The following is a 144179-nucleotide window of genomic DNA, read 5'->3' as shown; positions in this document are numbered from 1 at the left end:
CAGATTTAAAATAAGTTCTTTGGTAAAATTGTTGGATAATTTCAGTTGTACAGGAAACATTTTATATGGCTTAGACTTAACAAAAACTAGAATAAACAAACATGATATGTTAAAATTGATTTTATAATGCAGTTCTATTAAGAAATTATTATGCTGTACTTGTTTTTTAGAAATTTTATCTTATTTGTTTAAAATAATCTAGTTGTTTAAATTTCTCTTAAGCATTTATTATTTTTTTTTGAAAGGATTTAAATGAACTTCTTACTGTGCTGTTTTCATTGAATATTGTATTTGGATATAATATTTATTTAAATGCTGCATTACCATTTAATATTGAACAAAATTTAGACTACTTGACCATCTTTCTAAGATCGATCATCTTTTGTTACCATTTTGACATTTGATTGTACTTATTTTATAAAGACAGTGTATAAAACATTTTCATACTTGCCTGCTGCCATAATTAAGAAAAAAGAATTTATTTTTTAAAAATTGTTATTAATTTTTATTTGTAAATAAAATGTCATTATTGTACTACTGATATATATATATATATATATATATATATATATATATATATATATCTATATATATATAGTGTATATCTGCAGTAATTTTTTTAATGTTTTTATTCTTAAAATTTTTTTATGAAAGCAGTGGGCTACCAAAACTTTTGAAGTGCATTTATTGATACCCGTTAAAGAATGAACAGATTGCTTATTTATTGGATAATTTAAATCTATTTTATTGGCATTTTTTGTCGAACAATTTTTTTAGGCATTGTGCATTACCTGTTGTTTGTATGTATATACTACAGTGATAAGGATTTTTATGTACATTGTAAATTTTGGAAATTGTACTGCAATAAAGGAATGAGGATTCACAAAGGAGAAGTTTTCTTCTAACATCAATAATCATTTGGACCATTCTACCATCCTTCGATGGATTATCCATTTCTACAGTTGGGAGATGGATCATTCATTTAAAAATAACTTTTTGGGAACTCATCACTGTCCAAAATTTGGTGTTTGCTTCCTGGGAATTTGGATTTGCTGACAGGAACGATGCAGTGTATAAGGATTTTTTTTTACTGATTACAAGCTTTGGAGGATTTTAAAAAGTAATAAAATTATTTTTGACAAGGATGTTTTTCTTGGACACTTACGATATAGTGATTAATTTCCTCATTTTTAAAAATTTTATGAAAAAAAATGTAACTGCTGCATCTTGTCCAGGACATTTTTCTTTAATTTTTAACAGTTTGAATTATATGCTTTGGAGGATTTGAATTCCATGCAAGGATGTAACAAGAGGATTCCTCAACAATGCTCATTGGGAAGGAATCATCAGTAAATTATGTATATGCTTATTTCTTATTAATAGAATTATTTAAGATTTAAGGATCATTTACATCTGGAGGCTTATTACTTTTGGAAGACTTAAATATTTTAATTATTTAATGTTGTAATTAATAAATTCTCATATTAGTCATTTAGACAATGAAATAATATTAAAATTACGCTTACTGGGATTTGTGATTTAGTTCCTAGAAGGTTAAGAAAGCATTTAATTTTTCATTATTTTATTCTTTCTGTTGAATATTTTGTATAGCAGCCACGATTCAGGTGCGCACTTCAGTTTTAAAATGAAAAAAAACATTAGTTTCTGCTTATCCAGTTCTCAGTGTGAAACATTATTTACAGTAACAAATTCCCCAGGCTGTCAAATCCAAATCGATAATTCTTGCAAAACTGCATCAGCACTGATATTATGATATCAGAAGTGCACACTTATGGCGTGCCTGCTATACATTCAATTTTTTATGTAATATTGTTACTTTTGAGTCAATTTTTTTTTTTTTAGATTAAACATTAATTTTATTATTTTCATAAGTTAAACTTAATATTGCTGTTCTTTTTATAATATTTTTGCATTTCTAAAAGAAAGATATTGTTAATATATGTATATGATGTCACTGCCAAATATTTTATAGTAATAAATTTGCAATTTTTATAAATTCCTTTGAGAACGTCTGATTTTTTCAGGTCTATTCAGTTTGTTTTGACCTATCTTTTAACTTTTTTTTTTTTATTATGATGCAGTGTATTATCTTTTGTTTTCAGTACCTTTTTTATTACAGTGGAACCTAATTTCAAAAAAATCAGATTAATTTTGAGATTTAGTGTGGGTAGATGGAACTTGTTTTTTTTTAGAAAATTCTAACTCCTACTTGATGAATTAATTAAATATACTCAACCCAGGTGGAGGCGGGCCATTATCAAAACAGTCCTTAAACCCTGGTGGCTATCATACAATATTAACACAGGTATTGAAATTCATTTAAGTAACCATAACTTTAACTAAACTTCAACCAGGTCCTACAACATTACAGAAGACTGCCAAAATAGTAAGAACCCAAAGGTTCAGGTTCTTGACTATATCTCTCATTTTCTTTGGGGAAAATTGATAGATTGTAAAAAAAATTATATTATTTTTTATTTTAATTACAGAATTAATCTATTGCAGTGGTAATTATGGATAGGACTAATGAATATATTATACTAGGTGTGATAAAAAATTAGAACTTTTTAATTCTACAACTTGAATTGACTTTTTTTCACACAATGTCATAATGTGTATCAATATTTTTAGCCATATTACACACATAGTTCAAATTTGGCAGCTGAGTAATTAGGATGTATTTTATTACGTGCTGATTTTGTTTGAAAATGATGGCTCATCAAATTTTGCATTAAAAATGGATAAAGTGCAGTGAAGAGTTAGAGTAGGCCTTTGGTAAGGATATTATGTTGACACCAAGGGTTTATGAATGGTGTAAGCTTTTTCAAGAAGGCTGTGAAGACAACAAAATGTTTGGATGTCATCACACATCAGCAACCAATGAAAATGTCGGCAAAATAAAGGACAGTGGTTAATGTGAATTAAATTGGTAATTACTTTTACTTGTTTTTCAAGTAAATACTGGCAGGTAGGTAAATAAAGTTCCAGTATTTAGTTTTTTCTTTTTTACTTGTTCATATTTGTTTTACTTGTAATTACTTACTGAGAACTACACTCAGTTAATGATTTTATATAAGTAATTAGTGAAATTGAGTGAATAAAACACTACTATCTACTGAAATCTCTTAAGTAAATACTAGTTCATTTGTAAGGCAGCCTCTGATCAACCTTAAGAAACTGTGCTTTTTTACTTTTTTTTGTCTTGGCTGCTTTTATGAATGTCCATTCTGAAACAAAAAATACCAGGAGAGACTGTGTATAAGCCCTTGTAGATATAAAGAGCTTATTAGATTTGAAAAGAATCAATTGAGTATCTGCATGAAACATTTTTTTTACCTGAGTTCAGTGATAAAAGGGGTGTGCATTGACATCGCAAAAAAAACTGAAATCTCTTTACATTACCCATCCAACCCAGATTTTCAATCAGGAGTGAGTGAAGATTTTGGAGAAAGCATGTGACTGGATTGCTTTTCCACAAACTCAAGGTCAGCTTAATGCAGCTCAACAACAGTTGAGTATCAACTTTAAGATGCCATATATTATCGGTATAGTTGACTGCACCCATGTCGAAAATAAAAAATTGGTGTAGTTTCGTGACTGCTGTAAAAGTAGAAAGGAGTACGTGAGCATGAACACTGAGATGACTAGCAATGTAAAAGGAAAGTTACTAGTGGTAGATGCTTCATGGGCAGGCAGCACCCATGATAGCAGAATTTGGAGGCACAGCAGAACATTACAAACTATTTCAAAATTTGATGGTGCTGTTTTCTTGTTATGGTAATGCACCATGGTTGCTTACACTATTCAAGAAACCTAGTAATACTGAACACTCAACACACCAAAGAACAAATCATAATAGAGAGAGTTTTCGGACAGCTTAAGAAATTGTTTCCAACATTAGGAAATCTAATTTGAATAAAAACTGGATAAATTTGCAATTGATTGTGCAGTATTGTGTAACATCGGTAAGAATCTAAATGATGAATATGAAATTGTTGAAGAAGAAACAAGAGTGTGATGAAACTGTAGCAGATGAAGAGGCAGACACAAAAATATATCATAAGTGCAAAGAAAAAAGAAATGAAGTAATGGCTGTACTTATTGAAATGCTGAAATAAAATTGCTCTTAATTTTTCTTTATCGTTTTGTAGATCCTAGATATAAATGTTTGTTAATAAAAAATGTAATGCTACTCTATAGAATTTAAAATACTATATGGGTAGTTATTTTTAGGAATTAAAAATAAATAATATTTAAAAAAAGTAAAATAAAATCAAAAAATATCATTATGTAATTGTTTTGGACTTGTAACAAATGATGTACAGTTCTGTTATTCAATAAAAGTATGTGATCTTGCATGTATGCACATGCACGCACAATGATCACATGTTTAAAGCAGGAAGTATGTACAGTGTAGCTTGTTTATTTTTAAAACATTAGGAACAATAAAGGATATGAGGAAAATTTATTTATAAAATAAAAAAATTACTGTATTGACAAATAACTTGTCATACTCAGGATGTTCATCATCAGCTGCCCCATGTACACTTGTGTTTTCAGTTTCACTGCTGCATGACTCATTATCTTTCAGTTTCTTCAATTCCTACACCTTGCATTCCAATTTTACTTCTCTTTTCAATTTCAATTCTTCCTGTTACATATGAACTTAATTTTAAATTGCTCGTTGGAACACAAGTCATTAGTCGATAAGTACACAGTTTAATCTGTTGCAAGATTTCCTTTTACACATCATCAAGTTGGATTTTTCAAGAACTGTAGTTATTTTAGGTTGCTCTTCCTCAGTAAGTGTTGTTTTCCTTCTTCATACAATTCTACTCCAGCTCGTGCACCTGGCATCTGTTCCAATGGATTTTCATATTCCTCTAATGATTCAATGAAAATCTCTGCCACTACTGTAGTTTAATAATTTAGTTTCTGTTTTTTCTTTATTTCTGTGTACAATGTTTTACGTCTTAACTTTTTCCATTGTTGTTTTCTTTCTCTGATGACTGTTCATATTCAGTTAAAATGTTGCACCATGCTTTTTCTTTTGCTGCTATCACTTTACCAGAAAGTGACCTGTTGAAAACTGTTTTATTTATTTAAGTGCATTAACAAAACTCATCCTTACATCAGTGGTGCAAGATTTATCCAATTCAAAAGAAAATTGCATTTCATCTTCACTAGACATATGTATGAGAAATGAGAATAATTTCAAAAGATGATTTCAATTGGATGATAAACTTATTACTGTACATGATTATATTCTGTTTGGATCATATTCAGCAATTACTTAAAATTAAGTAAAAAAAATACTTATTCCTATTGGTATGTACTTAGAAGTCATTTCATCTATACTTTTAAGTAAGTAAATTTACTTTTCAGTAATAAGTAGTTTATTCACATCACCCATTGTGATTAATCTTCTAATCACTATTTGTGAAATTGCTGAAGAGGTGGGAATCTCTTGTGGCTTGTAGGCGAAATAATTTATCACTTATATTTTGGGTTTGAAATGAGTAGCAGAAAAATTTGTTCCAAAACTGTTGAATTTTCAACATTGCAGAATTTTTGTCTGAGGACTCAGAATTACTAAAATGCTGCGTCATGGTGACAAAAGGTGAGTGTATGGTTATGATATTAAAACAAAAGTCCATTCATCCCAATGGAAACTTCTGAAGAATCAAGACCAAAAAAAGCAAGCAAGTTCAATTGAATGTTGAGGCTCTCCTTTTTTTTTTCAATTATATCCGTGTTTCATTATGAATTGTACAGTCAACAAATAGTATTACTTAGCACTTTTACTTCAATGAGGCAATACAAAGAAAACTACCACAAATGTGGACAAACAATTGTTGGATTTTGCACCATGATAACACTCCAGATCACACATCACTATTAATTCTTTACTATTTAACCAAAAATAACACATCTTACTGATGTTGCTGCCTCTGTATTTTGCAGACATGGCACCATGTGGCATTTTCTTGTTCCCAGTAATTGCAAAGGACCACAGTTTGCAACTATAGATGAAATGAAGGAAAAAGATCGCTCGGTAGACTGAGAAAATTACTTTATGGGAAAATACTTTATATAAACATTTATGAAAAAATGCTTTGAGGACTGGAAGAAATACTGGCATAAGTGTGTTGCATCTCTGGAGGGAGGGATCTCATTGAAGGGAACAGTATCGGTATAAAATTGTAAGAAATTCTTTATGATAAAAAATAAAATTCTTGTTATTTTTTATCGCACCTCGTATGCAGGTTGACTCGATTTTATGCAGGTTAGTTTTACACTTAGAAAAATTTGTGCAAAACTTCCGTAGTTTTGACAATAGATCCAAAATTCCTTGACATCTTTACGAATCAAAAACTTCCCGACCTTTTGAACCCCCCTAAAATTTTTTGACCTAGTATTCGAACAGATACATTTTACCCAGCCCTAAAATTTTTTTTTGGGGAATCCCCCCGTGTGGGGTATCGCTGAACGCGGATTTGTCCGCTGACCCCAAATCAAGGACATGAGACGTCGAGGCTCGTTACCTGTAGAAGATACAGCCTCTCGAGGGGAAGTACATGAAGGAGAGAGATCCCGGCAGAAGACGTAGAGGGAATGGATATTGGGGTTACAAGACAAAATGGAAACAAATAGAATGACGAGGGGCTAAAAGAGCAAGGGCCGGGTCTTCAGAAGAAGAGGAGGCTCCCCTCACACTACAAGAGGTCACCTATAAATTAGGTAGTGCATTATTACAATTGAGACAATGGACCGGCAAAGCGAGCGTGACCGCTATCAAGGCACATGAAAGGGAACTGAGCGACATATATAGAGAATTACAGAGACTGAGTGAAGAGACTCCGGATACGACTACCCAAGGCACACAGACAGAAGGTCAGTACAGAAATGAGATGTCTGATGAGCAGTTAATTGACAGACTGTCTTCACGATGGTCATCATGGGTGATTAACCGTCTAACCCAAGTAAATGCTCCAAAAATAGGGGAGGACAGTTGTCATTTTGTTGACTTAAATGGACTGAGGCCTGCCTAGCTGGGGCTACACCAGGTGCTATGGTTCTACAGGATTCAACAATTATAACGGAAAAATAACAACGTGCGGTACCAAATACACGGTTATATTTGATTCCAGCAATGGGGAAATGGCCATGGCAGCCCACGTAATAAAAGCTCTAAGAAGAGTAGTGGGAAAATCAGAGTCAGCAGTCTTTGTGGTGCCCATCGGGTATTATAATTAAGAAAATTGTGATATACCTCATGAGAAAAGGGAAGACCCTACCGAGAATGGTTCTCCCCAATTTAAGTGAGCATGGAAGAGCGAGATCTAGTACTGTCTCGAATAGAAGAGGAACTCCGCCGGTTACGGAGAGTAAGACTGTGGTAGTACAGGCGCCGGGAAAAACATACGCGGATCTCTTAAAAACAGTGAAAGATAAAGTCAAGGGGATATCTTATCCATCAGGAAAGGCCGAGACCAACAACTAGAGGTCAGAATTAGCGGATCACAGAAAGCAGGTGAGTTTTCCTCTCTGCTCAAGAATAGGGATGAAGAACTTCAAGTTGACATTAGAACCAAAGACGACCGTAGAACAGTGGTGCATGCCAAGGACCTGCTGTACGATACTACAGAAAGAGAAATCAAGGAGGCGATCGAAAAACTACTTGGAGTTGGTGAAGGTTTTCAAATCACATCCATAAGAGAAGCGTATGGCAATACAAAAAATGCCACTGTGGTCACTAACCAAAGAAACGCTACTAAGCTCATTGCATCAAGGTTGAGGGTTGGCTGGGTGTGCTGTAGAGCATACATACGCACAGAAGTCGAGAAATGCTATCGTTGCTGGAATATAGGGCATGGCAGGAGAGAATGAAGAGGTCCGGATCGTTCAGAATTATGTTTCAATTGCGGAAGACCAGGACACGTTATTAAAGATTGGAAAGAAGCAACGAGATGCCTTGACTGCGGATCTACATCACATAGAACTGCTAATACAAGTTGTAACAAAAATCATGTGCAAGATATTTCTAATCAATAATAATAGGAGCAGGCTTTCGGTGGATCTGTCGGTAGAGATGGCCACAAGAGGCAATTTCAATTTTCTGGTGGCCACGGAACCCAACATGTACTCTGTGGCCAGGGGTCAATGGTTGCCCGACAGAAACGGGGACGTGGCCATTAGGAGAATCGTAGGCAACGTGGATCATATTTTATACCATAGAGAAGATGGCATTGTAGTCATAGAATTAAATGATACAATAATTATCGGAATATATATCAGCCCGAATTGCGACATGGAGTTTTTTCAGCAGAAATTACTTAGCCTACAACAACTTGTGACACGCTCCCGTAAAAGAACAGTCGTGTTGGGAGATTTTAACTGTAGGACTGCATTGGCTGGAGCCACCACCTCCAATGCTAGGGAAGAGTTCTTGAGGAACTACTGGAGGCCACCGGGGCGTCCTGCATGAATGAAGGGACTTCCACGTACTGTGCGAGAGGACATGAATCGATCTTAGACTTAGTTTTAGTTGACGGCAGGTTGAATATTAATACAATTGATTTCGCAGTCCTCAATGAGGAAATCGGCAGCGACCATAAGGCCATTTCAGTCACTATTGGAGATCACCCTACAGGAACAAGACAGATACACATCAACCACCGATTGACCGACTTCCAGATCCACCGCGTAATCAGAAACGCGGCAAATAAAATCATGAACTGCGCACAAATAGACCCGGTGATATTTCAAGACATCATCAAGGAAGAAATGGCCAAGATACCGCACAACAACAATAGACAACTTCCGGTATACTGGTGGTCACCGGGAATAGAAGTCCAAAGGAAGATAATGCAACGGTGTAAAAGAATTGCACAACGTTTACGAGCCAGAAACGGCATGATAGAGGAAGGCAATCTAGCTGTCGAAAACTACAGACAAGCCCGAAAGAAATTGAACTTTCTTATAAAGCAAGCGAAAAGAAGTAAATGGCTGGAACTGTGCCATGAACTTAATGCTGACCCCTGGGGCAAGGCATTTAAAATCATCACTAAACGTCTGGGCAGGCATGTGCCGACGTTGAGTAATGAAACGTCGGCACAAGTAGTAAGAACATTATTCCCCAGAGCGGAAAATCCTAACAGATCAGTGATTGGTTGCGAAGGCGGCAGGTTTACTCAGCAAGAGGTAATGGAGGCTATCGGCAAATTGAAGAATAAAAAAAGCCCAGGGCCTGATGGCATAACAGCTGCCATCATTAAAGGTCTTGCAAAAATAATACCTTGGGAAATAGTGGACATTGCCAGCTTTGGCTTACAAAACAGGTGTTTTCCTGACTGCTGGAAGGCAGCCAGGACAGTCTTTCTCCCCAAGGCAGGACCAGCCAATGAAACAGGAGGTTATAGACCAATTACGCTAATTAACAATATGGGGAAGGTCGTAGAAAGACTTATTGAAACCAGGCTTAGGAAAGAAATTGTGGAGAGGCAATGCTTACACCCAGAACAGTACGGGTTTAGGAGAGGATGCTCTACTATTAATGCTATTGAAAGAGTTAAAAACTGGGCTTTAACAACTAGAAGTGGATCCTGGAGAGTCAGGAAAATTCCCCTCATGATTATGCTCGATATCAAAAACGCTTTCGGCATAGTACCGTGGATACCTATAATAGAGGCCCTACAAAATATGCACATAAGTGACTATCTGATTAATCAGATTAACCATTACCTCCATCTTAGGTTTATCGAAGTTAAAACTCTTGAAGGTAAAGCTATATATCAGGTGTTTGGAGGCGTTCCTCAGGATCCGTGCTTGGACCTACCCTGTGGAACGTCTTCTATGACGGGATTTTTAGATTAAATAACCCGGAAGGGGTATCAGTGGTCGGCTATGCGGACGACATAGCGGTTCTAGTGGAAGACAGAAATGTTGATATCGTAGAGGACAAAGCCAATCGAGCGCTATGTCTAATTGACGAGTGGCTGGAAAGAAATCAGTTGCAGATTTCCCTTAGGAAATCTTGTTGCATGGTTCTTGCTGGTAGATGACCAATCAGAAACATAAATATAAACATCAGAGGAGAAAGAGTCAACGAAGCAAAATACCTTGGTGTTCTGCTAGACAAAAGCTTAAAATTGAGGAAACATGTCGATATGATTTGCAACAGGGTTACCCCCACCATTAAGGCCTTGAGGGGGCTTTTTCAAAATTATGGCACAACTAAGATGGAAATCAGGAGGCTGATAACGGCGGCCACCACATCGGCGTTATTGTATGCGGCCCCGGTATGGGGAAATGCAATAAATACACAGAGAAATAAAACTAAACTAAAAAGTGTTCATAGACTCGCTCTGCTTAGGGTGGCTGCAGGCTACAGAACAGTGTCGTATGATGCGTTGTGTATAATAACAGATGTTACCCCTATAGATTTGCAAATTAGAGAGAGGACATTAAGAGCCACGGGACTTTCCAGAGGTGAGACCATAGAACTAATACAGCAAGAGTGGCAGAGTGCGTGGGCGCACTCGAGTTGGGGATTGGACGAGAAGGCTAATCCCCAACATAAATACATGGGTTGATCGACAATGTAGAACACACCATCTTCGCTTGTCCCAGATGGGCTGATAATAGAAGGGAAATTTTAATTAATAGACTGACCCCTGACAATTTAATTAATTGGATGGTGTATAGTCAGGAAAATTGGGACTGGTTCAAGAAGTTCGTGGGGGAAATTTTTCGTATTAAAGAAGACGAAGACAGAAGACGGGGGTCGTAGTTAAAGTAGGGAAGGGAGGACAGTCCCTCTGTGGAGGGCTCGCATGCTGAGGTGTGCGGGTTCCTGAGAAGGGAGGGAACTGTGGGGTAAAGTTAAGACCGAGTCCCGGCCGGCGGTGTCGGCCCTGCGGGTGCCTTGGTGCTTAGTGGGGTCGGGTGCTGCCAGTTTGAGGCATGGCAAAAGATAAAGACCTTGACCCGGTTTCCTGCTGAGGGACGTCGTTGCCAGACCTTGGCCATGAGGTGGGGGATTACAGGCATGGCAAATGGAAAATAAAAGATCCGAGACCGGGGAGGCTAACCTGCCGTGCCGGTGGGTGGGGGACGCCTCCTTTGAGTATATGGACACTCTCCCCGACTGCATATACTTAAATGGATATCCGGTCGGGGCGAGAAGGGGAAAAAAAAGGTTAGTTTTGCAGTTCTAACATATTAACAAAGTTAAATAATATTTTATAAATGAATATCAACAACTGACCATAATATGGAAATACTTTATTTACAAGATTTTAAGATTATACAGTTATGTTGATACCTAGAAGGAGGAACAAGCTATTAATGAAGAAGATGTTACGTGTATTTAGCAGTATATTAAATTTATATAATACTTTATTATCCTCTAAATAATTCATTTTGTTTTTAATGGAAATGCTAAAATTAGTTATAAATAAGTATCTATTGTATAGGAGTCTTGGGTAAGATTAAAAAATGCCTTCCTTACAACCTGAAGGTTACTCAGAACTTTTCTTTATAGTATCCTTGAAATTTAAGGTTGGATGTAAGTATAAATTGTTTAGTCTGAAGCCAAATTTTATAAGCTGTTGTAGATCATTGAAGTTAAACTGGTTCTATTTCCTCTGCATTTTGCCATAATATTATTAATTTTAATGTTCATACAGTCAATGTAACTTAAAAATAAAGAAAACAAAACTAATGACCCTGTTAATTGAACCACATGATTGTATTATCATTCATTCCCTTCTGTCTTGCATTTTATTATTAGATCAAATTTGGATTTCACTTTAAGTATTAGGTAGTTCTGTATGTTTTAGTTAATTATTGTACCATATTGTTATGCACTTTGTATTGCATCAATTAAAATGCTGTCTTTGGACAAATTGCCTTATAAAATTTACTAGACTGAATATTTTGTTAAAACAAAGTAGCATATTATATTAGATTCTTCTTCCTTTTATCCTGATAGGTCAGAAGGTGGATCATAGACACAGTTCATTCTGTCACCTCCACCAATTAAATCCACCAAGTAAATCCTTTCTACTTTTACACCTACTTATCTGTATGATATCCTCCTCATCTTTATTTAGATATCTTTTCTTTGACTTCCCATTTACCTCCTGAGTCAATATTTCATTACCATTCTTTTAACATCCCTGAACCATCTTGCGTATGTATTTCTACATTCATTCATTCTGTTTAATTTCTACATTCCTTACATGATCCCTCTTTGCCATTTCTATAGCTTAAATAGTGTACTTCCTCCTGTTCTTTTGTATCCCAAACCTCCACCATATTTTAGAATTGGCGTGAAGTAAATAACACTTAAAAAAATTTCTTACACTATGTACTCTTCTTCTGATCTTCCTGTTGTATGTTGCTTATTACTTGAAAAATTATAACTTTTCATCACTTAAATTCATTTTGTTGTGCTTAATTTCATGTTCTGTATCATAATTCATCTCAAACATCAAATGTTCTCTGAACTTCCCTGTACAATAATTTCAACAAAGAGCCATGCTTTCTTTTTTCTCTTCACTTCATTCCTACAAATTTCATTCATCACCAATGTAAACCAAACTGGTGTCTGTTTACTCCATCTGGTATGTATCTCAGCTCCAATTCTCTTAGTTTTCTCTCCAGTGTATTAGTTATATTTTTCCTTTATATTTACTTATACCATACATTATCTTTATCTTTACTCATACTCTTATTGTGTAAGGGATATATTCATCATACTCAGTTTAGTATGCCCTCACTTTTCCTCTGTCCTGCCTTTCCACTCAACCACCTACCCACTTTCCACTCCCCTTCAAGTTTTTCACATTGTACCACCAGTCGCCTAGGTAATACAAGGTGCAGTTCAAAAGTAAGGCCCTGTCAGTAACAAAATGAGAACTGAAAAAAATGAAAAATTTATTAACAATTTCAAATAATTTATTTACTTTATTTTTTACATAATCAACATTTCATTACAAACACTTTTGATATCATGAAACAAGCTTCTTCAAACCCACTGCATAAAATTCCACTCCCTGGATTTTAACCACTTCCGCACAGAGATTTTCCTTGAATCACTGAGACATAAGCCAGTTTTAGGTGTAGGAAAAGATAGTAGTCATTGGGCATGAGATCAAACTGGAATTTCCCATCCAAATTTTTGTTTCTGTAGTGCATGCAGCTATATGTGGACGTGTGTTATGAAGAACAATTCCTGATTTCAGCATTCCCCATCATTGGTTTTGAATGGCACAACACGGTTTAGTTAAGTGTTTCACAATAGACTTGTGATGTGATGGATGTTCTGTGAAATCAATCAAAAGCACATGGTCCAGAATATAGTGGCCATAATTTTCCTTTGAGTCTGGGCTTGGTTTAATTTTTTCAGTTTAGGTGAACTGGAATGACGTTACTGCATGGATTGTTTCATCTCAGCATTTATATATGAAATCCATGTTTCATTACCAGTGACGATATAGGGAAAAATTCATCTCCCTCATGGTTAAAGCGGTCGAGAAAAGCACAAACAAATGTCATTCTGTAATCTTTGTGACCACTTGACAATATTTTCAGCACACAGTTTATAATAGCCTAGAGTGTTAGTCACGATTCTCAACAAAGTTGTCTTTGAAACTTCTGGAAATTCTAGAGAAAGATTGCCAATTGTAAAGTAACAATTTTCTCTTATTCTTGCACTCGCACATTCAACGAGATCATTAGTCCAGACACAAGACACAAGACCAGCCACTTTTCTGTTCGTCGTGAATTTCTGAATAGCCTTCCTTAAAGTCACAACACTATTGACTCGCTTTTCTTTCACTCGTTAAGGTAGGCCCATATATGTTACACAATAGACAGTACATTTCAGCAGTAATAGGTCCTAGATGTATGACCCTTCATTGGAATCCTTATGTTAGCTGGGCGTGTCATAGGCTCTATATATATAAATGTGTTTTATAGTAGTGGAGATTTGCTGGTTGAAGCATAGATTTTAATGATTTGAATTAATGAACTGTTACCTGGGTTTGAACTGAGCGATTCAAATCAATCGAATGTGAGGCTAAACCAGTCATCACCATCAACTGGTAACAAACGAGATGCCACTGAGGCGCTGTTTTGGGTGGTGCTCTTATAACATCTCTGCAAACAATCTACCTATTTTCAAAATTCAAACGGGGTATTGGCTAGTAAAATATAAAATCACGATGGAACCAAACCAGAACCAAAATTAACTGATGTACTCAGAAAAATCGAGTGGCCTGCGTTACGGCGAGCTCCCACAAACTGTATTTGTAGAATTTTATGACTGTACGATTAGAGGTAATGTCGCCATCGGATTGAATTAATGTCGCCACTATTATCGAATTTGAACTTTAGGAGGACAGGGCAAAGTGGAACGGCGTACTCTACCGCTAATATTATGCTGAAATGTGACTATGCATAAACTACAAGGGACTACTCTAAATAGAGATGTAGATCTGAGCACTCGCATCTTTGCTACGGGCTAGGCCTACATACTCGTAGCATTGAGTCGTGTGAGACAATTGGAGAATTTAGCAATTAGTTTTTTGGATCCCAGAAAATGATCGGCGCGATAAAAAGTGTCGAGGAACTCAATAGCTTGAGAAATCTGTAAGTTTAGATTGGCATATGCCAATTAAATAAATAAATTGAAATGCTTACAGTTTCCTCAATTGGCTCAGTACGTTATATCCGTAAGTTTTCAAGTCGTGAATTTTTCTTAATCACTAAAAAAGTATTAAATTATAAAAATTGAAAAACACGACATCCAAAAAGTAAATTTAAGTAAAAAGACGACAATAAACAGACTAAAAAAAAAAGACTAAACATCGTAATGTTGTATTTAATTAAATAAAATAATGGGTGACCAATCAACTTTCAGACAGTTTTAATTTATTTAAATATATTTTTCATGTTGTAGAAATAGCAGGCATTTGAGGTTGTCTAATGATTAACTTCTCAGCGGGTCTTTTGTCGATAAGAAAATTTTGTCCTTCGACAAAAATATTTAAATGCAGTCGGGGGGTTCTGAATAGTAATATTTATGATTGCAATATGTTATTCATTTTTTCCTCAGTTAATTTTTTAATATCTGATTACAAATGTTGTGTTACTACCAACATATCTTTTCAGAGCTGACCAAACCATCTCGATTGTATTTAAATCGGGATGGTAATGTGGAAGTAGCAGAACATTATGCCCGTGTTTTTATAGTTCATCAAAATAGTACTTTATATTTGAATTTCTATGTGATTTAATTATGTCATACAATTGCGGTTTTATTAAACGGAATATTGTTCTTTTCTAACCAATTAATCAGCCACTTTTCCTATTATTTGAATTCGGGGCTTCTCTAGAAGTGAATTGTGGTATGGGTAATAACCACTGACGGGAAAAACAGGAACTAATTTTTCAGATGCCCACTTCATAAAATTGTTGTTGACGCTGTCGTAATAGTCACTGCTTTTTCAACTCGTTTTCCAAGTTAACATCGCGTTCGGAATGAACCCCATTTCTCCTCTAACGTGGATTTTAATTAACCGATCACCTTTATTAATCATCACTTTTATTCCTGCACCACGTAATCCAACCATGATTTTGTCGTCAATTGGAGCGTTAAAATATGCGATTCGCCCAAATAAACAATCGAAGAATTTTCTTTTCTGCAATCCGTAATTTTTCTTAAATATTCTATCCTCTTACACCGGATGACTTCTTTCTCGGTGTAAAGTTTCCTATTAGTATCAGTTTTTCACTACAAAGCCTAATTCTTTCAGGATAGCTGCTAGCGTAATTCTAGAACCTTCAAATTAAACATTCTTTTGAAGTTCTTCGCGTAATTTATTTGATGTAGGCAGTTCATTATGTTTTGCGTGAAACCCGTTAACAGTTCGTTTTACAATGTCTTATTGACAAACTGATTTTGAACGTTGTTTATACTTTTTGGTGTGCTGAACGAGCAGACTGCGATTTAGATTTAAGATCCTGCTTTTCTTTTCGGAGTTTTTGAACTTGTGATTTTTAAATCCCACAAGCTGCAGCTGCAGCGGTTCTTTCTTCACATTTTTGAATGCGTACTAAATGTTTGTCATCTTCTAATGTTCCTAACTTTATTGCTTCTTTCTTCACAAAATCGTGTACATTATATCGGCTACCGACCGTTTTATTCTCATCATAAACAACGCGTACAATAAATATTTAAATTTGTTCAGTTCATGAGACCTTGCCGTTGGTGAGGGGGCTTGAGTGCTCAGGGATACAGAGTAGCTGGACCGAAGGTGCAACCATATCGGAGAGGTATCTGTTGAGAGCCAGACTAAGGAATGATTCCTGAAAGAGGGCAGCAGCTCTTTCAGTAGTTGTTAGGGGCGTGAGTCACAATGACTTTAACGGCCATATCAACATCACTCAGTCCTCTGAGTACTGCGCAGCTGAAAGCAATGGAAAACTACAGCTGCTTTTTTTCCAAGAAAATGTGGCTCTCTGCATTTTCATATAACAATGATGCCTTCCTTGGTAAAATATTCCATAGGTAACCTAGTCCCCCGTTCAGATCTCCGGGTGGGGACTACTAAGGAAGGGGTCACCAGAAAATTAAAAAATAACATTCTACGAGTCGGAGCGTGGAATGTTAGAAGCTTAAAAAAGGTTGGTAGGCTAGAAAACTTAAAAAGGGAAATGGATAGGATAAATGTGGATATAGTAGGAATTAGTGAGGTTCGGTGGGAAGAGGAAGGCGACTTTTAGTCAGGTGATTTTAGAGTAATTAACTCAGCTTCAAATAATGGGCAGGCAGGAGTAGGGTTCATAATGAACAAGAAGATAGTGAAGAGAGTAGAGTATTTCAAAACGCATAGCGATAGAATATTGGATGGACAGGTAGCAGGAAAAAATTGTGTAGGCAGGCCACGTTTGGAATATGTAAAACAAATTTTTAGGGATGTAGGATGTAGAGGGTATACTGAAATGAAACGACTAGCACTAGATAGGGAATCTTGGAGAGCTGCATCAAACCAGTCAAATGACTGAAGACAAAAAAAAAAATTAATTCACAAAACACACAACTTTGGTTGACAACTAACCTCCATGAATTACAATATTAAATCCAATATTAAAGTTTAAATCCAGTATTGACAACACACCTTTGGTTAATGCAGAAGATTTTAAATTAATAATTCATGATGATTATGTACCTGTTAATCAGCATAGGGGTCCCTATAATGCACCAACTGCTAAATAAGTTGCTGTTTTACTGGTTGATGAAGATAAAGGACCAAGAGTTATCTTACGTAGTCATGACAGTCAAATGCAACATGTGTCTGAGCTTCATCGCTCTTATGATCCTTTACAATATCCCCTTTTGTTTTTGAAGTATAAAGATGGTTATTATCTAACTATTCCACTAAATAATAATGAACAAAATAAAACAGTTTCCTGCATACAATTTTATGCTTATTAACTAACGGTTCGAAATAACATTGACAATTTTTTACATTATTACAGAAACTTATTTAATCAATATTGTGTTGATATTACCACCAAACAAAAAAAAATTATGTGCTGATGATTACATTCATCTTCGAGATAATGTGCAACAAGACACCAATGTTATAATACTAACATAATGGGTCATAGTGTCGTACTTCCCTCATCCTTCACTGGTTCACCATAGTACATGCATGAGAAATCTCAAGATGTTATGATATGCATACGTAAACATAAGCATCCAGATTTATTTATATCTTTTAAGTGCAACTCTGAATGGCCAGAAATAAAAAATTAACTAACTATTCACTGGTCAAAAATCTACTGATATCCATGATATTATATCCAGAGTTTTCCATTTGAAAATGAAAAAACTCCTAAACCTTATTAACAATAAAGAAATATTTGGTTTGCTTAACTATTTTGTGCTAAGTTTCGAGTGACAGAAATGAAGCTTACCTCATTGTATATATATTGGTATGGTTAGTAACTAAAATACGACCTGATGAAATTGGTCTTATTATATCTGATAAACTGCCTGATAAAAATGTTGACCCATTATTATATGACATTTTTTGTAAACATATGTGTCACAGACCATATGGGTATTTATACATAGATCATCACCATGCATGAAAAATGGAAAATATTCAAAAAAGTATCCTCAAATGTGCATTTGCAACACTCAAACTGCAGATGATGATTACCCAACTTATCGCAGGAGATGTCCAGAGGATGGCAGTCATACGACAACTTTAAACATGCATGGTTATCAATTGACATTGATAATAAATGGATCATCCCACATTGTCCACTATTGTCATGTTGCTTTAATGCTTGCATAAATGTTGAATTTTGCAACTTTGTACAAGTGATTCATTATACCTGCAAATATATTACCAAAAGTTCAGATCAAGCAACGTTTTTGGTTGAAAATCAAAGATGAATTGAATCAGTACATTAATAAATGAATAATACATTTTCCTACCCTCCAAAAAAGAACCTTGCCCCCTACCCCTAATAGTGCCTTGTGTGCCCCAAATTTGATTCAGAAGAAGGTGGACATTACAAAAAAGGTGGAATTTATTTTCTATCTTTTATATTGTGGAAGAAGATCCAAAAAAAGCAGTAACGGCCTTGAGGAAGCGCAGCACTGAGCATAACGACATAATGGAGGTTGTGCCCTCTCAGTCCGGTGTGAGTACTTCGATGCAGACGCAGATTGGAGCCCCATCTGAGGAAACACTGGTGGAGGGACGTTCCCGGTAGCCCAGAAACCCCAGATGGAACTAAAGAAATCTGCCAAGAGATTGAGGCAGTATCACAGGTCTTCTGAGGAAGAGGAGCTTCCCCATGATTTAGAGGAGAGTAAGCTAGAGCGCCTAATAGCTGACTCGGGAAGACATATAGATAAAAATGTAAAATGAGTAACTAAAGAGATAGAGGGAGAACTGTCTATAACAGTTAAGGAATTCAGGAAGGTATATAATAAATCTGCCCAAGGGATTGAAAAGAGACAGACTGCTGAGTCTGCTACACTGATGACCGTGATGACTGGATGCCCAGTTATAGATGCGCTAGATAACGGGGTACCACCACAGCAATTCATTGACTTTATAAAGAAGCCTTAGCCTAAAAAGGCCTTTTGTAGTACGGTAGGGCCTACCTGACAGAAGAGATGGCACTGTGGATACAATGGCAGTGGTGGATTTACATGAGGTGACTGCTGGCCGCCTACTTGATGGATTGGCGGCCAGACACCCACAGGTGACCAGGCTTCTGAGGGGTTCTGGGATGGTGGCCAAGAATGTTCTTACGGCTACCTTGGAAACCAGATTAGGTGGTGATGAAGCAGGAGTAGTTGTACCAGTGAAAACCAAATTTCACATTGAGTTCATGGTAACGGCGCAGACACTTGTCGAAGTGGTTGACAAAGTGAGAAAAAACAGTGGTGGACGCCTTTGGATGCTGCAGCTCAAGGTATATGGAGTAAAAACTACCACTTATGTGAGGAAAACCCTTGAGTGTGAGGGTAGAAGGACAGGAGAAACATATCATTTACTATTACTTGTAGACAGATTTTCCAGTGCATGGAAGACTGAGGAGCCTGTGGATCCAGATCATAGGACCAAGATGCTTGTCATTAAGACACCCATGACTTATATGCAGATTTGCTGAGGATACTCAAAACTGATGTAGCGGTTCCTGGTGGTATGGAAATTCTCTCAATCTGAAAGGCTGGGAATACCATGGAAATATGGGTTAAAGAAGAAAAGGACATGTTTGGAACCTTCAAACAGGCGGGGACTTCTGCCTTCAAAGAGAGTAATGTCACATCTAAAACAAAGATGGCAATATTACGTATACACCATCTTCAGAAAGATATTGACTCCGAGGATGTACTTCGAGACTTGGAAGAATTATGGAGTTGCTCACTATGGATGCTGCTGGCATCTCCATCAGGGAGGGTTTCAGGGAGACTAGGATTGCTACATGTCGGCTCCCTGCGGCTTTGGCTGCTGACATAATGAGTAAAGATAGGGCTTGTATCTTGCCGAGTAGATACTATTGAGACCCCATTGAAATGCTATAGATGCTTCAAATTGAGGCACCTCTCCAGAAATTGTAGTGGTGTAAACAGGGAAAACACCTGTTTTAACTGTGGTGATGAGTGCCATCGGGCTGTTGAGTGCGTGAAGAGACCTAGGTGCCTGACATGTAAGATTGAGGGGCACCGAGCTGGCGCCGTTGCGTGCACTAAGGGTCTTGCAACTGCAAGAAGTACGGCAAACCAGGGAGTACCGGGCGTTCTTCTGCCGTAAATAAAGTTTGTTCAAATAAGTTTGAATCACTCGGCACTTGCCCAAGTTATTTTTACACTTAGTGTATCGGAGATGGATGCTGATATAGCAATTATCTCGAAACCATAACCGGCCCGGCGTGGTGCGGACTAGTTGGAGTCGGAGGACGGTGGATCGGTCATATAGGTGTGCTCTCCTATGCTGATTCTTGAGCCATTATGCGAGTATGGTTTTGTTCGGGCCAGGATTGCCGGAATCTATGTACATAGCTGCTATGTATCCCCTAATGTAAGCACTGAACGGTTCAAGGATGAATTGTCTGCGCTTGTTGTTGACATAGTTACGCGACGACCTGCATTGATTGCGGGCGATTTCAATGCGTTTTCTACGACATGGGGGTCTGCCAGAATGGACGCAAGGGGAAGATTGCAGACCGAGATGGCTGCAACCCTGGAATTAGTGTGTATTAATGAGAGGAACACTTTTACCTATCGGAGAGGCACCTTTGGATCAACCATTGATGTTTAATCGACCTTTGCCACCCCTACCTTCGCGGCTAGGATTGGTGACTGGCGGGAATCGGAGGATTTTACTGGAAGTGACCACCAGGCGATATGTATGGCCGTGGAGGACGATTGACAGAGTGCACCTAGACGGCCCCTGATACATGGCTGGAGCGTAACGAGAATTGACCCTCATGCATTTATTGAAGGACTTAACTGTCAAAAAGTTACTGAAGTTACCGTCGCGGAAGAGAAAGTCCGCTGTTTGGTGGAGAGTTTGATGGAGGCTTGCAATGATCTCCTCCCCCAAAGGTTGTCAAGAGGGGACGCCTTTTTATTGGTGGACCGAAGAGATCGCGCAAAAGCGGAAATTATGTCTGAGGGCCAGACAGGAGTCTCAGAGAGTGTACTACAACTCTGCCAGAGAATACTGCACAAATAGGTACAAGGAGTGTTGGAGAGAGCTCTGGAAACTTATAAAAGACTCTAAAAGGGCTTGTTGACGAAAATTAATCCAGGAGATAGAGAATGACTCGTGGGGTAGGCCTTATAAAATCCTAGTTAAAAGTGTCCTTAAACTGAGCGCTCGTGCCGCCTCAGGACTCGCGGAGGTACAGGTTACAATTAATGGCTTATTTCCCCATGGAGAATGTATATTTTTGGATGTAGATGAGGTAGAAAGTCCTCTGCCGTTTATTAAAGAGGAACTTGTTCAAGCAGTGGAACGCCTACCACGTGATAAGGCTCAAAGCCGGATGCCTTGCCAAATTTCGTGGTCAAGTTGGCAATTGTGGCACATGTAGATGTTTTCCTAGAAACATATAATGCCTGTTTGGAAGAGAGCATAGCTTTCTTCCTGAACTTTGTCCTTAGCTGAACTTTGGAAGAGACAACGTCTTGTCCCCGTACTGAAGCCTGGCCGCGATCTGACTCTCTCGTCTTCCTTTCCCTCCCTAGCGATGATTGACGCGGTGGGAAAGGTCATTGAGCGAATGATTCAGCAGGGGTTGGTCCGAGTAATTGAGGACTCTGGTGGCTTTTTGATTAGGCAATTTGGCTTCCAAGCTGGAAAGGCTGCATTGGACGCGGTGGCCGATGTGACGGATGTGGCCCGTACTATCGTTGCTGAAGGGAAGATGTGTACGATGGTGGCAGTTAGATGTGAGGAAAACATTTAATTGCGTTTTTCACACCGCCATCGCCTCAGCGTTGGTGAGTCGTAGGTGAGCTTCAGGTCCCTAGTTATTTAATGAGGATAATATTTTCATATCTGAGGGATAGGAGGCTTATATATGCTACTGAGAATAACACTTTAGAGAGAAGTGTCGATTGAGGTGTTCCGTAGGGATCGGTCCTTGGACCGACCCTGTGGAATGCTGCGTATGATGGGGTACTGCGGATCCCCTTTCCTGAGGATATCTCAATTTTTGGATATGTTGATGATGTCACGTAGTGATTAGTGCAGCCAGTAAAAAGGATACTGCCGACAAAATTCGGACTCATCTCACGCCGTTAGTGCCTGGATGGCTGGTGTAGGATTGGAACGTGCACCAGAAAACACAGAGATAGTCTTTATTACTACTAGGAAACGAAACCCAACCCTGATCGTTGAATTGGCGGGAAGGAGGATTGTGTCAAAGCCTGCCATCAGATATTTTGGGATATGGATTGACGCGCGGCTTAGATTTGGGACCCATATCTTGCAGACCAGAGAGAAAGCAGAAAGAGTAATGCGTGCGGTTGCGGCTGTCCTCCCCAACTCAAGAGGACATAGTGAGCAGAGGAGGAGGCTTCAGTCGAGCGTGACGTACTCCTCACTATTATATGGTGCGGAGATTTTGAATAGTGTGTTAAGATACGGCAGATATAAGGGAGTGTTAGACTAGCTGTATCAGAAGTGTTGCCTGCGGATAACGTCGGCCTATCGGACGATATCTCGCGAGGCAGTGGAGGTACTGGTGGGGGCAATGTCGGTTGATCTACTGATAATTCTTAGAGTGAAATGGACGGAAACTAGGAGGTTGCCACTCCAGGAGAAAAAGGAGCAACTTCAGGCCTATACCAGGGAACTGAAGTGCGTATGTGAGGAGCGGTAGGACACAAGCCAGAAGGGTCGGTGGACCCGCCGTCTGATTGGGGACATTCGAGCTTGATGCGAGAGGAAACATTGCCAAATTGATTTCTTCCTTACGCAGTTTTTGGCGGGACACGGGGGTTACAGGGCGTACCTTTATGGGTTTGCCTTGGACCACTCGAACCGTTGTCCGGTCTGTGATGAGGAGGAGGAAACGGCGCACCATGTTTTCTTTTCTTGTGTGCGATTTGAGGCTACTTGACGGCGTATGTTGGATGTATTGGACCGTGAGGATATGTTCACACCGGAGGAACCCCAGTGTATCATCCTAATAGGAAAACAGCAGTGGACGACAATAGCAAGTTTCAATAAGTACATAATGGAAGAGCTAAGAGCTGCAGAAGAAGCCGGAAGGAGATGTCGGAGTGTGCCGGAGTGGACAGGCCCGCGGCCGAGTGCCTCGGACGCCTCCTGAGCGTCTAGGGGTCGCCTTGGTGCGGTGAAGCCGTGGGCACTCTGTTTCTGGTGCCGGATAGCCTTTTTCGTTACTACGGAAGACAATTGCCACTTGGTAAGTACTGGGCTGGTAACCCACCAAATTGGTCTAGTGGTGAACGCGTCTTCGCAAATGAAAAAAAACGCGTTTTTTTCATGGTTGATGTATTTGATGCAATTTTTATTCTTTTATATTCTGTGCTAATTGTGTTAACGTATATTAACACTTCAACATACTTTTAAAACAACTTTTCAACAGTACTTTTACACTTCATTATATTTACTACATTCTCAATTTTATGTTTATTATATTATTATCTTGAATACCATTACTAAATTTGGATACTTATATATATACATGTACATATATGGAGAGAGAGAGATAGATAGAGCAATCCCACCTACCTGACTCATCTCTTCACAAGATTTGACACAAACATTATTCCTCTCCAGTTCATTTCAAGACTTCTTCCTTTCAAACTTATCAAATTCTAAATTAATAATGTTTTCTACATTTCCAAAAACTTTCGTGGTATTTCTCTTGATTTTCCTCACCTAGAGGTACTTCCGGTGAATATATTACCTCCAGAATATTTTTCTCAAGAAGACACCTTTACAGTATGTTACAAAAGACGGTAATAAAGAATATATTTTCTACAGGTAAACACCCTTTCTTATACTACCTACAATATGCTCTCTGTTTTTCAGAGGTTTGCAGGAGTTTTCATCAATGATAAGGATTCATAACTTAAAGAAGGAATTTTATACAGTTTTATTAATCTTCTTTTCTTTTTCTGTTTAGCCTCCAGAACCACGTAAGATATTACTTCAGCGGATGAATGAGGATGATATGAATGAGTGTAAGTGAACTGTAGTCTTGTACAGTCTCAGGTCGACCATTTCTAAAATGTATGGTTAATTGAAACCCAACTACCAAAGAACACCGGTATCCGTTATCTAGCACTCAAATCCGTATAAAAGTAACTGCTTTTACTAGGATTTGAACCTTAGAACTCTCGAATTCGAAATCAGCAGATTTTCGATGACAAGTTCGCACCATTAGATCAACCCGATGGGTTACAGTTGCAATATAGGATTCCTGGTGTTTTAAAATAATCCCGCTATTCATTGTCGTTGTTAATCTTTGGGCTTTCAAAATAAGTACCTCTGTATTATGCACCCTCTGTTATTTTATTTTCTAACTGACAGGCAATTTAAGAGCTTAGTTATTTTAAATTAATTTATTTTTTTAATTTTATCAGTTATTTTAATTATAAATGTTAACGGTATGTTTCGAATTGGTAAACGGTATTAGAAGATTTAATGAAGTAATGAAGGTGGCAAGGCCTTAATATTTAAATAATAAGATCTAAATATTTAAAGTGATTAGTGTTATTTATTCGAATTTTTCAAAAGTAAAGTTTGTGTACCTCCATTTTAGTTCTTTGTTGTACCGCAATTAAGCAGTTGATCTGAATACGGTTAACTATTATGGTTGTAGTTTTTTCTAACCTTACATTACCAATGGGTCCACGTCAAATGCCTTAGTTATAAGGTATTTGATTTTTTTTTTTTGTAATAAATGCAATGTTGCTAGTGTTTTTAAAGAAACTGAAAACGTGGATAGTTTGGTCGTGGACGTATTTGTGGGCCTTTTGGTTTTTACTTGTAGTTTTTGTAATTTATTATTTAAGAGGACCTCTTCGTATTGGTGAAAACTTAGCTATGGGTGAGTTTATTTCGTTAATTTAGAGTATTACATTCTTGGTAGTTTAATTAAAATAGTTTATATTGCTTAATTTTAATTTTAAATTCAAAGTGATGTATTTTTGTCGTGCAGATTTGAACGTTTCATAGGCAGAATGGTGTCTTGTTTATGTTTACATCTATCATTAGCTTATTAAATATAAATATAAAACCAACGAAACCTTTGAACCAGTATTTTTTGTGTTTTACTGAGCTTTTGTATATTTATACGTAGTTTTATTTACGCACAGCAATCCACTATTGTTTTGTGGAATAAATCTGATGCAGTATTAGTTTTATAGTTGTGAGATTTAACCACAAGGCGAACACACATATCCTTTTTGTTTTCGAATAACATTGTGCTTATTTCATGTTGTACTTATTTTCAATTTTTTAAACTTATAAAAATAAATATTTTTTAAAGAAATTTTACTTGATTCATTAAAAATGTTTATTATTGTTACTAGTTCATGCATGGATATGATTATTCTGATCTAGACGAAACAGTGTTAATCTTTAAATCTCTCTAACTCCAAGATGTAATATTTTATTGCATTTGTTTGCATCTTATGACCAATTTAAAATCATGATATCACTTTGCATGTAAACAAACCATTAACTTATTCCAGGTAGTAGCTACTGTCAACATATTTTAAGCCCTTTATCAATTATTTTATTGCTTTTAAGATATAATAAATTGATATAAAGGTTCAAACAAATAAATAAATATTGTCAATTATTATTCTCCAGAAATAAATGACATTTCTTTTTAGCAAAGATTTCACTATATAAATATATTAGGATAAGTTAAATATTTTTAATTTACCTAATATCAGTTTATGGTCACATTTATGGGGCCCAATGATAATCTGACAGCCCTTTTTTGTGTCTTGAAAATTTTTTCTGATTTTTTTTTTGGGACACTCCAAGAGATTATGTTCTTCAGATGAGCATGCATATATGCATAATAAATGTTTAATAATGATGACAAATTTAGCATTTTACGAAGGTGCTTCAAAGTATAACAGACAATTTGTTCATCTCTAGAAAATTTGTTTATAAAAATACACCCTGAAATTTTACGTTATGAAACAGAAGTACTATTGTTATTAATGGATTTTCACATTATTAGTTGTGTTACATCTACCTAAGAAGCACAATATAATGGTATTATATATATTTGAAGTTAGATGGTTACAATCCATCCAGTAAATAATATTTTAAACTGTGCAGATTTAACAATTCAAAATTTTGAAGCAAATCATTAATAAACAATAAGATAACTATGTGACTAAGGGTACTTCTTTGTGGCACACTCTGCCGTCTACATCTTGAAGTGAGAACCTAAATTTTACACATGCATTCTTATCAATAAATGAGATTTTAATTACCTGTTTATGGTTGGTAAGGTATGACTTAAACCAATTGTAAGCAGCTTCTCTGATACCATGACTACTGAGTTTTTCATCAGTAAAAACTGTGAAAATAAATCGGTACTTACATATTAGCCCCTTGAATATAAATTGCAAACTTTTGGGTTATTGTTAATATCACCCAACATAACTATTATATTACCATTTATATTTAGAATTTAATATAAATAAATTTATTTTATAAATTCGCTCACTAATTAACACAGTAATGTTTTGAGTATTTAAATAATAAATTCAGTAATTATTGCAATTACCTATTATGTAAATAATCAAAAACAGTACTATTAATTAGTCGAGGTTAGCGAGCGCAGGTTAAGTTTGGTTAATTTATATCTATAATTATAAGTAATTATGCTTATATTTTTAATGTGTAAAAATATGTTAATGATCCTGTAACTTTGAAAATATTTAAAAGTTACGGGATCATTATGATTATAGTCGACGGGCTAATATGTAAGTACCAATAAATCAGATACTTTGTTGAAACCGCAAAAAAAAAAAAAAATTGAAATTTTTTGTTATTTATGCCATTTAAAATATTTTCTAAAAACTGTATTTACAATTAACCATCCAAGGTAAACCAACAGCTTTATTAGAAACCTATCCAAATTATCTTTATGTGAAATACTGGATAAGGTTTTATTAAATTCTACATGAATAGAAGATATTGTAAGGTGTGTCCATTTGTATTTTTGGTAAAGTTATCTGACCTGTTTCATTTCCAAATCCGCTTTCACTTCTGGTAACCAGTCACATAGTTTAAGATTTATTGTGTGAATTAGATATTAAATTATCATATTATAATCTTCTAGCATTATAAATAACTCTAACATTTTATTTTCATTTTGTAGTCTTTCGCATAATTTTGTAAGTTTATCAGACAAATTAGATTTAGATATTTCACGGAGATCCTTAGCATACAGCTAGATTTTTACACCTTTAGAAAATTGTGGATTTTTCTTTTTGTGTTTAAACTGTTTATTTTTGCTAAAGGGTAGCTAGAAAGAAGATTTTCTGAAAAATTTTGAGAAAACTGTTAATCTTTTAATCAAAGTTGATTTTATTATTTTTTCAATTTGCTCTTACAATAAAGTTCTCAAATTTGTAACTGAACTTCCCTTTTCTAATTTATCACCTATGTAAAAGAATATAAGTAATCATTGCCTCAATGCATGTTTTCATTATTAAAAAGTGCTATTTCAGTTTGTCAGTCGTGATCCAGTAGATCATAGTCTGCACAAAAGGATGAAAAATTATCTTTAATTCAATTTTGTAAAAAAATATTGTCAATACAGGTACTCTCGAGGTACTTGTAATTCTAGTTGGCTGGAAGATAGAAGATTAAATCCTGCTAACTTGGACTGGGTTAATGAATTATCTAGTAAGTTAATATCAAAATCACCATACATTATGACATTGAATTTGTTAGAAATTTTAAAAAGTTTCCAATAGTTTATGTAGAAAAGTTTCAAAAGTACCAGATCTATAAATAACCATAAATATAAATTCTAGACTCAGACATTGGATTGCACAGCCCTCAAAATTAATTCCTTCTTTAAATACTTAATAACTTCCAACTTGATTAAAAATACTATTAGCATTTAATAAAAATTGAGACTTACCCATCTTTTTATGCAGTTCTGAAAAGAATCAGCAAGCTTAAAATTACCTTATGTACAAGTGGCTTTGTGTCAGTCAGGACACAGAGTGTCTCCGACCTCATCACACCCAAGCGACCCCAACACGTACGGGGGATCCCCTAGGTGTTCAGCCAAGAGCCTGCCCTCCCAAACACCCTCCAGCGACCCCTTCTTTGCATACCCCTGCAGGACTGCTTCCAGGCGTACAGCTCCTGCATTACCTTCCTGGCCAACATTGCTACGGCCGTCCAATTACTTGCACTCTCGAGTATGATCTGTTGCACTTCCTTAGGTGAAAACATAACCCTTCTGCCTATTGCATGCAATGCTTCACTCCTATGATCCTCGAATCTGGGACAGCTGAAAAAAAAACGTGGTATGCCGTCTCATCCACACTCTCATAAACCGAAAAACATGGAGAGTAGTCAAGTCCAAACCTATAAACCACCCATGTCCCGCCAGAAGCTGTGTAAGACAGTAATCTAGCGAGCCATGGATACGCCCGCACCAACCCTCCAGGTCCCTGATCATGCGGTACGTCCATCGACTCCTCTCACTGTCATCACACCGCTTTGCCATTCCCTTCTCAATTCTTCCATGATGGAACTGGCCAATCTCCTTTTTTCAGCGGGTGTTAGAACACCTTGTTCTTTCATCCTCTTCCTACGAAGAATCTCAAGGTCTACCGGTAGTATTCCCGCTAAGACGTCCCCAGGCTGGCGGGAAACAGTGCTTTACGTTGCTGTGATTCGGAGACTTCGAAACTACCGTCTGACCCTCAAGTACCATTTTCAAAGTTGGACTTCTCTTGGTAGCTGTTATAACTACGACCTCAGTCTTGTCTGGGGGGCATGGTTAGCACTGCTCCTGTCATCCAATCTCTAATCGCGGTATACGACTCCTGTATTCAGGTAACGGACTCGCTCAGTGTGGTCGCCTCAAACACGAGGACATGGTTGTCCGCATATCCTACTACAATGACTCCCGGCGGTAATGAACCCGGAATTCACTGCCGTAGACAATATTCCAAAGGATCGGTCCTTGGACCGACCCTTGTGATACTCGACCCCCCCAATCTATACGCCGTTCAGCCGGTCCGTACGTCGCCTCGCAGATGAGTTTGCGGCCATTGAGATAAGAAAGGATTATCCTTCGAAGGTGTAGGGAAACTCTCCTATTCACCAGTACGGTACGGTGGCGCTGTGGGTCACACAATTAAAAGCGTTGCGGACATGCACCGTCACAAGCACGCATAACTTCTCATGAGTTATTCTTCTCGCCATCCCCACAACCTTCGCCACCGTATCTATGGCCGTCCTCCCTCTACGAAATCCAAATTGTTTGTTTCGAAAGCCCTCTTGCATCCTTTATAGCTCTGGACAACCTCTGTTCAGTGTGCGTTCGACTACCTTATATATTGTGTCAATCATTGCCATTGGTCTATAAGAGGACGGCAGCACCGGATCCCTTTCTAGCGTTGGGACCAGTATTAGGCGCTGCCGCATCCATTTTTAGGGGTACACTTCTACTAAACAATTGCTTTACACTCTAAAAAAGCGACCGGGATCGGCCTCGGCCGCTACTTTAACTGCCCGATTTGGCAGTAGATCCGGTCCCGGCGCCTTATCCAGTGGGATCTGTTTAACTACACCCACTAACTTCTCTTCTGTGAGAAGTGGTGGGGGATTCGCATCTTCTTCCATCTCCCAAAGTTCCATACCCGCGACCGAACAGTCCATTTATTATATTCTGGATCTCACTGAAGTGTAGGGCCAAAGGGGCTCCGACTCTCAATATCCTTTTAACATTGGTCTGGAATGGTCTTCCCCACGGGTCTGTATCTATTTCAGCTATGAATCGCTTCCAGGAAGTCCGAATAAGCTTATTAAGCTCGCCGCTAGAGGTCCTGTAGCGTTCCATGTGCAGTTGTTTAAGTGCATGGGTGCGTGTTTGTTGCGCTACCCTTCTGGCCGCAAGGTACTCCTTACGTTTACGGGCTATGTCTTCGGACCACCAATGTATTGGATAACGACCTCTACAACAATACCTGCTGGGAAGAAGAGCGGAACAGGCACTTTTCAGACAATCAACCAGTCTTGCGGCCCATCCTCTGCAACGGTAGTCTAACGCACCCCGCTAAAGTCAAGAGTCTCCACAAATGTTTTTGGGTCAAACCCTTGGTGTTCTAACTGCGAGTGACGGGCCTCCCAGCTCCCTGAAGTCTTTCATCTGCTATACTCATTAAAATGGCTTGATGGTCACTCCAGATACTCTTCACTCACGCACCAGTCTCTATCCGTGTCGCTAGGGCTGGCGTAGCGAAATTCACGTAGATAATGGAATTGGTGTTCCTCTCCTGAACGTCAATGTATCACCGGTATTGAAACACTGTAGGTCTGAAAGTGTTGCGGCTTCTATCGGGAGTCTACCTCGTTCGTTGGTCCCGGGCGACCTTAGGTAACCGACCAAGCATTAAAGTCCCTGGCCAGAAATGCCGGTCGGTGGGCTTCGATGTCCTTACTAATCGAGTCCAAAACTTCCCTGAACGCTCAATAGCCATGTTGGGCGACAGGTAACAACTATAATAAAAGGTGTTTCCGATTCTCGCCCTGCAGAACATCCGTCTCCGGAAAATACGAACTCGGCCAAATGGTCGCACATCCTTCTTCGGAGACAATCCAACTCGACCTGTGGCAGGGTAAGTAGGACTCGGAAACGAGCGTAATATCAACGCCCATCCCCGAGACATATTGTGACAGCAAATCATACGCCAAAGCCGCATAATTCATGTTAATCTGTACTATTTTCACTCCCATCAGCAGACCGTGGTGCTTTCGGTTCTCTCCCGGATCTCATAAATCGTTCTGTTGGCCCCCTTGGGGCATTTAGCATCGCCAGTGCGGAGCCCCTCTGCTCTGTAGGTTAAGCACTTCGGTGTGTTATTGCATTCTCCGGCCCAATGTCCCTCGGTCCCGCAGTTAAAGCATGCAGCCTTCCTATCTTCTCCCTTGCTATTCCTTGCCACATGGCCAGTTTCCAGGCATCTGTAGCATCGCAACGGGAGGTCCAGCTTGTGCACTCTACAATACACGATTCCTACCGTCCCCCTTCCTTTTTGTGCAATGTATTTAACGACCGACCCTGGCAGCCGACACGTGGCACGTGGTTTCCTGAAAACCCGGTCTAATTGTAATTTTCATTTCATTCGGCAACTCTTGTCTAGCGGTCGCCGACAACCCCTATAGGATCTCGCTCGGCTGTACGCCGTTCTCCAAGTTCCGCACTCGGAGAACGGCCGTTCTGGTCTTGATCTAAACACTGCCTTCTTTTATAGTTGACGTTACAATCTGCTTAACGGCGCCGTTGTTTTCCCTTGTCTCTATAACTTTAATTTCCATGTTGCTGCCGGCCTTCCTTATGGAAAGGATCTCCGAATCAGCTGGGACCGTCACCTCAGACTTCAAGGACTTAAGAAGGTCCGCGTAGCACGTCGACGATTTTATCACAATGGTCTCCATCCTGTGATTGTGCTCAGGAGGGGAATCACCGCTCCACACTGCCGAGAGTTTACCAACCAGCGCCATAATGTTATAATGTCGGCCAGTAACTCTTCACATTTGAGTATCTTTCATACCAACACAGTGGTATCCTGGCCGTAAATCTCCAAATGCATTAGACCCAGATGACCTCCACTGTTCTCCCTGATTTTCATGAAGATCTCAACTAATGTCTGCGCCAGATCTCCTCTGTTGTCCGAATCCACATAATCCATGTGGAACTTGATGGAGACCAGCTCCTCCTCTCCTGCTACCTCTCTTAATAGTTGTGTCTCCAGAGCAACTGGCACTAGATTCCCAGCCTTAATACCCATGTTTTGCTCATGAGCCATGCCACCTGTGGGTTTCTGGTAATCAGTGTATCCATAGACGTAAAGTATGAATGTAGCATTCCGTAGAATGCACCAGTATGGTGCAAGAAAGAAAAGAAAGAAAGAAAATCTTTGTCCTTTTCACCTACAGAATGTTCAAAATTTTTGGTCAACAGATTAACCCTAGCAGTTAAACTTGTGTCATTGGAAAATTATCTAAAAATAATCATTTATGGATTGAAGACAATCCACATGGTACTGTGGCAACTAGTTTCCTACATGAATTTCACATTAATGTTTGGTATGGCATTATTTATAACAAAATTCTAGGACCATTTGTCTTCAACGAAAACCTTATAGGAGTTGCATATGTTCATTTCTTGAAAAATAATTTGCTGGTTTTTTTGGAGGATGAACCTTTACAAATTACTTTGCAAATAATTTTCCAGCATGATGGTGCAAGTTAGAAATCACTTGAATGCTAATTTCTTAAACTGTATAGGACATAGTGGCCACTATGATCACCTGACATTAATGCCACTGTGTTACTTCATTTGGGACCATATGAAAATGATAGTGTACCAACAAAAAGTTAATACTAAAGAATTTACTCATTAAAATACAAAATGATATTGAACTTACGAAAAACATTAGTTTCGTATAAAAAATATTCAAAAAATAAGTTTCGTTAAAAATATTTCCAGTGGCTTTTCTGGAAAGCCACTGGAAATATTTTATCTTCGGCAGAGTACTGTTTACGTTGTGAAAGAGGGAATTTCGAACAATTACTGTAACTGTAGTTTGTTATTCTGTTACCATTTATCATTTCATGCATTTTATTTTTTTGTTTTGCTATTTTAAGAATAATGTTTATTAGGTACAGAAAAAATACAATTTTCTGTCTATTTTTCGTCTATTTTGCTTCAGTAAAAAAATGATTTTTAAAAGTTTTTATTTACTTTTTACCGGCTGTATTTACATTAATTTTCTTATAATTCTCTACAAATTTTGTTACTAAATCTTGTGCATTTATTAGTCATTTAAAGCTATTGTAATACAAACCTAAAAAAAGAAGAGAAGTAGAACATGTCCTGAAAGTTTCTTCGTGGGACACTCTGTATAAACATTAACTGACTGCTTGAGAGAGGAAAACAGTTAGAATGTAAAATTAAAAAGTGTGTTCTTGTATATTTCAGACTGTTGATAAGGTATCTAGAAAGTTTATTTATGCAGATGACTTCATTCTGGTCAATCGGAATAGATTTTTACAGAAAACAATTAAATTTTTTACAGACTTACTGGATGAGTAGTTGAAAAACTGGGAGCATTATCTGGGAGTAACAAAGACTTTTTCCTTTTGTTAAAATAATTAGATGACTTCTGATGAACCGTATGTTAAATCTCTGCTTTGATCCACCATTGATGTATCTTTACATTGCTTTAACCGTTTACTTACTTCAAACAATTATCTTCCAGAGATAGAACTGAACTTTGAGGAGATGAGAACTTCTTACAATTTTGCATATACAGTCTCGGAGTATGTAACTTTGTCTGAATAAATAATTGTCATTTTCCTGAAATAAAAGCTAAACTAAGTAGTAGCATGATTATCACAGAATCCTGTAGAAGCGTGACTTAGTTACTGACTGTTTTTGTGATCATATAATCTTCAATGAAAACTTTCAAACCCTTAGCTTTGAAGAACTTACAGACAAGGTTAAAGACTTATGGAAATTCTCATATTAAAATTTATTTATTTGGAAGGAAGACTGTTCCAGAAAACATGTTCTTAAGCAATTGTTAAAGGGTATCTTGATTTGTTATTAGTATGGAATAAAATACACCAACAGTTAGGATTAGGCCTTAAAGCTTGTTAACCTACTTTAGGAGTATAACATATGATCATAATTACTTATGTGAGGGGTTTGGGAGATAAAAGCATTTTATGTATTAATTTCTGCAATTTATATATGACTAGTAGTTGAAATACCAAAACCTACTTTTATACCCTAACTGAAATAAAAGTAGAATTATTTCTAATTGGCTTGAAAGCTTTTCTTCTCTGAGGATAATATAGAAAAATTAATTTACTCCGTTATAAACTGTTAAACTCAGATTTCACATGTTTTGTAAAAAACTGTACGAAGAGGGTTACAGTTTTATCAATGTTGCTATCCATTTGATCAAATGTAAGCGATAAAATATTGAATTTAAGTATTACATTAAATTAAGGGATAGATTATTGAAATGTGTTAATAGCTTTTCAATGTGTTTGTACTACTAATGGGGGTGTACATTCTAAAAGATACAATCAGTTTTGATTATATTGCATCATCAGGTTCTTGGGTTAATACTTCTGTTTATACACACAACTTTCATTCTGTTTTTTTTTTTTAAATTTGTTATATTATGTATTTAGGTTTATTAAAATGTTTGTGATTTTTTTCAATTTTTAAAAATTAAATTGTACATTAAAAACAAGCACCTGACAGAATAAAATCTGAAACTGGGTATTTTTAAAAAATATCTAGTTGCTTAATTAAGACAAACCTGCAGACATAAACATAAAAATCATACAGAAAATCTATAAATAAATTAGAATTTAGTATTTATTTATTTTAATAGTATGAAATTTTATATTTGTTAAATATTGCATTTATGAAATTAATTTTTTGATAATAAAAAAATTATGAATATCTGTATCAACCGAAGTTATGTCAGGCTGGAGTCATCCTGATAGCCGCTGATTGAAGTCCATCAAGAACAGTGATGGAGTTGTGCAGGTGGACAATCCTTGGGTGGCCTCAGATATCCTTGCTACTTCCTTTCCCTGGTGACCATGATTGACTGACTAAGGTAAAATGAAAATCATGAGTCTTGAGGCAAAAGGGAAAAACAGAATCAGAGAGGGAGAGAGAGGAGAGATAGAGAGAAAGAGAGTCTGAGAAAGACTTGTTCCTACAACCACCAGGCTTATTTACACTCAGGGTCTGGACATCATATAGAATGTTCTCAAAACAAGTAATTTAATAATAAATTTATAATGTTGGATGTTCCGGATCAACTTTAAAAATGAATATTTCCTAAAAACTGTATTCCGCAACATTTTTACCTTAAATTTATTTATTATTAATAAATGTTTATCTTAAAGGATTTTCTTTAAAGATTTATATTAATTATTTACAACAAAAAAAAAGTATATATATATATATATATATATATATATATATATATGTAGTGATAGCTTTGATTTTAGAAAAAGCAGTAGCTTTTAATCTTTGGCAAAGATTGTTTTTTAGTTTTTTTATTGTAATAATGAATAAAAAAATAGAAAGGACAAAAAATAATTTAATTCTATAATGCATGTACTTTACGTATGTTTGTAAAGTATTAAATGTGAAGAACAATTAAAATATAATGTAATTAATAAAGTAAAAAAAATAAAAATGATAAAGTTACTAAATAAAAGTAAAAAATAAAAGGAAATTTGACAAGTTCCTTTATTGAGCACAAATTAAGTTTAATGGGGGTGTCCATGAAGAAATATTTAGACTTGTCCCCAGGGTTAAAAATTAAGTACCATGATGACTTAATAGAATAAATTATTATAAAATAAAATTAAAAATTAAACATGGGACTTTATGATTAGTTTAAGCCTATGAATAATTAACTTTTGTAATATTAAAAGAAATAAGTACTAGCTGCTGCTTAGTTTTTAGTATCTAAGTTTTTTAATTGGTAAAATCTGTTAATGAAGTCTACAAGGTTGCATAGCTTAATTTGGTGGCATAAGTTGAGTTATGTTAGTCGTTATATGCTGAAATTATTTTTTAAATGGTAAACTTTTTTTTGGTGTTTCCAGGGCAAAAAACACTTTTGTGTTATCATCGCCCAGACAAAAATGATAAAAGTTCAATAAATCCCGTTTTTAAGATGATGCATTTCTCCTTTTATAAAATGATAATTTTTAACTATGAAGGATGATACACACTTATGTATTGTCTAATTTTTTTAGTTAAGTAACCCCTTTATTGTGCTGGTTGATTCTCTTTTATTTTTTTAAGTAAAATAATTTTTTTAAAATTATTTCAGAATATTTAATATAAAACTGATTAGCCATTATTATATCACTCTGGACATGAGTCCAGAGTGGACATGAGAGAGGTGTAATCATGCAGTCCTGTTGTCTAATTTAAAAGAGAAAAACAACTTAATAAAATTGGATATTTCTTCATTTTTCTGTTGAATCAAATAATAAAATTATTATATTAAAAATTTCATTTGTGTGTGTGTGTGTGTCATTGTCACTTTTCACTAATTCTCCAATTTCCTGAATAGCTAGAAAGCTCAAGTTTGACATAGTTATTACAAAGGAGATCTTTAGGAAAAGTAGGCAAAAATTATTATTTTTGATTAACAATCCTTAAAGGAATTGCATTAAATTAAATGGAGGTTGAAAATGGTGCAAAACTAAAGAGGCTGGAAACTTAATCCTGGCAGGAATTTATCTGTAGGTAGTAAGCTATAATGGTAAGAAGTTATAGTTTCCTTACCCATAGCTAACATATGGTGGCCTTAAGTTTTTTAAAACCAGCAAATCGTGCTCAAGTTTATATAGATTACTGAAATTTGTCTGGCTGTATACGTAATACACCATACGTGTTTATATAACAAAATTTCAACATTATGTAGTATAATGTTCATATATTCCAACAATATTTTTAAACCGATTTTTTCATAAAGCATAGGAGGTTTTCGTATAGAAACAGATTTTAAAACTTAATTTAGACAGTACATTTTAAGATGAAAATTGTGAAATATAGTGTGTGTGGTAGGAGTTTTTCTTGATCGTAATAATTTTAACCATTGTGTATGTGAAAGTAAGAGCTAACAAAAATTTAATGAAATCATTAAAAAAAAATTATTACACTATAAACTAAATTAAACGTTTCAACTTAAAAAATAATAAGATATATAGAATATTTGAAAATTTAGTGTATGGTAAAGTGGAATTTATAATTCAGTTATTTTTTATAACCTCAAACTTAATATGTTTATGTATTCCATTTTTAATCTGTGCTACGGTTGTTAATTTTTGGTTTTAATTCACTGTTTAAGTTACATACCAAAATAATTATTTTTAAGATTAAAGTATTAGTTATTCAAAGTTACTTTTTTAGAATTCATAAAAGACCTGTAAGGTCTAAAGCTGTACATTATTTTGAAATCAATACAGTACTGCTTGCTGCTGTTTCATAAGTGGTGGGGGTAAACGACAGCCATCTTGTTATGAGATAGGGTGCATTTTAGGAGATGTGGGATTGTGAGTAACAATCTGTCCCTTGAATTCTACTTGTGTTTTTTTTTATTATTATATTTATTAAATTATTAAATCATTTTTTTGTTTTCTTTTTTTAATTTTTTTTTCTTTAATTATTATTATAATTTTAATAACCCTGTTTATGAATATACGTACACACTTTGTCTCATAACCTTTTACTGAATTTTTGTTTCTTCTGCCATTTATCAATCAAATTAAACTAAGAGAAAAATTTTGTGTAATTCTTTAATTCACTTATAAATAAAAATTGCTTATAATTTATTGATGGGTAATTAGGGGTTTTTATTTTTATTTATTTAAAACTGAACATTATGTTTATTTTCACTTTGTTTACAATCTTGATTAGACTAAATATCTAATTGATAAAAACTGTACTTGCATTGCTAGTTATGAATGTTTACAATTCATTCAAGTTATGATTTTTTAATCATAGTTTCTTTAGTTAGTGATTTATACTGTTTGTGTGTGTAACCTATGATTTCTTTTAATACCGGTATATTTTCTGTTTGCCTTTACAAATTTGTATCAGTTTTTTAACAGTTTGGTGTGTGTGTGTGTGTACATATATTGGTATTATTTCTTTTATAACCTAACTTTATTGTGTATATTTTCAAACTTACAGACTATAAGTTTAACAATTAATACTGATACCTTCTTAAGAAAGAGTTCTTTTTTTACCTCTTAAAAAATAGTTACAAAAAATAGTATCTTTTGAAAAATAGTTCTTTTGACATGACAACTAAGGTTGTCATGTCAAAGTTATCTCATAATGCTATTTAATATTATAATTGTCATTACCAGCATCTGAATGGAAAGTATTAGAAGAACTTGCTGTTTTTACCCAGTAACAACAAAAATATAACTGCTGTTTTACACTTTTACTCATGGATAAAACTTCAACAATTTATTTGAGAGTAATTACAGTATTACTGTTGATAATTTTACCTATCAAACTACTGTTATCCCTGATGTTGTCATTAATACCTAAGTTAACGTTTTTCTTCAGAACTGACTTCCTTAGGAAAAAATTCTAGATTTTTTATTTGAAATTCAAGTAACATAAGTTCTTAATATTCATGATCTTTTTCTGCACTTTTTACTTTTATACTGGGTAATTTTGTGTTATTCTACTCCTGTACAATTAAAAAAAAAATCTTTTGCTTTGTCACCTATCATGTACCACTGTTTACTTTAATTTGGAAATAAATCTTCCTACTAATAATTTTGCTGCTTTGCTTAGTAGATTGGTTGATATGATATTTTATAATTCTCTGGATCACTCTTCACTTTGAGTCAAATTTGTAAGAAGTTGCACCCAATTTGTTTGTTTAACCCATTAAGTTTCTGCTTGAACTTGTTACATTGCTAAATCACCAGGGCAGGAGATATTGTTAGTTAAAAGCTAACAGTAAAAGAATGGTAGCTAGAACTGCTACCACTGATCCATGAGCTAAAGATGTTGACATATAACTTCTTTGGTTTCCCTTCAAAGGTTTACCTTTGATGTGAAAAGGTAAGTGCTTACTTACCTTTTCACATCAAAGTCCATTGAAGTTCATTGACAGGAAGATCAAAGTTGAGAATTTCTACGTTTTGGTTCTGCCGTGCTTTCCTAAGGTTATTCTTAAAATATGTTTCTTTTTGTTCTCTCATCAATGGATGAACTTTGGCGAGAAACTTATTACAATCTATTGCTAGATATTTGTCTCCATATATATTGTTAATTCTTCACCATGACAAGTTCTTTATAGGCTGAGGTAGGCTATCTAGAGCAGATATATATTTAAAAACCTTTCTAATCTCTTTTATCTAACTAAAATTACATAAAAATTGTGTGAAACTGTCCTTTTTCTATCATTAATTCTGTTTTCATATTTACATTTCCACTTTACATTCATTTACATCCAAAATGTCTTTTGCCACTTATGCTTGCGTTCTTGCGTCCTTCCTTTAATTTTTTCAAGTATTCAACCCAGAAAGGTTTGTATGTATACATCTTCTCTGTTTGAATATGATGTTGAGGTTTTTCAAGTATTTCTTCACAGATTTTCTCAGCACTTTTCGGTCAGTAGCCCTTCAAACCAGAAGTTATTTGATTTCAATTCTTCAGCTAGACTTTTTTCTAAAAGTCACCCGATTGGATTTTCTAAAGATCCAACTTCATTTTACTCAGGTCATTGATTACTTAATTTGCCTTCAATACCAGCATTACTCATCTTCTTTCAGAAATATCAGATGTCATGGTTAGATCTGGATTGCTGTTCTGTTATAATTAATATGTTTGGATAGATTTAATGGAGAATAAATTAGCACAATATAATTTTATTCTATCAAATCTTGTTCTGCTCTTTCTGTAGCATTTTTGTTATTCTAGCAAATTTTAAGAAAACAACCATTCAAGTCACCTCAACAATTATAAGTATTTTTCTATATTGAGAAATTTTTCATTGTGTTATTTGATGGGTTATAGAAATCCGTGATCCTGAAATTTCACTCCTGGATCCATAGATCAACTTTTAGTAAGGTCATCTCCATTGACTTATTGTTTACTGCCATGAACTCATTCACAACATCCTTCTGTATGCCTACAGATACACTATTGAAAATTTGATAGCATTTTGGGAGGAAACGTATATTTGACAGCATATTGGGTAGTTCTTGAATCGCAAAAACATAAGAGTTTCTTCAGAACTCTTAGCTTCTAATATAGAACCAATCTTTTCTTCAACTATGATATTCAATTCTATCCTCTTTGACCAGGATATCCTGATTGCATTCTTCTGTAATCTATTTAAAATGTTGGATCTTATCTTTCTAAATGCAGTTTTCTCCAAGGCATATGATCATAGCACTGTTTTATGCACGAATAATTCACCATAAAAACCATTATTTTAAATTCACCTGTGAATCATTTAGTGTTACCAGATGCAACATGAGCAGATAGTCCACATTTTATGTTAAATGGTCAATGCAAAATATTATTCCATTATAAAAACCTGCATTGGTACAAAAAAGGCTTAAATATAATTAAAACCTGATAGTTTGGATTTGATTGGATCACAAATTAACCCAAATTCTAAATTCCAAAATAATCACATACTTTTAATATATCTGAACCTCTAACATCCCAGTTTTTATTTAAAGTTACAGTATTTGGTGATCTTAGACACACGAGAAAGAACTCTCCTACTCTGATTAGAGGCAGTTCTTCTTCCTTTTTTATTATTGTTTATACCTTCCTTCTTGGACAGGCAGATTAGAAATAAAGTTAACTGCTGGATTACCTCCATCTCCATTACCATACCACCAGTACTTCAGGTGACCAATGGGACAGTCACGCCTTTACTTGGGCTTTGCAAGGGTTGATAACTCTGCCTGTGGTGGTGATTCTAATCTGAAGTCACACAGAAACCCAAACTAGTGGTCAAATTTGTACTAGTAATCAATAAAGTTGGGCCTCGTTTCCTAAAATCTTAAGTATTATCTATAATAATTTTTTTTTTAGAATTTGTTTCTTTATTGGACTATTTAAATAAAATTTAATGTAAAACTTATGTTCTTGCCCCTGTGAGCAAAAATGGAATGTTTACAGAACAATGAATCGAACCATTTTTGGAAGATGCATCATCCACTCTGATAACATGTTGCAGCGCTTTGTAGCCTGTCAAAAAACTGCTTTTGTTGATAAAATTGGCCTTGTAGCACTCACAAGGAAGAATGCTATATCTTTGTTCATAATTTTTTCTCAAAAGTTTTGTATGACTATATGACTAATCCAAACTTATCCAAATTTTTTTAATTCTGGATTAATGTGCTTATATTGTACCAAATTTCTTAGTAAGTTCAACAAATAATTGGTGTAGATAAATCTGTAATAATTTATGAGCATCTGCCAATATCTTAATCATAATCATTGTTGTTAATAAATAAATTATTTATTAATGTGAATAACTCAAATGTATTAAATAATTTCAAAACAAAGTAAACAGATAGATTAATTAACAATTACCAAATGAAGCAAACAAGTAGCTATCAGGTAGGTATTAATCCAGTTAAAGGTAGTATTATATAAAGTTACTGACATACAGGTGGCGCACAAAATGATCCAACCTTTGGTTCTGTTAAAAAATATTTATTTGAATCGCAATACAGGAAAGTAAAATACAACATGTTTACTTTACGTGGAGATTATGTTCTGTTTATCTCATGTTCAATATGACCACCATCACGTCTAGCAACTTCTTCAAAACAAACTCCTATGTTAATAACTCGACGACACATATCCTCAGTTATCTCGTTACACGCCTCAATGATCGGCATTTGCAGTTCCATCACTCTACTGGGATGTTTAGGAAAAATCTTTTCCTTTAGAAATCCCAAAACAAAATAATCACACAGATTCAAATCAGGACTGTTCGAAGGTACACACAAAATGATTAGGAAGTCAGTTTGAAATGACATTTGTACTAAAAGTTTCATGCAGAAAGTCTAAAACGACATTAGCTATGTGTGGTCTGGCTCCATCCCGCATGAACCACTATTTTATAATTCAGCCTCTTTTGCAAGAAGCTGAGGAACAAAATTATTGCACAGCATAATTAGATAACATTCACTGTTCACTGTTTGTTCATAAAAGAATGGTCTATTACTCCATGGCTTGAGATAGCGGCCCGTACCATAATTCTTGAAGCATGAAGCACATGTGGATTTTTGGAAGCCCAAAAATGCACATTTTGTTTGTTAACAACCTTGTCTAGGTGAAAATGTGCCTCATCTGAAAACCAAACATTGTTCAACAATATGTCTTGGTTCACAGCCTGTCAGCGAATGCCATTCTTTGATGTTTGTTTTCAACTATTAATTTAGGCAACACTGTTATATTGTATGGACACAAATGCAAATCAGTTCACTTCACAGATTAAAATCAGTTTACTGCATAGATCGCCTAGAAATCCCAAGTTTTGCTGCTGCTTTTCTTGTTATTTGCCGATGCTCCTCAGCAATGTTTCTCTGACAGCTTTGACATTCTGTGGAGAACAAACATTGGCAGGCTGTTCAGGCCTACTTTCAAATACTGAACCATCCCTATTAAATTTTTTGTTAAGTCTGTGCAAGGGTTTTAAATGAGGGCGACCACCGAGTTTTAAAATGTGAGTGAAACCATCCTTGTGTAAGCACCCTCAGTTTTCGTCTTATTAAAAAACAACAGTCTTTATACGCTATTCAGCAGTCAGTCTTTCTTTGTCAGCCATTTTGGAACGATATACAAACAGCGCAATTGGAAAGAGAAGAAACTAATATTCATGAACTGCTGTCACTTCTGCCAACATAAAACACATTAATTACCTAAACAATTATTGCCAAAACAAATTTTGGGTCATTTCATGCGCCACTCTGTGCATACGTACACACATACATACATACATAGTGGTGTTATGTATAATTTATTAAAAGAATGCTCTTACAAATTTTAGGCAGGATTACGATGATGATGTACACTTCTTAATTCACAGCAATTTCTGTCATGCTTTTGACCAGTTGTAAGAGTATCAGATTCTTTCTAAGGAATGTATTGGCCTTAATTTCATGCCATCATTGCTGGTTGTAGTTCTAGCTTTTACCCTGCTCCTACACTTATACGTGGGGTGTGTTTTTATACACATTAATTTACAACTTAATTTTCTTGCTTTCAATCTTTATCTTTCTTCAACACATCATACTAGCAGCAACTGTTGGCAATGCTGTTCTCCAACAAATGTTTTCCTTCCACACATTTTAAAAACAAGCTACATTACAAAGCTGAAAATTTTTTTTATGAACTCACACAGTCTAACAAATATATCTTTGGATTTTTTCCATTGTTTTTGCAAACATAATTTACAGTGTAAACTCAGGTTCGTATTTGTATTAAAATTATCTCTAGGTGAATTCATTCTCATAGTTATTCATATACCTGGATATTAAAAAATAACTGCATCATTTAAAAGACTCATCATGCTTGGCCTCTAAAAATATTTTCTATCACAATAGTGATAATGATGTTAAACTAATATAAAATAAAATACAAAAATAAATTTTTGTATAATATAATGGTCAGATTAAAGAGATGAAATTTATCAAATGTTGATGTGTTAAAGTAGATTTCTTCACAAGAAGGTATGGTAATTAGTTGAATGGTATAATGAAACACAGTATTATGCTTCAGAATTATATAGACTAATATATCCACTTTTGTCAACTAGTAATAAAACATTGGCATAGATTCACAGGTATGCACCATTACTTTTAGACAACTTGCTTCATAAAGTATAGAAGAAAATTAAAAATTAACTCGATGACAGAAAATGATTATGCTGACATATACATTACCAACAGTCATACTAATCCATAAACATTTTAGGAAAGAAGGTTATTGTGCTGCTTCTTAAACCATAAAAAAAATATACAAAATCATACAATGAACCAACAAAACATGCAGTGGCAAATACGATGACTGAGAAGTACAGAAATTAAATTACAGTAATTGCTCTAAAAACTACCTGGGACAGACTTGATGCATATTCACCCCTGAATGTAAGGAACACACAACAGTAGAAGCAACTTTTGCTAATTAAGTGTTAGAACACAGTATGAAAACTGTCATAACATGCAGATTTTATTTTTATTCATAAAACTCAAGATCCTGTTAACAGTTTAATGATATGAAATTTTACAAATTCTCAAAATTTAACAAAATCAATATATTAGATGAATAAATATAACATATATATATTATACAATTTGATTACTTACTAAATGGGTTGCCCAACAATTTTAAGCTCGGGCCATTAAAATCATAGCTGTGCTACCAGTAACTCTTCTTAAGAGGGTGCCACTAATATAAATAGCTCACAAAGGCCTTCAAAAGGTCCTTTTAAATAACAATTTCCATGTAACTTGAAAGTGAGTCATTTATATTTTTTAATAATTTTAAAGTTATGGTAAATTTGATGCACAGTAACATTTAAAGGAATCCTTTCATTTTAATTAGTTGTATTTGATTTAGATTATTGAAAAGTAGTACTTTATTGCAGATATTTGCAGACAAATAGTATTTTTTAATATTATGCTATTCTTAATAGAATAAACTTAGCTAGTTAAATAAATTTTTATGATTCAGTTTAGAATCAAGACCGTAGTGAAATATTTGGTCGAATTTATATTTAATTATTTATAAGTTATATATATATATATATATATATATATATATATATATATTTTATTTCTGTATGTTTTTATTCATTTTTTTAATAATCAATGCTGAGTACAGAAAAAATATATGGACTAATATTAGACATATAACTTCTATTGACAGTAATTTTCAATTTTTCAACATTGCCTATCTTCCATACACTTTATCAGTTATCTTCTATAAACACCTAAATAAACTATTATGTGATTAACAAATTTAAACTATAAAATTCTTAAGAATTTAATACGGGTTTCTGGGTGAGATTGTATCTCCTTACAAATTGATGGTTCTTTTAACTTAAAATTCTTATGGGCTTGCATCTTTGAAATTGAGGGATTTTAAGTAATAATAGAATCCCAGTGCCAAAGCTATCTCATAAACTAGTTCCTGTTGATCACCTATGTTAAATGGGAATGATAGCATTTTCACAGTGTTGTGCTCTTGATATTTATTAATAGCAAATGAACATTGGAATCAGACTTAAATTTATTATATAATAAGATTTATATATAATATGATTTTGTTAAATATTTTATTATGAATTCCACTGCTTTTTATTTAGTTATATTAAAATTATGAGCTCACCTCAGTACTGTTAGATAGTATAATTATTCAAATCAATGATTCCACTTAAACAGTGAAAGACAAGGAAGGTACCTTATAAGTAAAAGTTAAAACTATACTGAGTTCATTAATAATCATAATTCATGGATTTTCTGTTTTAGCCTTCCTTTCAGAGACTGGAAGTATTTTTATTGAAAATATACTGGAATGGAACAATTGTTTAAGTGAAGTAGATAGGTATATTTCAACTTTTAAAATGTGTAACGTTGTACAAATGCTTTTGTTTATGATTGTGTTTGTTTTTGACCAAATTCTCTTGGTTGTAGCTTGCATTCCCAATAGTTAACAAGCCAAGCAGCATAGGGAAACATGACACATTTACTTGCCTAATCAGTGATACTTATTATTTCCATCAGAGATCTGTTGAACTGTTTATGAATTATCCAGTGTTGTAAGGGTTTTTTTCATTGTACCCACTTTTGAATAAAGTACAGTAACTGAATAACATTTTACTGCATGATTATATTAACACATTATTAACAGACATCTAAGCTAACTTCATTATTACTATATGAAAATCTGTGAACTGAATTATTCCATAGACCTTAAAATTTCATGTAAATATGTCCTCTTAATAAAAATCCATAACTTGCTGGAGTAAGCGCAATTGGAATTAAAATCAGTGTGCTTGTTTTTTCTTTAGGATATCGTACTTTTATTTTAAATTAAATATATATTTTGAAGTTTGTTCTTTAACATGAGTCACTTAAAATATTAAATGACAGTTACGGGAAATTCGTATCCATCTTTTATATCAAATTATTTATATTGTTCTTTTATAGTGTAGATATATATATATATTCTTTTTTTTCTTTTTGATGTAGTTCAATGTTATTCAAAATTGAACAAATTGTCAGTTTTGTTAACTGTCATATAACATTTCAGCTATCTGATGATAAACCACATATATCCTTTTTATTGTTTCTTGGTCAATTAAAGCAAAATTAGGTGACTATTTCTAAAATAAAAGAAATTTCCTTCATACAGAATTTAATAAAAGTGTTCTTAATCAATATCATAAAAATTAATTCTGTAGCTTTTCTGGATACTTTTTGTACAGAAAAGCCTTTAAAACATATCAATATTTCAGATTTCAGGAAGTAATTTTCTCAGCTATGTTGTGGTTGTGGCTGGAGACATGGCTTGCCACATTTTGTGTTCACTTTTTCTAGTACAAAGCGAAATTGCATCATATGTTCTGTTCATAGAAATAAGATACTGTGATAGTTAAGGTGACATCGTATGTTTTGTTAGTAGAAATAAGACACTGTGATAGTTAAGGTGACTTTAGGAGAATGGCGTTGACATAATATTGAAAATATTCTTTTAATTTTTTTCAGCTACTATGTTTTTGAGTACCTTAACTCCAAAGTTTTATGTTGCTCTCACTGGAACATCATCTTTGATCTCAGGTTTAATTTTGGTGAGTATAATTTTAGTTAAGATTAATTGCAAATTAAAAATTAATTTATCCATTTCTATTAATTATTAGTTTAATCATGTAGCAAAACTGGTCATATTTAAAATTAAATATATTTTGTATTTAAAATTTTTATGAATATTATCTCTTAACATAAAAATGTGATTATATTATGTAATTTTTTTTTTTTACTAGTCACCCCTACCCCTTTACATTACTTGATTTATGCATGCTTTGTTTTGTACTCTATAATCATATATTTTATTTTTTGCATTTAGGTATACGAGAAGTATTTTTTCTTTATTGTCAAGTCTTATGTTCATTCTAATACTAATATTCAGTTCTATAAGCAGTGGTTTAGTTAAACCAGAATGCCGTTTTGGAAAATATTTGTCTTAAATATTATGTACTTAAAAGTAAAATTACTTTTGCAGTAAAATCAAAAAGTAGCTGCAAAGCAGTGTTTCTCAACCTGTGGGGCGGTGTCCTCTTAGGGGGACATGAGCGTATCGAAAAGAAAATATTATTAAAAAATTTACTAATTTACTGAAAGAAAAGCAAAACAAAATACATTCTGACATAAATAATAAAATACACAATTACACTGATATAATACTCTTATAAATAGGATTGTGTCAGTACTGCACCATGTATTAATAATTAACGTATAAATACTAAATTTAAAACAAGTGACTCCCTTGGGCCTGTCTTACAGAGCAGTTTTTCAAAGGAAGGTTTAGTATTAGAAATAGACATTCTGAGTTCTTTTTATATATGTAGCTGAGATCTATATTTTGTCTCCAAAGCAGCCTCCGCAGAAAATCTGGTTTCGCAAAGGTAGGATGTTGGAAATGGTAATAGTATACGAAATGCTCTTGTTTTCAGTGCAGAAAACTCATCATCTATCCCTACCCAAAATTTAAAGGATGATTTATTACTAAATTGTCTTCTGATTTTACCACTTGCCGTGAAGTCTATGAAGATTTCTTCTTCAGCAGTTTAGAGCCCTTCAGGGGTATTTTGAAATTGATCCCTAACCCATACATAACTTGCTACCAAGTTGTCATCAGCAAGAAAATACTTTTTAAGATTTTTTGCCAGTATGGCTAAATGATTTTCAATGTTAACAAAAACAACTTTCACGTGTTGTTCTTCAGCCTTGTAAATTTTAACACATTCATCCACATTTCTAGGTTTTTTGCTTTAAATTTCTGCTCCAAAATTCCAATTTTCTATGAAAGCATTAACTTTATCACTCATATCAAACATATACGTATTTGCGCCTTGGAGTTGGTATTTAATTTCTCAAATATGTTGACCAAGTATCTCAATTCCATCCTAAATGGACCATCTCAAGACTTTTTGGCGTCTGGTTAGTTTGGTTTCCTCTTCTAGAAAAATGACGATTTCAGCTTTTAATTCATAAACACATTGCAAAAATTTCTCATTTTGATAACCATTTTGCCTCACAATAAAATAGTAATGCTGAATATACTGGACCCATGTGTTTACAAAGTGCAGAAAAAATTCTTGATTTTAGGGGGTCTCGTTTTTAAATAATTTACTACAGTTACAACCGTCGTTGGCACAATATTTCGTCTTCATTTATTTTATTACTGGTAAACCCAAAATTTAAGTACTCGAGAATATTTTCTTGATTTTATTTTCGCAACCACGCTTCGACTGTCTCCATCTCCGACTGCACTCTGCAGCAGAGACAGGTGTGACCAAAACCCTGACACTTAAAGCACCGGGCGACTTCTACATGGTCTACTACCCTACATGAGGTCCACCCCAAAAACAGCCGACCACCGGCCATCAAGACCTCCCGGATCTTAGGCATGGTCTCAATTACCCAGTGGCTCTGGGGCCTCTTTCCGCCCCAACTACCGGACCACCCTGGACTCCTTGAGAAAGTCCTCAACAGTCATATCCAATGCTGCATTTTGACTGTATGACCTTGAGGATTTCGGTCTTCTCTACCCTCGTTGCCGTCGGTAAATCGTATACTAATATCTGAGGCCGCCACTCGGCCAGCAGCTAAGCCTTTAACCCGTTCTTCATCACAGCTTCTGCCTCCCGCAGCCGTTTTGCCTGCTGCTCATTTACAACCTCTAAAATGACGCCATGGTCCATGGTCCCTTGTTTTCGTGACCCGGGAGATTTGAAACTTTTCCCTCTGCAGGTCCAGGAACTTTTTAAGGGTTAGCTTCGTCATCGACGACAAAGCCTCCCGGTCAGATCTCACCGGACTCCCTTCACTGCTTGTCCACCTTGCCCGATAGTCTAGTAACGACGAATCAAGGGTTCGGTTTACGCCCTGGAGGCTTTCGCATTTCACTGCCAACTCGGCGACCATGAGGCTACATTCCGACAAATACGAGTCGACTAATTGCCGAAACTCGACCGAAATTCTCGACTCTTTAGAGGAGATTATGGCTCCTGCGCGGACTGGACTAAGGTTACGTTCCTCTTGTTAGGTGACCTAAATTGGACGACTTATTTTGGTGTAGGTCTGAATTTCTATGTTGCTTAAGACATAATTTTGATTAGTATGAGTGTAGTACTGATTTAACTTTAAACTCGATCGTTTTCTGAGACATTCACAGTCACAAACGGTGCTGTCGTATCTGGACTAAGCGCGGGATTCGCGCTTCCGCGGTTTCTGTCAGTTAGTTTTAGGGAATCATGTTAGGTTGGATGTGAAGATGTCCGTTTGAGGCCTACGTGAAGGCGAAATTTGATTTGTATTTTACTGATGTAATTGTCTGCCGAGGCCTTTGCATCGGTGGCATCCCGGCCTGGCTGATGACTGTGATGTAATCAGTTAGAGGATCTAAAGACGACCTCCGGTAAAGCCCCTCAGGGCTTGGGGGGGGGGATGGTGTGGCGAATGGTAACGTCAAAAGATGGGTGTCTTTCCCCTACGGGGTTGGGTCCACACTGACCGCATCTCCTCGATCAGCCCTAAACCTTCGGACTCAGAGTTAGACCTCTCTAAATAAGGCTTCGCGTTTTGGAGACGGCCGACCACCGCATTGCTGTCCTTCACTACCCTCGACTTCGTGAGGAGACGCCCTTCTGACTTGCTCGCCCTTCACAGCCCTGCTCGCCCTTTGCAGTTCCAACTGCCGTTTTCCTCACACCGTTTGCAGCAGAGGTATCAACAGTATTTTTGGTGCAATTCACCTTTTCACGAGGGGGTAGGGGTACCTCCCTCATGGAGACCACCGGATCTCTTGAAGAGGCCCGCGGCCTCGGCGGAGATTTGCCAAGAGACCTCAGCTGGAAGGGGTAACTGGTTACCAAGTCCTAGGCTAAACCCACCGAGTCCTCCAAGCAGTCTCCCCAGATTGCTGCTCCATTACGGCTTCTTAAAGAAGAAAAAGCAACGACTGCACTGCCAGGCACTGCAAATGCTGTCTGAATGAACCTGTCACCTGACTCAAGAAAAGGTAAGCGTTAGCTATTTATTCTGAGCAAGGCTGCTTGCTCTTACGCAACCCCGCTCGAAACTCAAAGGCTAAGAAACTCCTAATGCGTGACCACCGGCGAGGTCGGAGCGAATCGCTTCCCGAACCTGCCAGAGAATCGCAAAATAAATGTTGCCTCACGAACTACGAAATACGGACACAAGCATGTAATAAAATGCCCTTATTTTACAGACTGTGGCCCTCCTGCAACACATTCAGCTGGCTAGCTGAAAGCTCTACAACTGCGCAGGTTGACTAACTGCCACCAATTGTTATCAGGCCCGACAACGGGAACGTAGAACACTGTTCTTATTAAAATCACCACTGGTAGTGTAAATTCAAGTTTACAGTACGGGGCCAGAGGCCGAAAAGCGAGTCTTGTAAGGCCAAGGATTATTTAGATATCCAGCGTTGTTTTAAATGGTGCTAGTATGGATACAGGCCAACCTCCGAGGCGCGAGTGCTAGCGTCTCGGCTTTTCATCCGGAGGTCCCGGGCTCTAAAAAAAAATATGTATACAGGGCGTAGTTCTGTAAACAGCTGGTGAATAGTATGTGCCCATTGCGGTGAGGAAGAACACAAGCGTGATGAGTGTCCCAAGAAGTCAGTGGGTCCTACTTAGGAGAATTGCAAGCGTGCAAATAAGGATTCCAAGCGTTCTGTGACTAGTAAGGATTGTGTCTTTTTCGGAGGTCTGTCGAGATATATATATGAATTCTTTACCATTAAATGTTTCAATTCGATCAGTTAAATGTACAGGGTGTTTACGTTTACAGATTGAACTAGTTGAGGTTACTCTTCGTTGAAGTTTGGTTGTTGTTCTTCAGCATCCATACGTTGTGTCTGGTGATCTGCCAGGTTTTTCTCATTAGAAACGATTCTATTGCGGGTCTGAAACAGGCCATCTGTCGTTTACAGAGAGCGTCTCAGTGTGTAAGGCAGTCCTAGTAGTGGAGTATATAGGTCGAAGATATCATTATTTCTATAAGGTCCACACAACTAAGAGGAATTCTTGGCGTTCCTTTGTTAGTGAACAGGGGAACAAGAATCTCTTGTTTATAGGGTTTTAGAACACAAACGTAGAAAGGGCGTTCTTCTGTCTGCTTTCTCGACCCGGCATGGCGTAATATCAGATGTATATAAAATCTAATTCAGATTACTTAACGATTTACTGCCTGATTGCAACGAAGACCACATACCATTTGCGGATGAGGCGTGAGGTCGCTCTTTTTCGCGGAGGTGCATTGTCTGTGGAGATTGCTGAGGCCGAAGTGCATCAGGCAATTTGTGATTTAGGCAGGGGTAAGGCCTCGGGTTTTGATGGAATAACAGCGAAGCTCCTTGTTGCTCGCTAGAGGTAAGTGGGAGAACTATCACACGGGTGTTCAATAAAGTTTTGTTTGGTAGGTGCCAAACGAAAAAAAGATTGTTTAAAGGAGGCGACAAGTTGTTCAAACGGAACATCACATCGCTTCAGCGATCCTTTCTTTCGCCAAATACGTGATAAAAAGTATTACGATCATCCATTCGGCACTAAATTCCAATTAACTCATTGTCTTAAAATTAAGACCTAAATCAGAATTGACCACACGTCAAATTCCAAAGAATGCATTACAGGCCTTCCCTGAGACGTATTGAAGGTGCTACTTAAACTGCAATTTCTCATCAAGAAACAACCCAAGGTACTTTTGAACCTAAACATATCTAATACGCTGGCCTGACATAGATACACGGACTCGCCGCCTTACAGCCAAACGGCCTTTGAGAAGCATCGTTGTGGTCATCTCTGTGCTAAACGTCATCTTATGTTGATGACCCCACAGCTCAAGTATCCTGCATGCTTGAGTGGTTCGGAATTTAACCCCCCTCCGTAAACCTCCCTCAACCAGCATAAGCCAGAATGCGACACCCGCTGGGCAACCTCAGCCGCAGAAGTGAAGGCCTCTCCACCACCCACAATAACGGTCCCAACACACTGCCCTGCGGACAACCCTGAGACAGTGTCTTCCCCACTTCATGGCTGTCCTCACGGAGCAGCAAATCTCGATGACTGAAGTAACTTTGCATAACCTGCAACTCCCTCACAGTACAATCTTTTCTGTAATTGGTATATAGCAGAAGACCAGCATAGATTATTAAATGCCACAGAAATGTCTAGGACATATTCCTCCTGATTGGAGGTTATCACATTTATCACACAAGGTATGGCGTCATCAGTACTCTTTTCGGGACGAAACCCGTACTGATTATCCATTAGTAAACTGCACGAGGTCAATCTCTCATTTGTACGAAAGTACAGAAATTTTTCAAAGACCTTACCAGTAACCGGCAGTAATGTCAAGGGCCTTTATGACGAACCAACAGCAGGATCCTTATCGCCACCTTTAAACAATAATTTCACAATCCCTTTCTTCCAACACCGGGAAGTATCCTCCAAACAAGAATGTATTAAAAACCCATGTGATAATTCTTACACTTATTCCTACCGAGCGAGCAAGGAGGGTTATCCCACCAAAGCCAGGAGCCTTACCTCTACTTAGACTACAGATAGCTTAACGTACCTCCACCTCAGAATCTGCCACCATTCATAGCCCTGATGGGCTTTAACGGGAGTCGTCTTTCGCCCTCTAACATTTTACATCTCATAGTAATAAGCCAGGCCTCATTGGGATACCACCGACGTAAATGCCTCGGTAGACATTACATTGGTGATTTTTAAACTCAGCTTTTGCCTTCGGTGCGGGCATACCTGTTTCATAACAGTCAAGTCCCAGCTCCCGAGAGAGGCTCGCTCCCATGAAGCGAGCCTCTCTCGGCCGAACTATGAGGAACTGAACAGTCGGCGGCGTCAATGAAAGCCGCCGACAAACTTGCCAGGTCTTGCAAATCCAGAACATCCAGACTCTGATCCAAAACACGAAGTCTGGCCGAAAGAAAATCAACAAACTTTTTCCAGTCTGCATGCCTTTGCAGGAAACGACCCTGCTGAAACGGAACGTTATATCGGTAGCACTCACTCAAACCACCAGCAGTCTCATACACAATCAGTCGATGATCACTTGAGCTATTGTCAACCACCTTCCAGTTACAATCATTGGCAGAAATAACCTACCAATGGTAATGTTGATGTTTGTTTCACCAAAAACCCAACACCCGTCTACCATACCTGCGTAGGTGTGCAACTCACCTGGTACATTATATACCTGCAGACCTTGATGGGATAAAAAACCCTCAATTAATTCACCGCCATCATCGGTGAAGTCGCTATGCCACAGAAGTGACTTAGCATTAACATCTGCACCAATAACGATTGGACTGGTACCAGAGAATCGTAGAATTTTATCCCAGACCTCAAAATGATGATCAGCAAGATCTCTATATTGAAAATACGAACTTGCAACATACAGAGAGATGCAAGTTTTGAACATCCACACAGACAACATGATGATCATTAGAGAGCTGTCGAATGAAAACACAGTAAAGTTCCCTTCTGCACAGTACAGCAGACGTGGTGTCAGAACCAAATAAAATCTCTTCCAACAAGAAAAACCTAGTAGTTTACCGGACACAACGTATGGATGCTGCAGCAAGAAAACATCCAACCCCCTTGGTATGGCAATCTTGCCAAGTTCACTCTGTATAATGTAAGCACCCTGTGCATTTAATTGCCCAATTTAACCATCTAACGATATTGAATTGTAGTACATTGTGACAGCCCTCTGATAACAAACACAATCCTTACTATTCACAGAATGTTTATGGTCCTTCCAAAGATATCTGCAGTTAACACAAGTCGAGCTCTCCGATTTCTTAGGACACTCTTCTCATTTGTGTCACTCATCCCCACAGTGGGAGCACACTACCACCATATGTTTACATAGTTTAGCTATTTGTCCAAACTGACAGCACTTGAAACAACGTTGAACATCATGAAGAGAAGTCACAAACAACCTGCCCTCAGATACGAAGCCTTTAAATAGTTCAGGACTCACCTCGATGACACCGTGGTAATGTTCTGCCTCGTACCTACCTATTTTGAATAATAATCGATAACCAGCCTTGAAGGCCGCCTCAGCCATCTGAGTATTCGCTCCCATATGAGAGTCATTAACTCCTCCTCAGATAGACATCGATCAATATCATACACGATGACCTTAGGATGCCTCTTCCTTTTAGGGGTAACTTGTGTTTTACCAACCTCAAGGGAGTCAGAAATAACCTCTTTGTTGTCAGCAATGACAGAAAATAATGACCAAACAAACAATTACACCCGTACTAACAAGCAAAGAACAAAATTCACAAATAGTAATGGTGAAACAACACAAATATTTATTTAACAGAAAACAATTGGTTATATGCTAAAGACAAAGCATTAGGCTTCAGCCTATGTTAGGAGGAAAGTAAATCATGACTGGGATCTTAAAAAGGGGCAGGAATTAAGCAAATAAAAGCATGGGTAGAATCTAGGATTCTTCCTAATGAAAATAACGGCAAATGAGTCTTAAGAAAAAATTTTTGAATGATAGAAAATTCTTAATCTCACAAAAATCCTGTAACAAATCATAATCTAATAAAAAATATTTTGAAATTTCATTGGACAACATAATTACCAAATACTTAGAAGCAGCTGATGAGTGTTTCAAATGGCATAAAATACTGAAAAAAGAAATAGACCCCCCCCATGTTGATTTACAGGCAGACATAGAATTCAAAAACTTAATTGGTGTGGATGTGGGTTGACTACTACATACAAATTTTAGCTTTGCTAATATTATTATTATTGACCATATCTCACATGAAATGAGAAATAAAATAGCCTAAACAATAAAGAAAATGAGAGGAAAATCAGCATTATTATTGACGAACCAATCATAGTTAGTGTAAAATCTGTTTTAGTAATATGTTTGAGATGTTCCCTTATAAATGACTCTTGAGCTTCTGTAATAATAGGTAGATGTAATGGAGTTGCAGCACAATTTTTAAAATTATTCCCAGATATTGGATATTCTTAGAATTTTGCATTATTTAAATCATTCCTTGGAACTGGCCGTACACAAGAAGTAAAGTACAAGGAGTTAACCATTTCCATTCTTTTATTCTGTAATTGTATTCTTTTTGTATATCATGTCTCCCAAAAATCAAAGAAATTGAATATTTGTGCTATCTCACTGGAAGAAAGAATTAAGAAACTTGAGAAAATATTCAGAATTAGGTGGGTAGCATCAAGTCAAAGAACTGTTGAAGTTGTCTGTGAAAACTACAAAGCACTAAACAAACATTTTAGTGAGGCCAAGTAGGACAAAGAGACTCCAAAGAAAGAGCAAAATTTCAACGTCATGAAGATATGTTAATTCCTTAAAATTTCTGGAAAATCTTGAAGTGATGTATGATGCTCTTAATGAAATAACTTATTTATCATTACAGTTACAGAATAGAAACACAAGCCTGACAGTTCCAAAATGCGATCAAGCGTACCATCAGAGTGTTTGAATGTATGTGCAGTTTTGTACCGGGAGAGAACCATAAAAAAGCACTCAAAGTAGCTGGAGACAAAACATTTAGAAACATCCAGTTACATGGCTATTAGAAAGTTGTAAAAATTGAAAGTAAGCAATTCTTTAGGAGTCTTATGAATAGTTTAAATAACAGGCTTGTAGAAAATTTGTTTATAGCATCCCATCTAAATACCAGTTCCAGCCAGAATAAAGTTGAAAGAAGGGCAAAAATAATCAATTATTCAAAGGTACTGTACAGAAATAATTGGCCCTCTGCCTCTTCTTTAGATATCTTCTATGATGAGAGTATTAGCAGCCTTTGTGATTTTTTCCACATTTTGGATAAGAGGAGATGTATAAATGCTTTTAGAATATATATAGAGACTGAAGAAATTCCATTTGTGCTGTTGCATTTAAGACTGTTCAAACATTCTTTTATTGAGCTTTAATGAGCTTTCAATGAATGAGATCTACACAAAAGAGAAACAAGTTAAGATCTCAAGGTCAGGTGGACTTATTTTCACCAGTAAATTGGATCTCCTGTGTGCATATTTAATCCAAATTCATATGTGAAGTCATGAGACTGCAAAAGGGGAGACGTTCAGCTGATGAAACAATATGCTGGAAACGCAAGGATGCCAATGCTGACGCCCATTATGAGTCCATATGGAGACTGCTAACTTGATAAAGTGAGTTCCAGTAAATATTTTTTCCATCTAAATCATTGTCTCTAAGTGACATCTTTTGTTCATTCATTATGAAGACTCGGTTTGTATAACCAAAGAGGCTAATGAGAAAACCTATTTTAGAACTCAAAGAAAATGACTGTTGACTTTAAGTGCTATAGTAAATATTGGAACAGTAGTTTGAAGTAAAATTAATATACCCCATTGTCAAAAAATAATTCATTGTGTACTTTGTTCGCTCTGTTGGAAATATTGATGGGATACGGATATCAAAAGATGTACTTTGGACTCATATTTTGTGATATTTTGAAGTCATTAATGAGTAATTCTTTGAGTCTAAAACTATAAAATCTTGGTAATAAATTCTATATGTCTTTTATATGTTTACATGAGTATTTGTACATACATATATTTATCTATGGAAATTTCTAATATTTGCCACTAAATATCATGAAATTTTATTAGTAACATGTGTATCTGAAAGTTTGATTCTGTTAAACTTTGAAAAATATCTGTTGACAGGTGGAAATCAACACAATTTTCAGAACTTTAAAAAAACTCCATCCTTAACTAGTTTTATAAATTTTTCCAACACTACTTTCTCGACTTTTGCACTTTTCAAGGTACTATAGTGGCCAAAGCAATTTTCAACTGATTACAGGGATAAGGGCAATACTCTAAAAATAGAAATTCTGTCACTTTTTTTAGTTTTTCATCATTTCAAGTTATTGACTTAAAAACTTATTATTATTTTATCTACCTGAAATGTTATCAACTTGGAAGTAGTTTATCAAAGAAATAGAGAAATTGTTAAATTTTTAGATTAAATGTAAACCATTAAATTTTTTAAAAGTAATATGTTGATCAAATAGCAACATTGACATTGAGGTGATTTTAATGTCATTTTAAGACAGGATAACTAAGCAACAAATTAATCCAGAACCTTCTTAATTATTTTTTCTGTTAATAAGAAAGTAAATGCATATATAAAAATGAAAATAAATAAACTATAACAATAAAAATAATTTTCAGTTTTTGTCATGTGAGAGGGACTAAATTTTAAGCTCTAGTTCAGCAACATTATACCCAGCTTTTTTTCTTTATATTAATACTCTTTTAATTCATGATTTAAAATTTTGAAATATGTGATGTGTTCATTAAATTTAATAAATTTTGTATTTTGTGTTTCTTTTTTTAATACGTAAATGTTTTACAGATTTTTGAGTGGTGGTATTTTCGAAAATATGGAGCATCTTTTATTGAACAAGTGTCATTGAATCACATAAGTCCATGGATCGGTGGAGGAGATTCTAGTAGTGAATCCTCAACCAATAATAACACCTCATCTACAGCTTCTACAACACAGCAAGCTGTACCAGGTAAGGTTTCTTTTAGTTATTTTTTATCATACTTTTCTGCTTTCCTATTTTGTATATACTCCATGTATCAGTTACTTTATTAACTGATAACAAGTTATTATTTAGCTACAGTTTCAGAACTTGTAAAGAATGGTATATACCACTGGATTATCCAGCGCTAAACTTACTATTTTGAAAAAATTCAGTTCATCTTTTTTTATAATTGAAATTTATTAATAAATGGAAAATAAGTAAATCTCAAATGATCATCGAATGAGATCAGGTAGAAAATTAAAAAAACGTAGTGTTGACTGTTAAGATTAAAGATATATTAATTTTTGTCTATAATAGTGAAAAAATGTGTAATATTTGAAGATGAAAGGTATAGGAAAATTTCCTGCAGCTTTCATAAGGGAGTACAAGCATACATTTACATCGAATGCTGACTGATGTCGAACAGGTCTTTGATCTGTTTTGGCTATTTAGTTCCAGTAATGGCTATAGAAAACAGTTTTTGATAAACTTAGAACAGAACAGGGGTTGTTGAACAGTTATCTGTTGCAGTTCAAGTAACTTATCCTAAAGAAAGGTTCATCAGTTTAAAATCTGTTTCAGATGAAAAAAGTACTCTGAATTATATCAAAAGATTATTCAATAATTGGAGGACAAGGCTACATATGATGTTTCTGCATGATGAACTGTGGAAACTTCGTTAATGTTACCATAAAATTTTAAAAGTTTGCAACAACTGGAGTTGCACGTATAAATATAATATGGATAATTTTAATATTATATGGATAACTTTTCTTTTGGGTGTTCAGTATACTAACTAAAAAATTAATAGCATTGTTATAGGATTGGTCATATAAGTGCACTAAAATTTTTCAAACCTTGTTCTGAAGTCAAGACCTGTGATTATTCATACTAGGCATAGTTGAATATACAAAATATTTATGTGGTTTCTATGTTATTGTGAATTTCAGAATAGTATAACCATTTATTCAACATGTAATGTTTCTTACAATTAATTAATGAATTAAAAATTCATTCTTCTGAATTATATAATTGTTGGTAATATATATTACCAACAAATAAAAGTCCCTTAATTTTTAGTATAATAATTGCTTGTTACATTTACTATTCTTACTGATATAATTCATCATGTAATACATTTAATTTAAGTTTACAAATTACTTACTAAGAAAAACAATATTTAAAAAACACATTAAAAAAAGAGAATAGAAAAACATACATTGCTTCAAATCTACAGTTATATTACAATTTTTTAACGTAAAATTTTGGTTTGAATCTGATTTTTTTTATATTCCATATCTAATTGATATATGAGTATAGAATATATTACACACAAACAAATTGCATGTTTTTATTAATATTAAGATATAAAATTTATTTTAACTGGTTTTTCATTAATGTTTCAGCTAGGGAAAAATTGAGTATGCAGTATAGTTTTATACCATATACCATTAATTTCAATAATAAAAAAAATCAGTAAATAAACTTAGCTAACTGATCAATAAACTGAATTTAAAATTACTTGAATGCAATATAAGTATTGTTAAATATTATGATTATATTATTATAATTTTTCAAGACTGTTAACGAATGAAATTTTACCTAGTATTTTGTCAGGTGATGTTAGTTAACTCAAACATTTCTTTTTATTACAGTCCTTAAATTACATTGGCAATTCACTTGTCAACGATCTGACAGACTGAATAAACAGAACAAGCATTGACAATAAAATTGCAATAGAGAACAAATTATTTACAATTGACTTCATCACTAAAAGAAAGACCTTCATGAATTTGATTCCGCTAAAGTAGTAGGGGTTGATTAGACCTACTGCAACATGTTTTTAGAAAGCACACCATAATACAGTAAATCATCCTGCCCATCCAAAATTACTGTCTTAGTTCACTACAAGGTTTGAACAATTTCATTGTTATTTAACACATTCTCATAAACGTTTTAATAATCTTTCTTGAAGTAGAATAATCAATTTTTGTTTTTATTACTTTGGCAGTCACTATTTTGTATTTTAAATTAATACTGCTGTGGTAAGGTTTGAATATAGAAATAAAATGTACTGTTTAAAACTATTGATTGTATTGTAAATTCATTTCAACTTAACGGATATTCTTCATTTATTAATGTTATTCATGAAGTAATGCTTTATGAAAGTAATAACTGAAGAAACAATTTTAAGTCTTTTCCCTTCACAACATTTATTTGGTTACATGTTAAGCAGCCTCAGGCAGTGGGTTGAATTCAGTTCTCAAATCAACCAGGTAGATCTCCATTTAAATAAAATAATTGGTCATGTTGAAAATAAAACATGAAGGCAGTCTTTCAAATCATCTAAAAACACAAATAATTAATTTAAAATTACGAATTCTGCACTTAGTAAATTGCTGATTTCATCCAAACTTTTTATAATTTATCTCAGGAGCATGTTGTAATAATATATAAACCTTGCTTAACTTGTTTGATTTTACTATCCATTGAAGAATTTCTTGTTAGACCAGTGTTTGTGAAGGTTTAAGATTTACTTATTTATATATGTAATATGTACAAACCAACTCATATTACTTCTAATGTTCATGAATAAAATATGTGTAGAATGTAATAATGAAACAAGTGAATACAATATTATAATTAAGCAATATTACAGTGCATTTATTTATCTGTGAACACTAAAGTATTATTTCATTATGTAGAGCTTATATGTAGTTTAAATGTTTTTCTTTTATGAGATTTTTTTCAACTCATTCATATTTAGAGTGCAAGGTGTGGCGTAATCCATTAAATTTGTTCCGTGGTTCAGAATACCAGAGATTTTATTGGGCTACAAATAAAGAACCATTAACATATTATGATATGAACCTTTCTGCTCAGGATCATCAAACCTTCTTTACTTGTGAAGGCGATGCCGGAAAAGAGGAATATGAAAGTAAGTTATTATTGTTTATATGCTTGTTAGATCATATGTATACGTATTTATGCATTTCAAAGTACTTCCCAAATGGAAATTAGTTCTTATATAAATACCATGAGAAGATAAGGGTTTTAAGATCCAATTCTTAAAATGTTTTTCATGGAGATAATATTAATAAATTCACTTGATCCACTTCCTACTTGTAGTAGTGTTTTTCCTTTCTCATCTTTATGGCAATAAAAATGATATACAGTTAATTTATTGTGAGTGAATGCAGTTTTATGAAATTTTCATAAGTTTTTATTTATTAATATATTTTACATATTTGATAAATAGTTATGTACATTTTGAAGTTCATTCTTTTGAAGATTATATTTTTAAACTGTAGAATAAGATCTCACTAATAATAATAATTTTAACTTTGTTATGTATCTTATTTGTAGCTTAATTAAGTAGTTGATAGCCTGTAAAACATTCTGCAATCTGTCATAGTTGAAATATCCTTAAAGACAAAAATAATAGTAATAAATTAATTCAGATGTTTCAATTTTACTGCTACAGACACAATTTTATAGAAGTAACCTGTTGCAGAAATATATTTGCAAATTGTGTAGATAATGTTTTTGCTATTATAAAGCTTGGTCCCCAACAAATCCCACTGTCAATTGCTGTATAGCTGATCAGATCATCTTGTTTTATTTATGTCATTAAATGATGTGTTTCTGAAGGAGAAAGAGAAATATGTAGAAGATATACTTGTGTATATGTACTATGTAGATATACATGTGTACAGCAATATATGTACTTTTAGAAATTTTAGTACCTGCCATTTGTCCAAATTCAAATAAATAATAAAATCTGAGCAACAATTTACTAAGAACCAGATGGTTGATAAAAATTAAGATTCATTTCATTGTAATTTCTATGATTGCTTTAATGTGGTTGTTTGAAAAATAGTAGATTGTAGTTCAGTTAGAATTAGGGAAAACAGCAAAAAAAAAAAAAAAACGCTCCATTTTGTTAGATTTTTCAATTTCACAGTTATACAGTCAAATTAAAAAATTTGGAAATTATGATTTTTTTTCTTATAGTAGAGACAATTTGTATTTTTATTTGAACATCCTTATCTACCGATTGATGTTTTTTCCATATGTGAGGGGAGATGAAGGAAGCTTAACTCCAGATTGTTAACATCCCCCTCCCTAAGAATTTTGAAAAACTCAAAAAGTTTTTGAAATGTGTTTTTCTCTGAATCTATGCATTTTAGAGAAAAGTTTTTCAAAACAAAAAATGTAGAGGACATTCTCCCCTACAATTAATGTCTTTGAAGTTATGCCATATAATTATAAATTGAAATACTAGGTGGCATTTTCTTGTACGACTTACCGTTTTGGAGCTGTAGCTTGTGAAAGTGTGAAAATGTTGTGAATTGGGCACGTGTTCGAAACCGGTCTAGTCGCTGAACAATGCCTATCTCCCCGGCTACAGTAACAATAGGACCGCTGCGTTGCCATTGTACTGCTATAACTCTGGAATGCTAAGTCGTACAAGAAAATTTTTTGAATAACAGTTGTCTGTTTTTTTGAGATTAACAACTTTTCCAAATGCAATACAGACGAAAAACAATTTTTTCCGGTGAAAAAACTGAAAAAACGTCTTTTACAACTTCAGCGCCACCTAGTATTTCAATTTCAAATTATACGGCATAACTTCAAAGACATTAATTGTAGAGGAGAATGTCCTCTACATTTTTTGTTTGAAAAACTTTCCTCTAAAATGCATAGATTCAGAGAAAAATGCATTTCAAAAACTTTTTGAGTTTTTAAAAAATCTGGAGTTAAGCTTCCCTTATCACCCCTAACACATGGACAAAAGATCAATCGGTAGGTAAGGATTTTCAAATACAGCCTATTTTGATGACAAATTGCCTGTACTATTATTGATTTACCCCGACTTCTTAACATATAGTCTGATCATGATTTAACTATTTCTGTGTTACATGAGGATAAGGAGCTTCCTGACCTCAAATGCTGTGATTTTAAGTTTTTGCTCATTAGTGTGTGAGGAGATGTAAAATTTTATAATAAAACTTGAAATAAAAAGTTTTTATGTTTGAGATAGGATTTCTGTAATTGTAATTAAGTGTGTAGTATGAACAGATGATCACATTTGTTATATGCATAGTAAATCAATCATTAAAAAGTAGTATATCTCAGTAAAATTTAAATGTGCTCTAATTAAGCCCATTCTAAAAAGTGGTAAAAGAAATAAAACCAGTGTCCCTTGTGTCAGGATTTTCAATGATTTTTTTTTTTAAGTATTAAACCGTCAAATTACAAATTATCTCGAAGAAAATAGCATATAAATCTTGCTTTGTCTGGTTTCAGGTTTGTCTGGTTCTAGTTCAGGTTGCCTTACTGAGACGGTAGTTTTTAAATTCATGAATCACCCTTGGCTTCCAGAGGACAAACTGTGCTTTCTGCAATTTAGCCAAGGACTTTGACTATGTTAAGCATTCCATTCTATTGGAAAAAATAGATAAATATTATTAGAAAGAATAAGTTGGCACAATTAAAGTCATTTTTATCAAATCGAAATAACTAGATTATCATTAGGATTCGGAAAAAAAAATTTTTATTGCAGAACACTGTGGGTTCCAGGGTACCCTGGTCTGTACTCAGATCAATGCTTTTCATCCTTTTTGTAAACAACTCGCTGAATGTTTTAATGGTAATTTATGCTGATGATATCTCAATATTGTGCTCGGATCCCAGCATGGATATTTTGAGAGACATGGTTTCAGAACAGCTTTTGTTGCTCCTAACGTGGTTCCAGGATAATGGCTCAGCCGTAAATCCAGGTAGTCTTATAAAACAAATACAATTTTCAATACCATAATCAATAGACAATGTGTTCCAGTAGAATTTTGACATAAATAAATAGATTAATAATAAATCTGTTAATTTCCTGCTTGATTATGGACTGTAATTTAAATGAGGTGCATGTTTAACATTTATTAAACATAAATTGGCAAGTACATTTTTTTTCTATGGACGTTTCAAGAAATACAGTGTGTTGTAGCATTAATAATTATTTGTTTTTTCCAGCTATGAAGTATGTATAGTTTGGTGAAATAATGCTTGCAAAAAAGATATTTTGTACAGTTATAATAAAGCAGTAAAAATAATCCTAAACCTTATAGGTCTTCTTTTAGGGAATTATTTAAAACTTTGCATTAAAAAATTTTTCAGTTTATCTATCTTTGTACTCATTCCTCAATGTTCAGGGATTAAAAATAAATTTTGGTTAACCAGTAGAAACACAATTGTAATAATCATTTTTATAACAATATTAAACCACTCAGCATAGACCTGTCTCTTGTTTGAGTCCTCTCTGAAATATATATATATATATAAGCCAAAGAATATTTTCTATTGTCAAAGATAATTGTAAAAGTTAAAAAAATTTAGATGCACTTTAGACAACAGGATTACTATTCATTGTATGAATTCTGTAAAAGTAAATGACAGTTATTGTAGAATACACTAACTGTGGACTAGTTTAATTTTATATGTTTGTATTTTTTTTTTTAAAGCATCTGTTATTTTTTTTCCTTCCCTTTTTCCCCAGACCGGTTATCCATTTAAGTACACTCGGTCTGGGAGAGTGTCCTTATACTCTAAGAGGGCCTTTCCACCCACCGGCTATAATTCCGGCACGGCAGGTCGGCCCCCCCAGTCGGATCTTTTGTTACTTTAATTATTTGCCTGCCTCAAATTCCCAGGTACGGAGCCAGGTCCAGCAAAGCTGTCCCCAGTCCCACCCCAGGAACCGGGTCTCGGTCTTTTTTATGCCTGCCTCAAACCTCGCAGCCGGGGAGCCCGCCCTGGCTATACCGTTACGGACCCCAACTACGAGGCCGGGTCTTGGTCTTAAATTTATTATTCCCCATAATTCTGATGTCCTATGCCGTTGAAGTGACAAATTGCTAGTATCCTCTTCTTTCTCCTTCATGACAGTGTAGGTGAATTTTAAAAATTTCCTCCAATTTTCATCAGAAGATAGGAGGAATCGGGCAAGTTGCTCCGGCTCCACGTCCGATATTCCAGCTCGTAATCTCACATCATACCAGTTAACACATCTGAAGATGGTGTGTTCAGGCGTATCCTCGTATTCACAATACATGCATTTGGGGCTATTTCTCAAGCCAAATCGGAAGAAATACGCCTGGAAATTTCCATGGCCCGAGAACAATTGTGTAATATAGTATTCGATTTCTCCGTGATTCCGATTCACCCATTGTCTTAAACGTGGAAAAAAGGTGTTTGGTCCACAGGGTGCCCTGATGTTGGTCCCATCTTTCTTGCCATTTATCCATTATCTGGTCCTTTGCTTGCAATTTCTCCATACCTTGGGAACGCAACCATCTTTCTAGCACCCTAAGTTCAATGGGTGGATCAGAGGCAAGAACACATGCCGCTTTGTACGATATGGTACGGTATCCACTTGTTACTCCGATCAAGGCACGTCTATGAATTCCCTGAAGTCGCCTGACATTTCTAGCAATATGTATAGCCTTATACCATATCGGCGCTGCATACAATAATATAGACGTGCAAACAGAAACTATGAGTCTTCTGGAAGTTCTAGGAGCAGTCTTGCCAGATAATATTCCAGATAAAGCCTTTAACGACTTTCCTGCTGCACCACATCTGTCAGCTATATGTGAACTGAAGCTCAGGGATTTATCAAGGATGACTCCAAAGTACTTCATTTGTGCAACTCGACGTATAGGATGATTGCCCACTTTCAAGTCTAAGTTTCTGATGTGCCTTTGGCCTGTTAGAGAAATCTATTCACATTTGTCTACAGCTAGTTTCAGGCCTTGTTCGCCCAATCAGGCGTGAATCAACTCCAGGACTCTATTGCCACTAGTCTCAATTTCGATCTCAGTTTTTGCAGCAATTAGTATAGCCAAGTCGTCAGCATATGCTATGATTTCAACTCCATCTGGTAAATTCAGCCTCAAAACATCGTCAAAGGCTATTAACCACAGCAAGGGGCCCAGGACAGACCCCTGCGGTACACCACCAAAAGTTTGATGTCTCAAGCTTCCCTCCAAGGTGTTAACAGTGCACCATCTGTTGTTCAGATAATCGTTAACTTGTCTCTGTAACCGATTACTAATGCCTCTTCCAGCCAGGGCATTCCTTATAGTATCCCATTTGACAGTACCAAAGGCGTTTTGGATATTGGGCGTAATTAATAGTATTCTTCGCGTTCTCCATGTTTCGCTACGCTTGGAGAGGGCCCATTTATATATCCTGTCCAAAGCCTGTAAAGTAGATCTGCCCTTTCTAAAACCGTACTGATTCCTGTGTAGTCCATCATTACTTTCAAGCTCTTCCATAATTGAATTTGTTATTAATCTTTCTGCCACTTTTCCGATATTATTTATAAGGCTAAGTGGCCTGTATGTAATAGTCTGTGTGTCGACTGCCTTTTTTGGTAAGAAAACTACCTTGGATTCCTTCCATATGTCAGGAAACAGTTTATTTTGTACTCCATAGCTCACAATATCTGTGATTTCCCAGGGAACTCTGTTCATGAGTCCTTTAAGGATTGCAGCTGGTATGTTATCTGGACCAGGGCTTTTCTTGTCTTTTAATCTTCCAATAGCTTTTTTTTACTATTACGCTGTTGTTCTATTACTTTGTTGTAATATTCATTTGATAAGGTCACAGTTCAAATGGTTTGTAACACATAACGGATGTAGTTTATATGCTGATTTATAATTTCATATTACAATAGGACAATTGTGTCTATGTTTTTGAAATGTAAAAAAAAAGAATATGGCTGCATAAAATACCAATAAAATTATATTTGTTTAGCTATGTAAATATTAGTTTATTAAGTGGCAAATGTTTGTAAAAATAGATATAAGTGAATATATGATGAAAATAAATAGTTATGTACATATAACTTTGTAGATTGTATTATATATACATAGAATGAATTATACTTGTAATACAAATTATTTAAAGTTACATTTAGTATTACAACAAACAAACAAAAATCAGTGTGCACAGGTTATACAGGGTTCAACAATGAGGTATGGTGGTTTTGAAAAGACTCATGCTCACTGTGATGGGCTGAATATGAACTAGAATGGTTGAATGTACTCATTGCCAGATGCCATTTCAGTAGCAATGGAGCCCTGGTCTGTAGCATATCGTGTGCTTGTTTACGCCTTCATTGAAGCAGCTTGTTCTGTAGTACTCACACAATGATGATTTTGAAACCATTTTAATATTGGTCGTCATGGTCGTGTTCCAAGATGAGATACCATTATGAAGTGGGTGAATGAATAATTTTCAAACAACAGAATCTGTGACCAGGAACTGCACGGGAGGGTGATCGAACTGTATGGACTGCAGAAAACATTGAAAGTGTGTGACAAGTTGTGGAAGACAGTCCTTGTCGTTTACAATACCCCTTTTTTTGTGAGAGGCTCAGTCAGTGTTAGCTGATCTTGCCTTAGCTTCACATCCCTTCTACAACCTATTCAGTCTAATACTAACTGCCTGAACAAATATTATTATTATTATTCTTCCAGAACAGAAGGAAAATGCTCAATAAAACTACTAAAAAGATTTTATGTTCAAACAGCTCAGTTTTAGAAACTTATGATTTATGTGATGTATTTATTGTTGAATTATTTAAGTATCACAATATAAGCTTGTAATTATTTTTATACATTTATTTGTTTTCATGAAGCTGGATACTTAAAAAGAAAAAATGTAAATAATTGGAGACCACCCTAGATCACTTTTTTAGAACCTACCTCTATCTTACAGATAGTAAGGTAAAAACAAAAATTCCAAAATTATAAAAATATCATTTCTATGTGTTAGGATTGTCAAATAAAAATGTTTATAAACCTCAAAATTTTCAGTGTACAGATATACAAATGCTTCAATTTAGTTATAATGCAGATAAAGTTCATGTATAAATTTCATGGATGATCATAAAGCGACAAAACAGATCAACTTACAGCTGGAAATAATAAATTTCCTACTAAAATGGGTCGATGAAGGTTAAACCGACGTTGACATAAAAGTACATACAACACCATACTTGAGAAATTAAATAATTGACAATGAGACTAGACATTATAGATTATTATTATTAATTCATTGAAAGATGAATTAATTAATCTATATTTGAATGAATTAATGAATTTAAAAGTTCTATTAACAAATAAGCCAACATAACATGTTAGATTAAGCTTACCTTAACCTAACAGTTACAAAACACATTAAACAACTTCAAGGAAAACACACATCGACTTACAAGGAGAAGAGCTGAGCAAAAATTAGAGTTGGTTCTAAAAAAATGCATACAGCTATTTGCATTCCATTTAAAAATCAGAATAGTAAGAAATTACTTATTTTTACTGGAAAAATAAAAAATTAGCTCAGAATATTTCAGAAGAATTATATATATATATATATATATATATATATATATATATATATATATATATATATATATATATGACTAATGGTTTCCACCTGATACATTTGTTGGGTAAAATCATATTTATAAGTGCAGTGTTATTTTATTCACATTATAATACTTAACTTATAATTTAATTTGATACATTAATTATCGGGATATTAATAATTTCAAAATAATATGAATGCCATGTTGAGATTTAAAATATAAAACAACCACGTTTTTGTAGGGATTTTATAAGATTTTTTTTGTAAATATATGTACTAAATAAATTTTTTTTTCCTTTCTTGAGTTATAAATTTCTTTTTAAAAAAACACAAAAAGGCAGACAGACTGAATTAAATATTATGAGTAATAGGACATTACTTCATATAAACTTTATTTATTTTCATATCCTAATCAATTACTGAAGTTTGTCCTTTACTTCCAAGGACATCCTTTATGTTGTAACTAATTATAATCATTAACTATGATATTTAATTATAAAAATTGTATTAGATTAAATTGGAATAATTCATATTATGACTTGATGGAATTGTACTAAACATGATTATAAAGAGTCATAGCTTTGTTCTTTAGTAAACTGTATTTTTTATAACATGATATTTCTATAGTTCCTGAAACATCGAAGGAAGCAATGTTTTGAAGGTTGTGAAGTCAGGGAAAAATGCCAAAGGTTGAATCTACTTCTAATAAACAAATTCGTGTGAGTCATTAAATTTAACAATAAATTCAGTTTCACTGCAGCACCTTCTTGGTATTTGTTAGTGGCCTATGATCATAATAATAGATGTTGCATAATGATTTTTAAAAGAAGCACATGTTTTATTCAGATTTGACAAAAGATTTATCATTCACGTAACAGCTTTGTGAAGTTATGTATGTACAAGTGTGATCCTTTGTTCTAGTGTCTTGTTCATACTCTATTGAGCATTCAGTTATATTTTTTTAACTGGTTCTTGAGAATCTGTGTTCATAATATTAAAACTAACTAAAATGTGTTAAAACTATTTTGTCCCTTCCTAGAAGTAGCTTTTGAAATCTGAAACTACTGGGAAATAAGAAAGATTTTTAAAAATGTGTATGGAATAAATTTCACTTTAATTCAACTAGCTAAATGTGTGAAATATTATACACTCATTTAAAATGTGAAAACAGTCAGCAAATAGACTGATCAATAAAATTTTACATAGAAGTCATAATATTATTTGCATAGATTGATATAAATTAGAAAACGCTGATAAACTGTTTGTAAGTATTAATTTATCTGTTTAATTTTTACCTATTTTAAAACTAAAAGTTTTTGTAAATTGTTTTTGAGCATTTTTTGTTCTCCAGTTTATTTCAATAAGCAGTTAACACAGATTTTTATTCATGTATAATAAATAAATGAACCCTGTTTCAGCGATAACACTGTTATACTGAAAATTGTAAATGTTTACAGGAAAAAAGAAGATGTTCTTATTAGATTATTGGAAAGGGTCTGGAATTTTTTTATCCATCTCATTTCTCATTAAAATATTCACTTGTAGCATATATGATGTGTAATTGTTATTGAAATGTTTTGATAAAAAATTGGAGAAAATGGAATGAAAATTTGTACAAAAGACAATAAAATTGTTTTATCATTAAAAAAAAAGGGAGATTATAATATGTATGCTTTTTAATCTTTGTGATTATCTATGAATTTTAAATAACTGGTATTAAAACACATACAGGGCAGAATAAACCTTGGATTGGCTAAAAGAAAGTTTTTCTTATACAATTTTTACAGTACATATTAGGTGCACAAAATTTCATAGAATTAAATAGTAGTTTGTTCTTAGCAACACTGTAGAAAACCTTATGAGAATAGAAATCTGCATGATACAAAGCTGTGCTAAACAATAGTTAAACTAAATTGGAGAAGAAGAAAACTCTCACAAACCATTTATAAAAAAAAAACATTGTAATATTTTTAAAAAACAGCTTTGAGTGTTTTCTTGTTTTACAGTTCTACATGATACTAAATAAAACCTGGATGCGGCAAAGAACAACAAGAATATAAAATATACAACATGCTTAATACCTTTTATATCCATTTACTTTTCTGATATTCTATATTAAAGTACTTCATTAAATTTAATAATTTTTCAATGTGTTCTTATGATGCTTATACATATTCACTTTTTTCCTGCTTATAAGTATTCCTTTTTTCAATATTGTTACATATTGTAATAACTAAAATGAAATCATTATAAACACAAACCAGTAAATTTTTTAACACATAGATCAATGATAGCATTTTGATGGTATACTTGGTGGATTAGTTAATTGATAAAATTTGTGTGTGCTAAACTACTTAAAAAACAAGAAAGATGCAAGAAGTTGTGATTGTATTTTTAGTTTAGTGTACTTCTGTCTGGGATTTCAAGTAAATCATTTCAATAAAGTTTGGAATGAAATTATCCTTATCACTTCTCCCAAAACGTGTTATGTTTAGTATTATTGACTAAAGCATTTTTAATAAGCATTAAACATATTTTCTGCTACTAGAATATATTTTAATGGGTTAACCAGGGAAATGGGGGATTTAAAAGTGGACGATTTACAATTACAAAAGAGGGTAGGAGGTGCTGCTATTTGTAAGAATAACATTCAAGCTGTAAAGTTTACATGATGCTTAGTCGTTAGTCATTATGTAGCAGTGGTAAGTGCACAGTGTGCTTTTGCTGTTAAAGTGTTTTATAAAAATAATGATTATTACAAAAGTGCTAAGCAGATAGATATTTTATAAGCACTTGAATCTTGGGTGTAATGGTTGCATGCATAGTGCTCATGCCATCAAATCATTGGTCACAAATTTTAAAGCAACAGGATGTTCTTTAAAAAAGAATCTAACATTAGTACATTGGTCCTATCTGTTCTACTAAATGCCATTCATTAGCACTATACATTTATGGAACTAGTGTACAAAGGATGATGTTGGTAAAAAATTTATGTCTATTCCTGTATAAAATTCAAATTGTTCTAGATTTGAAAACAAATACTGGTATTAAAAATCAGGTAAAGTTTGATGTTTTCTGAAAAGTTTTTTTTATACGAGTATTTTAAATGAAGATGAAGAATTTACAGATTTCTTGTAGATGTCTAATGAGGCACATTTTAAAATAAGTGGTTTCATAAATAAATAAATAAAAGCAATTGAATAAATAACTGCTTCTTAGGAAAAAGTGATTTTGCAGTGCACTGTTGTCAGCTGACATAATAGATGCACTGTTCTTTGTCTTTGAATTCGAAGAACACTAATAGCTGATTCAAAATGATATATACACATCATTCAAAACATTTCATATTGATCAGATAGCGCTTTACCTTCATGGGAACTGGAACTATACCTGACAAGATCTGATCCATCTATGAGTGACATCCTTCTATAAGACACTTGAAAAGTAAAGCTTATTTAAGTCATTCACAAGATATCAGCAGAGTAAAACAAAAAATTAAGAAAGAAATCTTACATGGTGGTATATGTGATCCACATTGTCAATGTGCAAAGTGTTTTTACCAGAATAGAAAGCATTTGACAAACATCATATTATTTAAAATTAAAATGTAAAATGAGCAGTATTTATAATGTACTGCTATATTTATATTTTAGAGAATAGATATATTTTACTTACAGTGTTGTTTAAATTACTGCCTGCTTGTCAGTTTATATAAATTGTAATAGTACTTTTATACTAAAGTACTGTTTTTCTTTAAATAACATGGCTTTGATTTTTCTGAACAACAATTTACTTTTGCAATGATGCAAGATGTACAGAGACACAAAAATATGATACACATACTGATTTGGTAGAATGTGATCATGTACTGCCTAAAACCAAGCTATGAGTAATTGTGATATAAAGAGAATGGATGCGGTATATAAATGTGTTGTTAAAACTCATGTCTCTTTTTCTTCTTATTCATTTGTGAAAGTAAATAAATATAAACTGTCTCTTTCTTCTTATTCATTTTTAAGAATATATTTGTTTATATTCAGCTGGCCTATGTTACTAGCTGATATTTTATAGTAACAGTGTATCTAATTTATTGTATTTTTCGGTCTTCATCTACACTTCATACTATCATCACATATATAAACATCAATTCATAGTATATTCAACAATGTAATATTTTATAGTGTAAAATTTAAAGATTATATTTATCATGGCTGAACAATGACTATTATTTATTTGAATTATGAACCAGTGAAGCTAAAATATAGAATTAGTACCTAACCAAGGTATTAAACCAAGGCAGTTATTGATTCAAACAAGTGTGTTGCACTACTCATATTAGTCAAATTTTGCTTAACAGTTTATATGTAGTTTATTTCAGTTGGTACTGATGAATTAAGTTAGGTTTGTAGCAGCTGCTACTTCAAAGACAGTCCTATTAAAACATTAATTTAAGAGCGATCTGCCACTACTGTAATGACACTGCATTCCTTCCTTCTACTTTGAGCTTGGAGTAAACTCATATTCTTGAAATAGGTGAGATTTAATTTAAGATTTTTTATAGAAATTCAACATGCCTATTAAACAGTTCAGTACTGAGGTAGAATTCTATTAGAATGATCTTGTAATAAGGGAATTCACCTTTCATTCCCATTACTTCTTCATTAATATCTATAAAAATTATCCTTTTTTTTAAGTGCCAGTTTTGGAAATGTTTTTGAAATTTCTTTAAAAATTTTTCCTTGAACTTAAAGAAATTAAATAAATATGATATGTGGGACTGAAAGCCAAACCTTTCCTCTTTTAGTTCTGTAAATCAGTTTTGAAAAACGATATGCTATATTTAACTATACTATAAAGGGTTCATTAAAAACTAAATTTTCTAGTTTCCTACTTCACTCATTCTTTATAAAAATTTCTTACTTTCAGCTGCATTTTAATCAAAACACTATTGTATTTATATTTAAATGTTACACTGTCAAATTTTAATTAAAATAAACTTATTTTATGTAGTTATGCAAACAGCATGGCGAGAAAGAAATCCAGTAGCTCGAGTTAAAGCTGCTCGTGAAGCTCTTGAGAAAAATCCTGATTGTGCTCCAGCATATATCCTGTTAGCTGAAGAAGAGGCAACTACTATAATTGAAGCAGAAAAAATATTGAAGCAAGCATTAAGATGTGCAGAAATAAATTATAGACATTCACAACAGACACAGCATCAAGGAACAATTATGGAAGTTTTACATAGTATGTATCATAATTTTTTCTCTATTTACTGTTAAAATATATCAGATGTGATAAAATAAAAATAAATTACAAATAAGTATATCTCATTTTTTTACTTACTTTTAAAGTTATGTCAAAAACTTGTAGTGTGAACAAAATGGTTTGAATGTTTTAAAAATTAAACCTATTATCTCTATATGTTATTTTTTAATGTACTGTTTATATACATAAATGTTTTTTGAAACATTCACACAAGTTAAATAACATATCAGTAATATGGAAAGCTAAAATCTATTATGTTTCCAATTTTCTATTGTCAAAATTCTGATACCAGTACTTACATTCCTCAGCCAGTTATTTGTTTAGACTTTCATTTCTAAGGTGGAGCACACAATGTAAGACTTAGTAATAGTTTATTGAAAGTGTCAGAAGCATTATGGAATAACTCTTTTCCTATAACCGTAGATCATTCTATGGATTCTAGGGTCTCACAATACACTTTTGCATTTATTTTAATGCCGTGCTCCATGAATTCAACATAGATTACTCTGTTTCTGTCCCAAAGTGAAAGAAATTTTGGAATCCGTTGAGCACAAAACTAAAAATTATGATAACCCAACTTTTCATCACAATTTCATGCTAAAAGTTACCTGAAATTTTCAGAAACTGAAATGAAAGCTTGGTAATGATAAAACGCTGATTAGCACGAATATTTTCATGTGGTTGTTATAAATAATAGAATTATAAGTGGTATAAATAAAGTATTGTGAATAATGTACCATATTAGTTATTAATTAATAATAAATAAATAAATAAACTTTTGATACCAGTTCGTCAGGCAGAACACTAGACCAACGACATTGATTTTCACCATGAGCATTTGAGCATCCATTATTAAAAATGATACACCATTGCCTCACTGTACCTTCACGTATTACATTTTTCCCTTAAACATTATATAGTTTCTAATAATTCTCAACAGGTTTGTAGTTTTTTGCCAAAAGAAATTTAATAACCGATTTCACTTCATAACTGGCAGAATTTTCTATAGTAGTACACATTTTAAACAATAGTATAAGATCCACAAAATGCATTAAGAATCCTTCACATAGCACAGCTCAATGTGTACTGACTAGGGTAGCAACAACCACTAAGATGGCGCTGCTATCCCCACTCCTTCACAAACAACAGCAAAATGTAAGTTACTTTCTGGATGGCCCTTGTATTTTGATTTGCAACAGTTTTTTTAATAGGATTTTCATTATTTTAAAAAAAATTCTACTTTTCTTTGAAGTAAAAAGACACAATAAATTTGCACCAGAAGACAGGAGTATTCTTGATAAGGTATCTGTTCCCTTTTATTTTTAAATAATACCTGATAATATGTACAAAAATGTAATTATAAAATGTAATTATTAAAATTCGAAACAGTTCTCACAAAAGTTGTATTTAGAGGGATGGTTTTCTGTGAAAATTTGTCTTTGTACTTATTTCATCTTCTAATTCAGTTGTAAACAGCTCTAAGATCATCACTCTGAGAAACTGTTCTTATTCTGGTATTAAATTGGGTAGATTTACAGTAAACATCAGATTCATAGTACCTGCTTTGCTGTTTGCTTGTAGACCATTATTCTATCTAAATTATTATGTAGAACCACTAAGAGCATAACATTTTCTTCATTTAAAGAAATTTCATAATTAATCTTAAAAAGATTCATTGTTGTATTTGTATTGTATTTTTTATTTTAGCAGGGACTAGGAGCCCAGCTTTACTCTGATAGATAATTAAGTTTATTGTACCTAAGTCCTCAGAATGGACCTTCTTGGTTCAAACATTTGACCGTAGAATTCAAAACAGGTAAGAAGAGATAAGAAAAGAAAAAAGAGTGAAAAAGAAAAAGGATAAGAAAAAGAAGTGGTCAGTGAGAAAGTTCAACTGTCCCAAATACGTAGTACAGCAGAAGTCGAACGACCTCATCTAGAGAATAGCCAAGGTATCCTCTAGGCAGTGAGATTATGTACTCCACTATTCTTTAGGAGATGTGGGCATTTTTACCTAGGATGAAAGCAGTACCTTACCAATCAAACAAATTGTGTTTGTGGCTTAAACCTGTTATAACAAGAATTTTTTTTCCTCGAAATTAAAATTAAAGAACCACCCGACAAATGACTCAGTAATATAAAAGGAATACCCTCATGTACCCCCAGAATTTTGTGATGTGTGTAAGTAACAGTTGAACTGTAAAGTATTCAACTAACCACTATCATTTACTGACTATTATTGTTACTGTCACTGTCTGATTCTAATTTTGGGAATATCTACCCTGTTCAGAAAGCCCAAAAATACTACAGTAGATCAGTTATTTGAACTAATTTAGATGTAGATTAGTTCAAAATTTTTATTTGTTAAGATCTTGATCATATCTACTAATAGTACTAATATAACATAAACATATTTGTGATTAAGCAATAAATAAGTGTGCTGTTCTAGCACATTTTTTACTTTTAGAAAAACATGCAGCTTCCCTGTAACTTTGAAATTTTAATAAAACAAAGTTTAGAAACATTACACTGTAGACGTCAAAAAAATGTTTTAAATAGACTACCAAAAAATTATTCTTTTCTGATAAATAGAAAGTTATGTGATGAATCATTTCTGAACCTTTTCTGCAATATTTCACTTTTGTTTGTAGCAAAAAATAGTTTCATCTGATCCAGTTCATGGAGATGCAGTGAAAAGCTGACCAAGTCTTAAACTGAATTGAAACTTCAGCATGAGAAGGCTCAATTTTGATTTCATCTACCCTGTCATCTTCAACAGAACCATTTACACTAGCACAAGTTCTTTTCCAGATTTGCAATTTCATATCACTTAAAGTGGAAAGGAAGAAATGATATGTCAGTGTTATTTTTCACATTTCTTTAAAGCCCATCTAACCCAGTAGTTATATATAAAAGATTTCAATTAATATTTGTACATCACTCTCAGTACTGATTTATTTATTTGTTAATATGGACTAACTGCTTCTGTGTTTTGCTTTTTAATTTTGCATTTTATATTGCTTCTCTGATCAGTGGTTTGCCATCTTTTATCTTGATCTTTTCAGACTAATTCCAGAGCAGCTCTTTCTGTTATCTACATAGTTTCACATCTACCTGTTCCTGAAATGACATACGAGTCATCCAGAAAGTAAAAACCATTTAGCTGGTATAAATTTAAAACAAATAATAACGCTGATAATCATAATTTTTGTATTGTAGTATGTGATGAATGATTTTAATCTATTTCTTGATGCCGAAAATGAATATGAACTCAGAATCTTTCTATCACCCACCATTTTTGAAAAATGTTTAAATTTTTATTAAAGGATTTTTTTCATTTTTCAATGTATAGTTAGCATTTTAAATTCCTATATTGCATTTTGTTAGCTCATTTCTTATTGTTTAACTGTGTTAACGTAATTTGTAACCTAAAAATAAACAATACTAGACAAAGAATTAAATCATCATAGTCACTTATCATGACATCATATCTAATACTGAAGAGTGAGTCTTCATGGACAAGATAAATCATGTCTGTGCAGGTCTAAACATGTAGCTGAAAACACAGCTGTGTTGTTTGTATTAAGCTCTGGATTTAGGAATGAATTAATTTTGTTCAGTCTTATTCCTGTCTTAAGTTTGTTAACAGTGAAGTGTCATAATGCCTTGAAATTGTGCAAATGATGCGGATGCCTTTTGTTATGTATGTGGTGAGTTTACCATAAAATCAAATAGAAAAAAGATTACACTTTTAATTAAAAAAGCATATCATTTGTACTTTCAGTGTAAAATTGGTAATCAGGATAAGACGTGGACTCCTCACCTAGTATGCACTAATTGTTCTTTATATTTAAGAGGATGGCTGAAAGATACACAGAAGGCTTTGCCATTTGGTGTACCTATGGTTTGGCGTGAACCAAAGGATCATGTAACTGACTGTAACTTTTGTTTAAAAAGTCTGTCTGGAATTTCTAAAAGATCTAAACATACTGTAAAATATTCTTCATTGCAATCTGCAATCAGGCCTGTACCTCACAGTGAAATTATTCCAGTTCCTGAGCCACTGTGAATGTATGTTTAAAAAGCAGCAATGAAGAATCAGGCAGTACTGAAGACAATGATTTTGATTTTTAATTATCTTCTAATAAGCCACATCTTATATCACAAGGTGAATTAAATCACTTGGTTAGGGATTTAAATTTATCAAAAATCAAACTGAACTGTTAGGATCAAGACTGCAAGGTTGGAATTTACTTAAAAAAAAAAAAAAATTTTTGGCTTTCGAAGCCAACAGAAGAACTTTCTCAGTACTTTATTGATGAAAATAATTTGGTTTATTGCACAAATATTGATGAGCTTATGTTGCACTCAGGACAAGTTCATAAACCTAAAGATTGGTGTCTTTTCATAGATTTGTCCAAGTATAGTGTAAAAGTGGATCTACTACACAACGATAAGAAATATCCTCAATACCAATTGCTTATGGTATTAATTTGAAAGAGATATACAATGTGATGAAAGACGTTCTTGAAAAAATAAATTATAAAAACATAGCTGGAACATATGTGGTGATTTGAAAGTTATAGCTACTTTGTTAGGCATGCAGTTAGGCTACTAAGTACATGTGTTTTCTTTGTAAATGGAACAGCCAAATTAGGGATAAACATTAGGTTACCAAAGAGTGGAAGAAACGAAACAACTTAACTCAACTGGGAAAAATATTATTCATGAGCCCTTAGTTGAACCCAAAAAAAATATTTTTACCCTGTCTCTATATCAAGCTAGGACTAATGAAAAATTTTGTAGTAGTAATGAAGAAGGATAGTCCTGGATTTTTGTACATCAGGCAGAAATTGGGCAAAGATGATGTATTTAACTCAATGTTAAATAATGTAGAAAGTGCAGCTTGGGCTTCATTTAAAGATGTTTACAAAAATTTTCTCAGCAAAAAAAAATCCGACAATTACCACAATATTTTTAATCAACTTCTTACTTCATACAGAGCTATGGGAAGTATTATATATTTAAAAATACATTTCCTCCACTCACATCTGGATTTTTTCCTGGACAACCTTGAAAACGTGAGTGACGAACACGGTGAATGTTTCCACCAAGACATTTCAGTGATGGAAAGCTGCTGTAAAGGGAAATAAAATACTAACATGCTAACCAATTAATGTTGGACATTAATTCAGGATGTGCTTGAGGCTATTATTAAAAAAAAAGCATCAGCGAAATCATTCTAACACAGGTATGGCCATGCAAAAATTATAAATTTTACAGATTTTAACTATATTTTACCTTAATTTTTTTTGAATTGTAATTTATTTAAAACTAAGGGTGATAGAAAAATTGTATTTGCAGATCTGTAATGTACACAAAACAGCAACTCAAGAAATGGTATCACACTTAGAGAAACATTAAAAAATATTTTTTTGTCTATCAGTATAATTAAAAAGTATTTATTTGGAACTTGCAAAAAAACTTCCTTTTTCTATTTAGTCATAATTTAAATTTGTATGCTTTTATAAAGATTAAGAATTTAGTGTCAAACTTTTTTCTAATTCTTCATTGAAATCCATTGCTAGTTTTGTCATTCTCTCACCAACACCTTTTTTGAACTTATCATCGTGTACAATGATTGCCATCCAAAAATTTTTTTATTTTAGGAAAGAAATAGGTATCGTCAGAGGTCAAATTAGATTACAGGGAGTGTTTGATTACTTTCCGGGCAAATTTTTAAAGCAGTACTTTAGATGTGGTTGCCAACTGTCGGCAGGCAGTAGTGGTTCACAGTAAATCTGTGATTTTATTATTGTTACATTTAGCATGGAATGTTGAGTAAGATCATCTCTAGTTCCAGAAATTTCTCACTATCAGTTTTCTTATTCCTAGAGTTTGCTTGACGTTTTTCAGTTTTTAAAAAGTTCTGTGACATTCCAATGATTGTCATTTATGAAAAGAAATCCATGTTCCAGTGACAACATTATTTAGATTGATAATTCTCAAGGTTATATAAGTCAAGGCTGCATTCATTCACTTTTTCTTGTGTTCCTCAGTCAGTCTTATAAGGAACTATCCAACACAAATATTTCTGTATTCAAAATATTTGTCTAAAGTTTTATGTAAGATAGGTAAAAAATTTGAGGAAATGCAGTATGTAATCCATTTATAGTGAATTGTTATCCTTATTAATTTGACTGAGTTTATTACTACTGTTGTTCAGTCACAATAGAGGGTTGTATACAGCGATCTTCATTTTGAAAATTTTATTTTCATTCTACATGATGTGCTGTTTTCTCATGCTTGATCCTTTTATATCCCATCCATCACCATATACTTCCCTTATTTTCCAGTAAATTTTTATTCTGAAACTTTTGCATTTAAAGCAGTTTTAATTTTTTCATACATTTTAAACTCTCAGAACAGTAATAAAATATTTACAGTATGGCTCAAACCAAGCTTATATTATGGGGAATTGACATCAAATCATCAATGGGTATTCATCAGCTAATAATTACAAATGTTCTTCATGACCCTTGTATGTTATGTATAATTATGTACTGATCTGAATTAAACAGATATAATTGAAAACATGTATACATATTGTACATATAGTTTATCAGCAGCTCTTATTGACTATAGTTCTGAAAACATGTTATAATATCAGGGACTGAATAGGCAGGAATAAAATTAAATTTGTACACGTAAAAAAATTTATAATTTAATGCAGTTGGTAGACTAATCACAAACTTTATCACCTATGTTATAAATGATTGTGCCCAGTTACATATAAATATGTCTAGTCCTTTCCGAGATGATGTCTACATCAGGTTGCAGTTTGCATCTCTGTATGGCCTGAGGGTTTTACAATACCTGTAATGTTTTCTTGAAGTAGCATCTTAAAAAATGGATGTATAATTAACAATACATAAAATTCCTTTGATTAATGTTATGTTTAATTAACTGGTACCAATAGATCTTCAAAGGTAGAATATGTAAAAGCGTACTGTGGATGGATTATTACACATTATTAGTTGATGCATGTGACATTAGTAGCTGATGGTTGTAGGCATTGGTGCCACTTAAATCAATGCCATACGTTATTCGTATGGCATTGATTGTGCTGTTTAGTAAATTACATATTGATCTGTATTGACCACATTTTGTATACTTTGGCGGTAATCAGATTTCTGAAGACTCCAGAGATCTGGTTATGAAAATTGCCCAGAGAAAAGGATTAGGAAAGTATTAAGATGTTATTAGACTGATAACTACACTTGCGTTTATTACTTATAATAAATTATTGTTTACAGGAAGAGATACAAATGTATTAATATATATTAAAAGACGATTAGCAATGTGTGCCAGAAAGCTTGGAAAGCTAAAAGAAGCAGTAAAGATGTTTCGTGATGTAAGTATGTATTCATTTCATTAATTATATACTGCTAGGGTTTTTCTTTTCATCTAGTGTAAGATTGTGGCATGCACTTTGTATTATATGTGCATTTTTTGTAATTAAAATACATAACTTTGATACTTGAGAAATATGTAACAACTTTAAAGTGTCATCATCATTTTTGTTATGTTATTGTATGTTTTCTGCTATTAGTACAATTTTTCTGGAAAATAGCAAGAGTAGTCTGTCTGTGGCACATTGGTGTTGAAGTTACACATGTTTGGTTGCTTGACAAACAGGCAAGGCAGTTATATGTTAATCGATGCATCAATTCTTAATGCTTTGACTAAACACAAGTTAGTGTTTTAAAATTATAAAATTGATAATGGTAGCCATTTTTTTTTTTTTTTTTAATGATCACTGACTTCAAAAAAATGTTGTTTGGTTTGCAGTTATTTATGATGTCATTTTTTTTTTTATTGCCATTACATAACCTTAGAAAATAATTAAATCCTAATTTAAATATTGCTATTCTTTTTAGTGATACCAAGTGGATTGTAATGTTGCTTCAGATTGTAGTATACTGATAATAGAAAACACACTAGGAAAGTTTTGCAGTACAACTTTATTTTTTATGTTTCAAAATAATTTCCACCCCACATTATACACTTCTTGATACTTCAAAGTCAGTCTTCAAAGAAATCCTGCCATGTTTTGTCAGAGATCTGGGCACACTGATCATTTCACTTATTTGAATTTTCAAACAGCCACAGGGGTCTCTTCATCTTTGAACACTCACATTTTGTTCTGAGCCTTAGGATATCGTAATAGTACAGCCAAGTTTCATCACCTATCTCAATACTATTCAACTTGAGAATTCCCATTTTCAAATTTTTTCAGCATTTCACGATACCGTGAAACATGATGTGCCATCTGATTGTCAATTAAGTAATGCTGTTCCCAAAGGGGACAAAGCTTTCTAATTTGAAGGTGATCTCGCAGATTAGCACAAACTGCTGGTGTATTAATGCCCAGACACCTATATTTAGTGGTAGATCACACGCCTGTTTCTCCTAAACATTTTTTTTTACTGTAGCAATGTTTTCCTTGATCACAGATGAAGATGGTTGATAAGATCTTGTGTGTCCTCAAGGCCAAAATTTCCTCTTTCAAACTGTCAGTACCACCTAAATATTGTTGTATGATAGGGTCAATCCTCTCTAAGCACAGGAGTCATTTCCTGTAAACACTGATCAACACAAAACTCACCTGCAAAATTGTCCGGCATTTACTTTTTTTACCATGATGTCTCATCACTACCTCTTTTCACTAACATAACTAAAAATCATGAGACCTTGCCGTTGGTGAGGGGGCTTGAGTGCTCAGGGATACAGAGTAGCTGGACCGAAGGTGCAACCATATCGGAGAGGTATCTGTTGAGAGCCAGACTAAGGAATGATTCCTGAAAGAGGGCAGCAGCTCTTTCAGTAGTTGTTAGGGGCGTGAGTCACAATGACTTAAACGGCCATATCAACATCACTCAGTCCTCTGAGTACTGCGCAGCTGAAAGCAATGGAAAACTACAGCTGTTTTTTTTTTCCAAGAAAATGTGGCTCTCTGCATTTTCAAAAGCAATAATGGAGGCGCCTTCCTTGGTAAAATATTCCGGAGGTAAAATAGTCCCCCGTTCGGATCTCCGGGTGGGGACTACTAAGGAAGGGGTCACCAGAAAAGTAAAAAATAACATTCTACGAGTCGGAGCGTGGAATGTTAGAAGCTTAAAAAAGGTTGGTAGGCTAGAGAATTTAAAAAGGGAAATGGATAGAGTAAACGTGGATATAGTAGGAATTAGTGAGGTTCGGTGGGAAGAGGAAGGCGACTTTTGGTCGGGTGACTTTAGAGTAATTAACTCAGCGTCAAATAATGGGCAGGCAGGAGTAGGTTTCGTGATGAACAAGAAAATAGGGAGGAGAGTGGAGTATTTCAAGACGCATAGCGATAGAGTCATTGTAATAAGGATAAATTCAAAACCTAAACCGACAACGATTGTTAACGTCTATATGCCTACAAGCGCCCATGATGATGATGAGATAGAATGTGTATACGAAGAGATTGATGAAGCAATTAAACACGTAAAAGGAGATGAAAATTTAATAATAGTTGGAGATTGGAATGCAAGCATTGGAAAAGGCAAGGAAGGAAATATAGTGGGTGAATACGGGCTGGGCAAAAGGAATGAAAGAGGGGACCGACTTATAGAGTTTTGCACGAAGTATAATTTAGTAATTGCCAACACCCAATTTAAAAATCATAATAGAAGAATATACACTTGGAAAAAGCCAGGCGATACTGCAAGGTATCAGATAGATTATGTCATAGTTAAGCAAAGATTTAGAAATCAACTCGTGGACTGCAAAACTTACCCTGGAGCAGACATTGATAGCGACCATAATTTGGTGATAATGAAATGTAGATTGGGGTTTAAAAACCTGAAGAAAAGGTGTCAGATGAATCGGTGGAATTTAGAGAAGCTTGAGGAAGAGGAGGTAAAGAAGATTTTTGAGGAGGACATCGCAAGAGGTCTGAGTAAAAAAGATAAGGTAGAAAATGTAGAAGAAGAATGGGAGAATGTTAAAAAGGAAATTCTTAAATCAGCAGAAGCAAACTTAGGCGGAATAAAGAGAACTGGTAGAAAACCTTGGGTTTCAGACGATATATTGCAGCTGATGGATGAACGTAGAAAATATAAGAATGCTAGTGATGAAGAAAGTAAAAGGAACTATCGGCAATTAAGAAATGCTATAAACAGGAAGTGCAAACTGGCGAAAGAAGAGTGGATTAAAGAAAAGTGTTCAGAAGTGGAAAGAGAAATGAACATTGGTAAAATAGACGGAGCATACAGGAAAGTTAAGGAAAATTTTGGGGTACATAAATTAAAATCTAATAATGTGTTAAACAAAGATGGTACACCTATATATAATACGAAAGGTAAAGTCGATAGATGGGTGGAATATATTGAAGAGTTATACGGAGGAAATGAATTAGAAAATGGTTTTATAGAGGAAGAAGAGGAAGTTGAGGAGGATGAAATGGGAGAAACAATACTGAGATCTGAATTTAAGAGAGCATTAAAAGATTTAAATGGCAGAAAGGCTCCTGGAATAGACGGAATACCTGTAGAATTACTGCGCAGTGCAGGGGAGGAGGCGATTGATAGATTATACAAACTGGTGTGTAATATTTATGAAAAAGGGGAATTTCCGTCAGACTTCAAAAAAAGTGTTATAGTAATGATACCAAAGAAATCAGGGGCAGATAAATGTGAAGAATACAGAACAATTAGTTTAACTAGTCATGCATCAAAAATCTTAACTAGAATTCTATACAGAAGAATTGAGAGGAGAGTGGAGGAAGTGTTAGGAGAAGACCAATTTGGTTTCAGGAAAAGTATAGGGAAAGGGAAGCAATTTTAGGCCTCAGATTAATAGTAGAAGGAAGATTAAAGAAAAACAAACCAACATACTTGGCGTTTATAGACCTAGAAAAGGCATTCGATAACGTAGACTGGAATAAAATGTTCAGCATTTAAAAAAAATTAGGGTTCAAATACAGAGATAGAAGAACAATTGCTAACATGTACAGGAACCAAACAGCAACAGTAGCAATTGAAGAACATAAGAAAGAAGCCATAATAAGAAAGGGAGTCCGACAAGGATGTTCCCTATCTCCGTTACTTTTTAATCTTTACATGGAACTAGCAGTTAATGATGTTAAAGAACAATTTAGATTCGGAGTAACAGTACAAGGTGAAAAGATAAAGATGCTACGATTTGCTGATGATATAGTAATTCTAGCCGAGAATAAAAAGGATTTAGAAGAAACAATGAACGGCATAGATGAAGTCCTACGCAAGAACTATCGCATGAAAATAAACAAGAACAAAACAAAAGTAATGAAATGTAGTAGAAATAACAAAGATGGACCACTGAATGTGAAAATAGGAGGAGAAAAGATTATGGAAGTAGAAGAATTTTGTTATTTGGGAAGTAGAATTACTAAAGATGGACGAAGCAGGAGCGATATAAAATGCCGAATAGCACAAGCTAAACGAGCCTTCAGTAAGAAATATAAGTTGTTTACATCAAAAATTAATTTAAATGTCAGGAAAAGATTTTTGAAAGTGTATGTTTGGAGTGTCGCTTTATATGGAAGTGAAACTTGGACAATCGGAGTATCTGAGAAGAAAAGGTTAGAAGCTTTTGAAATGTGGTGCTATAGGAGAATGTTAAAAATCAGATGGGTGGATAAAGTGACAAATGAGGAGGTATTGCGGCAAATAGATGAAGAAAGAAGCATTTGGAAAAATATACTTAAAAGAAGAGACAGACTTATAGGCCACATACTAAGGCATCCTGGAATAGTCGCTTTAATTTTGGAAGGACAGGTAGAAGGGAAAAATTGTGTAGGCAGGCCACGTTTGGAATATGTAAAACAAATTGTTAGGGATGTAGGATGTAGAGGGTATACTGAAATGAAACGACTAGCACTAGATAGGGAATCTTGGAGAGCTGCATCAAACCAGTCAAATGACTGAAGACAAAAAAAAAAAACTAAAAATCAAATTATACTGAGTCAGTGACTAGAGCAGCTACTGTGCAGGTCGCGATGTATCTAAAGACATGCCAACTTGTAACCACCTGTGATGATCCATTCCATCATATTGAAAACTTTTCCTAGTACCCTTTGTACATATTTTAAATTAAATTGACTACATATTATTTGTGAGGGAAATATTTCTATCTAAAATGAATATTTTATACTTAGTGTTCTTTCTGCCAAAATACTTACAAGTTTTAACAGTGTACTACACCATTTTGGCTAACATGAAAACTACAACTATTGATTAGTATGTAAAGTATTCTCTACTCATCGGAAAATTAAAAAAAATGTTAAGTTACAGAAAAACCATCATAATATTCTTTTTGCATAGGGAAGTAGTCTGTTCCTTAATTTCTAATGGGAAATAATTCAGTGTTTGAAATGAAAATAAACAGAGAGAGAATAATAAGTGGGTTCCCTAACTGCTTTAAGAAGAAATTAATCTGGTATATTATTGAGAATGAAACTGGATCATAGTTTCAAAAAGATCTTTTGAAAGTATATTTTTAATTATTTACATAGTGAATCATGCTTCTTATTCTTTATAAACAATTTTTGTCTGTGTTCAATTAATTTAAAGTATCATCATTCAGTCAAGGAATGACTTACTCAGTTGTAGAAAGGATATCAACATAGCTGCATAACTTTGTGTAATTGTACCTCTTTCACTTCTAGTAGAATGAAAGCAAAATTATATTAATAGAAAATAAGCTAGTTCTTAATTTTAATTCGCATCAATTCCTATGTTATTAGCTGCTAAATGTCAGAATAATACAATTTTTCTGCTAAGGAGAAACTGTCTCTGAGAAGGTCTGATCAAATGGCTTGCAATTACATCTGTACTTTCACATACTTCACAATTCTAGAAACGGTTAGGGATTTTCCTTAGAGAATCTTCTTTTTATTTGACTGTTCAGTATTTAGAGGAAAAGTTGCATCATATGTACTTGACCCAGCTAATGTAAAACCATCAGTAATGTGCTGCTTTCATTCTGTGTAAAGATACTCTGATCTCTGAAGGAATTACAGGCAGTATGGACCTTTACTTCTTGAAAATCCCTTGAAGCATTCCTTTGTACGAGTTTATTTTTCTCATTGTATAGTTTCTGCACAGATATGTTACCCCCTTTTGCTACTATCCACCCCTGTTCCTTATCCTTCATATCTTCTTTTATTTTTTTATTAATTTTGACAGTGTTCACTAAATTCCAAGGTATGTCTATCTGTAGAATTTTTCATTGTAAGATTACAGGTGAGGATGACTCTACCTAATGTCCTGTCCAGGGACTCTTTCCATCCAGTGGCTATACAAAACACCTGACTTAAGGTTGAGATGCTTATTGGTTAAAGCTGAGCCTCCTAACCATTCCTGTAACATACACATGAAATCACATATGTATATAAAACTGCACTTTTTATTAATAGAATCACCTTTAGCAATGCTTAAAAATCTTTGTATACAGTTTTGTATCATGGTCACAAAACATGATAAAAAAAAGAAAAAGAAAAAATTTTAAATGCTATATTACAGGAGAATATTGAAACCACGTAGGTCAATAAACTTCAAAATGTACAACTCTTAAGAGGATTAAGAGAAGAGCAAACATTTTGGTAGATGGTGGAACCTGATTAATGCTAACTAGATCAGTGGGCTAACATTAAAACATCAAGGTTTTGTTAATTTGGTCATGGAGAGATGTATGGAGGTGAAAACTATTGAGAAAGACTAAGATTGGAATAGAATAGATAGCTGTCGGATGTAACTGTTACAATTTTTAATCCAAAACAGTCAAGTAACTGAAAGATTTTATTAAATGTATAAATTGGTTGATGCATTTAACTAATTGATGTGATTCTGTTTTAAGACCGGCAGTTTATTAGCATGTAATGTAGTTTAGCTCAGGACTGAAACCAATAAGATTACGTTTAGAAATAAATAGACTGGTATTAAGTGTTGGAGAAAATTTGTTAATAGACCTTAAATTGTTGTCATTTTCTGTTATTACTAGTAAAATTATTAATAATAACAGAACGTATTAACAGTTATTATTAACTGTACATAACTTTTAAATGAATTTCTTTTTTCTGACATCCAATCAAGACTACCTTTATTTCAGAAATAACACTTGTTCACCTATAGTAGTTTTTAATATACTGCAAACCACATTTAAAACTGAAACACTTAGAAAATATCCTACTGCATGATCTGTCATGTCAGTGGAAATATTTATGAACAGCTGTTTCTCTTTAATCAAATAGAAAAATAACAAAAACCTCATTAAAACATTTTAAAATCTCTGAATGTAGTAACTATTATTTATAGTTAACTATGAATTTCTGATCAGTGGTAATACAAACCTTTATTAAGTTCATTATATTTTCTTTATGTAAAGTCTTATTCAGGAAACTCTTCTGCAGTATTTAATTTTTTGTTTTATAAAAGTACACATTATATGTTTAGTGTATACAATAAATGAATAGAAGTAAAAAAAAAATAATAATGCTCTGCTTTTTTTACTACTCTACATATTGATCATTTATTATTATTTTCAGTTAACAAAAGAAGTTCCTCCGATCATGAATGTCCTTAACATTCATGAAAATTTAATAGAAGCTTTACTTGAGATGCAAGCATATGCTGATGTACAGGCAGTTTTAGCTAAATATGATGATATCAGTTTACCAAAATCTGCTACTATTTGTTATACTGCTGCACTTCTGAAAGCGAGGGCAGTAGCTGATAAGTAAGTGATCAATAATTTCAGTAATTACATTGCTGAAGTAGTTTGTTTTTTTTCAGTTGATTGTAAATTTTTCTAAGTGAATTACCAATATCAAAATATATATATTTTTTTAAATATTGCTTTTTTTTTTAGAATTAATTACAAAAAAAAAAAGTTTTAAATGATATCAACAACAGTCATTGGTATATCACTCAGATCGCCTACAGAATACAAGTAGTCTGCATGTAGTGTCTTCACTTAAGTGATCTATGAACAGATTATCATTTCATTTTTACTTAGTGGAAAATAGCAAGGATTTGAAAAAATCCTTGCTATTTATATCTAATCTATCACTGTTTTTAAAAACTAAAATTATTTATGATAAAAATTAAAAAAAATTTCACTTAAAAATTCATATTATTTACAGAGTTATTGAAATTTTTGTTACCATTTTTTTTTTTAACATTTATGCTTTGAAATTTCGAAATAATTCTAAAATGGTGCGCTGAAAACATTTTACCAAACCAAGGGGTTGCCTGTGATGATACTGTACTCCAGTAACTCTTAAGAGTAGGTTTTCTAATTATCCCCATATTCAGTATGCAAGCTATAAAACCTTTCATTTCAGAAATAGTAATATTTTTCCATTTTTGGTATGGTTCAGACAGCCTATCTCTATTTGCATTTAAATATTGATTGGCTGATCTATTGATTTCTTTCACCATCAGTTCAAGTAAATTAAGTGTAAATAATAAATAAAAATAAATTATAGGTGTGAAACCTGGATTAGGCATATGTTTTAGGCCGGGGAGTTCCAAAAATTGATGTGGAAGAGGACATTATCTTCTGGTTTAATGATGTTTCTGTATGCCTCATCTTCTTCTAAATCCCCATCACTATCACTTGTGATTAATTCATCATCTCTTCAGCCCCACTGTCACTAGATAATTCGAAATTGTTATCAGTATCATCAACAAAAAAGTTATTAATTTTGTCATCAGTAAGACGTCTACTAGGCCCGGACATTGTAGAAAAAAAAACACCGAACTAACGAATAAATCTGAATATTTACGGATCACGGTAACTAAAACTACAACTAACACTATAATTGAAACTCTAATTTCATATAATAATATTATAATACATATAAAAAATCCCTTATAAACGCACGGAGTAACCAAAACATAACCATGAATTCACGGAACACACTTCTGTTTACATCAGAGATTATCGGAATTTTGAAATCGCTTATTCTCTAAAATATGTATCGTAAAATGAAAACAACCTACACTATCAATATCTATGAATTGTAAGCTTTAAGAAAAGATACTATATGAGCGATCTAGCGGTAATGTAAAGAAATATATTAACATAAAAACTACATGCCGATATATCATACGGGTGAGACTTTTAGCACAAGCACTCATGTACGATATATCGTTACCTTGAGGCTTTAAAGGTTAAATTAGTAAAAGTTTTTTTTACTGTGAAATATTCAAATATTCAACTCAGTTATTCATGACTACCAGTTTCATGAGATTTCTTTATAGAATTTCAAGCATATGAAATTTTTTTAGAATCTAATGACCATAATTAGATATGTTTTGCAAATTCTTTGTGTTTAAATTGTCATAGTTGCCAAAATAAGTATTGTGTGATCTAAGATGTAATGAATGGACTGTAATCTCATATGAGGTTCATATCACAGGGTGTCGATGATTAAGGTAGGAATAAAGTTCATAAAGTGTTTAGAAATGAAAATTAACTACAGCTATAATTGAATTCCATAAATAAGATACATTATTTCTTGATGTTGACATAAAATTTGAAAATAATAATATCATTAGTTGTACATTAATAATAAAGGTAAATTAAGATACCATTGTCACCAGCCGAGCTGGAACTCAGTCGTGGTTGAGGTCTCAAACGACACTGACTGTGGAGGCAGCGCAATTAGCAAACCCCCACCACTCCAGCCAAAACATATTCAACAAGTATATAAATTATTTATTTAAAACTGGTAGTTAAAACAAAGCTGCAAGAGTTCCTGGTCCTCATATTCCAAAATTAGGCTCTTGAGAGAAACATTTAAATTGTTGACTGATATATCAGAGCTAGTATGTTATAAGCATCCTGTTTTATCACTCTTTCATACTATTACCATGTTTAGAGTAGTATAAATTATCTGTGTTTTTGAAGCACTTATGTGCTGTTAAGTGCTTTTTTAAGCACTTAACTAATGCGTTTAAAGCATGAAAAAAGCACAAGCATTAGTATCAGCTTTAAATATAAAAAATTTTAATTTGTTAATAGTACAGGATGATTCAAGGAAACGGGGAATTTTGAAAATTAAATATTCTTATGAAAAAATTATATCAAATAGTTTTATTTGTAACATTTAAATAGAAAAACATGCTATTTACGAATACAAAAACAAAAAATTTATTTTGGAAGATCACATTTAGCAGCTGAGCTCCATCTATGCGAAGACATTTCAGTCATTACAGTCTCCTAGTAAAACTGTGCATGGTTCAACGCAACATTTCAACAGAAAATTTAGCAATTGCTGTTTGAATCTTGACTTTTAATTCTGTTGTAACAGGTCATCAATGATGTACTTCACTTTTAAGATGAAACCCATTAGAAGAAACTGCACGCTGACAAATCAGTAGACCTGGGAGGCCATGAAATGTTACCATTTCTCAAAATTATATAATTACCAAACAGTTGGCATACAGCAATTATCAATATTTTTACTCTGTGTGAAGTTAATCCATTTTGTTGAAACCAACCATTGTCAATTATTTTTGGAAATGTCTGTAGTTTTTGCACAACAAAGTTTTTCAGCACGGTAACATATTGATCTGATGTGACTGTAGTCATGAGGCCATCCTTGTTTTTAAGTAAATAAAGGCTTATTATACCATATGATGACATAGCACACCATTTAGTAACCTTATTACTGTGTAGCGAGTGTTGGTGTAGCTGTGTAGGTTTCTCTTGTGCCTAAAAAATGAAAAGTTTGTTTATTAACAAATGGAACAATGGAAGTGGCCTTCCATCTGAACTACACAACTGTAAAGACACTACATGATGACAAATTGAATGATGTGGGTTTTTTATGACATTAACTCAAACAGTCCTAATATTGTCTGACATACAAATGGTCCACACACTGCCTGGAGGTTTCTTTTTCATTGGTGAACCTGTTTTCTCAAAATTATGTATGCATGTCTTAACAGGTGGCAAAATTCTCTATGCGCAGCCTCCAAAATTGTCAGTGTTTTTATAAAAAGCTTTAATAGCAAGAATATTTAAAGTACTCCAAGTAGTCATGATAACTAAATGGTAAGATGGTGTGAGCTTAATATAAGTTATTCAGTGCTGATTTTCACCCAGGGCTGCCAACACAGATTTCAAAATTTCTTGTTTCTGTGAATCATATTATATAACGTTAGCATTAGTATTAGTGGTATCACCTAATTTTGAATTGTTAAGCATGTATATTGAAAATGTATGTTCCCATTGTGTATAAGTTGGTGGGCTGATCTGAAAACAGTAAACTTCAGTCAAACTCTCTTGTTAGATTCTGTTGTATATGTATGTTTATCACCTGAATTTAGTTTCTCTGCTCTTTTTAATTAAATCATAAGTATACACATCTTCATATACCAATTGTGCACAAATTATTAAATCTGCCACTATTTCGAGTCTCATCAAAACCAAAGTAATTAAGATCTTGGGGCACTTTCATCCTAAATAACAGCCATGGCAAATTTCATTTCCTTCTTTTAAAATTCTTCTTACTTGATTATTTTTATTTGCTAATATCATATTAAACATTTTTATCTCCTGACTATCTATATTTATTTAAAATCATTATTTGATTTCTTTGTTGAAGTGTTTGAGGATAGGGTTTAATATAATCATAGCTCAGTTTGTTGATCTATCCTCTCTACAGATTCTTTCTCATTATTATAGTTTTCCTCAGATATCTTTGATTTCTCTTTCTTGATGCATAAACTTGACACAAACAACTGTCTTCAAATTTCTTATAGTTAATATATAAATTGTTTAATAATACAAGCAAGATTTTGTGAAAATTTTGAGTTATTGGGTCTTGTTATTTACTGTTACATCACATTTGTAATTTTTCAAATTGGCAATTTAAAAATAAATAAAAATATTGATGTAATAAGTACAACGATTTTTTCACTCAGTAAATATATTAATTGGTATCATTAGAAATCATGCTTTGCAGGAGTTGTACAATAAAAACGCTAAAATTTATAATTTCTCTGAAACAAGCCCCAAAATCAGTAATTGTTTGATGCTTAATAATTCAGAAGTATCTTGTGATGTTAGTTATATGTCAGTTTGAATTGATTCAAAATTTTTCTCTCTTCAAACATAAAAAATCCTAAAATCAAAATGCTTATTAACACTTTCCGACCTAAACCTTAATAACACGAATGTACCGAATTCCTGGGCATTTTTGAGCCCTCTAAAAAAACTTATAATATGCTAGTGCATATAACAACCTACTATATTTTATATCATCTGAATGAGGAAGGAATGAGCTATCATAAAAGAAAAAAATATGTGTAATAGATTACTTACAAAAAAAATTGTCACCATCTAAATTTCCTTCAAATTTCATGAAAATAAAAAATAGTAATGGCTCACAGTACTACTTAATAAACATACAAAATTGTTGTAATCACTACACATTATTACATTTTATACTGTCTAAAAGATAAAATTTCACTCTTTATACTGACAAAGAAATCAAAAATTTATAGTTAATGTAAAATAAGTTACAGATTTTTGAAATTGATTCACTTTTCAGTACTTTTTCACACAAATAATCAATCATAAAATAAATCAATGAAAGAAATGTTACCCTAATATTTATTATTCATTTAATTTTATAAAAAATGGTTCTTTGACATGGTTTCTAATATATTTAGTTTTGTTAATTTTTTTTTACATACAGTAATTACCCCTAGTGTGATACAGTTTGAAGCAAGTAAGTAAACACAACGGAACTGAACAGTCAGGGCACCACCAACTTGTTTCTTTTCTCCCAAACTTGCCAGTTAAAGCCTTTATTTTCTCTGAGCAAACTTTGCAGACTCGAGTTGGGTAACTTTTCTTCTCGGTTGCAGGGATTTTGTCGAAAATGGCATCCTGACAGTCGGTTTGAGGTAATTGCAGTGGGAGTTTCAACCTGATGAAGAGCTGCACCTTTTTTTTGCTAAATCAGTGCCTACTTGTAATAAAATGTCTCCAAGATTGCATTTATTCCTTTGGAATGGTGGTCTTGTGGCACAATATAAGATATAAACATTTGTCAAAGACATATTAAACTGATGAAAGAAAATTTTTTTCCACCACTTCATCTATTTTGTTTGAGTGGGTCATATGAAACAAACTGATCAAATCTATCAACACCAGTTTTGTAAACATTATACTTACATATAGCATCAGGCTTTGACTTTATTATTTCTCTCCCTGACATTTTTGCAGTGATGTCTGCTTTTGTCATTTGGTGTTGTGTAGAAAGTGCAATATCCTTCCTTTGCACTTACAATAAAAGCACAATGTCTCTTGTATCTTTCCATTTTACACATTATAAATGTTTTCTTCTCATGAATATGCTTTCATTTTTTTTTTTTAGTTTTTTATTTATTACATTCTCTTTTGGCATTCAGGTGCCAGAAGCGGCAGTTTTGTTATTCCATAAGAAATCAAAGACGGCGGGAAATGAATAAAATCTACCTATAGAAACACAATGACCTTTGTTTAGGCACTTTTGCAATCTCTAAAAGAGACGAATAATTGCATTGTCTTCTGTGCCTTTACCAGTATACACCTTGATATTCAGTACAAAGGCTGTTGCTGCACCACTTACAGTGAACAGTTTTTTTTCCATATTTGTCAGGTTTATTTTTTATATAAACAGAAAAATAAATCCTACCTCTAAACCCACAAATACCTTCATCAACAGTTAGATTTCTATAAGGAGAGAATGAATTGGGAAAAGCAACAATTAAATGATTTAAATAAGGTCGAATTTTGTGAAGTGGATCATGGCCAGGTTGATCTCGTGGTATGTAAAGGCCGTTTCCATTTATATGTAAATTTGATAAAATAGCTTTGAATTTATCTTTGGACATAACAGAGCCTGGAAAAGTAGAAATAAAATTATTAGTAGCCCAGTAATCTCTGATTTTGGGTTTTTTCACGTAACACATGTGAAGAATAATTGAAAAAAATAAGTAAATTTCATGCATTTTCACAGCAGTTGATTTGCTCCATACATTATTTATTTTTAGTTTATTGGTTCTATGCGGTTTTATTTACAAAAAAATTTTGCATATCTATTTATCTGTTTGATAAGTTTTGCAATATTTTCTGTAAAAAATGTAGATAATGCATCTAGGGGTATAGAAGTTTCATCTAAAGGTACAATAACTCCTCATATCTCTTCAAAATTAGGTAAATCATTATCAATTGAACAGCCTAAATCTGTATTTTACAATTTAGTTTTTTTCTTAGCACTAGTATCCCTTTTCTTCTGCTTATTAATAGGCCGAGCAGTTATTGGAGAAGTAATTATTTATGGTTGGGGGCAGTGGAAGAACCAGGCAGAGAAATAATGTCAGTCCTAACCTCCATTTCATCTTCATCATCAGATGAAGTAATCAGTTGATATCGAAGTCTGGGTCTCTATCTTCAACATCAAACTCATAATTTTCAGTACCTGAATCGAAATAAAACTCATCTATTTCCTCGGATTGAGTTTCAAAATTTTTATTTTGTTTATTTCCTTCATTATTACAGCCAAAAATATCAGAATCACATACATCCCGTAAAACATCATCAGAACGATTTATTTTTTTGTTTATCCGGAAAATCAGACATATTACAATAAAAACACACCCTACACACAATATAAAATGTTGAAATAAAAATAAAAGAAACCAGAACACAAATCAAAGCACGTAAACAACACCAAATAACCTTACATTTTATAACCTAAAGCGCTCTTGAACACAAGGTGTTTTTATTGTTATTAACTAAAACCTAAAAAATCCGCTTGATTGCATTGAAATTCATACTGAATCATTATAATGAACTACTGAAAGAGTCTAAGAGGCCTAGCAACAAGTATAAACCCATCACTGTTTGCATTTAAATGTAGCAGCCCAACATATACTCAGGCTCCGATCTTACAAACAAAATAAGCTGTGAGCATATACTTGGGCCTAGGCCTGAAACTGTTAAAAATTAAAAAAATTCTTCATTACATTCCTAAATTCCATTTGCCTATTTTTTTTTCATGTTGAGCTGATTGTTGAATCTTAAATCTTTGTATAATTGTACTTTTTATGAATTTTAGTGAACTCCATTACACTATTAAAATTGAATATTAAGAACAAACATTAATTTATTTATATTGAAACACATAAACAAGAAATACGTGACATTATAAAACATGATGTGAAATATACAAAACTGAATTTAATATAAGACATCCATGCCAGATGATATTCACACAGCAACATAAAACAGAAGTCACCACCCCACCACACAAGGTACAAGCATCCATCCACCATGCAACCCCATGTGCTCATAACACACACATTTACCTCCACAGCATCCACACACACACACACACACACATACACACATACATCTCAACAGTACTGTTCACTTCCCAGCAGAATTTTCAGTCAAAAAACTGCAAATTTTACTATCTCATATTAAAGACCATGCATTATCTTTAATTGAATAACAGCTTGTTCTGTATGAAAATTATTCAGTAGCTTATAAGTTGCTATATTACTGGTTTGACAAAAAAAAATATATTCCATAATTTATTAATACATTGAATTTTCTGACTTTTACTCCCTAAAAGTGTACATGGCACTTGAAATTGCTTTTACTTCTTAATTTTGTTATAAATGCTTTTGAATTGGATACAGTTTGATGGGTTGTAGGATCATGCAATTAGCTGTGCATGCATTACCATGTTTTAAGTTATGCTTAAAATTTTTAATAAAAGTCTTCAACTCATACTCCTATCGCAGAAGAGGAAATGGACTTTGTCATGGAACTAGAAGATTCCTATGAAATTATAAAATCAGATTAGCATGAAGTTAGTGTTTCAACTGCTAAATTTTCTAAGAAAGCTATCTATGAATTTGACTTTTATTGTTAAAAATTTTAAAGCATTCTCTCACCTAACACAAAACCATCTTTACTCTATTTCAAAACTAGATTATACTTACCAGTTTTTATTAGAAACAGATCAAGAGGTCCTTATAATTAAATGTTGTTTTTTCAGTCTTGATCAAATTTGTATAATTGCAGCCAGTTTAAAGGTATGAATGTAATCCTAAACTCTCTAATGAATGTAATCTCTAAGAAAATTATTACCATTTCAGATGTTTGAGTTCATTATAAAGATTAACTACTCTTTAAAATATACTTGTAGAAATTGTGTCTACTTATTTATATCATTATTCCTTATTATATAAAAGTAAGAATCATAAAAAAAATTTTGTACTGATAAATCTTTCATTATTTCAAGCCACTGGAAGTAAAAAGGATGTGCCTCATCTTAACTACTTCACTTCTTCAAACAAAAATCTCACATGCTGCTTCTCGGTTTGATTTCTTTTTTTAGTAATATTTTTCCAGTTATGAAACAGTCCTCTTCAGTCCTGCAAATCTGCTTGCTGCAGGACATTTGCACCTTAATTCCTAGTTCTTTAATATTACCATTTGACCCATTTTTTAAGTCTGCTGCCTACGACATAAAATACATTGCCACTGACTGACTCCATTTCTGTTACTATTGTACTGGCTCATCGTGATGTTGTTTTTCACTCGCCAATCACAATAGAAGATCAGTCTTCACATACTGCTTTCATTGGTCATGGAGCTCTCCATGATTCAACCTCCTCTGTTATTTTGGGAACCACTATAATAAACCTCTTCAGTTTTGTGGATATCTGTAGCCAAAACAAATCAACAAAAATTTTTTATGTTTTATCTTATATATTTTATTTTTACTGTACATTAATTCTTTAGAATTATTAGTCCCTGACTAATGATCCCTATTAATTGTATTTTTAATTTGTTATGTAAATATTCACATTAGTGGAGAAATCAGTGATTATTTTAATTGCCGCTCCCCTTTGAATAACTGAACTGGCAATACATCAGAATATTTAACTATATATCCTTTTAATATGTGTAATGTTAATTTTGATACAATTTTTGTATTTCACCGATAATTTTGAATTTCAACATAACAGAGATGTAGCATTGTAGCGATTCCCATTTTAATTATATATAGGATTTATTGATATGAAACTATTAATAGACCTGCTTTATTTAATAAATGGGATGGTGTATGTATTTTTGTGAAGGATGGTGTCAGTGTTGAATGCACTGATCATCTCTGTCATCAATATTCACTGATAAATTAAACTTTTGGATTTAATTTCTTTGCCATAAATTCTTATGGAACTGTTATCTTAAAAACTTATTTCTTGCCAGTGTATAATTTACAATTTAATTCAAAACTTTGGTTTTGCCTTCTATTTCTGTTGATCTTTCTTACAACATCTATCATTAGTTCTCCACTTTTGATTCTCATTTGGACAGTCTACAGCTATTGAGTCCTTAATTAGAAGTGACATATTAGGTACAGTTTCATCATGTCCAGTGATTACATAATTTTTTATTCAATTTCCACATTTAACACAGTTTTTGTCAGGTTATAACAGATATATCTAGCTCTGTTTATAGGATTCGAAGATCACATCCAATAATCTCATTAATTCATCTTTATTATTAGCTCCTTGTGCATTTCTGAAAGAGGTTTTGAAAAATTTTTTGTAAACTAAAGGACTTCCCACTGATATCTTTCCTAGGTTAGTAGGTAAATTTTGTGAAACCTTTTTTCAAAATACAACCATAAGTGTTATTATGGTCATTATATTGACACAAAACTGACATGTATTTCGTATGTATTTCATTGAGTAAGATGAGATAAATAAAAAGATCAGTAAAAAATTGGTCTGCCCTTGACCTGAGACTGAAACCAATCACCTTAGAAGCCAGAGATTATATCTTACACGGGGAAATCATTTGTTTTAATCCCTCTACTGTTTGTACTAAATATTCTGACCATTAAAGAATATTTAGATTCTGATCACACGTCTAATGCTAAGAAAAAGGCTGTTTACATAATTCTTCACCATTCCATGTTTAAACGTTGATCACAATGATAAGATTAGAGTAATATTTAGTGCAAGTAATTCAGATGCTGCAGAAATATTGTTAAATGACTACTCCTTAGCTGGTCCTAAACAAAAAAATCTTTTTCTGTGTAGCAATTATTTTTGTGCTCGCAAGTATATAATCACTTCTGACTGCCAGCAAACACAAGAAAATCTTGTTCTGTCCTGAAGATTGTATTTATTAGCATATTTTGAACAGCTTTTCCTGATTGAAGAATGTGATTTTTTCACACTCTTCAATCAGGACAGTTAAGCAGAAGGCTTCATGCCACAAGCAGAAACCATCTGCTTAACTCATTCCACATATTATTATTACTTTGTTTAATTGAGATTGATGGTGCACAATGTTATGTGATTGAAGTCACACAGTATAAATGATTCAGTTGCTGGAGCACTGTACATGGAACCACTCATTTTTTTATAATTTCAGACCATATCTAACTTCTTATTGCATAATTATGAATTATGAGAAGAGATTTTTAATTATACCCTTTTATTCCTACCTCAGTTACAAAAATTGGGATGTTTGCTTGACAATTTTGGACTCATAAAAATTTTAGGAATAAACTTTATTCCTAGACTAAATACTTTTCAATAACTAGTTTCACCTAGGAAACTACGAAAATAAGTATTTGGTCATATATAGCCCTCATTTTTTTTACCTGTTTGGTTGACTTACATGTGTCACTTTCCAGATGGTGAAAAGAATTTTGTTTCCAAACATATTATTGGGAAATTAATTTTTCCTGTGCCTTAGGATTGTTAGCATCTTTTAAGTAGATTTTCTGATGTTTCAGAAGATGTATTCACTACAGCTCTGGTTTTACATGAAGAAACTACTCACTCTAATATCAGCTTGAAGTTGTATGCTGCAATAAGCAGAATATTACCGCTCAAAAATCCCCTGTAACTATCCCTCATTTTAAACTTAATAAAAACGTACTTCTTGATAAATTGTTGGCCCTTTCCTCCCAACCTTCAATTTTCCTACCAGCAGTGACGTACTTGAAATTTGTTTGTATACTGATTCAAAAATTATCGTAGGTCAGATACTCCTGTTGATTGTCTCAAAGCTTTCATTGTGATCACATCAGGTTAATCTGTGAACCATCTGAACTACTATCTTGGTTTCACAAAATTACACCATTGATGTTACTTCTAGGTCAATGGCTCACAAATCTTGATGAAACAGGTTTTCTGCTATTCATGTCAAATATCGATTTTCCATGTACCCATTATGAAGCATCTAAAACCACTCCTGAGATGAAACCTGTAGCCATCATAGCTTTTGCCTGCAAGAAATGTCTCTTTGTTTTCAGACTCATCATCTTCAGATTTCCTATCAGAAATCTTATAACTTCAGTTTGAATAAATTTAAATAAAAAACCTTAAAATAATGGAAAATACAAACACCTTCATTTCCAGCAACTTATTTGCATCTTTGTTATACTGTTTGATTTTTAGTTTCTGCATATAAATTCAGAAAAATTTTTTCCATTGGCTTTCTGAAATATTTAAAAATTTCAGTTCAAGAAAATATATGATTATCTGTCTTCACCAAAATTCATTTACCTTTGTTCTTGTACAGAAGGTTGTATGACATGTTTATGATGAAATTTCATTACCTATTGGTAAATTATCTTGAAAGCTTTAGCCTCTCTCACCTTTGATAATGTTTAACTTCTCCATGTCAGCAATTAATTGCAAAATGCATCTTTACATACAGTTCGAAGCATCCACCTTTTACTGCTGAAGCACTATTTTCTCTTAGTACTCATCATTAATTTTTTTCTGAAAAGTTATTCTGATCTTGTTCTACTCATTTTTTTATATCTCAACTGTATCAGATCTTTCTCTGCAGTCTGGTAAGGTCTGTAATTTGTATACATCTTACATGTTTCTGCTTTTGTTCCACATTAGTACTGCTTCAAATTTTTTCAGTTCCTGCAGTTTTTCATTACTGTTGTAGACTTTACTGATCCCATATTGCGCAAACCATTTTCTCTTCACTCAAGTAAAATCCAAAAAGTTTATTTATGTCTTTTTGTCTTACTTATACAAAAACTGTACATATAGTATCCATTTCAAATTTTCAACAACATTGTTCATCGTCACTCCAATCTGCTTCTTTTTCATCATGATCGTAGTCCACCAATGATAAAACTTTTCATATTAATGGTCTTCAGCAAGAAGAAGTTTATGAATTACTGCAAATCTTGATAGAAGAGTTTTCTGCATTATTACATCTTAATCAAATGATGTGATACTTTAACCCTTCATAAACAACTAATTTTGGTTGTTTATAGGAAGGTGCCATCAAGTGTGATAAATTGCTCTTAAAGCATACTGTTGGCAATACCATATCAACTTTCAAAAAATGTTTCACACTTCAGTAGAATCAGATTTGTTTAAACAGTTACTGCTAGCCGATATAACAACTGATTTTGCTAAAACTGCCATTATGTTGACTTTAGGACAATTTCTTGATTGGAGGTTTGCACGTAATTCTTCCTGAACAATCTGTCTCTGATAATTCTTCTATCACTAGGCATGTTTATGTAAAATAAATAAATTTTTTTATGGAAGTCCAAGAATATCATAATTATTTAATCTCTCATAACAAATGGCATCACTCAACCTGTAATCTTCTTATATGAAATTTAGTGATGCTGAAAAAGACTAACATCCGTTCCTTGCAGTGGTCGATTGGAATTGCTTCTGCTAGCAGTAAATCACGGCGTTATGAAATCATATTGATCATGTGAGTTGTTTGTTCTTCAGGCACTGTTACCCGTATGTTGAATTTGAGTCACTCTGTATTAATTACAAAATATTATCATTCATTCTTCATCTTACTGCAAAATTGTTATCTTCTGTTCATGGTCTACCTCTTGCATCTCTGTTTCACCAACTTTTTTTATCGTTTGTTGTTTTCTCTTATTTTCTTATGGTTAAATTATTTTCTGTTATTGTTATCCACCATTCCTCTGCTCTTTTTGGTGTTCATATTATTCTTTTTGTGGGAAGAATAAATAGGAACCAAGTTCCATTTCCATTGAATTAATATTGCCTTGTCTAGACCAGTCTGAATTACTTATTTTTTGTTGACCTACTCCTGTCAAAATTATTAAAAATGATGGGTCTTAATTTTATTCTGCAAAATTATTCATTCGGCATGTACTCTTTCTTATGTCACCCTGTGGTGTCAACTTCAGTTTGATTCTGCTGTTAAATTATGTCAGGTATACATACCTGACATATGGATACATATCATTTTAAAATATGGACATATTTTCTGACATTATTTATTCTATGTTTATGATTCTATTTTATATTATGTTTCTCTGGTTCTAATTGAAATTATGTTTCTTTAAAGTATTCGTATGTTAGGTACCTCACATAATTTAACATGCCTGCTTTTACATGCCTACTTTAGTTTCTCCTTTCTTTTCTTATTTCCATATTATTTATTTATAAAGTGTATTATCTTTAAATTGTAATTGTGCATGGATCCATCAGATCACCGAATATTTCAGTATTTATAAGACAGAAATAATTGAAAAGACTTTGTAAACAACATCACATCACAAGTTTCATTTGTTCCACATTATTAAGCCTTATATCAATATTTCATTCACTAACATTGTCATTATATGACTGAACAGGATTAGTTTTTGATCATTAATATTAGGCTATTTTTTGTTTTATATTCGAGAACTTAAAAAATTTTCAGAATATTTTTTTTAACTGTTTATTAAAAAGCTTAGCATTTTTTCTTTCTAAGTTTTCTTTAGCACCATATTTTTCCAATATTCATGAAACATTCTTTGAATCCATTCTCAGAAATATCCTTCAGCTGCTTCATAGCATTAATAATGATGCCATTGATGCCTTTGTATCGCTTTCCATCAGAATCAATTTCAAGCAAGAAAACAAGTTAAGATCAGTAGTTGCTAAGTCGGGAGAGCATGATGATTGTTTCAGTGACATTACATTGTGCTGTATGAGGTACTTCTTGATTGGCATGAATTGACTTGCTGGCAACATGTTTGGAACAATCTGTTAACAAACAAGATGCAATTTAATATGGTGAATACTGTTGTAATTTCACTGTAATTTTATTTCTTCAACAAATTTCCTTCTATCTCTTTGAATTCATAATGTTTTTGTTATTTATCAGGTCGACTGGTGTCTACTACAAATAAAATTGCCAATGCTAACATGAAAATGCTTATGCCATTTATTAATTCGTGTTCTTTTTATTGCTGCTTTACCACATGCTTTTCCAAGATTGTTTTTAAGTAAAATGCAGACTTTTACATTAGTTGGCTGTTCAATGATGGATGTTTTAAATCATCATGATGATACATGAGTGTTTCCACCACCACCCAGTTGTTGCTGTTAAAGAGGAAACAAAAATTCAGGGTCGGCTATATTATAATGTCATGAATACTCCTGACTTATAAAACAATTAATTGTTTCTCTGTAACGATTACTATTTCAGACAGTGGGCACCAATTCTCTGAACGTTTTTCAACTTCCTTTCACATTTTGTTTGAGTCAAACATATTCCTTTCTCTGAATAGCGTAATATATTAGAAAATGCATACTCTCATGAAGTAAGGTCATGATATTTTTTTTTATTAATAATATTTTTATTAAGTAATAATATTTATAAGGCGAACTTTGGAATATTTTATTTTTTTGTTTTATTTTATGTAAGCAAATAAATGAATGAACAGAATGTAATTGGCGAAAATTATAAGTTTTAGTTGGCTCATTAACTTTACTCTGATGGAACTGTTTCGGTGATAGCCATCTTCATACTTTTTAAGAGGAGAAACTATTTTTACTGATTAATTAACACTAGCAATTGGCTACTAACTTTCTTTTGTTTAACTTATTTTTAATGAATTTTAGAATGGTTTGTCTCTTATTGAATAAAATTAAAAACTGTTTTATATTTTCATAACGAGCACTTGAATGAGTGCTCTAGAATAATTAATGTTTACAGAGAACCAATTATTTACTTATATCTAACTTTTTTTTTCAGATTTTCTCCAGATATAGCAAGTAAAAGAGGTTTAACAGCAGCAGAAATGACTGCAGTAGAAGCCATTCATAGAGCAGTGGAATTCAATCCACATGTGCCTAAAGTAAGTATTTATTTTTTTTTATTGATATACATTTTTGTTTAGTATTCTTCAACGTAATAAAAGCCATTCGTTTATCATGAAAATATAAGAACTGTAAAAGTATTATAACCATTGATTATTGCTATAAACAAATTCTGTGTTTAGTGTAAAATTATTTCACCTGTTAAAACATTGTTTTATTATCATAACAATAAAAGGAAGGTATTTACATAATACTGCTGTTGTCATATGTTTACATTTTTTGAAATATTTTGTCATACCAGTAACACAATGAATTGTGAAGCCGTGGATTACCTTACCTAGTTGTTTTTTTTTTTTTAAATCAGTGAGACTAAGAAGGATGTGGGTCAAACTGAAAGATTTCATATTATGCTTCCATAAAGCACAATGCACTTGGGTAGAAAATAAAGATATCTAGGGTAGGATTTCTGAAGGATCCCTGTAAAAATAATAAATAAGATTTTACTTTTATTCCTTTTCCTGTTAATTTTCAAGAAGAATTGTCCACAAGAGAAAAAAAATATTTTACTGAAAGCATTTACTCTGTGTCTGAGGTCCAAATGTTAGTTTACTAATTTAATTAAAAAGTGGTGATAAAGCAAACTTTCATAGTCATTTATAGATGTAAATGATGTAATACATACCTGAAAATTAGATAACAGATTTTTTTGATATCAATCTGTAAATTTTGCAAGAATCTTTCTACGGGTATTAGTTTTAATGTTAATAAGTGTTCAACTCTTTATTTTAATGTTTTAAATTTTGGGTTTACATGTCTGCTTTTCCTCTGCCAAGTTTAAGTCACAGTTGTTGAACATTTTTATTGTGCATTTCATCACGCGGGGTTTGTGCTTCTGCAAACACAGTTAGCTAGTTCAGGGTCAACGATGTAGGACATACAAGATGTCCAGACGAGGCTTACAGCGAAGGCAAAAGCTGAGTTTAAAAATCACCGATGTAAATGTTTACAGAGACATTTACATCAGTGGCATCCCAATGCGGCCTGACTTATTACTATGAGATGTAAAAAGTTAGAGGGCAAAAGACAACTCCCATTAAAACCCATCATGGTTAGTAGTAATGGGGGGGGGGGGTGACTGGAAGCATCACAAGGCGTCTTCCCCTATAGGTTTGGGTTGTGTTTTTCATCTATCCCACCATCATGTGTGAAAATAAGATTCATTATTCTAATATGAATATTATTGGCTGGGAATGATAATCAAAACATATCAATTAATACTGATTAAGCGTTACAACATAGTTACTGATAATTATAGTAGTCTATTGGCTATTTTTAGAGTTAAAAAACAAAAGGTATATAATGTAATGATAATGACAATAATTGAAGTATATTACTGACTAAAAAAATGAGATTATTGATTACAAATTTAAAAAAAAAGAAATTTTTTGTTTTATAAGTTATAATTTCACCCTCCTAAAAAACTGAACACAAGAACTAAATATAGAATATAATATAATGGTAAAAAACCTAAAATATTGTATACGCTACAGAAATAAAAAGCAATATGTTCCACTTTTTTTAGAAACCAACATAAAAAAATAAATTATTTAACTTATTATATGTAGGTAATAAATATTGACAGTAATAACTATCAGTAATACTGAGTGAGTAACTTAAAACTGAACTGAGTCTGCTTGAACTACAGTTATTTGAGAGTCACCTTTAACACTGCTACTAGTAGTGTCACTATTGGTTGTGTATGTTACTACTCTTGTCTGTTGTTACAAGTTGTAAACTAATGATGCTTCAGTTCAGTGTAGTTTAATACTTAGCAATTGTGTTTTTTTTAAAATGCCTCTTCATCCAAGGAAAAAGTTGCAGAGTTGCTATACTGAAAGCTTATGTGCATTTTGAATCACAGTATCACAACAGCTTTCTGGGATAAATGTCTGAGCCAGTCAAATATTTTTTTCTGGTTCAACAGATTCAGAGATTGCTGCAAATCAGTCAAAGATGACCCTTGGTCCAGCCGGCCTTCCACTTCAAAAACAATGAAAACATTGTGAAAGTTTACAATTCAGTACACTCTGATCACATGCATCTCTAAAGTTTTTAATTTTTGTATATTAATTGTATCATTTCTGAAGAAACAGAGCTTTCTAACTGGAAATACTGAGGAAACAAATTGGTAAGATTTTTTTAAAAATTGGGAAAAAATTAAATAAATAATTATATTATCGCATACTTTCTGTCATATGTGGTAAAAAATCTGCAAAATTAAGGTAAAGTTATTCAGAGAAAAGAATTTCTTTTGGTGGTTCACTTAGATTTTTCATTACTTATATTGGCAAAAATATTTGTCATTTGCTTTCTTGAATATTTTTTTTTTTAAAAGAGATAGTAAGAAGCAAAATTTAAATCGCGTATGATTTATAATAATTTTTCTAAGGTCTGAAAGGACTTTTGGCTTCTAGTCAGGCTAAATGCAATTCTGGATGTGGGGCAGTTTGAATAGTAAATTTTTTAATTTTCAAAATTATGTGAATCTTACGTACTGGGTGTCACATTTGTCATAAAAAGGGTTAAAGAAAAGTATGATTAGATGTCAGGGAGTGACAGTTCTGGCCAGGGCCTTAATGCCAGTATTAAATTTAGGAAATTTTAACAGAAACAAATTTAGATATAATGAGCCAAGAAGCATGATTTCTGAAATCAAGAAGCAGTCCCTTTTATAGCTACTGTTAGATTCAAGAAATTTGATTTTAATAAACCAAAAGTAAAAGTTACAAATTAAGTTATCACAATTTTTTATCTTTTATCAAAACCAAGTAAAAGTTAAAAAGTAGTGTTTTTAATAATAAAAAAGTAAAATAAAAAAGGTAAGATCTAAAAAAAAATGAAATAGGTCAAATAAAACATACTTTATAAATTACCACAACTTGTATTTTATGGCCCTAAAAGCATAATTATTGAATTATCTAAGTAGTCAATAATCTACTCACTTGTACTACATTAGGCTCTTTTTAAAAGCTTTTATTTAACTCGCTTTAGGAATAATGAATTCTTGTAACTGCTATATCTTTTGATCTATCTTATGAAAAATCAATGAAATTTGGTACACGTATGTAACTTCGATGACAATACAGCATTACGGTGTCGGAATTTGATATGACCCACGCCCCACGCGCTACCCCTACGTTAAATTCATGCATTTAGTTGAAAATTTTCATTTCTCATAAACTATCGTATGAAAATGATTGAAATTTGGTACACGTATGTAACTTCGATGTGCAAAAATAAATATTTTTACTTTTTTTAGCCTTAAAAAAAATACAAAAAAATTACAAAAATATATTTGATTACATATAAAAAATTATTTTTTAAAAATGCTTTTATTTAACTAATATTAATATTAACATTAATAAAAAAAGAAACAAATTAGAAAACCCCTCTAAAAAGTAAAAAATAAGAATTAAATCAAATTGAGAATTTTAAACAAAAAAATATAATATATTAGCAAATATAAAAATGCACTGAAAAGTAAAAAATAAATTATATAAATATCTAATAAATAACCAATAAATAAATGTAATAATTATTAAATTTTAGAATTAAAAGTAATGAAAATATTTAGTTAAATAAAAGCATGGCGCAGTTTTTATAATTTATTTAAAACAACACAACACATTTATTTTTACAACAATTAATCCTTATTTTCATTTACAATAATTTTTTATAATTTGCCATGCTGTTGTAGAAAGGCCAAATTCCCGTGAACAATGTGAATTCAGTAAGTTTAGATTTTCACTAACACTTACACTTACAGCAGTAATATTTTCTTCTTTTTCAATGAAGCAACTAAAACAGAAGTTTCTTATTTGAATATGCTCTCTATATGGCTCTTTCCTCAACTGCAAGCTGGACCAGAGAATTTTATTTGGCAGTAATATGGTGTGCCTCCTCAATGGCATAATTCTGTATGGGTTTGGTTGAATGATGTTTTACCCCATTGCAGGATAGGCCAGTATGGACCCAATCACAGTGCTTGTTTGTGGCAGCATCCAGGTCACCTGATCTGTCCCCAAATGATTTTTTCCTTTGGGGTGTTATAAATGATCTTGTGTTTGTCGCTCCACTACCCATTGATCTACCCATTTGAGGCACAGGATTGAAGCAGCTGTCAATTCCATTACACCTGACATCCTGGTTAAAATATTGGACAAATTCTCCTCTCAGTTGGCTGTATGTTGCATGACAGAAGGTGCTTACATTGAACACTTGTGGGAAAAACTGTAAAAGCTATTGTGTCATCTTATTTGTGATTCATTACTGTAAGTCAAAGTTAAAAGAGATATTAAATACCTTTAAAACCTGTGATATTGTATTTTTGTACACTTTGTTTAATAACGCATTTACAATGGGAGAACACTGGAGAGAATGGAATAGGTAGAAGAAACACTAGAAATGAGTATTTGTCTGGCAAGCAATAAAGCTAGATAGCATATTTGTAAAATATGTTAACTGATTTGAAATCAGTTTACAGATTATGTTAACTGATTTCATGATTAATTTTGTTTCACTCGGTTATTATCTTTACTTTCGCAGTATTTACTTGAAATGAAGCCTTTAATCTTATCTTATTTTACTTACTTTTCATAGTGCTCTTACACAAAATCCTGCTAATTTCATTTTAGAGTTCATCTCAAAATCTATTCAGTATTCATAAAATTATATTTCTAGGAAATCTCATTTATTGAAAAAGCTGTTGCATTAACTTGCTATTTATAAAGTTAGTCATTTTTTAATTTAACTTCAATTTTTATCAATTAATTTTGCTTCACTCAGTTATTGTTTTTTGCAGTATTTACTGGAAATGAAGCCTTTAATCTTACCTTCTGAGCATGTACTTAAAAGAGGTGATTCCGAAGCGATTGCATATTCATTTTTCCATTTATCACATTGGAAACAGGTAGAAGGAGCTTTAAATTTACTTCACTGTACATGGGAAGGCACATTTAGAATGCTACCATACCCTCTTGAAAGAGGTCATCTTTTTTATCCATATCCGACATGTACAGAATGTGCTGATAGAGAACTTTTACCAGGTTAGTATATCTACATATAACTAGCTCATTATAACATACATATAACTATCTCAGTACTCAATTAAGTTATAGAGCAATGTTCAACGGTATGCCGTATGTTTATTCATTATATCAGTCACCTGAGTTTCTAGGATGAAATTCAGTTTGGTAATAGTTCTAATTTTTGATATACATTTTGTATATTTAAATCATCAGTTCTTGGTCTAGAAGAGAAATCATATGTAATGATCTGCATGAGGAATAAACAATAAATGTGTATGCAAAAAAACGATTTAGCTTAACCATCAAGCAGGCTACAGATAGTTATGGATTTTACTAAAAAAAAAAAAATAATAAATAAAAAGTATGATAATGTACATACAAAAAAAAAAAATTGAGCATTATTCATTCACATTTAACATAGTTTATCACTCAGTCACAATACTACACTATATAAAAAGGTTTTAGAGATAACATTTGGAAAAAGTCTTAAAAAACTTATTGTTTTTTATCCTTACTTTCTCTTATGAAAATTATTTTGTCTGCATTTATTTAATTATTTAAATTGTTTATTGTATAAGTCAAAGATTTATCTTGTTTGTAGAATAATGGTGCCAAGGTTATGTTTTTGTTAGCCGTGTTCTGCTTCACCTAACTTCAAAAGGAGATTTATCACAGACAAAATTCTACTTCAAAAGAGGTTCATGTGTTTTTTTTTTTAATGTGAAGAAAAGTATAAACTAAATCTTGTCACATTGCCTCTTAAATGTAAATTAGTTTTCATTAGTCTTAACAGATTCTACTCTATTTAATTTTCACTATTCAATACAAAGTGCAATAACTTCAATAATTTCCACTTAATATATTATGATTAGAATATGAATTTCATCATTGTTAGTAGGTTATCATTTATTAAAACAAAAGGTTCTTTGTAAAACTTTAAGTTCTTTGTAAACTGTATGCAATGTGTATCAAAAAGAATGATAATTTCAAACTTATATTTCATAATAAATATGTCTTATTATTACAAGACAAATTGCATACTATTCAAAAATATTGAAAATTTAATTTAGGGTTACAAATGTTTTGTATGCACTCCACCTAGTGCACGAATAACATAAAGACGATAGCTGAATCCTTCCCCAATGTGTTGCAGACAGTCTTCTGTTACAAAAGTTACTACAGCTGTTATCCTGGTTTTCAACTTGTCTAAATCAGCAAGTAATGGGAGAACGTACAACATTTTGCTTCACATATCCCCACAAGAAAAAGTCACAAGGTATAATGTCTGGAGATCTTGGGAGCCAAGAGTGTAGTGCCAAGTCTTGGGCTTTTGTATGCCTTATCCAGTGTTGAGGCAATATGGTTATGTTTCGTTTAGAAACCAACAAACTTGGTTGAGCCGAAGTGGTGGAAGCGGCAAGACCTCATCTTGCTAAAAAATGAATTCTTCAGAGTCTTCACTTAGTTATGGGAAAAGTCAGTCCTGCTGTACCTCAAGATAAGAATGCCCTGTTACTGTGTAAACAAAATCATATTAACAAAAAACATTAACAGTAACTCTTGCTCTGATGTATAATCTAATAACCAGATAATAAAATATTCACAATAATGAAATAAACAATCTGTGTGGAATTTATAAAATTAAATGTAATGATTTTGATTTTATTTACATAGGAAAAACAAATAGATCCTTTAAAACTAGTTTTCTTGAACATTATAGAAATTACAAAAATAATAAATTAGGTTTATCTAATATGGCAGACCATCTAATAAACAATAAAAAATTTTTTCTGACATTAACAAAACTTTAGAAATATTAGAAATTAATAAAAGTGACAAAATAAATATATTAGAAACTATTACATATGTAAATACAAACAAAATTTCAATTTGTAAACCTTCAAACAGTGTTTGAGGGAGATGGTCTTATAAAAACAGCAACAAATGCTGCACCCATTTAATTTAATATGCAATTATCATTATTTTAGTATTTTTATTTTTAAATTTTTATTATGCATTAATGTAACAAAGATGGAGAGACCTTCCTTGGTAAAATATTCAGGAAGTAAACTAGTCCCCCATTCGGATCTCCAGGTGGGGACAACTAAGAAGGGGTCATCAGAAAATTAAAAAATAACATTCGTCGAGTCGGAGCGTGGAATGTTAGAAGGTTAAAAAAGGTTGGTAGGTTAGAAAACTTAAAGAGGGAAATGGATAGGTTAAATGTAGATGAGTAGGAATTAGTGAGGTTCGGTGAGGAGAGGAAAACGACTTTTGGTCAGGTGATTTTAGAATAATTAACACAGATTCAAATAAAGGGCAGGCAGGAGTAGATTTCGTAATTAACAAGAAGATTGGGAAGAGAGTAGACTACTTCAAAATGCTTAGCAACAGAATCATTGTAATAAGGATAAAATCAAAACCTAAGCCAACAACGATTGTTAACGTCTATATGCCTACAAGTGCCCATGATGATGAGGTAGAGGGTGTATACAAAGAAATTGATAAAGTAATTAAATACATAAAAGGGAATGAAAATTTAATAATGGTTGAAGATTGGAATTCAAGCATTGGAAAAGACAAGGAAGGAAATATTGTGGGTGAATATGGGCTGGGCAAAAGGAATGAAAGAGGGGATCGACTTATAAAGTTTTGCACAAAGTATAATTTAGTAATTGCCAACACCCAGTTTAAAAATCATAAAAGAATATACATATGGAAAAAGCCAGGTGATACTGCAAGGTATCAGCTAGATTATATCATGATTAAACAAAGATTTAGAAATCAGCTCGTCGACTATAAAGCTTACCCTTGAGCAGACATTGATAGCAACCATACTTTAGTAATAATGAAATGTAGATTGAGGTTTAAAAACGTGAAGAAAAAGTGTCAGATGAATCGTTGGAATTCACAGAAGCTTGAGGAAGAGGAAGTAAAGAAGATTTTTGAGGAGGACATCACAAGAGGTCTGAGTAAAAAAATATAAGGTAGAAAACGTAGAAGAAAAATGGAAGAATGTTAGAAAGGAAACTCTTAAATCAGCAGATGTGAAATTAGGTGGAACAAAGAGAACTGTGGAAAATCTTGGATATCGGGGGATTTATTGCATCTGATGAATGTACATAGAAAATATAAGAATGCTAGTGATGAAGAAGGTAAAAAGGAACTATCGACAATTAAGAAATATTATAAACAGGGTGCAAACTAGCGAAAAAAGAGTGGATTAAAGAAAAGTGTTTAGAAGTGGAAAGAGAAATGATCATTGGTAAAGTTGATAGAGCATACAAGAAAGTTAAGGAAAATTTTATGGTACATAAATTAATATCTAATAATGTGGTAAACAAAGATGGTACACCAATTTATAATATGAAAGGAAAGGTCGATAGGTTGGTGGAATATATTGAAGAGTTATACGAAGGAAATGAATCAGAAAATGGTGTTATAGAGGAAGAAGAGGAAGTTGAAGAGGATGAAAGGGGAGAAACAATACTGAGATCTGAATTTAAGAGAGCATTAAAAGATATGAATGGCAGAAAGGCTTCTGGAATAGACAGAATACCTATAGAATTACTGCGCAGTGCAGGTGAGGAAGCAATAGGTAGATTATACAAACTGGTGTGTAATATTTACATAAAAGGGGAAGTTCCATCAGACTTCAAAAAGAGTGTTATAGTCGTGATACCAAAGAAAGCAGGAGCAGATAAATATGAAGAATATAGAACAATTAGCTTAACTAGACATGCATCAAAAATCTTAACTAGAATTCTGTACAGAAGAATTGAGGGGAGAGTGGAAGAAGTGTTAGGAGAATATAAATTTGGTTTCAGGAAAAGTATAGGGACAAGGGAAGCAATTTTAGCGCTCATATTAATTGTAGAAGGAAGATTAAAGAAAATCAAACCAACATACTTGGCATTCGTAGATCTAAAAAAGACATTCAATAATGTAGACAGGAATAAAATGTTAGCATTTTAAAAAAATTAGGGTTCAAGTACAGAGATAGAAGAACAATTGCTAACATTTACAGGAACCAAACAGCAACAGTAGTAATTGAAGAACATAAGAAAAAAGCCGTAATAAAAAAGGGAGTCCGACAAGGATGTTCCCTACCACCATTACTTTTTAATGTTTACATAGAACTAACAGTTAATGTTAAAGAACAATTTAGATCCCAATTAACAGTACAGGGTGAAAAGATAAGGATGCTACGATTTGCTGATGATATAATAATTCTAGCTGAGTAAAAAAGATTTAGAAGAAACAATGAACAGCATGGATGAAGTCCTACGCAAGAACTATTGCATGAAAATAAACAAGAACAAAACTAAAGTAATGAAATGTAGTAGAAATAATGTAGATGGACCACTGAATATAAAAATAGGAAGAGAAAAGATTACTGATGTAACAGAATTTTGTTATTTGGGAAGTAGAATTACTAAAGATGGACAAAACAGGAGAGATATAAAATGCCGAATAGCACAGGCGAAATGAGCCTTCAGTCAGAAATATAATTTGTTTACACCAAAAATTAATTTAGACACAAGGAAAACATTTTTGAAAGTATATGTTTGGAGTGTAGCTTTATATGGAAGTGAAACTTGGAAGATCAGAGTACCTGAGAAGAAAAGATTAGAAGCTTTTGAAATGTGGTGCTATAGGAGAATGTTAAAAATCAGGTGGGTGGATAAAGTACAAATGAAGAGGTGTTGCAGCAAATTGATGAAGAAAGAAGCATTTGGAAAAAGATAGTTAAAAGAAGATACAGGCTTATAGGCCACAGATTAAGGCATCCTGGAATAGTCACTTTAATAATGGAGGGAAAGGTAGAAGGGACAAATTGTGCAGGCAGGCAATGTTGGGAATATGTAAAACAAATTGTTAAGAATGTAGGATGTAGGGGGTATACCAAAATAAAACGACTGGCACTAGGTAGGGAATCTTGGAGAGCTGCATCAAATCAGTCAAATGATTGAAGACAAAAAAAAATTATGTAATAATGGAATTATTTCAATCATGACCAAGGATGCAGAATCCTGCAAAAGTACTTTCATGAAAAATTAAGGGAAGATATTCTGTACTAGGTGGTTTATGTAATAGAATTTAAATATAATTTAACAATACAGAAGAATAATACAAATTTCAAAAAGATTAATTTGGGTAAAATAACATATATATTTATTTAAATGAAATATAAAAATCCAAAACACAGTAAATAGAATCAACAGTATTCTAGTTCTGGGCAGCAGAATTTGTATATTTGTCTACAATAAATTTTCAAAAAATATTTTGACAAATTATCAAATCATAAATATATTTTAATATGATAGAATTTAATAATAATTGAAGAGCAGGATCCCACGAAAATTGTTTCTTGGAATTAATACAGTAAGTTTAATTTATCTACTATATTTTGATGGTTTATATTTCATTTAATATTACATTTTATTACAACAATTGACAGTGGTCAATATGTTAATGAATTATTTGAATTTTAAAAAAAAATGTTTATTTTTTTTTTCTTTAGCGTTCCATGAAGTTAGTGTTTATCCAAAAAAAGAACTGCCATTCTTCATTTTATTTACAGCTGGTCTGTGTTCATTTACTGCTTTGTTAGCATTATTAACTCATCAATATCCTGAGCCAATGGGTGTTGTGGCTAAGGCTGTAAGTCAGAATATAATTATTATTTTTAACTTCATGATATTTAACTTCTTTTACTATTTGATAATTAAGTGCATCTGTATAGTTATGAAATCAAACTAACTTGACTATAAAATTAAAAAATAGACATATGTTCATAGCTCTGTAGTAATAGTGACAGGGGTGTAAAATATTTGCAGATTTGTTGCATAATTGACATGAGTTGTGAGCAATCTTGCAAGGCCATCCTTATACAGTGTAATGGTTACATTACACCTGAAATGTCTCAAAGAAGGATGCTAAAACAAGAGGATGTAAATTAAAGATAGAATATCAGTAGCAAAAGATATCATTAATTTCATTGACTCCAATTGCCAAAATTAAATACTGCTGGAATCAGTTCCCTCTTGGTTAGGTAACTATAGGCTTTGGCTTTTTGTGGATAATGATTATTAACTAATTGTATTAAACAACTTAAAAAATTATGGTAACATGTTTCATTTAACATATATATGAATAATAAAAAATGAATCTGAGTGTGGAAATGTTTGTATTCTAAAAGGTTTCATTGTTATAGTTTATTACTTAAAAAGAAATTTATTGAGGAAATGAAGAGTTGACAATCAAGCTAGATGACAAGATTTTTGAGTTTACAGTCACTCCTTGAAGCCAGATCCTCCAAATTCTTCCTTAATCCCCAACATAAAAATAAATTTTGAAAGTGGAGAAATTATTTACTTTTTAACTGCAGGCGATAATGGAAACTTTCCATTATTGTAAAAATTGTCAACTTAAATTTCAGTTAAGCAATTGAATCAAACAACTGACTTTATTACACTTGTGATCTTGATATCACAACAAAAGACAATTTTTAAACCAGGCATAAAAGAACCACTAATGCATTTTGTTACAGTTCTTATCAGTGGTAACTTAGCAAATTGAAATTGAAACTGAAAAAGAAATTTGATTTTTTCTTCAATTTTATTTTTGAGATTATCATCAATATTCACTTTAAAAACATTAACTCTTAATCCTCAAATTTTTCTGTTGTGTTTTATTTCCTTGCCTGTATTTAAAATGTATATACATTTATCAGATTAATATCATTATCAGATATACTTTTTTGTATTCATTTACTTTGTCTATCATTATCATTTTTCATCTTACATACTTCTGAAAATTTTCCTTTCCTTTTTTAATTTTTGTAAAAATATCTTTTGTTATTAGATAGTTAAAAATTCAGGCAAATCACATTTTTGGTTTGCTTTCAATGCCAGCTTTACTTACGCCATTGTAATTAATGTGTAGTTATTAAAAACAGAATTTTTATTGCCAAATACTTGACATTTAGAACACTTGAATTATTTTTGTTCAATTTTTAAATAATAATAACATATCATTAAAAAAGTGAATGAAGTAGAAATAAAACTGTTCCTAGTATATATTGTTTCTAGTAGTTTAAATTTTTAAATTTCATTGCCTCCTGTTGGGTTGTATTAGTGTCTAATTACAATCATTGACAATCAAATGATTGAAAAAACTTAGACTTGCCCTAATACAATATGAATATAACCTGTATGATAAAAATAATAATAAAACTGTGAATATTGAAAGTTTCCTTATGACACTAATCACTCAGCAGTTTATTTATTTCATTATATTGCTCACTTTACAAGAAAATAGATTTAATATATTGATGGTTCGTCACATGACAAAATACTTAACATAAAATAAAACAAATAGCAACATCTGTTCTGGTTCTTTACAAACTACACTAAATTCGGTTAATTAAGTAGTGATAAAGATTGAATGGTCACACACTCCCTTTTTAAACAAATAATATAGTTTGATGATCCTAATCCAATTAGGAATCACAGGTTTTGCGTGTACATAATCACAAAAAAAAATGTAAGTTATAAAAGATAGCTAGTAGTTTGGAGTTTTCTACAAACAAGAGGCTTACTGTGTCAGTTTAGAAAAATAAGCTCTCAGGATGTTTGCATATGTGTATGCTGGTGTACACGTGACAACTCCAGGCAAAGGTTATGTAATATATGTGTTCATATTTAAGATCCAGTAGACTAATTCATTGCTGGTGACCAGACTAGAATATCAGTGTACTCCTCATTAAAGGTCAGAAGCTTCAGACAATTTAGTTTTCACTATGAACACTACTATATTTTAAATCCTGTTTGCTACCTTATATGTGAGCGAATCAATACTTGTATTTAAAATGAACACGTTTTAAAATGCGAGCACATAAAAGGCATGTAAATAAATAATATACTTGTATTAAGTAAAATATGAGTATAACCATCTAGAACTATATCTAAAATGTGAGCTCATCATTAAGATAAATTTATGTTGATGAGTAGCTTAATAAAATTTGTAATTATTTATTAAATGTAATTTAATTATTATCATAATAATTATTATTATTGTTATTAATACTCTTGTATTTACTTTGTTTTTTAACATTTTTTTCAGATGTTAGGGTGGATTTCATTGCCTTTCCATTACCTACTAGATAAACTGGAAGCTATTCTTCCTTCAAATTTACTTCAGCAACTATCTCGTATCTAAGATGGAGGTAAAATGTCTTTCCATTTATTTTACTTTTTTAATTCATATAAACTGCTAAAATCATTAGTGGCTATTATCATTCTGGGTCTGTTAGGTCAGCTCATTATAAATTTTACAACTCTGATTAGGAATTAAACCTCAAAATCTTTGGTGTGGGATGCAAGTTAACAATTTTAACTTTACATTAAAGTTACAGTATGCTACACCATAATGGAGTTTCATACTGTAAAGTTAAAATTTCCTGTCCCTTCTGATGTTAAGGTTTACTCAATATAACTAGAACTGACTCCTCAATGTTTTAACATCAGTTATTTGTGATAATTATTTTTGTAATCAGTTTTTTGACTGATTTGACAATCCCCTAATACCTTCTGTTCTGTGTTCTCCTTACAATCTTTAAATATTTCTTAAATCTTACAACTTCAATACCTGCTTCATGTATATTAATTATTGTCCTCACTTAGAGTTTTTATTCTATATGCCTCCTAGTAAATTTACTGATCCCAGATTCATTAAGATATGGCTTACTGACTCTACCTCTTCCTCTCTTCTTCAATTTTTCATGAACTCTCTTGACTCAGACTTAATTGATCCATCGAATTCGAACATTTCCTGTTACACTGTACTTTTGAAAATCCCTATTCTGTTTCATTTTAGGCATGAACATTTTAAATAACAACACCTTAAAATTATATGATCGTAATGTTATAATCTTCAGAACACTAAAGAGAGAGTAGTCAATCAGGAACCTTCTATACTCTACAGAGACTGTGTATAATCTCTCAAAATATATACTGGACATGAGTGTATGCAAATGTAACATTTTTTGACCTTGATGTAGATTGTTTTAATAAAAATGGCACTGCATCAATACTAAGTTCCTCTTACCAACATTACTAAAATGGTAGCTAATAATATTGAGTACTTTAAAACAAAAAAAGTGATTGCTTCTTTCTAACGTGTAGTAAAATTTTTATACTCTTATAAAAAAGTTTAGTGTTTCACAATAAAATAATAAATATTATGTTAAAATGTAAGCAAAGTTATGAAAACTATTTTACAGAATTCACCTTTGAAATCTTATAGAATATTCGTCATCAATGTTGGCCAAAAGTAATAATGCTTGTGTTCAACTTAAGCTGGTTGACTTGCCCTAAAAATGTATATTTTGCCTAAAAAAAAAAAAAATAATAAAATTTTTTTTCTGCATGAAAGCTCTCCTTATTTGTCCTAGCCCACTTTTGATATCATTCTTACTTTGTCTAAATTATAGCTTGGAAATTCTCTCATTTATCTATTTCTGCTACTGTGGTTTGATTATAATCATATTACTTGTAGAAGTTTAGAAAGTGTAAACACATAGAGATACATACTATCGTATATGTAATACCTGAGGGTGGGTCTGTAGTATGCTATGGCATCCCCTCCACTGCTCTTAACATCACTTAGTGACTTCTCATACCAGCATTCCAAAAGTCACATCAATTAATTTGCAATGACTTGCACCATATCTAGTTATGACATCACCATTATAGTAACAAAATATGTTCTGGTAATTTTTTATTACAAATAAAATTATTTATGCCTAATATTTTGTTTAAGATGTTTATGAACTAATTTATTTCCTGAAAGCGAACATTTTTTTTTTCAAGCACATTAAACTAAGGTTTTACTATAAATAAACAGTAATATACAAAAGTATATGAAATGAATTGTTTATTTATTATAGGCTACAATGTTATGATTTTCTTTGATATGGCATAGTCCTTTACGAAAATTATTTTTAAATAGTAAGTATGCATTACAACCAGTAGCACGTGTTCAGCATGCCAGGTTACAGGAGTGGAGTAGAAAAGGCAAGTAGAGGTAAGGGGGGACTGGCCTTTAGATTTTATGTATACTATAGTTCTACCCAGATATCTGTTTAGTTCTGTTAATAGTACAAAGGAGGGAATATTGTACCACAACATGATGTTGTAGCAAGAAACTGGTCACTGGTCTAGCAGTCTATCCCCACCCTGTAGATCAACTGAACTTTCTAAAATTTGATGAGTAATTCTTTAGTCTGAGGATGCTTTGCTATTTTTATAAATTGTATATATTAACTTTCATAGCCTGGTTAGTCCTACTTCATATAACAGTTTGGTGTATTGAAGTGAATCTTTCATACTAACTCATTTTGGTTTGAATATTTTAGAAATGTAACACTTTTTGATCTTAGTATAAAGTCTCTTCAGAAACCATTATCAATTTCTCTTTTTCCTTTTAATGCCCGATTAAATTTTTACCATCGTGATTGCTCTGTGTATTGTTGTCACCCTGTTGCTTATGCTTATTTCCCTTATATCATTCTTCAATACACTTTTCTTATACTGATAAATTTTAGCCTTTGTTCTGTAAAAGTTTGTTTACTTTTCAATATTTTATTACCTATCCATGAATTATTTTTCTCATTCAGTCGATGTCTCTTTGCTAATTTGCTTTTTTAACAGTCTTATTTATTAATTTTATTATGCAAAGTATAAATTATTAGTAATTTTACTTATTCAAAGTCTTGTATCTCAAACAAAACTCTAGCTTTTGAAAATAGATATAAAAAGAGATTATCTTAATACTTCAAACAAAAAGTAAATAATTAGAAATTAGAAATGCTTGTTTTTCTATTAAGACTTTATGAAAAGTATCATCCATATGTGATTGTCACCAAACAATTTTATAAGAAAATTTAAAAGCAAGATATATTTTTTCAAACATTCTATTTTAATTATAGCACTGCCTAAGTATTAATTTAGGACCTGAATACCTAAAAACTTACTCTAACACATTGAAGACTCGCCTTTTAAAATCTGAGTTTTTCCTGCAGACTGTTGATTTTTAAAGTTTTTTGATGAATTGTATAAATTTAAGAACTTTTGAATTGAATTGCAACTAACTGCATAAAAGTTTTTGAACTTTTATCTTTAAAATGATATGCTGCGTGTATGCCTTAATTTGTTTATCTCATACAACATTCAGTTGAAAAATACAGTTTCCAGCACCAGAAAAAAAATTTTACACCTGCATTTTTGGAAACCTTTTTAGCAACTAGGTAATCAGCATGACAAAAACTCATTTCTTATATAGCCAGTTTGTTTTTTTTTCAAATCCTTAGGCATATGTTTTTTGTTAGTCTGCACTGCCCCAACAGCAAGCGTTCTTTTGGACCACAAATAATTGTGTACTACTGGTGTAGAATAGAATCTAATCATATAAACTGTGTGATCTTTTTCATAATAATTATGCAGAAAACTATCAAATATGCCACTAGTGCTATTATCTGTTTCCCTCACAACCAGAGTAGGTTTCAAAGCCCAAAACATAACTGCTACATGACTGATATTATGTACATTTTTATTCCATATTTTTCTGGCTTATTTTTCCTATATACGCTGAACCTATGCCTACCTCTAAAAGAACAGATCCCTTCATCAACTGTCAGATTTTCCCCAGTCCCCAGGTGTAAGGGATTTTGTAAACTTTTCTAATAAAAAATTTACATACTTTGAAGAGTGGATCATGATTTGATTCCCCCACTAGGAATATAATTATTGTTATTGTTCAAATGAAGCATCTCTGAGATTGAACAGAATCTGTCTCTGGTCATTATTTTAGATGGAAAGCTAGAATAAGTGAAGGCTCTCTGACTCCAGTATTTTTTTACATCACTCTTATGTAGGATACACATGCGAAATATGATGGAAAAGAATTTATACAAATCTTTGATTGTGACAGTACTCCATTTCAAACACATGCTGTAAGGGTTTCAGTTGATTGGTACATTTCAGTTTAGCAATTGTTGTGCTTGCATATCTGTTGGTTTCCATGTTTTATGTGCTTTACTATGTCATCATCAAAAAAAAAAAACAAAGAAGCAATCCATTGGTGTTGAATTTTCATGAAGAGAGCAGTGATGTGAGAATTTCCTTCAAAAACTTGCTTATAGGGAGGTTGTTGAACTGGCAACTCAGACCATTAAATATTCTGAATTTGAAAGTTGGTTGATTTACTGGATGCACTGGAGGCTGAATTTCTAGAGATATAGGTGATATAGAGTCTTCTTCTGAAACAAAAAGACACTAATTGCTTAAATAACCTAATAACCTATAGTAAAATAAACATTTCCACTAAAAAATGTTTATTTTTTTATGAAAAAGGTTTTTAGAACATAAAAAGAAATCTAGGCTAAAAAAAGCTTATTTCTGTTTCCATAAATAGAAAATGAATAAAAAATATAGCCATTTTACTTGGAAAAAGCTAATTTTCCTAAAACAATACCAGTAAATAAAACCAATAAAATATACAGAACTCGCCTTCATCATAGTCTTCAAGTTCCTCATCGGTTTCAAAATCATTGCTTACTTCAAATTCAGAGTCAGAATCATTATGTAAAATTTCATATAATTCACATGCAAAAAGATGATTGCAAGACATTTTCAATAACGCAAACACATAAACAGTGCGACAAAATGGTAATGTGCCGGTAGAAAGCACAACAAGAAATTAGTATGTAAGCGACCGAGTTATAACAGTTGTCAGAACAACTATAACAAAAGTAGTATTTTTTGGCATACTAATGCCACCTATTGTTATGAACGAATACTAGAAAACTACAGCTTTGGTTATTAGAACTACATAACAGGCGAGATGCAAATGTAGCCCAAATAATATAACCAAATATTGTTGATATTGGAAGTGCAGGCTTGCAGTGCGTTGACGGGAGTGAAACTCAAACAGGGAGCTATGCTCACAGCACATCTCTAATGTGTTAATAAAAAGAGCTTCTTCAACTCCATGGACCAGTCGCAAAACATTATCCTCTACCAGAACTCAAGAGTATTTAACCTGATACTTAAAGGCAAATTGAAATTAAATTGTCCTGCATAATCAAAATTTGGGTACCTTTTTCTTAGATAATTTAGTATAATTGAACCAGAGGGTTCAATAAGGTCTAAATGCACATTTATAAACAGTCTACTGATTTTCTGTAATGAAGGCTGTTATTGCACTCTTAATATTACCTATATGTAAATTGTTAATAAAAATTTACAACAGTATTACATCCAAACTGTGGCACACTAAACAATAAACATCGCAGCAGACTGAATTAAAAACTTGACATCACCCCAAAAAATAAGACTAGAACCGCTGTAAAATTAGCCATTAAATTCTTGCAGCATCCAATATCAGTCAGCAGTAGAATATGATTGACTTTATAAAAGACTTTCATAATATCCAGAAAAACCACAGCTAAATTCTTCAGTTCTTTATTATTGTTATTTGAATAAATTTTAATGAAACTGTAAAATGCCACTCAGTATTTAGACCTTCTCTGATTCTCTAAATCCATACCAAACATCTTTCTCACTTATCAGAAAATTGTACTCCAGCTTATAATTAAATGCAAAATATTAACAATCAACTTCTTACATCTTTTTGTACACAAAGCAACCAGTAGTAAAATAAACATTTCTCTAAATCCATACTAAACATCTTTCTCACTCATCAGCAAATTTTACTCCAGCTTATAATTAAATGCAAAATATTAACAATCAACTTCTTACACCTTTTTGTACTCAAAGCAGAAAAAACCTTTTACAGAAAACTCATCACAACTGACATACTTAACTGCAACACATTTATCCATTCAACTCTGACTTGCGGCTTTCACATATCTTACATTTCTTGTTACGCCTACCCTTTACCATACTCAAGATTACTTTAATACACAAACAAATCATACTGATAAACAAAGTACTCAAAATATAAAAATTAAGCTGCAGTCCAGGATATTAACCGCTAGTTGCAAATTTTACACTTAACACATAAAAGCCACAAATTCAACACGTTGGAACAATATACTGTTAAAAATGCATTAAAATTTACAAAAACAGTTGTCAATAAGTTATAAAAGTTTTGTACTAAAAACTGCATCAGAAAATGAGCCGTTTTCATTTACTTTGTTTTTTTGTAGAAGTTTAAATCACATTTCATCATGTCAGCCTACTAGAATAGATTATACATGTTTTATGTCCTTTTGTTTTGATTTTGTTTCATTTTTATTCCAGGAGAAGGTGAAAAATTACTCAACACTGTCTACTTATATTGAAAGACAGACAAATGTACCAGAAACGTACATATATCTTGCCACCAGTGACCATGACAAAATTTGTTTAAGTTGTATATTGTTTATGATACTGCTTTCTCGATCAAAAATTACATAACTTTATTTATTGTAATTTATATTATTTCAAAGTTAATTTTGCATAATATTTATTATTTTTAGCAAAGATTGGTGGGTTTCTCATTAATTAATAATTAATTAGCATCTGACAGTTATTTTCATAACATATCTAGTATTAAGAATCCTGTCTCTGTCAATGAAAATTCACTATTATTGTTTAATAGAAAAAAATTATGAAAACATCTTAAAATTATAAAAACTGGAAATATAATTCTGAAACTGAAAAAAGTTATAATCCACCTTCATTTTTATTTAGTTTACAAAAAATGAATTGAATAAATGTTTTTAAATTTTTTAAAAGAAAACTGATGAAATAACTTATAAACAGAACTGAAAATTTCAGTAAAATATATTGAATATATTCAACATAAGATGGCAGACATTATTGTAATTACTGAATTTCATATTAATAAAGAAAATATTAATTAGTGTTGCAGTTGACTGTATCAGTAAGAGTGAGCTTTTTATTTTAGTTGTCAAAAATGTTTTCAGTACCCATTTTTTCTTCATTATAATCCATAAATACCATGTTATTCTTTGCCAGAATTTCATATGTTTTTTTTTTATATTTTCCTCATAATTGATGTACTTTGCATTTTAAATAATAACTTGTTTTCAAAGCTTTTTGTACCTTCATCAGTTGACACCAAGCACTAAAAAAAATATATCCACCATCTCGCTATATATATAATTTGCTAAAATTATTTTTTTCAAGATTCATATTATTCCTCTGTACTGTTAAATTATATTTTAATTCTATTAAGTAAACCACGTAGTACAGAATATTGAGTTAAGAAATATTAAGATAAGATATGAGATAAAAGTTTAAGAATTAAATTAAAGATAAAAGGTAAGATATGTGTTATTTCAATATTCTGTACCAGTGGTTTATTTAATACAATTTAAATATATATATTTACCTTTAGTTTACATAGTAAAATGAAAGTAAACAGCTATCAGCAAGGATGATACAAATCACATAATGAATCTTATAACTGGTCTCTTATACTTTTTGAGAATGTTTTAAAATTATTTTTTGTTTTATATGAGATTTTATAAACTTTTTAAGATTTATACAGAGATCTGACTGTATTTCTGTAAATAAGAGTCTGGAAGTTTCTTTTTTTTATGACAGGTGTTTATTTTTTATTTTGCACTCTAATTGTGATAACATAAGTCACCATATTTCTGTTATTATGTGTATTTATCATGTATGATGTCTGTGTAATTTTTACTTAGAAGTGTTCTTATTTGTTTCTTTTTTTTAGAAACATGACTTTCGAGGTGGGTGAGATTGATTACAGGTATCATGCAATTGTTGTTAGAATTTTGCAGTTGCAAATGTACTTGAAATAATTTCATTGAAGAGATGTGAAGAATTTAAAAGGGGAGCGGTTTCAGACTGAAATAGGAACCCCCATGTCATTTATAAAAAGATTCTTCTTGAGGATTTCCAATGACAAGTCTTCATTTAGAGCCCATTTTGCCATCTAAACGTGACCCATGATGCTATGCATACAGTAAGAGTTATATTTGGATCCATTATTAAATATCACGTAGATCCATATTTGGCACAATTAGATAATTTACTGATACACCTCCTCATGTGACCATTCACTTACCTTCTGGTTGTTTCAAAGACCGAAGTGTTAAATATGCAAAGGATATCAGTACATAGTCCAAATTTTTGGTCAGTCTACTATAAACCAGGGACCTGCACCAGCACCTGATGATCAGTGGCATTTGTACCATTGGGATGACACCTGGGGTAAAATAATGAGCAAGAGCCTTTGCCTAGTGATGTGTAAAAGATAGAGGAGCCCTTGCTGTCACTACAGAAGTTACACTGTAATCTGATTCCAAACAGTATTACATTGGTTAAGTCTCTCAGTCAGCTTTTGCCGAGCAGAAGGAATACAAAGCTAAGCAGTCCTAAAATGCCTTCATCTCCTCACCTTAGTGCCAGTGAACCCATTACAGTCAAGGGTTTCTGCTTCTTATTGAAAATTAGAATTTTGTGGAGTATGAAGTTGCTCTCATGTCATGCAGATTTTCATCAGACTACCTGTAGAAATTTCTACCAACACTAAACACTTGACACACTCAAGCAAACTACAGAGATGTCTATTTTCAATAGATATCATCTCAACCTCATGAAATAATCGGTTTTATCTGTCAGTTTCAGTACATCAGAGGAATTGGCCACTTGTATTTATATAAACAAATCTCCTTTTTCCCTGACATTGAGATAGCAAGATCAGAAAATTCACCATCACATTAGAAACCTTCAAGCATGGGTTCTCCATTTTTTAATATATTTTAAAACTAGTTAGGAAAAATTATAGCACTTATGACTGAGCTGATAAACACAAAAAATTAAGACACTAAAAACAAAACACATTAAAATAATGAAAAAATGCAAATATATTTAAATAGAATATCAAAAAAAAGTAACATTAGGAAAAAACATGTGGGATAATAATTCTGTATAATAAACTTAATTTTTTACATTAGAGATGTTTTAAAAAATTAATTCCCTAGGAAAAAATGTTTACATTTTTATTTTTATTAAATTGTATGAAGTTTTATAATTAAATAAAATTAATATGTTAACCAACATATATAAATATTGTATTTACTCAAGTACTGCTGCATCAAGTTTTTCAAGATTGAAAATAAGGCAAATATTTGTTTAGATTTAATTGTACTACAGCTAATTAGGGGAAAATAAAGCAGGTAAATAAAAATAGATTATCATTGTATAATGTAGATTGAAAAGGAATAGTATTTATGTTAAAGTTATATCTTTTTTGAAATCTTTTGTTCTTGAAAAGTCAAATTCTGTAAAGAGATACAATTTTCAATGCTGCTTTATATGTCCTTCTTTTAACAAGACAATTTGTAAAAATTTACAACAAAACATAAATATTTTTCTTCAGACATTTTTAATTCATGTACAGATATTTATATCTAGTCATTTGATCCTTTCTGATGGCATGATGTCATAATTTTTCACATCATCCATTGAGTTTACTTCTTTCTAAAAGCTGGTTTGTAAGGCTTATTACATTAACATCCACCAATCATGAAATTGATGTTGACCCTCTTAGAATCACTTAACCAGTGTTGCTGTCTTGAACATGGTTTATCTCTCCTATTACATTTTCCAGAAAACTGTTCGATCCAGGGTCATTATGAAATAAGTATTTTACTAAGCTGAAAAAGTTCAGAAGCTAGAAACAGTTAATTTTAACAAAAGTGATGGATACAATGCAAACATGATAGATACTAACTATTTTTAGCTGTATTATATAATTTAACAGTAAACATTTTGTGGTTAAGTGCCTGCTCTCTATGCACAAAAGGATAAAGATTTATTATAGGTTCAAGTTCAGTCTATATAATTTGTGTGACAATGAGGATTGTAAAAAAAAAAGAGATTGATATCTAGTGAAATACTGAAGAATGTACGTGTGTCATCCAGAAAGTAAAGACTTTTTTTTTTAACAAATTTAATGTATTTATTTTAACTGTAATATATGTATCATAATCAACATTTTTTAAGCTATTTTCCCACATAATCATCTCCTATGTTCAATCATTTGTCAAATTGTGATACTAGTTTTTGTATGCCATCGTCAATACTGAAAATACAATACAATACAATACAATACTGAAAACACTGAAGCTGTGCAATACTCAAAATAGTATACAGCAAATAATGTAACTGATATGAGTAGAACTTCATTTTATGACTGATCCAGTTATTTCTGAATATATTCATTAACAATTTTTACCGACCTATCCAGACTATCATTTTATATTAATTTCATCATATCAAACATTTTAATTTCTCATAGAGAATATAAATATGAGTGTGCACATAATTTATTTTAATTATAGAACACACTTCAGTTACCATGGTATAATTAATTTGATTTTCTAGCAATTATTTCACTTTAATTTGATATTTGTAATAAAGAAAAGCATTCTCTAACTAATTTGTAGTTACTATAAAGTTCTGTTTCCTTTAAATAACGGGTCACGATAACAGTTGTAAAAATAATAATGTTCAAACCTTCATTAAAAATTTTGCATTAAGCATTTTATCAATCTGACACCAAAAGACACTTTTTGTATGATCATCTAAATCTTGTAACATCTTTTTGTTCCTAATCAAAAGAAAATTAAAACCTCACCTTTTGGTTTTATGACATGCAGCAAAAAGAGATCTATTATTACGTATTAGTCAAATCTTAATGTACGCAAGTGGTTACACCAGAGAAATTGAATCCATTAACTAGCAAAGATCTTTTAATTCTCATTGCCATTAGTTGTAACATTTCATCCTTATAAACAAATTTTACAATAATTCCTCCGCTTTTATTCACACCTTTGAATTTGCTAATCTGTGATAGACAACTGACATATGATTCCTAAATGGAAATCAATATTTTCTTCACATCTGCTATACACTTATTAACAATTTGTAGAACACTATTAACTTCAGTGGATATTGCCTGTCAATACCGTAAGATGCCATACATGCTAGAATTCAGTTTCATCAGTCCAACTTTTAAAGAAGCATTTCTATTTATTAAGTAATCATTTACTAAAACAAAATCTAATCTTTTTCTCTTTTTGATCTCTTAAGGAATAAATGTTATCAAATTTTATCACTAGAAGTGAATTTAATGTTAATTATTTAAATTCATCAACTAAATATTTGTTTAAGGTTATCTTCACTATTGCATTTTTACATTTCTCCCTTATCACCTCCACTGTCCGATCACAAATTTCTACTACTTACAGTCACATTATCTGACCTCAAGGGACCGATAACAAAATTGAAAAAAGTAAAATTTGTAAGAGGAAAATTTAAATTTATATTCTGATAATTCATCTCTTTCAACCTTGAAGAAAAGAAAATGTTTTAAGAGATTAAATGACTTAAAATTTACAAAATCAGCAAGTAACCAAAACACTTTTGTAACCCAATTGTTTATAATAATTCACAAATTAATTTATATTCCTTAGGAAAACAAATAGTAAACAGAGATCCAAAGTGAACACACTTACTATTTCTCATCCACTGCTCTTTCTCAGAGAGAGGAGTTATTTATAGTAATATTTACTTTCATGACATGACAATAATATTATAAAAAATAGGAAAACAAGTGTTAAATATTTTATATCTTGATACTGCAATCTTTTTTTCTGTCCCTATATCTTTTACTGTAATACATTATAAAAAAGAGGAATTGATTAAATTGTATTTATTTTCTGTGATATTCAGGAGTAATTGAAGTTTCTATGTTCTAAATGTTATTTTTATAATTTATAAATGATCTAATAATTTTTATATACATAATTATGTTTTGAAAGGAATTGGTGCAGATAAACAGAAAATAAAATAATAGCACAATGTTGCATCTACATCAAGTAAAGCTTTAGAAAAAGATAGAACAAGATTTTGATTGTCTCAGTTATTTATTAGATTTTTACTGAGATATTTCGCTGTATTGTAAAAATATCTACGGTAGGATGCTCTTAACAAAGTTGTCATTGTCTAAATTTCATAAGCATTAAATCATCAGGCCTTGTATAACCCACTTTAATATATATGTGAATTTATTTGTGATGATGAAGTTATCACATTTACTGTAATGAGTTTATTATATCCTTATTGATAGTTTTCATTTGGTCTCTTTAGTAGTAAATATGACATAGAGACTGTATAAACTGTATTTAATGTAAAAGATTATTTTATAATTCTGTTACGTCCATGAAATTCTTTAATTATTTAATTTTAGTATAATTTTGATGAACTTTTGATGAAACTAATTTGTTTTAATGATACACCTGTTAATTTGAGTGGTTTCTGGTTTTACAATAGATTTTTTACATCTATAGCTGATGACAAGCTTTGTATTATCTGAGGTGTATGATATCCAAGCTGATTACATACCCAGTCAGCTTAAAAAATGAGTACTGTAAAAAGAAAAAAATAATCATCTGCTACAGTACTACAGAACAGTGTAATTTGTGAAAACTGTGACTTGTTTTTTTTTTGAGATTATTGAATTACATTACATTAAATTAAGTTGAGGGATCATAATATACCAGAAAGTAATGATGTAGTTATTCAAATAATTTAGCAGTTAAAATCTTCAAAGTTCAATAAATACAATAATATTCATTTATATCAATCCAGGAGTTCCTGATTTTTAAGCTGATATCGGTACAAATACAAGAACTTGTTAATTTATATACAGACGTTAAAATGTTTTCAAAAAATTTAGTAATTCAACAACTCTCCATTTGAACAGTTATCTTAATTCAACATGTTTTCAAGTAAGTAGTGTAATTCTTGAATTTCATATAATGTATGCTCTCTCACACATTGATAGATATCTGTAAGAACTACATCCTGTAGCACTTTCATATAACATAATACCTGTGGTTTTTTATTTGAATTGTACTTTTTTCTGAAGAGAAGATTTTTAAGAAGTTTCATCATTGAATTCTTAAATTTTTTAAAAATACAGAATTATTTTATTAAAACTTTATACCAGGTAATCATTTAAAAAGTTACAGCATTTATTATTCAACAACTATCAGTCCCATCATATTTTTGTTTGCAGCATGTGCACCATTCTTGAAGGGAACCTTTTTAAAATTATTTTCAAAGGGGTGGAACCCACCCTCTGCTACACTTACTCCAACTCAAAAATCTTAAATGGCAATGGTATCATTTAATTACATTAATTGACATCCTGAAAAGAATAATGAATTTTGATGAAAAGAAAATTAAAATCTGTCCACCCCTTCACTCGGTAGGTGCGAAAAACCATTTATGATAGTATGTACTTTTTTAAATTTTAGTCCAACAAAAATAACTATAAAATTACATGATATTACTTCTTATACCATTTGAAATAATCATAATCATCTGTGGATTAAAACTGGGAAAATTATTTTTTAGATTACCAACACAAAATTTTGCCCTTAATGTTTTCTAAATTTTTAAGGGTTAAAAAGTTATTTATTTTTTTTAAAATGATATGGTGTAGCTTGTGACACCTCATTCAAAGGTCCTATGAATTATAAGTAATTTGGTACAAATAAAATAAAAATCAGCTCACTGGTATATAAGTTATGATTAAAAATGTGTTTTTTTTCGATTATGTTAGGATTTTTCTTAGGTATGTTGGTATACATTGTTACTGATCCAAGTCATTAGGCCTGAAATCATCCGTTCTTAAAAAATATGTGTTTTAGGTTTCTCCGGCATTGAAAAAAACTTTCCAATAAACACAGCATCATAATATCAGTATTTTTCCCCCTTGCTCTCCCTGCCGGACCCTCACTTAGGTACCGACATGACCAGGGAGAGTGTCTGTTTTTCTCTGATGAGCCTTCCCATCTACCAACTGTATCTTCGGCATGATGGGTCGGATCTTTTCTCAGACCAACTCTAATGGGGAAAGCCAAGACCTCTCCCACCAGTAGCGGGTCTTTTAATTTCCCTTTCCCCCAGGGGTCCCCAATCATTCCTTGAGGATGGCCCACCTCAGCGAACTGCCCCCTCCTGACCAGGGCTGCCCACTCTTCTCCTAACTTCCCTTTTGTAAAATTTAGTTTAGTGCACAGCCAGACAGCACCCCCTGCTGTGCCCCCCTTTGCCATACAGCGCGCAGGTCTCCTGTTCTACACACTGTGCACATTGATAGTCCAGTCTACCACACCAAAAACACAGGCTCAATCTGTTGACCCCCTTACCGACAGCTGCTCTATCAGCCACATTGCCACCCAACAGCTGGTCAACATCGTAGCATTTCTGGTGTCGCCATAAGCTGGTCTCGCTGACTACACAAAATCCTTGGCATCCCTGAATTCTTCTTTGAGTGCAAAGACAGTCTCAGGCTTCATAGTATCTGTAGAAATATTTTTAAGTGTACAACCGTGCGACAGCTGTCCCATGATCTAAGATTAACATGGAGGCTGGTCGTCCTTGAGCTCAGCATCGATCGGAACTCCTCCGCTTCTGCTGCCCCTTCACTCAAATATGTAAATCCTTGCCTGTCCCCCTCCACAAGGATAATATCTCACCAGCCTCCTCACTAGTGGCTGTCTCCTTCACAGTCCAAAAGAGATCAGCATATGTTTTTCCTTTGGTTTTGACTATTACAGTCCAGCTGTCAGCAGGAGATGGAGTGGTCTGCTTGACCCCTGTTTTCATGATTCCCTTTGGTGTCACCTCTTCTGTAGGTATATATACATAGCCCTCCCAAGCTATGTATATTTCATGTACACTCGCTAATCCTTCCACCTGGCAGGACAAAAACATTTGGATTATACTCATCCTCATGCAGCAGGAGTTTTTTCACCCCAGACAGAATTTGTGCAACACCACTCTCCTCCCCAACCGACGAATCAAAAAACACTATAAACCTCTTCAGTTGCAGCAGCAACCGTAGCACTGCTGAAGATTCCATAGTCACCTCTCCAGGTGTATTCAACGGTTTCTGTGACGAGGTGCCTATATCATCTTTGGTTCTTGCTATATCTTGAAAGTAACATATTTCTCTCTCATTTAGCAGGATAGCCACCTGCTCCACTGTCTGGGTTAAATCTCTCGCCCATTTCTTCCTCACCAAACGTATTAACTCCTCATCTGTAAGAGACGTAGTGAGGACGTCAACCACATTCCTTATATCTTGCTCCCAGAGCTGCTCTGTCTGTGTCTGCATATCTCTGCTGGCCACCAACTTAGGGTGCGACAACTCGTACAGCGAGTTAACTACCACTTCTAATTCCTTTGCTTTCTCAAGGGCTCAAGCAGCGCTTTTTTAACCTCTCACTTCGTAATAACATTTTGATTAGTAAGCTTATTTATAGTAACTTTAATTCTTCTATCAGACGATCTAAATCAGTCCCCTCGGTGATATCCCCGTCACTGCTGTCTTGAGTTACTTCCTTATTTCTTTTAGGAAAAACCAATATTAAGATACCTACTTCTTTGCTGGTAACATGTTGAAAAATTGATACCAGATAAACTTAATGATTAAGTAATTAAATAAGAACTAATTCATAAATGATTAATTTTTAATAAAAAAATAAAGCTTTACTCATTCATTAGTTAATTTTGCTAAGAAGGTTTTTTAACAATAGCAGTCCTTAAGAATTAATAAGTGAAACACTTTTTTTTACTTCAATAAAATAAAAGTATCAATTTTTAAATCATTTTCATTCATCATTTAAATAATTTTAGATCAGTTAACAACAATAAAGTGAAATTCACATCTGACTTTTATTAAAGTTTCTTTAGTTACATCTCATCAGTTTAGGGACATGCTCTTACAATTTTATTGTTCAACTCTTGTATGTTAGCATGAATTTCTTTATAAATTATTGATTTTAAAGGGATATAAGATCAGTAGATCTTGCCGGCCACTCCTCTTTACTTATCCAATGCCCAGGAAACATTCAGTCCAACCATTGTCGAACTGGAAGTGAATAAAAATTTACCGTAGAAACTAAGATCTCAATAATTGGCAAAAAATTATAATTTGTTATAAGAAGGTAATCAATTTTTAGGAATAGGTAAGCTTTGATAAACAAAAATTTTAACAAAGTTTAATTTATATTTACAGAGATTATAGAATTAATTTACGACATATCAGTATAATACTTTGTATTGCCATACACAAGTGATGATATGAAGGTTCACTTTTTTTTGTTTTGAAAGCTCATTCTGGCTTCTTGAAGGAGCCCCAAGACATATTTAATTGTTACATTTAAATATTCATATATAAATGAATATTAAAATATATTTAAATGTTAACACTAACTTAACATTTTAAATATAACATAAATCCAGTTTACCTAAACTGGATATGCACTTTTTTCATTTTTCCATGTTACAAAATTCTCTTGCAATATTTTCTGTGTAAAGATTATATGTTTGTGTCAATTAAAAAATAAAGAACTTTTAATGATTTTATTTTGCACTGAATAATCTATACAAATTATTATTTTTATTTTTTTATTTTGTAATTATATATTTTAAGTTGTTTAATCGATTGATTTTGTGTTGTATTATGAATTAGTTAATTTTCAGAACAAAACTTTTTCATAATAACATTAGTTGGTCAGAAAGAGTTGCGTACATTTTTTACTGCATTGCCAAATATTAACTGATTTTAATTATTGTTATGATGGTATGCCATATTGTTAATCCACTGGCTTGATACTTCAGAATTATATTTTTAATTAATTTAATTTATAAATTACTGGCACTCTTTTTGGGTCTTTCTGTTATGCACCCCACACCTTTTTTTTATGTATTATCTATAAATTTGTATTGTTTTTCCCCACATATTCCCTGAGTTTGGAACCTACTGCCAACCAAACACAAGACTAACTTTTTTCACTTGAACACCGGTTTAATAGTGTACTGTTACACAGCAACCTGAACTTCATAAAGAAACATACAATATTAGAGCATTAACAAAATTTTAACTTTCACTAACCATTTTTTAATTAGTTATCCAAAAGCAGACTTGCTATACAGAGAAAAGTAACCTATAAAGTACTTTTTAAAAGACTATGCTCGTACTTAAATTGCACATTTAACTGAGTAAAACCAACCTAAATAATACTTTAAATAACAAAATATTATTATGCAACCACATAATTTTTGTATGCAGAACATGATATTAACATTGTGTACAAATAAACAATATCAGATCGCCATCCTATCTGTAAGCCTTACAGGCCAACACAGGTAAGAAAATTATTTATTTATGACATTATTTATTATGTATTTAAATATATTACATCATAATTTTATATAAATCTCTGAGCAATAACAAAAAACAGGGTACGGGGCACGTAACAGAAAAGATCTTTCTTTTCTTTAAAATACAATATATAACAACCAAAAAAACCTGGATATTTCACATGATTTTTTTTTAATCATGATGTATGTAATGATTTTAAATTTAAGCATTTATAGTTTTGTTATTTTCAAATTTATTTTAACTCCTGTTAAATTACAAAACCATGAGTCTATTTGAAATGAATTCTGTGTTTGTAATATCATGATTATTTTACAATATTGTTGAAGATTAATTTTTTCTTATGAATTCAAAATATTATCTCATTTAACTTACAGATTACTGTATTTTATTATTTTCAGCATAATGTTTTATTATACCCAACAAGTAATATAGTCTTGTTTTATTTACTAGTCTTAATGCACTGTTTATAACACAAAAAGAAACACAATTAACAATTCATGTTGCATATTGAATATTTCTTTATTTTATGTTTATATATTTTATAAATAAATTTTTATGTAACCTGTTATTGGGTAGAGATATACACACTTATCATTTCCCCAAATTAATTAATTTCATCAATAGGTAGATGTTTATTTTTAAAGTTAACAGTAAAATCTTAAATAATTAAAGGGTTGATTCACTGTGATAATGCTGTTTGGTAGTGCCATTTTTTACTGTATTTAGTGAGCTATTTTATTGATATACTTGCAGATCATAGGTAGTAATTTAATGGAACTCTTATAGGCATATACAGAAAAAAGAGACCAACTATTTGGGTTTATGATATATTTTTAGTAAAGGCCAATTTTTACATAAAGCTAAGTTGTTATACTGTGCTAAGGTATTTTGCCAAGACCAATTTGAAGTGTCCTTCCAAATCCCTGTAATCTGCTGATTTTAAGTTCCATAAATATTTTATTTACTTATTTTTCTTCTCTTTAGTTACTATGTCAAACAGCATCAAGTTTACTACTTAATGACTACATAAACTTAGATTTATAAGCTTTGATAGTGTTTGACTTCACCATCAGTAGTGAAATTGTCAATTAATTGTATAGTCATAGTATAAAAACACTTATTAAAGAAAGTATAACAAGAAAGTGGAATGGGTTATTCCACACCAGATCATCCAGCGATGTACAGATCTGTTGCGATGAAATCTGTTCAGATTTTGATGAAATTTTTTTATGGTTAAATGTAACACCTTATATTTTTTACCCTTGTTAAATTCACTTCAGTGGTTTTTCACAGCCACTTGAATATTATTGAATAATCATGTATCGCCCAATTTGTGCTACAACAACAAAATATAATTACTTCATTTGATTTGATCTTAACTGATTATTAACAATCTCAGAAAAGTCAATATCTGCATATTACTCTAAATTTCTTGAGGAATTCAAAAATTAAATCAAAAGGTAATTTCAAAACACGGAAGTTCACTTGGTTTTTCCTTAAATGTATATAAGTTTGAAATTTCAAAGGTTTACTAAATCTACTATAACTTTTTTCTGCCTAATTTTCTAACCTTTTACCTGCAGTTTTATTGAAGATTCCTCTGTGCTCCCCCATCCATTTCCCCAGAATATTGTATAGTTACTGGGATTATATAAAGTAAGTAAATTTTAGAATCAGATACTGCGAAGGAGATGAAAAATCAATCACCATATTTATTTCAGATAAATGGCAGTCAATTAAATAATTTTTTTTTTAAAAATCATTACATTTACAAAAAAAAAATATATATATATATATATATTTTCATGTTAACCTTCAAAGACAATTAAAAATTAAAACAAAACAGTTATACTCACCTTGGAGATGCTCGAGTATTACTGTTTTGTTTCAGTTGATTAATTTTGTTTATTGTTATTTTAATTTTGAAGGCAAGTGGAATGGTCTTATGTTTTGTATGAAAGATATTTTTTTCATAATTATACTAAGAAAATATATTAACTCCAGAAAAAATTACTTTGTAATCCTGAATCAATTCATTAGCAAGATCTCTCCACAAGTTCATTAATTAAATCTGGTAGCATCTCACCAGTCATTAAGCTTAATGCTTCATGTAATTGTAGCATTAAGATTATTGTTCATTATCCCTGCAATTTTTCTACTACAGCTGTTCCCAGCTATTAATAATTTGCTTTTATATTTTAAAAGATCAGATTTTTTTGCTATTGTTCCCAAACTGGTTCCTGGTTGATTCTGTACACCATCTTTATATATATTCACACAAGCTCTAGACCATTTATGAATTAGCTGATCTGCTTCTAATATACTACTGTCACAGTTATTTCCTAAAAGATCGTCTGTTTTAGATCATTATTTTCACATTGTGTTTTCTTCCTTCGTTCTCCATAGAATCTTTCCTTCAATTCATCATGCATCTTCTCAAAAAAGTTATCCTTCTTTTCATTTCTTATATTTTGACTTGCCAGAATCATATTCTGCTTTTTAAATCATCTATTTATCTCTCTCTGTTCTGTATTTCATTTATATTCATTATTAACTAATTTAAACCCATTGAGCCATTACCACTATTCTAAATTAAGATCATCTCATCAGCAGGATGTCGCCATGATGATGAATTTGTTTGGTTTGTGCTATTTACAAATAAGTTTATACTTTTAGTGAGGAAGTTGGGTGAATTCAATTTGTCACTTTTAAACTACAACTGATATGCACCAGTTTAGTGCAAAAAGGACCTGTGCCTTTGTCTTTATGCTCCAATTCATAGGTTTTTTGTTCAACAAAATAAAAATAAATAAACACAGACTAGGAAACCTCCTAGAAACCTTTTGAGGCAGAAAGGTATCAGGTTATTCCTGACATTACAGAAAATAAGGATGAAAAAGTTGCTAGCAAGAAAGGTTAGAAAAAGCTAATAAAATTATTTTACTAGAACAGTTAACAAAATTAAATATTTGCTGCTAGGGTGATTGAATGTGAAGTAAATTATAATTTTATTTTAAATAAATAAATAAACATTAAGTCTTACAAAGTTGTATATTATAACTAATATCTTATCTTCATCCTAGAAACCCAATTATTAATAACTGCAATTATGTAATAAAAATTGATAAATTATCAAAAATATATTTGGAAGCTAAAATAAAATTAGAATTTGTTTATCTAAGCCATATTACTAGATCTGATAAATTTAAAATTGAATGATTTAAATTTTAACACAATGAATTGTATGGATGAATGATTAAAATTTAATTGATCACAAATAAACTGATTATTTTTTCCTTTAAGAAAAACAATATACATATCTTACTCTTGTATACATTAATAAAATAAACTTAGCTTCAAATTTATCAAATATTTTACATACTTTTACCAATAAAAAAATGAAAAAAAGCAGAACACAAAATACATTTCACTCTGCTGTCTGTATAAAATGTAAACTATTTCAGAAAGCAGCCATGAACAGTAGTGTTTCAGGTTAGTTAGTCCTACCACTATGAATCGACCCTAATGAAGTTTTTATTTATAAGTTAAATTATATTTTTATAGTTTATTGATTAAGTTTGTATTATATGTATGTGATAACTAATTGCCTCAGCTGAAAGTACAAAACATGTGTTGCCTTGATCAGAAGTATATGTTAAAGCATAAGTTTTAATGGCAGGAATTTTTTGTGATTTTCCTCTCAGGTTTCATTTAATGTAATAACAAAACAGTAATAAGTTGTAGAAATATTATTTCTGTGTATCTGTGACTAAGTAAGTTCAAAAAATTATTAACATTCTATTTTTATACGATTAAACAAATCAGTTTTGTTGTTAAAAAAAATCATCTAAAATTATTATAATAATATTATGCGTAATAGAAACCTGAATGTGTTAGATGTTGATTGTTTTAATTATTATTCTTTTTGTATGTTTTGCATTAATATATATCTAGATCTACTATAAAATGTTGTGGTTATATTTATATATTTTTGATAAATTAATTGAAATATTCAATTACCTTTGTTGAATTTGTTAATATTAAGCATAAATTGATTTGATGTATAGTCTTATTTTTGTGTAATTGTCTAGTTTAATTTAATATTTTACATATTAATTTAATCTTTTGTGTACATTTACATAATTGTAAGTACTTGATCTTGAAAGCAGACTAACAGTATTAAATGTGTATGCTAGTCTAGTATTGAATTGTTAAATAATCAGTATCTTTTCTTTTTTAATACTGTATTTCAAATGTTGAAATTAAATAATTTTTCATTTAATCATGTTGTGCTTTGATGATTCAGTTATCATGTTCCTAAACTCTTTAATGCAACATTAGCCACCAGTTTTTTTTATCTTATACTGAAGTTTTTGTAAATTAATCTTATTAATTACTACCAGATGTGTTTTATGTATAATGTTTGCTTTAACTGTGATATACAGAGTAATTCAAAGTTTCATGCCTTAATTTTTGTTTATCTTGAGGAATTTCATTGAATCTCACAGATTCTATTCGTTTGATTTTATACTGTCCTGTTAATTTTATAATATAAAAAAATTTAGAACTTGGCTAGAATTGTTCTTTATAATCATTTTTTCTTTTTTTTTCAGTAGATATTCTTATAATTTAGAGTAGGATCGAAAATAGTTGACCCATTTCCTATTTGAAAGCATAGTGTGTGCGCGAACAAAGCTGGTCAGGGAAATAGAGAGAAAAAGTTGGATATCTACCATTTCTGAAATTATTGTAAAATAATATAACCTTTTACAGCACTGAAACCATAGCATTCTTACCAAATGATAATGATGATAAGTGATTTTATCAGTGAAGCATACGCTAATTCATTCTTTGAGGTTATGGGAGCCAGAGCATATTTAATTAGTTGGAATTAAATTTCAGAAAGGTTGTGATATAGCAAACTATGGATTAGTATAAATTAGAAAAGAATTATGAAAACTGCATGACTGAATTCGTGCGAGTGTGCTAAGAAATGCTTTCACAGAAATACAAAACAATCATTTAAGGCAGCAGTGATAACTGTATGAAAGGAATTTTAGTGTTACCAGGGAAATTTTATAGAATTGGGAAGTCATCAAAATACTGATAGAAATCGTGATCTAACAGCCTAAAAGCCTTTACTGGTTATTTCAAACCTGTAAAATCAGCATTAAATATCAAGGATCAAGTATGACTGTGTAATTACTTCTGAAATCAGGACAAAATTAATCTCATACATCTTGCACAGAATGACTGATTCTTTGTGCACAGTTTTGGAGACCAAACTACCAAAATGATCAGCATCTTGGCATTCTGAGAACTTTACATTGAGAACAATTTTGCCGAATACATTCTGAGAACAATATTACCAAGAACTTACTAACAGGATGGGATCAAATCAGAAAATCACTTCAAAGCAGAAATCGTGTCTGAATGGTAAATATTTCAAGAACTTGGAGGTATTACTTGAGGGCAGTTTTTTGCCTCCGATGATTATGAAACATAATGACATTCAGTATTCTATTTATTTTTTACTTGGAGCAAGGTACACAACCTTTTGAACCCTTATTATTGTACTCCTATTCTAAAATATGCATCTTGTTTAGAAAACTGAAAAATATTGATAAATGTTTAAATTATGTATATATACATATTTTTTTTCACTTTTGAGTTCAAAAAAGTCCTGTATCTGCAAATCAGTATACAGTTGGTATAATCAAGTCATTTTAAATTTGTCTTATGCATGGCTACCTGATGTTAAGTTTTTGTCCTGTACACGAGACTGTTGTTTAATATTTCCAGCTCTTTTGGAATATAAACTGAAAGCAAAATCAATTTTTCCAGTTTTTATCTTCTGAACAGTAGATGAAAAAGGGTACTTACGTATTAACGCCACCGCAGCTACAGCTTTACTTAAAAACAAAGTAGTCAATCAGATTTCGGTGGAAAATGAATAGTCTATTAATTTTAATAAATGGTTATTTATATTTATTTATTTTATAAATATAATTTAACCAAACTTAACCTACGCTCGCTTTGCTTGCTAACCTTGACTAATTAACACCGTAATTTTTTGAGTATTTAATAAATTCAGTAATTATTGCAATTATTTATTATTTAAATAATCAAAACACTCCTGTTAATTAGTCAAGGTTAGCAAGCGAAGCGAGCATAGGTTAAGTTTGATTATATATTTATAAAATAAATAAATATAAATAACCATTTATTAAAATTAATAAAGAGACTGTTTTGAATCTATGTTAAACTCTATATCGGCCCATTTTTCACCGAAATCTGATTGACTACTTTGTTTTTAAATAAAGCTGTAGCTGCGGTGGCGTTAATACGTAAGTACCTGAAAAAGAAATTCCCAAAATGTGTTTTCACTGAATGTCATAATTAGTATCTGTACCAAATTTGTATTTTCTGTTCAGTATGTTAAAATATCTATGACAATTAGGGAATCCATGCTTATTCTGAACAATCTCACAGACACATTCCCTTCATTTTTTATCCCCCCTACTCCTTTCCTGCATGGATTCTTCCACGCATCTGTTGAGTTTCACTTCATGGCTGTTGAGTTCAGATTGTCTCAAACTTAACTTTACTTAAACTACCAATTTTACTACGATTCCTTGTTCATTTAGTGTTAACCTTGTTTAACCTCACTCACTATTGTGATATTCATTATACTTACTGCATTCGTTGGCTTTAATTGTGTGTATGTTTAGCCACATCATTATGTATTGTTTCTGTTTGAAAACCACATTATGAAAGCCATTTCTAATTGCTTTAAACTGTATGGACTGTTGTTTTCCTCACTGTTCAACTTTTAGTTTTTAGAAAGTACATACCATCTAAAGCATTGATTCCCAAAGTGGTCCAGGTGGACGAACCCCAGGGGTCCACGGGAGACTCAACAGGGGTCTACGTTGGCGTGACAAAAAAATGGGGGTTCACAAAGATTGCTCTTGCATACTGAAGTACGCTGGTTGTCGAAAGGTGCATGTTTAACAAGATTTTACTCACTTTTTGAATCAGTTTTAGAGTTTCTGGAAGGTAAAGATTCAGATTTAAAAGAAAACCTGATCACTTTGAAAGCTGACATCGCGTATTTGACAGATTTGTTCAAAAGATTTAATGACATTAACTTACAATTACAAGGGGACAGTCTCAATTTAATAAAAACAAAGGGTGTAATTTCAGCTTTTCTTGGAAAATTAAAATTTATGAAGCAAAATATTAGTCAGCGCGTATTTTCCCAGTTTTCAAACTTGTCACAGGTAGAATGCCTTGATGAGGATATTCAGACATACGTTCAACGTAATTAATTGCCCTGCATGATGACTTCAAAATCAGATTTGAAGATATTCTGACGATGGAAATACCACCATGGATCATAAATCTATTTGATGAAACGTAAGTGGAGAATGTGATATTACAAGAGGAGTTACTCGAACTTAGCACTAATGAGGAGCTGAAGGTGAAATTTAAAAGAGGGTATCAAACATTTTGGCTGCAGGCAGAAATACCAGAAAAATATCCTGGACTATGGGGAATTGCGAGAAAGCTTTTGATAGCGTTTCCCTCGTCATATCTTGTCGAAAAAAGTTTTAGTGTCGTTACAAACCTTTTATCAAAAAAAGGAGCAGATTCAATATCACAGAACGGGGAGATTTGCGCTTATTCCTAACAAAACTGAAGCCAAATATTGATAATTTGCTGTCAATCCATCAAGTACATCTCTCCCATTAAAATTGTAACTATTTTGTGATTGTCATTGTAGAAGTTACATTACGTTATTAATGTTTAATTTTAATTATATTACAACAATTTTATTATATTACATTACAATATGATAACAATAATAATTAATAGTGTAATGATTACATATTTGAATAAATGCAACACAAAAAAATATACTATTTTTCTTTTGCTTTTTACCACTCTGAATGGAAAGTTTTCTAAATAAAATAAGTGAGAATTGATTGCTTTCTTGTGCTGTGAGTAGATGTCAAAAATGTAAAGTTGGATGGAAGCTTTTTTTTTGATTGGCCAACTTTACTTTTTTGACATCCACTCACAGCCACAGTCAATCAAAAATTAACCAATCAATTCTCACTTTTTTTTCGGAAGCTGTTAGTTCGTGGAACTCAGCCGTAACGCAAATTTTCATAGTTAGATCTAATCTTCACATTTTCCGTCAACTGGAAATATGGTAGAAATGTAGCTACAGGGGGTCCACCGGAACCAGCAAAATTTTGAAAGTGGTCTATGAGAAAAATAAGTTTGGGAACCTCTGATCTAAAGCTTCCTGCCTAAAAGTGTGGATGATTTATATCCTATTATATAGTATGAACCAGTGAACAAACTAATAAACTTCTCACACTTTATTTCATTCTAGCTAGACTCTTATGTAACTACTTAACATATTTTTAGTTACAATTCCTTCATAAATTAAGTGGTCCTCCAAAGACAAAATTAATAACTTATTGATTATATAAAAAGCAACTTTTCCTCTTAGGCATAGTGTAACAAACAACTTAGAGTTAATCAAAGGGAAACCCAGCATTTACTGATAACTACTTCAGAGCTAAATTTTAGTTTTATCACAATCAGATCACAAAACATATGAAAAGTTTCAAATACCCTTAATCTAGCTTCATCCCTTTTAGAGGTGATTTTATTGAAAAAAATAAATTAAAAAGTAAATGAGATTTATGAAAATCCTTATTGAATCATTTGATCAGATTTCAAGAAAAACTCCAATTTTAAATAGGACTATTTCATTTTTTCATAAGTTTTCATAATGGTAATTTTATTGTTTTAACTGTTCCTAAAATAAGTGATGTGTATTATATGTACAAAAGTATTGCAGTTAACATTTTTCCTGGTCATATATTATTTATAAAAGTGGAGTTAGGTCATGTTTTCAGCGTTATCTAATTTTATTCTTCAGGTTTCCAGCTATATAAAATACAGTATTAAGAATACAGAAACAGAAGAAATTGAAATTATATTTTTTTACATACGTTTTTAAAAAAAGAAAACAAAAACTGGCATAGTTTATTGCATGTTCAACTGTAAATGACATGTATTTCTGGGAGAATATTTTCAGTTTATTAGAATAGATTCCTTAAAGGCTGGAATACTACAATTATTGTTCAATTTCAGTACACTGGTAGCCTTTTAATAACTGTTAATTCAAATATATTAGAATTTTATTCTTCTGCCTGCCATATACTGTATATCTATCTTAGTTGGAGGCTGTATATCTGCTTTTCAAATCAGGCTTATCTCTTAAAGGAGAAGAGCGAGTTGTTATTAACAAAACTTTATCATTTCAAGGCATAACCTTAACATGTATTGTTCACTGCTCATTACTGCTTTGGCATTAGGGTATCATATATGAAGAATAAAACTTATTTTGATCAGCCTATATTTGAAGAAGATTAATTTTGAACTTTACTTTCAACAGAATCTGATAGTTATGGATTTCACTCAATTTATTATGTATCATTTCATTAACATTATGTTGTGTTGAGGGTACCAGTTAACTAACTCTGCTGAAGGATTCTATAAACACCTGGATGACTGACATCATTATATCTTCTACAACTCCACATGGTCACTCATGTAACAGGAATACTTCAGTCAGTAAGCTATTATGATCTACTTGTTCTAGAAGACGATTGATATTTGTGACTGAAAGTGGGAAAGATGGAAAGACACTATCCACTGTTCATTGCTATAATGGTCATTACTCTGTTGATATTCCAAGATTGTTACTTATCACAGAACTGAGTGCAGGTAAATAGACCACTCTTTCTTTATTAGTTAGATGTGCTACATCTAACTAAGGCAATATAGGAAAATGTATAGCAGCATAAAAGGGAAGTCTATAGTTTCATAATCTCAGTCCCCTCTTACACCTAATTCTCCCTCTCCCAGCTGTCTCTCTTGCCTAGTTGGCCACTCTGTATCCTTGCTTTTATAATCATTAGTCGCTTTTTTTATTTTTAATAGATTAATGTCAACTGGGACTATAAAATTTTAATCAGTGATTGAACTGGACTAGAACTATAAGTATACAAAGATA

At 32.5% G+C, this 144179-nt stretch overlaps 1 protein-coding gene across 1 annotated transcript; it reads left to right on the top strand.

The window, feature by feature from the left end:
• Window positions 1-24809: 24809 nt before the first annotated feature.
• On the top strand, window positions 24810-123728 carry LOC142323454 (protein ST7 homolog). The gene is made up of 12 exons (XM_075363091.1): window positions 24810-25155; window positions 46650-46732; window positions 57600-57762; window positions 60542-60712; window positions 73213-73446; window positions 80784-80881; window positions 88079-88269; window positions 103621-103723; window positions 108547-108790; window positions 114297-114436; window positions 116900-117002; window positions 123100-123728. Exons 1-11 carry the CDS (start codon window positions 25014-25016, stop codon window positions 116993-116995), a joined length of 1665 nt encoding a protein of 554 aa, XP_075219206.1. The 5' UTR covers window positions 24810-25013; the 3' UTR covers window positions 116996-117002; window positions 123100-123728.
• Window positions 123729-144179: the final 20451 nt, after the last annotated feature.

The sequence above is a fragment of the Lycorma delicatula genome, chromosome 4, assembly GCF_047948215.1.
Source record: "Lycorma delicatula isolate Av1 chromosome 4, ASM4794821v1, whole genome shotgun sequence".
NCBI lineage: Eukaryota > Metazoa > Arthropoda > Insecta > Hemiptera > Fulgoridae > Lycorma > Lycorma delicatula.
The sequence above is the reverse complement of the archived record's forward strand: the minus strand, read 5'-3'. Positions and strand labels throughout refer to the sequence as shown.

What these genes read in the sequence shown, in the direction of transcription:
- LOC142323454 (XM_075363091.1), top strand. Translation starts at nt 25,014, where the DNA reads ATGTTGCTAGTGTTTTTAAAGAAACTGAAAACGTGGATAGTTTGGTCG. An exon ending in TGATCTCAGGTTTAATTTTG is followed by an intron (nt 46,733 to 57,599) that starts GTGAGTATAATT and finishes AATGTTTTACAG; the next exon opens with ATTTTTGAGTGGTGGTATTT. An exon ending in CAGTAAAGATGTTTCGTGAT is followed by an intron (nt 80,882 to 88,078) that starts GTAAGTATGTAT and finishes TATTATTTTCAG; the next exon opens with TTAACAAAAGAAGTTCCTCC.